Source organism: Xenopus tropicalis, chromosome 3 (genome assembly GCF_000004195.4).
Source record: "Xenopus tropicalis strain Nigerian chromosome 3, UCB_Xtro_10.0, whole genome shotgun sequence".
In the NCBI taxonomy this organism is placed as follows: domain Eukaryota; kingdom Metazoa; phylum Chordata; class Amphibia; order Anura; family Pipidae; genus Xenopus; species Xenopus tropicalis.
The window spans coordinates 45,054,744-45,198,922 of NC_030679.2; the positions used below are offsets into that span (position 1 = coordinate 45,054,744).

A 144,179-nucleotide genomic window follows, 5' to 3' on the forward strand; every position below is an offset into this window, starting at 1 on the left:
CCCGTCCTGGGGATCCACAAGAACAGAAGTGATTTCGCTCCTAAAGCAGATCAACCAGGAAAAGGGAGAAACTTGCTGAACATCAAGTGTTGGGAGGGCTGAGAACCACAGCTAAAGCGCAAACCCAGGTAGGGGTTTTGGGAACTCTCTACCCGAAACCCAACAGCTTTGCAGGTATTCCGCAGTTATCCGACCCGCTGCAGGTCTCTAACCACTAGTACTGTTAGTGGATTTGCCTTCTGTTTGCAGTACATTAGTAAGCCTTTGATCAGTCTGTGCTCAAGTTTGCTAACTCAAATTAATCTTACTTAAATTTGTTACGGATCACGTTAATACCTGATGTGGTTCGACTCTTTGATAAAGGTCAGATTTGCTGAGTGGCAGAGTACTGCCCATATACAAAAGTCTGTATATAAATATATAATATAATAGCAAATATTGTCTTTAATCTGGCACTAATGCACATATGTTTAGCTATGTCATATTTGCTCTTGCAAAGTATCCTGGAAAAAAACAGTAATTTTACATGACATTTGTGATAATATAGTTGGTTAGTACATACAATAATAAACATTATATGTGTATGTACGCTTTTGCTATCCTATGTTTGTTTATTGAAAGGCAATGCATTGCAGCACTACTAAGTAATAAAAGTGAAAAATATACAGGTAAAAACAATATATAGAATAGATTAGAGTGGGGGATTGTCTTGTATTGCCTTAAGCCCAAATAAGTCTGCAGTAAAATGAAATAGCTGGGTTGGCAAGTGTCCTGTTATAGAAAATTATATCCTGCCGATCAGCTATATGTGAGTGTCTTAAAATTTAGTGGTGTCTGGGTAAACTTTAATACTTTCACATGTAATTGATGCTTATATGTACCCAAGGAAGTGATATTAAAAAGACTTTGATATAATCAGTCTTTTTTTAAATCAGGGCATTCCATTATAGTAAAAGTATTTCATATTTTTATTGTTGCATTGTTACAGAAAAATCCTGCAGTGAGCCCCCACTTTCTCACCTCACAGGAGTGCCAACCCCTTTACTTTATTTCTAAACCAATCTCTCTAAAAGGGATTCAGTTAGAATCCCTTTGTAAGGAATCGGTAGGTTTAACAAGTACAGAATCATCATCGGCTGTGTTAAGGTCAGGTTAGCTGACATTAATTCACTCGGATGCTATCTTTATCCTCTGTGCTCTCCATAAAAGCTTTTGTTTCTGGAAATGGAAGGTGAAACAGGACATGCAGAGCTTCTTTGCTCAGAAGCAAAGAAAGTGCCTAAATGAACCCAACAGATACAGGTGGAATTAAGTTGGATATTAGCTATAGCATTGGCACATGGAATAATTAATAAAATTCACGATTCTGAATTTCAATTAGCTGAAAAAGCACTTTTCATATTATGAACACCTCTGGACCCCCCATCAATAGTTGAATATAGTTGTGGTTAAAAATGTACAATCTTTTTCAATATCACTACCTCCATATACATTCTCTTAAAAAAAAGGTACATCATTTAACAAGTAAGAATAAATAAAGTTGTTGCACTTCTTAATTTCATCCTCATTAATAGAGGTATGGGACCCATGATCTGGAAACCCTTTATCTAGAAAGCTCCAAATTATGGAAAGGCCATCTCCCAATGAACTCCACTATGATCAAATAATTTAAAAAAAAATCTCTGTAATAATAAAACTTTGTATTTAATCCTTATTGGGAGGTTAGAGAGGTAGAATACATCAGAGCTAAGAATGCAGATTGAAATATGCTTCTTTTTGGTAGAAAATTGATTTGTATATGATTACAATCAGCAGTGGAAAGGTGCGAGACATTTTGTGAAAAAAGTGGATATATTATTAGCAGAGACAGAAGTAGCTAAGTATATTAATAAGTATTCCAATATGACAGCAAGGAGACCTAAAAATATAAAATATACAGTTACAGTTAGTCATTACGTAAAAAGAGCAAAACGTAGCTAAGTCTCCCTTTTGGAAATTGTAAAATGTGTAAGTTTTAACCCAAAATAAATGTCTTCACACATTCAAAAAAAATTATGCATATACTGTATATACCAATACTTTTGTGTTTCGATTCACCTGGGACCATCGTCAGCATGTTTTATTCAGGTGACAAACCAGCGATGCCAAGGTGCCCAGAAAACAGACAGTGTCTGAGTCTGAGCTTGAAAATGAATGGCAAGGTACCTGTGACTGATTCTGGCAGTGTTTGAAGAAAGTGCAGCAGTGAATCTGACTGGGAAGTAGGCTGTGTGGCCTGGCTGATAGAGAGATGTTATCTCTGAAATGTGGGTAACAGGGTGCTAACCTTGAGGTGGTCCTGGAGAGGCCCTGGGGTAGTCAGGAAGTCTACAGCCTCATTTGTTAGAGACTGTTAGTTTTTTGCATTATTGGTGTCCCTGTCTCTTCTATGCTCCAGATCCTCTGGTAACCTGCCTACCATTAATAATTTACCCCACAAACGGAATGTTATAGACAGGCAGCTTGTAAAAAAACTACTGTTGTAGTTTATATTCTGAAGTATTCTTGTCTAGCATTATATGTTGGTCAAACTCACAAACTGGAAAACAGAATTAGTGAGCATGTTAGAGACATAAAAAAATCCTGAGTATTGTAGGCTGATGGGGAGCTTGAAGCACAAGGTCCGAATAGAAGACAAACCACCTTAGAGAACTTGGGGAGCAGGGCAAAAAAGGCACAAATAATGGTAGAAAGCTCTGTCATACCATACGTTTATGAGTTAGACAGACCAGCTTAGCAAGAGCAGTAGTGTGCTCCACAGTGTGTGTAGTGCGGCATTACTACTCCTCCAGTGACACCGCCCAGGTGTAGGAAACACAGTTGCTTAATAGATATTCAGATCCTTAAAACATGTCTCAGCTGTTATCTGTTTAAAAGGTGATAAAAGGTGTTTGGGTCCAAAACATGTACAAATCTTAGAATTTAGCAGTATAATTTAGCACCAAACTGCTCTGGATAAAAAAAAAATCCCTTGGGTTAAAAAGGTACACACGTTCCTTATGCAAAGTTGCTATGCCAGGTTTCGGAGTTATGCAACTTTTTAATTCAAATTTTGACTTGCTCCTACACCATGGCAGAAAATCATTACACAGCTTTATAACTAATTGCATTCCAGCAGTGTGAAGTGTGATGTAAATAACAGCAATGTCAGTTTTAATTCTCTGCTGCTTTTTCACCGTTTTATAGGTCTGAAAGCAAAATAAAGAGAGATCACATACCAATGGAATATATTTTATTTTTTTTAGAAGGTTATCTATGCATGTAAGTTTCCTTTATGTTTGGTGGCCACACCATGACACCTTGATAAGTCGCTAATAACCTAACCTCTGCAATGAAATATTAATGTGCTTTGCTATGAGGAGGGAGAAAGTTTTAATAATAGCTAATAAACTAAATATAAAGCCATTATACAAAATATCTGCCATGTGTCTTCCCCTGCTCATAATGTTTACAAGCATTAAAGATTCATTGGAATTGCTTCTTGCTCGTGTTTAAATGACCTGGATTAACTGTATCTAGCAATTCCAATTGTGTTTGTGAGTTTAGTATTGAGAGCCTTCACTTTTGCAAATGCACTCAGATTAAATGTGTGAATTGTATCTAATGAAGAAGTTTCTGTCCCTTTTTTTTTAGGGGGCGTGAAGGCTCTAATACTCACCCAGTGTGTAATATCACAGCCTTTTAAATGTAATAGGGGATTATTAGACTAGAATGGGAGAAAGGACATTTTGTTCTAAACAAAATTAGTATACAGCAATCCTTTTTTCACTTTACCTCATTTGATGCTTTTGAGAAGAAAAAATAAATCCCCATTTAACATCTTCAGGCCATTTGATATTTCAGTACATCTTTATTTAAAACTGCAGGTATGAGATCTATTATCCAGAATAGATTTTGATGCAGTGTTTTTCCCTGAAAAATGGATATATTCATCATTTAGAGCTAAAATCGAAAAATCAAATATAATTGTTTTACCATCATCTTGGATGTGTCATAAGTTACTTAAAGGGACACTAAACACTGTTCCACTGTGCAGTACAACCACATTTTACTGAGTACAAATCCCACCTTACTTCAACAGATTACCAAGGTTAAGGCATGCTGGGAGCTGTAGTATGGCCTCTTGTTTTCAATCTTTTGTCTAAGGGAAAAAAAGAAGATCTCCTACTATCTGTAATAATTTAATAAAAAGTAATCATATACTGAACAATATCTAAACATACCAACGTTGTAATAAAATAGTATATACAAACTAGCCAGTAGGGTAACTAAAGGCTTATGTGCCTCAGTGGGACATTTGAACCGCTTTCCTATGCATGCGTCTCTTCCACCCTTCTTACCACTCAGACTGTCTACCGTCGCAACAGTGCAGCCTATTGGGCCATTACAGCCCAGGACTGGGCCTACTGGTCTGTACCGCAGGCCACCCAGTGGGTATTATTGGGGTGGGCCCTGCTACTGTAGCCCTGCTGCCACCCCCTACAAAATGGCCACTGTGAAAAGATTTGACATGTAAAATAATAGTAAAAGAACAAAGACAAGAGGGCCGATTCACTAAAGTGCGTTAAAATGTGCGCTATTTATAGCATGTGGTAAAATTTTTATTGCGTCTAAATTTTCGCAACTCAACGCACGATTCACTAAAAGCATAATTTACGAGCGATACTGCATGCGTTATTTTAGTTGTGAAGACGGTATTCGTGCGGTATTTGACTGTACATGTGCTAATCAACACCTGCGTATAAATAGTCGCCGCATATAAATAGTCGTGTGAATAAATGCACGCCATGTTAGCCATACATGCCAATACTTGCGGAAAATTACTGTACTAAAAAATGACCATTTCCCTGCAAACTGGAGGCTACATCACTCTAGCGCCAACACAGACTTGAATAAATAACACTGCAAAGTCCATATTGTGTTGCCAAAATCTCATTAACTGTACTTTTCTATAATTACCGCCTGCCTCAAGTAGGAGTTAATTTTCGCACGGACAAATTCGATATTTAGAGCGTCTAGTGTTTGTGAATCATGCGTTAGTATTATTTCTGCACAAAAATTAATGCAATGCTGTAAAATGAACGCATGCGGTTGCGCGCTAATTAACGCACTTGATATGCGGCAACGCATGCAATAATACTTATGCATTACGCATTTTTTGTCGCGTCAATTTTAACGCAAAAAAACATGCGATATGCGTTATCACACTTTAGTGAATCAACCCTAAGGTGTCGCTCATTCCACTTTGAAATATTTTCCCTTAGGTCAAGTTTCTGATTTGAAATTTAAACAGCTTTCTGTTTACTAGGGCTTTATTATTCTAGGCAGTTAGTATGATCGCTGGAAAGTAGAAGGCCTTGATAAAAAAGCTAACTTAGGCCTAACATGTGAAACACAGGCTGATTTATTTCCCGTTGATGGCCCCTTTAATGCCAAGTATGTAAATAAGGCTCTTTTTTCTAAAGAATATTTTTTGTATTGCGCCCTAACATCACTTTAATAAAGCATTCACTTTTATGTTTGGTGTGTGACAGCTATTCTCTTCATGGGTCTAGAGCTAAGAAATTCATGACAGGCCTATTTAATAGCTGTCTTAAAGCAAGTGAAGGCAACAATCTATTAATTTTTGTAGCATGAAACAGTATATTTGGTATTTATTTAAACACATATAACAAGAGAATATTTTACTTGTCTAAACCTGTCTCTAAAGTCACAAATACTGACAGATTTACAAATGCATGTGGCATATATACAGCAAGACACAGTCAAAACCTCCTGGGTAGAAATGGTCACATTGAAGATCTGCATATTCGTTCATTATTACTTTATAAGCAAATTCTGTGCTCTGGTTGGTATGAACCTTCACCTGCATGTCAGTAAAGGTATGGGACCTATTATACATATATATATTATCATTGAATCCAAGGGTTCCTAGGACAAGGAATGTCTGCGTATCTTAAGTCTGCTAAAATCATTTACGTATTAAATAAACTTAATTGGAATGTTTTGCCACTAATATGCTATGCATGTCTGATAGAGAGAGAACATGCTCAGTGATGTTGGTATATAGTTATAGTTACATAGTTACATAGGGTTGAAAAAAAGACCATTGTCCATCAAGTTCAACCCATCCGAGTAAACCCAGCACACAACCTATACTTACCAAGCTATACACTCACATACATAAACTATATATACAACCAGTAATACTAACTGTAGATATTAGTATCACAATAGCCTTGGATATTCTGCTTGTTCAAACTCTCATCCAGGCCCCTCTTAAAGGCATTAACAGAATCTGCCATTACCACATCACTAGGAAGGGCATTCCACAACCTCACTGCCCTCACCGTGAAAAACCACCTACGCTGCTTCAAATGGAAGCTCTGTTCCTCTAATCTATAGGGGTGGCCTCTGGTGCGTTGATTGTTTTTATGGGAAAAAAGAACATCCCCATCTGCCTATAATCCCCTCTAATGTACTTGTACAGAGTAATCATGTCCCCTCGCAAGTGCCTCTTTTCCAGAGAAAACAACCTCAACCTCAACAGTCTAACCTCATAGCTTAAATCTTCCATCCCTTTACCAGTTTAGTTGCAGTCTCTGCACTCTCTCCAGCTCATTAATATCCTTCTTAAGGACTGGAGCCCAAAACTGCACCGCATACTCAAGGTGAGGCCTTACCAGGGACCTATAAAGCGGCAAAATTATGTTCTCATCCCTTGAGTCAATGCCCTTTTTTATACAAGACAGCACTTTATTTGCTTTAGTAGCCACAGAATGACACTGCCTGGCATTAGACAACTTGTGATCTACAAAAACCCCTAGATCCTTCTCCATTAAGGATACCCCCAACATTCTACCATTCAGTAGATAGTTCGCGTTTATATTATTTCTACCAAAGTGCATAACTATGCCCAAGCTGGCTCAGTGTTATCCTGACCTTGCTAAAGCCCTTGTTGTGATTTTCAATATGATTTTTTACTTGTTGCCTGTCCCTGATGAATCTTCAATGCCTGCCTCTGGCCATTTGCCTGACTCTGACCTTTCCTTTGCCTGATGCCTTTTGTCAACTCTGCAACAGAAAGTTCTTGGGCCACAAAAGGGCATGGGTGAAGACTGGGGAAGACTCTCCTGCTACACCTAAGAGGTTAGTACTGGCAGTCTACACGCTGCTCAATACTACAGTCCGTAACAATGGATTCATTCAGCTTAGTTGCCATCTAGTACAAAGGCACTATTTTATTATCACAAAATCACAGAAAGAGAGAACAATGCAAACACAAGTACGGTTTATAATTACTTGATTCTTTTTATTTTAGAGAACTATACATTTTCAAACCTGGAGAACAGTTTAACTACAAATTGAAAAAGGTTTATTTTAGCACCCTACCACAAGAGGAAATGTCAAGCCAAAAGTCTGATGAGTCAAGACCCAACAAGCACCTCACATTAGCTGGAGTCTTGCCCGAAGTTTGGAACAGGAAGCTGAGCTGTGGAAAGAGGCTGGAGAGCTGGGCAACAAAGTACAGGGATTAGGCAAGCAACAAAAGATTGAAGTCGAAACTCAGGCACAATCTAGAAACAAAAAGCTCAGGAATGCCAGGTGAAAGGTTGAAACTTGATAATCAAACACTTCCTGGAGTTGGTTTGTTGCTTTTAAGGCAAAAGAGAACAGGAAAATAAATTGATGCACCGTGACAGGAAAATAGATTGATGATATAATTGTGAAATCGGTGAGGCACAGTATTTGATGTAAACAAAAAAATACCTTTCAGCAATGTGACAGAATCATGTGCTTAGATTAGAGAATCCAACAAACAAGTGCAAAGACACTGATCAAATATACTGACATAATCAGGAGAGTGTACACACCACCAAAACAAAAGCTACCTGGGTGCTGGGTAAGGTAGCCACCATGTAAAGAAACAAAGCAGATTTGCAGAAAAAAAATCAAAAAAATTCTTTAATGTGCAAAATCAACTATTCGGTCACATAAAGTCCATTTTATTATGCACAGGTACCGACTCTGGCATCAAGCAGGAACATAAGCAAAACAAAAGTAAACAATACCTTTGCCACATGTGGGCTCTAACTAATACATAGGGTGCTTTCCTCTCTATTACCGGCTCCCTACTGGGATTATCGGCTAAACCAAAAACACAACTCCCCAGAGTCACAATACCTTGAGAGAGTCCTTTTGTTTGGGAGAAAATCCTAGTAGCACTCCAAGCTTCTTCTGGCAGGCACAGACCCTCTTACACCAATCTCAGTCCTCAGTCTGAGCCCCCCACTCTGACTGCAGGCATATCTAGCCAGCTTAAAGTGGACCTGTCACCTAGACATAAAAAGCTGTATAATAAAAGCCCTTTTCAAATTAAACATGAAACCCAAAATAATTTTTTTATTACCACATCCATACCCATTATAAAAGCATTTTAAAATCCCAGCTGCCTTAGGCATAGAGGTGGGGCAGACAGTTACTTTCACTTTCAATTCAGAACTTCTTAGATGTTGCTGCACTCCTCACATTCCCCCTCCATCCTCACCATGTAATTGTTTAACCAGTGCATGGATATGGGTATCAGGTCCCCCATACTGGCAGAGAAACAAGATTTTGGCAGGATGCAATGCCTGCATTGATAACAGTGTCCATAAAATGGCCCCTGCCTGCTTGCTGCAATTGTGAATTCCAAGGCTGAAGAAAATAAGATTAAAATAATTTATAGAGTGTAAGTTAAATTTTATTTTGCTTGCCAAACACAATACAAAACAATCTGGAATTATTTCTTAAGGCGACAGGTCCGCTTTAATATTCCCCAGGTGAGACTCCCTTGGGGAAATAACCCACTCAGAACTGCTATATATCAGGGAGTAGGAGATGAACCTAAGGGAAATGTATCTCAACCTGTTTTCCTGTTAACAGTTAAAAAAAAAAAAAATTATATTAAAATTTATATATTTCAGCTTAGAAAGGATTTACAGAATTGAGAGCCTTGGCTGCTGATGGCTACTCTCATGTCCCAAACTTATTTTTTCAAGTGATATAAGATATATAAAGCACTTACAGTATTTGGATTCTGATAAGAAATATGATTGCACACTCTGTGCAGAAAAAATGGGATACTATTCACTATTACAACAAATGATTTGGTCAACTGCTTTTCGAAATGGTTGTGAAAAATATCATTATTATACACAAATGACAATTTTAGGTGTTTTGCAGACAGTGTATCCCTACATTATGAAATAAAATGCTTGCCTGAATTGCTCACAGACAAAATCCTACATCATAATGAAATTTCCATGATGGTGCTGTTATCTGGAAGCCAACAGAGAAACCACATGATGCATAATGATATCTTTCGGGATCCCTCAATTTTGTGTTCTGTAATGCTTTTACCCGATTGTATTTTCGCCATTGGCAAATTTTTTTGAGCAAAATGCCTGACAGAAAATTTGCGTTGCATCAAAAAGTTGAGGTCGACGAAAAAAAGTTGCACTCCGCAAATTTTTCTCCATTTCGCAAACTTTTCCAAAATTTTTTGGGACAGATTCACTCATCACTAATTGTAAGTGAACGTAAGCCAAGTGCTTGTTGATGTTCTTCAGATAGCTTGAGACATTCCAAGCACAGTTTTAAGGGATCCCCCAAAATCACCTGTGTAACGTTTTTTTGTTTAATAGTACAGATATGGAATCTGTTTTCCAGGAAACTTGGTATCCAGAAAGATCAGAATTACAGGAAGGCCATATCCCATTAACTCCATTTTAATCAGATTATTTGAATTTTTAAAAAAGTTATTTCCTACTACAGGTATGGGATCCCTTATCCGGAAACCTGTTATCCAGAAAGCTCCGAATTATGGAAAGCCTGTCTCCTATAGACATTTTAATCAAATAATTCAGAATTTTAAAACGGATTTCCTTTTTCTCTGTAATAATAAAACAGTACCTTGTACTTGATCCCAACTAATATATAATGAATCCTTACTGGAGGTAAAACAATCCAGTTGGGTTTAGTTAATGTTTAAATGATTTTTTAGTAGACTCAAGGTACGAGAATCCATATGCGTTTTTGTTTTTTTTTTTGACGTGCGTCATTTTTTTACCATGCAACTATTTTTTTTGACGCGGGCAACTATTTTTTGTTTCGCGAAAAAAATCTGCCAATGGCGAAACATGGAAATTGGCCGCAAACCCATGCCTAGCGAATTATTTCACCCATCACTATCTGTCAGCTCTCCATCAACCAATACTTCAATGGCCATTTTGCTTTTCATGTTCTATGACTAACAGAACTATGAAGAATAAAAGCAGAGCACATGATTTAATGGAAACTGGAGTCTTGGCTGGAGGAGAGTTGACTTCGGATTTTCAACCCCTAGACAACAATAACAAAAGAAAGACAGAAACCCCATTAATAGTAATCTCATTTACAGTAACTGAAATCATAGAACATTTACTTAATATTGTAGTTTAGAATTCAATTTTTATTCATTATGCAAACTAAAAAAATGTCTTTGGTGGACGTCACCTTTTATTATTTCATGCAAACGAGCAATTTTATATGAAAAGAAAAACAAACAATCACTATAAAATATGATACAATTTAAATGAAGGAACATTGTTTAAGCTTTGCCATTGTTAAAGTTCTCTTTCATTTTACAATGGATTTATCAAATTTAGGGAATTCAAAGTAAAGTAAGATTTTGTTTTGCCCTTGAATATACTTAAATGTTATAATTCAATCAGGTATTAGATGCAATTTTTTCAAAAATAAACAAATTCAATTTGGCTTTTTAATTTCATTCCTGCATTCTCTTCTTTAATTTTGTTGCCCTTTTATGTTTTGTCTTGCCAATTCCCTAATGCATTTTTATGATCTCCTGCCCAAAATGTTTCAAAATATGCTAAATATTTAATCTGGGCCAGAAGTCACAGAATATATTCTTCTATATTCTTGCTTCTTACAATATTGTCCTTTTGTAAATTCAGACAATAGAGGCATACAAGGAAGTGTCTTGGAAGGACCTAAATGCACACAAGCATTCGCTCAGGCCAAAGTCTGCTCTGTGTGCACCTTGACAGGCGGACACCAGTTAAGTCAGTGCTTACTGATCACAGGGTTCAGTGAGGATTGGCATTTTCTCTGCAGGCATTTTTCCAAATTCAAAGGTAGGCAACAGTTTCTTATGTCTATCGGGCAGGTTTGAAAATTAGTCGTATCAGGGACCGCATCAGCTCGGCTATACCTGTCATTCTAATTCAATCGTTTGGTCATTACATAATAGGGCTGAAAGATGCACATCAATGTCCAAGTCATCGTGCAACACATCGTGCATACCAGCTATTTTGTATTTCTCTTTGCTACCTCTTCCTTAAAGGTGAGATGAACATTCTGCAGAAGTATTTTTCATCTAAATGTTGTTGGACTACAACCAACATACACCAACATATTTCTGTAATTAAACCATGCTGGGAGCAGCAGCCTAGCAATATTTGAGAAATAACTGTAAAGCATTGGTGTCTTAGTTCTTCAGGACCAGTGGCTCAATTAATGCAAGATAATACACCAATAATAATCCCTCTTGCTCTGTGTAAAGATGTTCCCACTCCTATTGTTTAAGCAATTGGGGCTAAAAACATTCAACACATTTTTGTGTTCTTTCCTTTAAATTCTTCATTTATTTAATAATAGCAAGCCAAAAATGCCAACGTTCTTTTTTATCTTAGATAAAAGCCAAATTACTGATCCTTGTGAGTAAAGTTTGGGTTTCTTCCACTGATATATAATTGATAACATCTAAGCAGCATTTATAAAAATATAATTTACAGAATATTCCTGCCTCTTGTGTATTTTAACATTATGAGTAAACATAAGAAGTCATATCCTTTTGTCTGAATATGGTACATTTTATTTCATTTTGCAAAAATTATATTTGGTTAGAGTTCCCCTTTATTAAGCGTCAGGCATTCGGTAAACAGACTTCAAAGTTTCATTTTAATATTATAGTTACAAATATAATTTTTTCCGTTTTATACCATTAATTTAACTACCATTCATTTCTATAACAATTCTTTTTCTTTATAAAATATGTTTTATAAGCTTTAATTTGTTCCACTGTTTAATGCATTTAAATGTAGAATGACATATTTTATTAGACTGCAGCTAATTTGCAGCACTTCATGTGAAAATATTAGTAGGGAGATCATTCCGTCTTCAATTGATTCTAATTTATTTTCTTAATAATAACTATAGCAAACTCAAATTACATTAGAAAGAATATCAAATTGCAGTTTCTAGTTTAAGTATTCATTTTTTTCATTTACACACAATTGCTAAAATGTGCTTTATATACAGTATATTGTCATGAGATCCTTGATGCATTTTGAGTAATCATCTCTTTTAAGCACCTGGTAATGAGTTATCACCTGATGTTAACACCAGCTAATGGGATTTTTCTAATAGTAAATCCACTTTAAGAGCTTATGTCAGAGCGTAATGTGTAATTTGATTTGTAAGCATCATCCAGGAACCACATTAAATCTGCAGACTATTTCTGGTTCAGTTAAATGGGGCATAAACCTTCCATCTCATCACACCCCTACCTCTTCAAAGAAAAACATTCCAAATTTAATTATGGGTAGTCAAATTAAATAAAATCTCCAATGAATATTACCATTTACTATGAGTGCCATGCCAGGCATCTTGTTGTTATCTAAAACAATGAAATTAAGGTGCAGTTTTGTCTTTTTGTCAATATTTATTGCTACTGAAACTACCATAGAGCAGACATAATGCTTTATAGAAGTTTGATGCATAAAAGCACCCCCCGTGATTAACGTTTAAATGCATAGATGAGTCCCATTTAGAATCCTATTGTATTAGTGGGCTGCTGGCTTTGGTTATTTACAAGTGATATCTAAGGAAAGCTCAGACACAATCCACTGAGATGGCGCCTATACACCTATATTACAACTTAAAATACATCTGTTGGTTCAAGAATAACATTTTAAATGGTAGAGTGAATTATTTGCTATGTAAACCGTAAATAGAAATTTAGAAATAAAAAGTACCCCATAAAAATCATGACAGTATCCCTTTAACTAGGCATCCTAAACATTGTTACAGGTTCAAGTGGTTTCTCCAAAGAGATTCTAGTAAGAAAACACTATCATAGTTTCACAATTGTTTTTAATATATGGGTGTGTAGGTGTTTAGATCCACAATGTGTATACGGGTAACTTGACTTACTTGAAAACCAATTGTCCAGGAAGCTTACATTCCATGTCACACCCAGACTCAAATTCTACATATAAAAGGGATTGCCTATAGCGATGAGCGAATCTGTCCCGTTTCGCTTCACCATAAAATACGCAAAACGGCGAAAAATTCACGAAATGCATTTTTTGTCGCCCGCGGCTATTTTTTTTTTGTCACCCTCTTCGCGTGACTGTGCCTAATTTTGATGCAATTGCGCCTTTTTTTTTTTTTACATAACCACGCCCAATTTGACACACGACAAAAAAAATTTGTGCAGCAAATTTTCACATAAGTTTCACAAAACAATTCGCCTAAGGTGAAATGTGGAAGTGCTGCAAATCTATTCCTGGCGAAAAAATTTGCTCATCACTAATTGCCTATCAATGGTTGGTATGTATATTCGTTACAGCAGTCATATGTATGCAATAAACTCACTCAACAGGATGTGAACCATGGGCAAATTTGGGGGGGGGGGGGGGGTTTATCTTCCCTCATCCTAGCAGTTGGGATTAGTGATGAGCGAATCTGTCCCGTTTCGCTTCGCCGAAAAATTCGCGAATCTTTAAAAAGATCCGCGAAACGGCGAAAAATTCGCGAAAAGGCAAAAATGTTGTGCGACAAAAAAAATTTGTCGCCCGCGGCTATTGTTTCGTCGCCCACGGCTATTCTTTTGACGCCTGCGACAATAATTTTTTGACGCACGCGACAATTTTCGGACGTGCGGCAAATTTTTCCGCGGCGAATTTTCTCATCCGTTTCGCGAACAATCCGCCAATGGCGAAACGTGGAAATTCGCCGCGAATCCATGCCTGGCGAAACATTTCGCCCATCACTAGTTGGGATGTTAGCTGTCAGGGAAGTATTGAAAACTTGGATATAAATGAGCACTTGACATTAGCGAGGAGAGCAGCCTGTGAGGAGACTGGGGAGCCTGTGACAAGAAAGCATTTGAGGACTGCAGAGGTGCTGGAGACTACAGAGGGAAGCCATGATATAACTGGAGGCCAAAAGGAAACTAAACTCCATTCTATTAAGGTGGCCATACACATTCAGATTTTAGTCTTCTTGCAACGAATGTTCAGATATCGAACCTATATTTAAGTGCAACAATCTAAACCTAGCATTTAGACTGAAATTGTAGATAAAGCCCTAAAAATGAGGATGTTCTGAACATGAAAAAGTTGGCAGACACAGATTGTATGAAAGTAACAGACCAGGAAGGATTTTTACTAAAGTATTGAAGGGTCCTCTGGCTGTAACTGGGCTGCTAACTTTGGAAAGCTGTAGAAAAGAAGATGATCAAAATCCACCCCTGTTATTGCTGGGCTAAAGCTACCACCATTAGTGATAAGTAGTGATTAGCAAATCTGTCCTGTTTTGCTTCGCCATAAAATTCGCGAAATGGCAAAAAAAATTGCAAACCGGCGAAAAAATTGCGAACCGCATTTGTCATGCGATTTTTTTTTTAGGCCGTGTCTTTTTTGTGGCCCTCGTCTTTTTTTGGTCACCCACGTTTTTTTTTGTCGCCCGCATTTTTTGATGCAGCCGCACCCAATTTGACACGACTGCACCCTCTTTTCATGCGACCACGCCCAATTTGATGCGCAACAAAAATATTTTACTCGCAGCGAATTTTCTGCGGCAAATTTTCACAGAAGTTTCGCGAAACAATTCACCAATGGCAAAATGTGGAAATTCACTGCAAATCCATGCCTGGCGAATAGGCAAATCTGTCCTGTTTTTTTTTCCTCACTCTTTTCTCAAATGCATTAAAGGCATTGGGAGTTTTTCTCAATACAAATGCATTAAATTCAATGGATATTTTTTTTCTCAAGCCAAATGCATTAAAGTCAATGAAAAGTTGTTTCTCACTCGAAAGGCATTGGGGGTTTTTTGCAAGTTTTTTCTCGCCCCAAATGCAATAAAGCCAATGAACGTTTTCTTCACTTTAACTACATAGGGATGTAGCGAACATCGCCAAAAATGTTCGCGAACCCGTTCACGGACTTTCGCCAAAACTCGCGAATATTCGCGAACTTTGCGAACCCCATAGACTTCAATGGGAAGGCAAACTTTAAAACCTAGAAAAGCCATTTCTGGCCAGAAAACTGATTTTAAAGTTGTTTAAAGGGTGCCACGACCTGGACAGTGGCATGCAGGAGGGGGATCAAGGGCAAAAATTTATCTGAAAAATACTTTGTAAAAAAACCGCCAAAAAAAAAAAAAAAACGCAAGCTATTCCTATGTATACGCAAAGGCGAAAAAACGCGGCGGAAAAAACCGAGGCGAAAAAACGCGGCGCAAAAAAAACGCGGCGAACCCAAAATGGCGAACATCGCCAAAAGTTCGCGAATTTGCGGACTTGCGAACACCCGATGTTCGCCAGCGAACAGTTCGCTACATCTCTACATACAAGTCAATTAGAGTTTTTTATCATTCCAAAAGCATTGAAGTCAGTGGGCATTTACTCCAAAGGCATTAAAGTTAATTGGGCATTTTTTTCTCAGGTATTTCCTCACTCCAAATACATTGAAGTATTTGTGGCAAATGTTTGCTAAAGCTTTGCAAAGAAAAACGCAGATGATGAAATCAATGATGAAACTGCTGCAAATTCTGACGAAAGAGTGCACTCATCACTAACCTACTAAATAAATATTGGTTGAAAAAAAAAATTATGTTGTTGAGTCATCCATCTTCAATGGGACTATGTTTTTATATTAACTTGTAAGTAGACTGTTAAAAATTAATCTCTGAAAACTGCAATTGTGCAATTTAGCACCTGTATTTGTAAATTAGCCCACCATTTTCTTGCTCAGGGACTTCAAAATTGATTAATTGATAACTGACCACAATAGACAACCAAATTTTGGCGGATTACAAGTTACAGCAAAATTTTACACATTATCAGTGGTCTATAGTGTGATAGGAGCTATTGTCCAGCCTAATCTGTGTTGATTTTGTTTTGAAAGTAATGTTGTAATCAATGGGTCAACAACTCCACAAAAAATTTCCAGTAATAAAAGTACTAAACATTTGGAGCCATGTTTTTTTGTTCCTGCACTTGACGCTTAGGGGTTACGTATAAGGGAAAATTGTATCATACTTACCGTGATTTTCCTTTCCTGGGAGTACTCCATATCAGCACTATCTGGGATATCCCTGCCCCCATGCCCCATCAGAAGGATCCTCCCCAAAGCTTTAAAAGCCACCCCACCCCCTCTATGGCGTCTTTGTTACGAGACTACCATTGCATAAGGGATGGGAACATGCTGATATGGATATGTACTCCCAGGAAAATCACGGTAAGTATGACACAATTTTCCCTTTTCCCTGGTCGTACTCCATATCAGCACTATCTGGGACATAGCAAGCTAATACCCAGTCGGGAGGGAAACTAGGCTCTGGCAGACTTCTGGATGGTACTGCAATAACTTTGCTGAACGTCATAGTAACCTATCCATTGTCATGCTAACGACTTCAGGAAAAGAACCTAGCAATGTATTGAAGACTTCTAATAGGATTGGCTGATCTCAAAACCAAACCAGGAGAAAGAATGAACAGTGATACGAAGGAAAGAAGATCCTGCTAGGACCCAGACCTACACAGAGAAACACACACAGTGAGTGTGACCCCAAACTAACCATCTCCTCTCCACTTGGTTAGAGGTGGACAGTGCCTGACACACCTTAAGAACAAACTCCCAGAATTTCACAAAACTATTTAGAGGCATACCATTTGACAGCTGTGAAATTCACCGCAAGTGGAAAATACCTGCTAAACCATAGCAGAGAATCAGGTCTCTATACACATTAGTATCTGAAACTAATGCAACATGAAAATCACAAGGTAGAAGATTTACATCATGAAGGAAGTACTATAGGCAGAAACCTTGTGAGCCCTGTCAGACCTTTATGAGTTCTATATGTGCTTATGCTGACCTCTTGACCGCTAGTAGCACTCTATCCCATAACAATCTTTAAAGGTTGCTCTCATGCTGAGGTCACATACTAGAATGATAACCCTCCGCAAGGGTAACCTAATTCCAGGAATCTCAGGTACTGCAATGACAAAACAGTCCCTAATTTTTGGGCTATATGCTGTCCCTTTATGGTAAACGTTTCTGAGGATGACTGGCATAAAATGAGACAAGCAGGGCAACCCATGCCTCATTACTACCTTGTTCCCTGAGCAAGCCAAGCAGAAGACATGAACGGCAATGCCACTACATATGATATACCCTGGACGGGAAGGCATACTCATAGCCACATGCCGCTAAACTAATATATAGCATAGGAACAGGAAGACATAATCCCAGCCAATGTAGACAACTGGGTAGGAATAAGGAATGTCTTTCAAGTATGAGTTAAAGTTAGAGCTTCTAGACCTAACCAGTGTGTATGCCCTGTATCCGGACTAATCTGATGGAAACACCCTGTTTCAAGCTTCCCAGCTGGAGGCACCCTCACTCAAGGGAGAATACTTCAGGGCAAGTAATTAACTGTTGCGCAGGCAATACTATGGGCCAGATAACTGGGCCCTAGGCAGGGAGATGTAGGTAGAACTTACCTCTAAAGACTATGATGGCATAGTCCATAAATTGAAAGCATAGGTCATCCCAAGCAGTGCGAATGTGACACAACCCTTGAGAGACAAGGTCATTCCATGCCATATGCCCTGCAATCAGAACAGTATATAACAGAAAACCCAAAGAGCAAACATGTGTCCTCTTGGGGGAACTAGGTGTGGAATGGCAGGTGAACCTTTATATATTCTCAAACCCTGTAGAATGTATACAATATGCCTAAACAGCTGTAATCCCGCAGCCAATTCAATGCAAGGGTTAGACCCTCCGAACCCAACAGAAGTGACAATGATAGCTTAGCAAGGTAATGCATAACGTCTATTTAATGGCTGCTTGCTGGGCAACAAGCACCTAACCCCTGTCAACAAAAAACAGAGCTTTGAAAACAAGCGTCCAGCTGTGAAGCTATTCTCAAGGCAGAGAAGATAACCAGCAACATAATTAAGATGTAATGTACATGCCATCTTATTACCCTGCTTGAGCTACTGTGATCCAGCAGATTGGCTGCAACCTGCCAGCCTTTAGGTCCCAAGAGGCAATACCAACAAGTGTAATGGCATCTTTCAAAAAAGGCTGTGTTATACACTAGCAATGTGGAGATTCATGAACACACTGATGGGTTTGCTTCAAACCAGTCATGGAGCCAGCCCCTATTTAACTCAAATGTTTTCGGACTGACTTACCGTGTAGATCAAGCTCATGAGAGAGCCCTGTAGAACAAGCAAGTCAGATGCTGTTGACCAAGTGTATATACTACTAAAGTGATGCCTCCCTGCGGCACAGAGGAACACATGTTGCTGGGCTCTAGAATAACTGCAAACTCAGAGGAATGTTTGTTTGGCAGCATATTATGGATCATGGTTTATGCCAGGCTCAATAATTACTACAGGTCGATGGCCCAACAGTTGAACTACAGCATGTGAGCCTAACCGTTTTGGTTCAGCTGTAGTTATAACCGTAATGCATTCAGCTTGCATACCCACAGGGCCCAATGAAACCTGCAGATTGGCCCATACATACTACCTGGGTCTTAGAATTACTGCAAAAAAGGCCTACAAAACCCTGAACTGGCAATAGTTTATGAAGCTTAATAATAGGACACAGTGAACCATGAATTGTGCTGCAGCTTTAGGCAGGCTAATAGCACAGATAAAAGAAATGCTGGAGATAGTACTCTGTTTGGGCTGCAGATTCATAAACATGTACATTGCCCAGTACAGCAAACATTCAGTCAGCTAAAGCTCTAGGTATGCTTACTGTCCAAACCGGTACCAGACTCTGGTTGCTGCAGAAACTAATGAATATTATCTTGTACCCCAGCATTTGCAGTTTAAGCATGCATAATACAGGAACCATGAATTGTGCTGCAGCTTTAGGCATGCTAATAGCACGGATTTGGAAATGCTGGAGACAGTACTCTGTTTGGGCTGCAGATTCATGAACATGCACATTGCCCAGTACAGCAAACATTCAGTCAGTTAAAGCTTTAGTTATGCTTACTGCCCAAATTGTTACCAGCCAATGGTTGAAGGACTAATAAATATTATCTGGTACCCAGACATTTGCAGTTTAAGCACGCATAATACAGGGTTCTAAATCACCTCAGAAAAGTGAAAAAAAATCTGCTGGTGATTATTGTACAGAGAAACATACAGCATAAGTATAGGAACACTTAATGGCGATATGCCCATGCATAGCCTGAATTTAAACTACATGGCAATACACTATAACACATATGCAGATGAATGCTAATCACAAATCAAATAATTGTGTTAGTTTACTGGTAGCAACACAAGCCTGGCCTGGGGACCCCAAAGCGTGGCCAATAATTGTTGCTGGCTGACAAGGTAGGATTACAGCCCTCTGCAGTGTGCTACAAAACACCTTTAAGTGATCAGAATAAAGGGCTCTCAATTTCTATAATACTATAGCTCTCTAAGCTGACAGTTATGGCCTACCTTAGGCACCAAAAACTGGAAAGAGATTCCTAAAGGAGGACTGATTATAAAGAAACCAGCAAACCAAATCAGTATACAGAACTTTACCTTCCCAGCCCATGGTGCTATACTCTGGGAACTCAGGATTGGAATGAGAGCCACAACACCTTTGGCTAATTACATAATTACATTCAGCAGAGGTTACTCTGGTTACACCCCAATTAGCCAGTAGGGTTATACTACAGACCCTTATACAGAGTTTTAAATATAATTAGCCAGGCTACTACTAGTCAGGCACCTGAACAACTTCAGACCTAATGCAGCAATACAATCTGGCTACAATCGTGATGGCAAAGTACTGGATCCATGTGCATACACATAATTATACACAGCTAATGCAGATACAGATCTCAGAGGTACTTTAACTCTATAATGCCCTGACTACTATAAACACCTTCCACAGTAAGTGAAATGTTAGTGCATTACCTGGTGTAGCAGCAGTAGCCATAACACAGAACTGGTGCAACTCTCTGGGAAGCTCAGCTGGAGTGTAGCTGATCACATAATCACATTCACCTGAGGCTACTCAGGAATGCATCTAATTAGCCAGTTCTTAGTAGTAACTACACTACAGTGCCCTAGTAACCATAACACAATGCGGGCAGCTGAAACGAGTTGACGCAGTACCCCATGTATCAGCAAGTAGCCATAACACAGGACTGCTGCAATCTCAGGAAAGCTCAGGTAGATTGTAGCTTAGCACATAATCACATTCACCTGAGGCTACTCAGGAATGCATTTCATTAGGCAGTTCCCAAGGTTACTACATGACTCTGCCCTAGCAACTGTAACACAATCCAGAGCAACTGAAAGGTTCAATGAATCACCCAATCTGTCTGCAAGTAACCATAATATTTGACTGGTTACATTCAGCTAAAGCTATCCAGGTATGTACCAACTAGCAGGCAAACTAACCCATCTGTAGTACATAATGCAGCCCAATGTTTAAAGACAGTGGGGTGTCAGGCCCTTTTTTTTTTTTTTTTTTTTTTTTTTTAACACCTCTTAATACAAAACCTTAGGAAAGACTTTGTGAGGGAGGCGGTAGGCTTTGAACTCTGGCTCCATTAAAAAAAAAAAAAAAATCTCTCCACACAGTAGACCAAAAAGGAATATGGAGATCGCCAGACTCAGGCCACTAAATGTTGAGGACTGCTAACTTCCACCTCCCTCGCCCATCCGCAAAAATATTAAGTGTGTCGGGCCACACCATTGCCACCAGACACTCATGGCCTGGGAGGGCATACGGATGGGGGGACTAGCACTTGCCATTGGATGCCATTATGACAAACCAGAAAGGCACATGGGATCAAATATACCAAACAGCATTGTCCTACCTTATCAAGAAGAACAGAGCCGAAGATCCCAGGATATGAGGTAATGTGCAGGGGAAAAGATCTCATGGACCAAAAAAACCCCAGTCCCTAGGTGCCATTTCCGGTCACCTAATGCTTTCCCAAGGCTAAAAAGCAAAAATGTTGCTTCCAATGGAGGAAGGAAAAAAAGATGCCATAGAGGGGGTGGGGGTGACTTTTAAAGCTTTGGGGGGGATCCTTCTGATGGGGCATGGGGGCGGGGATATCCCAGATAGTGCTGATATGGAGTACGACCAGGGAAAAATGTGTGTATTTATAGATAGCAACAGTGATATTGCTATGTTAAACAGGTAGGAATTTTAAGCGATTCATATGTTGTATTGGATTATTGTTGTTTCCTATTTCACTAGCTGGCACTCTGGGTCAGGGAACGTTCCTTAGAGAAGATTCTAGAAGTAGGCGTACCTCTATGTCAATCAAGAAAGTGGTAATTGCTCTGTCCATATAAGGAAGTCAGTAGTTGGACCAAGCCTCTTTGGCTGATGAAAGGGGAAACACCAAAGGCTTGAGGATCAGTACCTCAGAGACTTGCCTTTTATTCAACATCATTTAGGTAGACCAGCTCGTGTTAGGGCAGTATTGGTTAAGCTCACCTAAGCTGGTGAGAGATAGCAGCAGGCCAGCTAGTTGAGCAGCTGAAGAAGGAAATGGTTAGCACCCTGGCAGTACAGCATCCACCGGAGAGCCTCACGTCAGTGAAACATAGCTGTAAGCATACATATAGATCCCAAATTAAAACAAATCACACTGTTTACAAATCATCTGCTCCAAAAATCCATTAACAAAAACACTAGAGAATATATGTATACATTGATTTGTATAGCAAAGATATGCAGGGGCTTGCAAGGTCATGTAGAAGTCAATGGGAGCTGTTCTAGGCAAATTTAAAACTATTTATTCAATTCAAGTTATTCGAATTCTTTTGGAGCTTGTAACCCCATTTAAAATAATGAGTAAAATACAAATTCAAGGTATTCAAGTTTTTTCACCATTTTATTTGATCACATTTTTTAATTCAGATTTTTTAAATAAATGCTAACATTTACATTTTTTCAAGTTTAGTCAAAGTAGAAAAAATAAAAACATTTTGAAAATATGAATTTTGATGCATATTCCTATAAGTGCTTTGTGGTAAGAGACTCACTGCCATATAGAGCTCATAACCTAAGTGGAATACAATACAATTAACCATTAGGCCTCACACTGGACAAAAAAACAGAATATAATACCTTGAAATTAAACCGTAGATATAATTAAGAGAAATGGAGGTTATCCAGAATGCTCAGGAACTGGGGTTTTCCAAATAAAGGGGTCTTTCCATAATTTGGGTCTCCATACCTCAAATCAGGGATCCCCAACCCTTTTTACTCGTGAGCCACATCCAAATGTAAAAAGTCTTGGGGAGCAACACAAGCATGAAAAATGTTCCTGTGGGTGCCAAATAAGGGCTGTTATTGGCTATTTGATAGCCCCTATATGGACTGGAAGCCTACATAAGGTTCTGTTTGGCAGTACATCTGGGTTTTATGCAACCAAAACTTGCCTCCAAGCCAGGAATTCAAAAATAAGCACCTGCTTTGAGGCCACTGCTAGCAACACCCAAGGGGTTAGAGAGCGACATGTTGCTCACGAGCCACTGGTTGGGGACCACTGCCTTAAGTCTACAAAAAAAATTATTTAAACAGGAATTAAACCCAATAGGATTGTTTTGCCTCCAATAATGCTTAATTAAATCTTAGTTGGGATCAAGTACAAGGTACTGTTTTATTATTACAGAGAAAAAGAAAATCATTTTAAAAAATCTGAATTATTTAATTAAAATGGTGTCTATGTTAGCTGTTCTTTCCATAATACGTAGCTTTCTGAATAATGGGTTTGAAGATAACGCGTCCCATGCCTGTATCTTTAAAATGGAAAGTATTGTTTACATTTTGGAGTATTTTTCACCTTAACAGTGGCAAAGTACGGTGACATTATTTAAGCTGCTGTAGCTGTAAGTTCACAGAGAGAAAATAAAGAAAGATTCTTTTGCCTGCTCTCTACAGCCTTTAATGGTAACCCCGTGGTGCTGCTGCTTGTACAGTATGTGAAATATATTTAAATGCTGAACAGGATGGAAGGGGATGAACAAAAAGGGCACCTTTTCCTTACAAGTCAGTGAGTCTGCAAGTAATTGAAGAGCACATATTATTTGCTTTCAGACTTCCGCTAGAGTTAAGCAAATGGCTTTGTTTTCTCAATATATTTGTTTTGGATAGGAAAAATAACCAAGAGCCCTGATATTTTGATTGGGAAGCATTTGTAACATATACGAACCTGTTATTTGACTGGTCAAGTAGCATTTTCTCTGGCTGTGCTGATGACATGCCTGGTTCCAATGCCTACTCTAATTAGTGTCATATAGTGTTTAATAAATATCAATAAATATTGATAAATTGATATTTATTCATGTTTCCATTAGTGTTTTGAGATCAGTGATTTGATCATAGAATTCTATGAGGTCTTATTTAGGAATGGTGCCCGGTAAATATAACTTAACCCCAATGAAGCAAAAGTTTGTACTTGCCTATGAACGCAGTTATGACGGCTATGTGAGTGGTGGCATATTGATGTCCTCTTTGTCAGAGAGCAGGTGTTAAAGGGGAACTATCACAAAAAGAAAATGAAATCTTTTAATTATGGTTTCTAATATAATCAAGTTATTCTTTACTCTCCCCCTCTCACCATCAGTCTCTCTAACATTCTTTCTTCATGCAGGAGTCAGAGTCAGATTCTGATTCATAGTTAGCTCTAACATATCCATTGGGGGGTTGTACCCTTTGCATGAAAGGGCTATTAGAGACGCCTTTTTTTTTTTTTTTTTTTAAATAAGCAAATCCTGTTTCTCTAAATATAGGATTTGTGAGTCCGATATTTAGTTAGATTTTGTTTGTGCTGGAGTTGGTTATTTGAGTTAGTTCTAACACATCTGCTACGAAAGGGAGCCCCACTAAATGTTGTTTTTGACCTAACTGTCAACCAAAATCTGACCCTGACGAGAGAATGAAGAGTGATAAGCAGTGATGAGCAAAAATTTGCGAAATGGCGAAAATGTTGTGCGTATATGATATGAAGGTTATATTACATTTTAATTTTTGCGATAGTTCCCCTTTAAAGGAGAAAGAAAGGTAAAAACTAAGTAAGCTTTATCAGAAAGGTCTATGTAAATAGACCATAAGCACTCACAGAAACGCTGCACTCTGTTCTCTGTCAAAAGATTTGTTGTGACTTAATTTCCCCTGAGACACGCAGCTCTCTCCTCTCTCCCCTCTCCTGCTCCTCCCTCCCTCAAGAATGCTAAGAACTCACTGCCCCCTTAGGAATGTGGATCTGAGCCAATAAGCAGGAAGCTGACTCATAGTCTAACTAACTGAGCATGTTCACTTGGTCTGGGTGTCTGTGCAGGAGTGAGGCATTATGGGAACTTTCTTTACACAGCTCAGCATTTTTTCTTCCTGTTTGGCTTCTGATCATCTGAACAGGAGAAATATGAGGAGACTTAAGGGCACTATTGCAACAACTGACGGTATGCCTGCAGCTTGAGATTAACTCATTACTAGCCTTTCCTTCTCCTTTAAGTACAGGGATCCCTTGCAGATCAGGAGGCTGATTTACAAACATAGGTGCTAAATTGCACATATGCAGTTTCTAATAGCAACAGACTGCAATTAGCTGTAAAGAGTTTTACTAAACGCTGGAAAATAAAAGCAAAGTCTTGATTGGTTGCTACTGGCAACTGTACGGTTTAGCACCTATATTCATAAATCATCTGTGCTCAGGTGAACTATCAAAGGGACGAGTGACACAAGGGCGCAGAGTACACAGTATTAGACACAAGCGCTATATGTATTGAGCCAATTAACAGGCATGGCCCTCCTACTGTATGTGGGATTCTAAGCGCATATTTTAAGCATTCTTGTGTTAAATTGCTGGGAAAATAATTAAAACACAAATATTGAGCCAGTAACTATCGACTGTGTGCTACAATATGGAATTACAGGATAATTGGGATACATAATAGCAAACAACCTATATAATAGCCACAGAAACCGCTTTAATGATGACATGGATAAAGGAGAAATAGAAAATGTAAACAGTAAAAGTAAAAAGATGCCCCAATCAATACGGAGATATTGTTCTACAAAAAGGCAGTTTAATTTTAGAAGCCTCTTTTTAATGAATGATGGGCTTTCATGTAAACAACAATGGATTCGATTGCCCTGACACAAAAGCAATACAGATTAATAAACACCCTTCAAGTAAGTGTTCCCTGTAATTAATAAGCAGAGATGCACATATAATCCATACTCTCTTATTTACTATTTGCAAAAGGAAACTATTACCCTTTTCTTATGGGTTTTTTAAATAAAAAAGCTTACACTTATACAGAAGTATTATAGATTTGTAATATGATTTCCCATTTTAGCTAACTACATGGAAGTTTACTGCAGTATTATGTTTAAGAGCAGTGAGATAACCTATTCAGTGAATGTACCTTATTCTGTAGTCTTTGTAGGAGTGTCCTAGCCTTCTGGGCTTTCGCAATTGCTCCTCTAGCAGCTGTTAAAATACTAATAATTAGGTGCTGAGCAGCATTATGCACATTAGGTACTTTATCTCCCAGGAAGAAAACTATTGGCCCCCATGGAATATCTATAAAGGTTACTCTTATCCAATTTGTACTGTGACCCAAAATTGTGATAATCTAGGACAGGACCAGAATACGTGAAGTAGGGTGCCTGTATCTGATTCACATCTCCAGCACACCGCTGAAGCTGAGGCCAGGATAAGTTACAAGAGTAAAAATGGTGTATGATGCCATAAGGAAAGTAGTAGAAGTTTTTCTCTTTTAAAACCACATATAATAATCTCTCATAATAATAATCTCTCTATACTTAATTTACCAGTAGGTCCTTCCATCTGACACAAGGACACCCATTCCGATCAGAAGAGAGAAGGTTCTGTCTAAATATTCAGAAAGGATTTTTTACAGTGAGAGCTGTGAAGTTGTGGCATTCTCTCCCTGAATTAGTCATCCTGCCTGATACATTAGAAGGGGCTGGATGGCTTCTTAGCAAGTGAGGGAATACAGGGTTATGGGAGATAGCTCTTAGTACAAGTGAGGGAATACAGGGGTATGGGAGATAGCTCTCAGTACAAGTGAGGGAATACAGGGGTATGGGAGATAGCTCTCAGTACAAGTGAGGGAATACAGGGTTATGGGAGATAGCTCTTAGTACAAGTGAGGGAATACAGGGTTATGGGAGATAGCTCTCAGTACAAGTGAGGGAATACAGGGTTATGGGAGATAGCTCTCAGTACAAGTGAGGGAATACAGGGGTATGGGAGATAGCTCTCAGTACAAGTGAGGGAATACAGGGGTATGGGAGATAGCTCTCAGTACAAGTGAGGGAATACAGGGTTATGGGAGATAGCTCTTAGTACAAGTGAGGGAATACAGGGTTATGGGAGATAGCTCTCAGTACAAGTGAGGGAATACAGGGTTATGGGAGATAGCTCTCAGTACAAGTGAGGGAATACAGGGTTATGGGAGATAGCTCTTAGTACAAGTTGATCCAGGGACTCGTCCAATTGCCATCTTGGAGTCAGGAAGGATTTTTTTTCCCCTTCTGCAGTAAATTAGAGAGGCTTCAGATGGGGTTTTTGCCTTCCACTCGATCAACTAGCAGTTAAGCAGGTTATGTATATAGAGTGATCAGCGCTTCTGTCAAATTTTGCTGCAAAAATTCTCAGTCACTACAAAAAAGGGTGTGGCCACATAAAATAAGCGAGGTTTCTTCAAAAAAGCCACACTTGACTACTGTAACCTGCTACTAACCAGCCTCCCTAACTCCCATCTTTCCGCCCTACAGTCTATATTAAATACTGCTGCCAGAATTCTCCTCCTCTCATCCAGGAGAGTTCAGGCCCTTCCCTTGCTAAAGAACTTATCGTGGCTTCCCATTAAACAAAGAATATCTTACAAACTCCTTCTCTTAACCTTCAAAGCCCTCCATTCCTCTGTTCCTCACTACATCTCTTCTCTTGTGTCTCTATACGTTCCTGGCCGACTCCTTCGTTCCTCACAGAGCAACCGCTTGGTTGCGCCTCCCACTACTACTGCTGTTTCCCGCCTTAAACCTTTCTGCCTTGCTGCCCCTTACATTGGGAATGCCCTCCCTGATTTCCTCCGGAGAGAATCCTCCCTCAGTCTTTTTAAAACTAAACTTAAAGACTACCTCTTGGAGCATTTGTACAGCCCCTGATCTGGGAACCAGCACTTATATTGTAAAATCACCCACTGTGACCTACAGCACTTATATTTGCCTATGTGTGTCTGTTAGTTACCCTCCCATATAGATTGTAAGCTCTACGGGGCAGGGACCTCCATCCTCTTGTGCCTTTTACTCTTAACTTATTGCAACTGTATCTTGTATTTATTTGTATTTATTGTTATACTTTGTATTTATCTATTATAATCTTAATAACCCCCTGTTTGTATTAATGTGTTCTACTGTACAGTGTTGCGTACATAAGTAGCGCTTTATAAATAAAGATATACATACATGTCAAAAAAAGTCCTGTAGCCTGGGCTATATTTCTATATTGGCAACCAATATAGATACATTTCTTTGTAAGAAAAATTAAAAATATCCCCAGCTGCCAAAAACTGTATAAATTTGGCATAGCAAGAAATTACATCATGCTTAGCCGTTCACATGATTCCACTTTTGCAAGCTAGGGGTTACTTAGGTAGCCTAGGGTGGCACTTGACTTGAATACAGTGCTGCCTGTAGCTCAGAAAGAAGCCCTTGCTCCTACATATTAATCTTCCTAAGCTCCAGCTAGCTCCCCAATGTACCATGTAGATCAGGTAATATCTGTGTGATAAATACTGTTTACTGTATGTGCCATTTATGTCACAACACAATTGTTAGCCAAGTGTGCAGCATATTTTATTATACTTGTTGGTGTTGTTATATTTCTGCACAAAACAGAGGCATGGGTTTTTATAAAGTACAATTTATCACTAAAAGCAAAGGACAGAAAAAACACAATAATTAGAGTGCAGTGATGAGCAAATCTTTCCTGTTTCGCTTCACCAAAAATTTATGAAAAAGCGAAAATTCGTAAAACGCATTGAAGACAAGTGGAATTTTTTCTTGGTGACTTTTATTGAGCAAATTAAAGGTCAGTGGACATCAGAAACATAAAAATACTACTGAAAACAATGTTTTAAATTACAAAATCCATAATCACTGTTTTGCTACAGGAGCTAAAACATATTCCTAGAGTACTCCAGCTGAGAGCAAAGAGAAACCACTGTTTTCAAAGAAAATGCTGGAAATGAGGAACATGAACTGATATATTGAAGACAAAACAGGGGGGCGAGATTTGATTAGAAATAAGAGCTGAGCTGTATCAGTATCAGTCCAAGTCCAAGAGCAGTATCAAATGGTTACTGACTCTTTAAATTTAAATGTAATGAATGTACTTAAGGTCACAATATTTGCACGACAACCAGCAAATGGCACTAACTTTTTAGTTCTGAGTTTCTAGACCCAAGAAAAACTCTGTGGCTTATGATACATTTTCTCTATAACTATTAACTTTTACTGCACTGAGAATTTGGGACCTGGCACCATTTTGTGAGTTTCAGCTCAATGCACCCACTAAGCTCACTGCTGGGCTGTGGATATTAAACCTTTTTCACACAAAGGTATGGGCTTTGGGAAATGTTCTTTGTTCGCTACATTTGTCCTGGTTTAAAGCAGTATAACAGAAAGATAAACTGAAGGCTCCAAAAGTAAATTATTTCCTTGTTTAAGTCTAGAAACCCAACAATAAAGTCAATAAAATTAACAGGCTGCAACAATAAAATGCAAAATATATAATGTAAAATTAAATTCTGCCCATAGACTTTACTGGAGTTTTCAACATGATAAACCATGAAATAAGTTTTTCTTACTGGCCCAGTATTTGAGACAAAATTTGAGAAAAGTTTAGCAAGAGAAATAGTTCAGGCAAGGATTATGTGCTAAACTGGAGATAATATACTACAGCAGAAAATACATTCTCCTGTAGACTCCATTTGTAGTTGCAAGATTACTCTCTGGAAAAGATGAACCAGTTTTGAAATTCAGCCAAAAAGTTGAGTGTTTCTGAGCTCTCTAACTGATTCCTTTATAGCGGAACATTGTTTAGACTCCACATACTGATCAAAGAGGAAGGGCTATTAGTTTAACCAGGATATAATATGGCACTTGGTCTGGTTGAAAGCTTTTCAAAAGTAAAACAGCAGACCTTTGTTTAATTACTAATTCAGGTAACCTCTAAATGTGCAGTTGCTGAGGAGGATATTTCCGTTAAAAAAACAGTTTATCTCTCAATTTAGAGCCCTTGATTTAATTAAAACAAAAACGTGAATTCATTCATTGTCATCCTGCAGGGAAGCCGGCAAGACATCACTTCTTTGCATGTGTTTCTTTAGGGGTACATAACTGACTGAACCTTTTTCTGCTGAAAAGCAGTTTTTTTTGTGTATTAGGCATTTTAAGTAATTCCACAACCATTTTTTGGTATGTGTTAACTACTACAGACAATGAGTCGAATCAAAGTGGCATAGCAGGAGGTCATTTTGTAGGTCCAAGCAGAGCAGTTTATTACAGTGATAGCATGAGCAGTAAAAGGTTTTAGAGGAAGTCCTAAGGAAAGAGGTTCCCTTTAATTACTGCTCTTTATTCTCTGCAATAACACCTGGAGCTTTACAGGTTGTGCATGTTTGCAATTCCTATTTTTCCTTTTCTTAGTAACTATTTCTGTTGTTTGCGTTACCCTATAAATCTAGTTAAGTGCTTTCTGGTTTTAGAGTGGTGTAATAATTCTTTACAGTAGAGAATTAAGTGATCTGACTCCCTATAGGATCTCGCTTAGCATCGTTCACTCTTTCCATGAAGACGAGGCTTTTAAGATCCTATCTCTTCTTCGCAAGAAGCTGCTATCCCTCACCTAACTCTGCCAAAATGCCTGGTGTCCCTCCTCTTCCTGAACTACATATAACTTGCTTTTAAATACAACTTGTAGTAATAATAACAGAACAACAGCTAATAACATTAGATAAAATCAAGAGCTATATATATATATATAGAGCACATATATATAACTTTATTTTTGGTTAAAATGTATTCTTTGAAATAATCCTATTATTTTTTTTACACCAGTGTCAGGTTACTGCGAGGTTCTTGGCACAATCTGGGCCAGTAGTAATGTCCTGCATTACATTGCCTCCCAGTTTCTTTTTTATGACCTGGCATAACTTGTCCTTTCTGACTGTATTCTGACGATTGTTTCATGCTTTTGGATTCTACTTCACAACAAAAAGCAGTAATCTCTAGTAATCTCTGCTCAGATCTCCACTGCAGACTAACCTTCATGTTCTTGCATTACTCCTGGTCTCCTCTGCAGAGCCATAACAAATAGTATTTGCACCCAAGGCAATAATACTTGAGCAGGCACAGCTATGCACACTATCTTCACCCAGCACTATCACTGTCTACAACTACTACAACCACCCTTTTACTTACAATCCCCATCCCGCTGCTGGTCATTCACCTATTCTTTATCTTGGATTTGTGCCCCCTCCCCTCTTGCACTCTACGCAGCCATCTATGTTGCCTAACCCTGGTTCGCAGCCTGCCCCTCTGCTTGTACTACTTCTTACCTTTAATACCTCTTTCATTTACATATTATTATTATGATCCCTTCTTTTCATATCAAAGATGTGCAAATTAACTGGAATGGAAGGTGCTCGCACAGTAGCAACCTTGTCACATTAGTGGACAGGCTTAGAAGAAACAGCCAAACTGTGTCAATGTGAGAGCTTCAGAGGAGGTTATCTAGAAAATGCTTTATTTAAAAAAAAAAAAAATACAGGATCAAAGAAAAAATGTTTTAAAGGAAAACAATACCCCCATATGAACAAGCTCATATGAAATACCCTGCTTCATCTAAAAAAAATCATTTTTATAAAAATGTACTTTTTTAGCACTATGTGCTATTGGGTACTACTAAATAGAGTGCACATAAACAAGCCAAGGCACACATACATGCTAGGCCCCATGAGCCAATGAATAGACAGAGTTCTGCCTTTTGCTTCCACACTACTTCCTGTTACAGTTAGAGCTGCATTATTTCTGGTCATGTGATCTCTGAGGGAGCACACAGCCCATCCCTAAATGATGGATCAAGGGAAAAGATGTAAAAGAGCAATATTTACTGATATATATATATTCCAGTTTGGCAAGATTCTGTAATAGGTCACTTAATATAATATAAACTATCTGTTGGTTAAGTATTCATTCTGGGGGTATAGTTTTCCTTTAATGAACATGGGCTGTTCATATTCAACATTTAATTACTCAGTTTACATTTGATCTATAACTTTCCTGCTGTTAGAATGCCAGCTCTACTTGTTGTGCTTTAATGACCAGAAAGAGTTGTTTTCTGCAAATTAAAGAAACAATTTCTGTTACTACTTACCTATCAATGACAAATTAGAATCTATTGAGGTCCAATTATAAAATTTCCACAGTGCAAAATTGTTCGCACAGTGAACATACTTGCCCTGCCCGGGGACAAGACTGTTGCATTCAATGTGCAAACATAATTGCAAATTTTCTTTTTGCAGTGCGAATGTCCTCAAAGCTTTTTTAATATGGCATATTCTCAAATTACGACCTCAAATCAGGTGTAGAAATATCACCGGCATGCACTCAATGGACTCCAGGACAGCGGTTGTAAAACTTCAAAAAGGCTTTATTCAAAGATCCAGACCTGACGCGTTTCGTGTGTTGCCACACGTAATCATAGGTACAAAGTCAGTAGTGAACTGATACAGGTTTAAAAAGCATGTGGAGATGACATCACTTCTGATGTCACTTCCTATTTTCCTTATTACATTTTAATAAAGTTTCTTTGTATTATAAAAACAATAAGAACCGATGAACAAAGCATTGAATTACACAAATCTAATTTTTTTCTAAACACCTTAGTGTTATCTTTAGGTTACATTATTTGTACTCTACAGGAAAGGAAAAAAAAAAAGAGAAAGTAAAGTGAGAAAGAAAAAAAGAAAAAAGGGTAAGTAAAATGAGAGAAAAAAAAGGGAAAGTAAAATGAGAAAAAAGGGGAAGTAAAATTAGAAAAAAAAAGTGGAAGTAAAATGTGAAAATAAAAGAAAAAGGGAAAGTAAAATAAATTAAAAAAAAAAAAAGGGGGGGGGGGGACAGGAGGAAAGAGGAACAGGAAAGACCCTTGTGAAATGAAGGGACTCCATTACAATTATATATGACAGCTTAAATCCCATCTAACATTGAGACCTTGTGGCTCCCGTGTGGCAAGTATGAAGATCCATTTCGCTTCTAATTTTAGAAGCCTTTTAAGTTTATCACCTCCTCTATTTGGCATGATTACTTTATCAATTCCTTGAATTCTTAACATGGACACATTGTACCTATGATTACGTGTGGCAACACACGAAACGCGTCAGGTCTGGATCTTTGAATAAAGCCTTTTTGAAGTTTTACAACCGCTGTCCTGGAGTCTGTTGAGTGCATGCCGGTGATATTTCTACACCTGATTTGAGGTTGTGTTTTCCCTTGCTGCGGGTCTGGGGCATTGCACCCGGACCACTGAGAGGAAGCGGTAGTATACTAATTGCATTAACATGAAGACTGAATATCTACAGGGCATAAGCACCCGGACCTGTAGTCTAATTTGGTGAGCGTTTGGCTTGTTATAAGAAACCATTAAATTTAAGTTTAAGCTTAGGGTTATAGTTCACAACTACACAAGCATATAAGTGAACAGGAACGACTGGGAGCCTCAAGACAAACAGAGTGAAGCATATTCTCAAATTACGAATATATATGCGCACACTCTGCATCTGAGTTACGCCACAACTTGTGGTGTAAAAAATATTCGCTAAACTGATTTCACAAATTTATCTTGGCAAAGAGAAAAACAGCTATATTCGCACATAATAAACATGCACAGAGGGCATGCTCGCACAAATCGCAATCTCATTTGCGAATATTTGTGCACAATTTGTATTTCACTGTGATTCACAAAAAAAGGAAAGACGGCACAGCAGTGCAAAATGTAAGTGTTTAGGAGAAATCCTCGCAAACAACCATATGCGCAAACTTTATAAATGACCCCCATTGTGACTTACCATACACGATCTCTCTTTGGTTTCAGCAGTTTTTTTTGTTTTCCTGATCCTATGAAGAGAATAAAGACCAATTCCTAATCTGTTTAATATTTTGCACTAAACCTCCAACTGTTTCTCTCAGAGACTGATTTATTATTTATCGAGGGCTGGGATCAGGTACAGTGAGGTAAAAAGTGAGTTGTTACCTGACTTGCATTTTTCACCTCAGCTGTCTTTTTTTTCCTTAATATATATATATAATCTCCAAATTACGGAAAGCCTGTCTCCCATAGACTCCATTTTAAAATAATTCAGAATTTAAAAAACGATTCCCTTTTTCTGTAGAAATAAAACAGTACCTTGTAATTGATTTCAACTAAGATATACTGAAATTACTCCTTGTTGGGGGCAGAACAATCCTATTGGGTTTAATGTTTTATTGATTTTTTAGTAAACGTAAGGTATGGAGATCCAAATTATTTAAAGACCCCTTATCCGGAATACCCTTGGTCCCCAGCATTTTGGATAATGGGTCCTATACCTGTGTATATATATATATATATATATATATATATTTATTTTTTTTGTCAGTAAAAGTTTTCTTCAATACATCAAAAATCTGATCTAAAACGTGGTGACCTTTTTATTAGTTTTTTTTAGATGTTTTAGAGCGGCGGTCCCCAACCTTTCTTACTCGTGAGCAACAGTCAAATGTAAAAAGGCTTGGAGAGCAACACGAGCACCATAAAAGTTCATGGAGGAGCCAAATAAGGGCTGTGATTGGCTATTAGGGGCCTCTATGCACACTATCAGCTTACAGGGGGCTTTATTTGGTAGTAAATCTTATTTTTATTCAACCAAAACTGCCTGGTTTGGGGGCACTGAGAGCAACATCCAAGGGTTTGGTGTGCAACATGTTGCCCCCGAGCCACTGGTTGGGGATCACTGTTTTAGAGGAAAACCAAACAGAAAAAACTAAAACGAAAATTGCAGAACCCATGTTTTTAACCAATTGTACCCTACCCCTATAAATAATTAATAATATATCAGCCTCTTAATATCCAATTGCCCATTCCATGTACCTTCCTTTTGTCGCTGGGTTCCCAGACCAGTCCTGACAAGTGGGTTTGATATATTTTTTCCTTTCTTCTGTTATCTAAACAATGCTCTTCTGATTTATTGTGTACACTTTTCCCACTCTTTCACTTTAGGTTAATGACATCAGGTACAAATCTTTTTATTTTTTTTTCCACCCCAGCAAAATTACAAACAGATTATCTTTGTATTCACATCATTTTTCTTTGTTGACTCAAGATAGATGTGAGCGAGCAAACACGCTAGCTAAAGCTTACCCTTGTTTTTACTCCAACCAAGGAGTGAGTATATAATGACATTGTCACACAGTAGCTTGTATTTTTTAAAAATGGTAGTTTTGCTTGGGCACTGCAAGCATTACATTGATTGTTTGCAAAAGACATTAATAATACTGTTTAGGAGGACTTGTGGTTTTTCAAAGAACCTGCAAATCAAGAATAGATTGACTTATTTCCAACAGCCTTCTAATCAGCCTGACAGATGCAAATGATCTATTTTTAAAAGTGCAGTTGAAGTGGTTCTGTAACATTTAGCTTTTTTCCGAACAAATACACAGTCTGTTTTTGCTAATTGTGAAGTAGCATCCATTCTCAAACAATGAAAGGCAAAGTAGGATTGATTTAAACATTATTGCAAGGCCTGAAGTAGATGAAATAGTCAAATGCTATCAAAGTCATGTAAAAATGCATAGAATTTTGATGTTGTTCATATTATTCCCGTGTTTAAAATCTAATTGATGTGGACATTTAACTGTTTCTAGTTACATGCTGTAAGGTTTGCACAGGGATTAATAAGGATTGTAACTAAAGCAGAAAACTTTTTTCCCAGTTTAATTGCCAATTTTTAGCTAAGCAATCAAAAAAAGGAAATGATAATTAAAGAAATATAGTATATATATTTCTATTCCAAATATATATGAAAGGGTAACTATTTTAATATACCAAACTGAAGGAGCTTTACAATCAATTACTTGTCAAGTTCTAAATGAAGAGAAATGGCAAGTCTCAAACTAAAGAACATAAGGCATCTTTACCGGGAGGTTAAATATTGCAGTTCCTTAATAAGCCAATATCCACTTTCCTGTAGAAATTTGAAATAAGCATTATGCACTGGCATCAAATAAATCATAATCTGCTTGGATTAATTTTTGCCCCCATGCAGATATTACAAGAAAGAGAATATCTATGTGTAGAAATTTAATTAATACACTATTGTATGTATGTAATGAAAAGCACCCATTGCAACAATAATATGATGGTAGATTGGTTATAAGTAAATGAAATGATCATTAGTTCATTGTGGTGCAATATAATGTGCAATAGCTCCAGAGTTGATTGACCACAAACAAAACAAAAAAAAACACACAGGCTGGCTAACACTATCACCATGTACTTTATGTTATTATATATATATATATTAAGTTAACAGTGAAGTGTCATATGGTGATCTAATGGGCTCCAAGGCCACACAGAAATATATGAGAAATGTATTCACATGTTCATTTTAATTTTGGGAATATATACCGATCTAAACTGTAGTCTTTTGGATTTTGGCTAATAGAGAATCCACTGGTCTATGACTTAATGTATGGTAATATTGCATGCATTGTAGATTGAAATATAGCAGTGTGATGTTCTAAGGAGTGAATTTGGCAGATGACTTTTCTTGGACCTTAAAAACCACCTCCAAAACTAGGAAAGCGTACCAATGTCTACACTTCCTACAAAGATAAAGAAGGCTAGCCTTCCATTCTCAAGTGAATTTACCATGGGACTGTTAAGAGTGTTCTCTGTTGCTACATTATTGTCTAGTTTGGAAATTGTACAGTCGCTGTACAAAAGTCCCTGTAGCAGATAGTGAGTGCAACAGAGAGGGTTATAAGGGACTCTTTTCTTCCCAATTTACAACTCTACAGGAAACAGATAATTTGCTGTGTAAATAGCATAGTGGAGGACATGTTTCATCCATCTCATGCATTGTTCTCCCTTCTGCCTTAAAAGTTTCATAGCAGACTGTAACTGCTAGAAATTGTAAAATCATTTTCTCAATTTACTGTTCTCACAGAAGAACTAATCGACAGACAAAAATTCTAAACATTTTACATTTTAAGTAGTGATGAACGAATCTGTCCCGTTTCACTTCACCATAAAATTTGTGAAACAGCAATTGTCACACGATTTTTTTTGTCGCCCACGTCTTTTTTGTTGCCTGCGTCTTTCTTGGTCGCCCGTGCTTTTTTTGACGCGACCGCGCCCAATTTGATGCGCTTGGGGTTTTCTGGATAAGGGGTCTTTCCATAATTTGGATCACCATATTGCAGGTCTGCTAAAAAAAAAATAATTGAAACATTAAATAAACCCAATCAAATTGTTTTGCCAACAATATGGATTTATGTAGTTTAGCTGGGATCAAGTTCAAGGTACTGTTTTATTATTACACAGAAAAAGGAAAAATCTGAATTTCTTGACTAAGTAAGGAGACATTGGTAAATAAGCGGGAAGAAATTGTTCAGAGATACACACCTTTTGGAACGAGCAAAAGATCTAGTAATGTGTAAGTAAGAGATATTCCAAATCAAGAATAAAAAAAAATACATGTCCAGTGTATTACATACTTCTAGGCAACAAATATTATGACCCAAAGGGAATGGACAGATTTGTGCCTAATACCCCCTTTTGTATATACAGTAGACGGTAAAAGTAAGTCTCTGTGTACTTAAAATGCCAGGCCCTATTTTGTATCCCATTCCAGGCCAGAACACAATTCCTTAAAACCAGAATCCAAATCATGTTACCCTAATCCATAATGCTGATTGGGATAAAGCATTAGGGTGAAGACACACTGTGCTACTAATAGCAGCTACTTTTTCAAGGCTACTAAACTCCAGAAAATACCCTGCCATAGACAATACTGAGAACAGATTCTGCTAAAACACACACAGAGACAGTTATCAGTAAATAAAGCATTGTCTTTTTTAGTAGCCACAACAAGTTGCTGCTACTAGTAGGGATGTAGCGAACATCGCCAAAAATGTTCGCGAACCCGTTCGCGGACTCTCGCGAATATTCGCGAACTTTGCGAACCCCATAGACTTCAATGGGAAGGCGAACTTTAAACCTAGAAAAGCCATTTCTGGCCAGAAAACTGATTTTAAAGTTGTTTAAAGGGTGCCACGACCTGGACAGTAGCATGCAGGAGGGGGATCAAGGGCAAAAATTTCTCTGAAAAATACTTTGTAAAAAAACCGCCAAAAAATAACGCCAAAAAAAAAAACGCAAGCTATTCCTATGTATACGCAAAGGCGAAAAACCGAAGCGAAAAAACGCGGTGGAAAAAACCGAGGAGAAAAAACGCGGCGCAAAAAAAACCGCGGCGAACCCAAAATGGCGAACATCGCCAAAAGTTCGCGAATTTGCGGACTTGCGAACACCCGATGTTCACGCAAATTAGTTCGCCGGCGAACAGTTCGCTATATCTCTAGCTACTAGTAGCTCTGTGTGTCTTCACCCTTAGAGCATAAAAAGAGATCAGCAACAGCACAGTTTTTGAAAGCACACCAGAGGCATTCAGAAGGCCTATGGATTACAGGTTTGGAAAATTCAGTGTCAGGGCCCAGATGAGTCAATATATATAGCAATTTTTGTTACAAATGTAATCAAGATGAATCTTCAGATTACAAAGATTTTTACCCCTCTATCTTTTTTTATGTTTTTAGCTAATCACTGGTATGCTTCTCTAAATCTTTATATACCAATTTGTTTTACATGTATGTGGCTAAATTTAAAAAAAAGAACTTTTTTAATAAAAACAATTACTCTATAGTGTACCCGAGGAGAGGTAATAGTTAGAGGGAAGATCCAAGGTTGTCAAGACTGTCTGATAAAGCTGAACTATAAACAAAACATGTAGCAGTTATACTGTGGTGCAGTTGATATATAACAATAAACATACTTGTTAAATGTAAAGTTGAGCTAAGTTCATTTGAATGCTGGGATATTTTACCCTCAATAGTAGAAGTCATAGTACACACAGCTAATTTGGCTCTAATTATATGTAATTATCAGTGGCTTGGGAAGCAGAGGAAAAGCATCTAGAGTGTGGCCCCCTCTGCTCAACTTTACATAGGCAGAGGGGGCCTATGCTGCAGAAGCTGCCCTAAGTTGTTCATGTGGATAGAAAGAGTGCACGTAAATGGGTGAGATCTAATTTGAGTGCAGTTATGATTACATGAAGGTGTCTTAGGGATGTCCAAAGCAATATTGCCACCAGCAATTTGATTTACTACAGTTCTATAAGTTTTATGTGTTGTCTATTGACTTATTTTTAGACTGTACAGCTGGGTAATAATTGTTGGTGTGGGTTTGTGTGTGCTGGGTTTACTTGGAAGGGTTGGATTTGAGGGACTACAACCCTATGTAACTGTGTAACTATGTTACTATGTGTTGTTCCATCCAGCTGTTACTGGACCAATCAAACTTTTCCTGAGCTCTTCAACTGGAAAATGCACTTATCACATGGTGCATTTCTGTCCAAAGGTTATGATACTTAAAATTAGTGATGAGCGAATTTTTTCACCAGGCGTGGATTTGCAGCAAATTTCCACATCTCGCCATTGACAAATGTTTTGAGCAACTTCTGTGAAAATTTGCAGCAAAAAAATATGCACGCGTAAAAAAAAATTTAGTTGCTCGGCAAATTGGAAAAGTCAAATTTCAAATGTTGTTGTCAATGTAAAGATATAAATCCAAAAATAGAAGCCCTGTTGAAGACAATGTGGCCATCAACTTGCATAGTGAGTTTGTAGTATAAGTGGGAATGATTCTCACTGGAGAATTTCAGTAAAAGAGGATCCTATAGTGAGAATCTGCCTGCACTATGTACATTTTGCTCTCTATTCTTTGCTCATGCAGTTGTTTCTGGAGGCACTGGACATATTTCTTCTAACACTGAATGCCTAAATAGTTTTATATCCAGCCTTCTGATGTGTGATTACTGTGTAATATATAAGCAAGCAAACCTTACATGATAATGCCGCTGAGTTAGAGCATTGTCACATTACAGCTCCAGGATCCATTATCTGGAAACCCATAAATCCTTGAATTACAGAAAGGCCATCCCCCATAGATTCCATTTTAGTCAAGTAATTCAGATTTTTCCTTTTTCTGTGTAATAATAAAACAGTACCTTGAACTTGATCCCAGCTAAGCTAAATGAATCCATATTGTTGGCAAAACAATTTGGTCATTTGGTTTTAATGATTTTCTTTTAGCAGACCTACAATATGGTGGTCCAAATTATTGATCCAGAAAACCCTAGGCCCTGAGTATTCTGGATTACAAGGTCCCATACTTGGAGCATAGTGGTGAATCCTCTTACATCTATTATTCAGATTGGGACACCTAATTTTGGGAGCTAGGAGTTTTATAACTGGTAAATGTCCCCTTTATGTTTGATACAAGGTGATATTTCCAATGGAGGGGTTCAGTATTTAGGAGAATACTTTGCCTAAAACAAAGAAAAAAATATCCCATGACAAAACTAGTGCATTAAAAATATAACTTTATTCAAGTCTTCATATTATAAAATTAAAGTACATACAAACCTCAAGGTGTAACTACCTTCCGCCTTTCGTAACCCTATGGTACTTAATCGTAGGCAGTAGTACAACCAGTGTTCCCAAACACTATTTATATCAAACCTAAACCATACCCATAATTACATATAACCAATCAAAATGGACAAAGGTCTCTAAATCAAATAACATTATATCTATACATTTTCTGGGTTCCAAATTGTTAGGGGTATATGTAACTAATATACATCAAAACACTACATAGAATGCATAGTAGTAATAGCAACTTTCTCAAGATAAATAAAAAGTTGAAAGTCAGGAAAACTCTATATAATCAGTAGTTGCAAGTTAAAAGCTCTGTAGAACATTTTTGCTTCAACATATGAACACAGACTTACATTTTTGCTGCCCGCAAAAGTACATTTTATCAAACATTCAGAAATAATACTATAAGGTAACAGCTACCCAGTATCCAACAAACAGTAAATGTTTAATACATATGATATTTAAGTGAAATGAAACCTGCCATGTTCCATCTAAAGTCACTATACATATACAAAGCCTGTCTTTTTTTACTTTGTACTTTGTGTTCATTTTAGATTCGATAGAAAAAGAAAATATCATTTATTCGAAATAAAGGTGTAAGGGTTCCAGTCAACACTTGAGATCAATAAAGCAATAACAGAAAAGTGTAATTTTCCCTCTCTAAACACATATTCATCAGAACTTCCCACCTCCACATAGACTTACATTAATGTTTTAAGCATAACAAAAATGTTAATATAAAATGCTTTTAGTGTAACTTTGTAATCATGCCAGAGCCAACTCCTTAAAACTGTCAGCGTGGATGGTTTCTATATGGATAGGAGGTAAACAATTGTATTTTGTTTATACCTACAGCTACAGCAGTATATAGCAGTGTGTGGCTCTACTGCTATACAGATGTTTGCTTCTCTTCTTGACCCCAAAAATACATTTTTCTCTGTTACTACTTAACTTCAATTGAACTTTGCTCATTAACAAGAGCATCTCGTGTTTTCTGCAGCTTCCTCGAAAGCTGTGAATGAAACACAGAAGGGTCACTTTTGGATCAGGATGCCAAAACTGTCATTCTTAATGGGGTTATGTCATCCGTGACAGACGCTGCGTTGCATTTAAGAGAGTTAATAGATGATTAAATACAGAGCCAGCGCTTTGCACTTCTGTAGAGGGTTGCCGAATAATGTAGTTTGCTGTGAGATTACAGAGCATAATCCCTCCCACCTCTCTTTTCTGCCTGCGTGAGTCACTCTATATTCAGAGCAATGCTTGCATGCCTCTGTAAGAGAAGGAAGGAGCTGCATTGAATGGGAGCACTACACTAGTTCTGGGTGCAATGACAACAGCTTGGATGTGATATTCTTTTGAAGAGGAATGGGAAGTCAAGGAGGCTGGAATGTTCCAAGTACCCGCTGAAGCTACTGCTTTCATTCACTCTTTGGTTCTCAGGTAGGCACTTCTTCTCTTAACAAGCCTTTTGTGTTTACTTGCTACATCACTGATGACTCTGCCAAGTACGATGGCTTGCAATCATTCAGGAAATTGAAGTTTTTTTTTAATTTAACTAAATATTTATGGTTCAGTCATTAGGATTTCCATGTTGATATAATGTAACCTATACTGGATTTTCTACTGATTTGCATAGAAAAAAGAGAGACATAAGTTATAAGTCATGTAAACTTATAGATATGTATTATACTTAATAAATCTTCTGCACTCTTGTGTCTACAAATGTATGGTTTTGGGAGGGGAATTGACTCTACTAAAGTAGATTTTCACCCTAGTAATTGCATCATGAAAAGCTGACCCCTGAGTGTGATTGCCTTAAAGTTCTCAAAGCCATAAATACACCTGTGTATTTTTATTAGTGCCGCTGTTATTATCACTTTGAATATACAGCCATTGAGATTCTATGCAGTAAGTTTTTCGACACAACAAGTCTTGGTCTCAAAGGGCTTGTAAGTATATTATAAGTACCTAAAACACAATGCTGTAAGGTGCTCAAGTTTTTTGTTTGTATCCAAATTAAATAAATGTCAAATGAGTTGACTAAAGCCTCATTGGAAACATTGTTTACTGACAAATATGTTTACGTTACAAAATCCTGTGCAAATTCTCTATCTCATAAGAAAAATTACAGCAAAAAAAAGCAGCCCCTTTTCCAGAATGTGCAAAAAATGTCAAATGAAATCTTTCTTCCATAAATATTTTGGTTAGATGATTTCCAAGATTGAATGTTGTATAAAAGTGTGAGGATGTTTGTTTCACTCTTTGCTAACCAAACAGCAGTCTTAAATTCTCAGATTCAACACACAACCAATCTATTTCATTCCATTAAACACAAACATAGATGTGAGTATGGTATTTGTTCAATAGAGTTTAATGGATTGTGACATTAACAACAACTTAGCAGAGCAAACAAAGCTTAATCATTATGGTACAGTGATGTTGCAAGGTGTCTAAAAATGACACCAGTATCTTAAATTGATTTTTACAACAGTTTATATTTGAAGATTCTACAAGTTTTTTTCCTCGTCTCGTGTTTTTGTGATGTATATATTGTCCACAGTATGTTAAGAAAAAACAGACCGAGAGTTTCAGAAGTTTTATTAGTGTTTGCCATCTGCTTTTATTGCTCTACTTGTTGGTTATGAGAGTGAAGGAGAGGTAGACTTGGTACAATGTGGCCTTTGAATATGTCTACAGGTGGAATTACTTGGATCCTTTGTGCCTAAACATTTGTCCTATATAAAATATTTCATACATTTTTAATTGTAAAGATAGAAAAATATCTTTAAAAAACATTTTTCCTCATTATTATGTTTTCTTCATTTCTAGCAAATATTAAGTTAATAGCATTCATTTTCTTACTGTCATTTACTGTAGATTTGAGCTTATAGGACCTTCAAGCAGTACATATCATGGCTAACTTGTTTCAGAAGATGTTGCATGTTTTTAGAACTCTGAGGCCTTTTCCATGTCTGGCTAGCCATGTAAAGCCTATTTCCAGACATGGCTACACATCCTGAAGAAGGCAATGCAAGCTTGCAAAATTTTCAGGTCAAGTTAGCTGTTGAAACCATTGGTGCAAGCTCCATTTGACAGAAGAATAGAGCAGCTTAGTCAGATCTTAGGTGGTAACTAACATCCGTAAACTTTGTTATAACTATTCTTGACTAAATATGATTTATATTAGCATTTCCACAATCTTTTGAGGGGATTCATTTTACAGTGTTTCTGGTGGATGAATTATCTATCTTTAAGTGCAAGTGCCTTACTCCTATCTTGTGTCTTTTGACAAAATAAAGGAATACATTCTACAATGTGTTGTAAGCTGTCATAAAGTCTAGCTATTAACCATTAATAAAGTATTTCCTGTTTTTGCATTATAATCTTTGGAGATTAAAGTGTGCATTATTGGTTCACTTGGGAACTTTTCTAATGTAAACTACTACTGGCCACTGTATTTTCAAAGAAACTATCCACTTTTCATTTTTATGCCTTCAAACTCTTCACTTACATAATGTATATGATCTAGTTTTTCACCGCTGGGTAGCAATACCAAGGTTAGATCTCACCTTGGGTTACTAAATTATACAGTAACGATTAATATCTATCTCACTTTATATCTGATATCATATTGTGCTGACCTTTGCAACTTCACACACACATTGAACACTCAGTATGTTAAAGAGCAAAGCTGCCAATCACTAACAGACTTCTCTAGAGGGTGCAACCATGTTGCATACTAAAGACACTGATGAGAAAACACCATGCACATACATGAAGGGGTATATTAAAGAACTGCACTAAAAAGTCTAAATGTCAAACAAAGTAAAGGTTTTACCTAAGTATATAAAAGATGGTAAACAGTGTAACTATGAAGCAACAACAAAAACAGACCAACAAAGACAGAAATGGTGTGGGGTGGCCAGACACATATGACATCTGAACCACAAAAACATAAAAGACAAATAGAGATACAGCAAATGGATGTAGCAAGGTGTACTGGCACCATCTATTCACTGATATTTGGCTGGCATTGTAGGGAAGATTTACTGCCAGATTTCCATATTTCTATTAAAAATAAGATGAAAGCCATGAACTGAAAAGGTACATAATGTACTTGTTACAGGGTTATGACTGTGCTCCAAAAGGGCAGACAATCTGAACAGGGTGAGCCCATCAACAAAACCTGGTAGTAGAAAGGTTGGAAACATCAAAATTAAATTATTTTTTTCACACTTCATGTAATATGATATCAATATTTATATTATATCAAGTCATATCATATCAATATGTGGTCTTCATAGCCACCCTGCATGGTGGAACTCTTCCAACTCTAGCAGGGAACTCTAACAGTTGCCATGCTGCCAGAATGTGCCATGTAAATCTGTTTTAAACCTGTCATTAACACAGCATTGAAGGCAAGAAGCACTCAGACAAGTTAAAAATAGCATTACACTGGTTCAAGTAATTGTTATTTTTTTAGTTTATTCAAATATAGGACACTTGTATGCTCATATATTTATATACCCATTATCAGAAACTGTTGCAACATAAGGATAAATGTTTTGTTTTTTTAATAATTAATTGCTATTTGGTGCCCACATTGCAAAGGATTTGTAAGGCGTTCAGCTTACCCAAAGTGCAGGATACAGCCTTGGTCATGCATATTTCAGGATACAGATACATGACATAAATGTGTTAGAACTAATATTGGACATAATATAAGGGTCTGAAAATGAAGCGGATGGAAAATATGGAGTAAGGTGCAAAGTACAAACATCAGGCACAAAATGCCCTGTCTTAAAACTTGCCCTTCACTTCACTTTGTAGGCAGTGCAGCCTGCGTTTAGAAGTGCTGGATACAGAATAAGCAGGATTTGTGTAGCACAAGGGCCACACTTTTAAGTCTCCTAGCTTGGCATTTAGAACTCTCAAGATGGGGAACACTGAAGGAGGTGATTATGGCAAGTGTAAAGTACTAAGTACCCCTTGCACTCATGTGCTGGACATATAAAGCTTTATTAAAAATCCAGTCCAATGCACCTGCTAGCGGAATAGATACAAGTGCTCCCTATATTGGATGGGTAGAATTCTGCATTCCAGCACTTCTGGATATACAATTAGTTCATGAGTCCAACAGTGTTTACATTATTGTGCTAAAAACAGTGTTACCAAATTTTTCAACAGTGATTCTCACTTTCCCTTTTGTATCAATAAGTGTCTACCTTTAGAGGTACCTGTGGTGTATTGAAACACATCTGTTAGTTTGACACTCTGTCTAACAGTGACCTATGCTGCCAGGGGTGCTATGGGCAGCAGCTGCCATCCAGCACAGAAGATGTTGATCTTTCAGCCCAGGAAACTGAGTTCTGTCACATTTGGCAACAGATTTCCATGGCGTGTCATATCACTTTTGCTCAGTGGAAAGGGAAATGAGGGAGGGAGGGAGGGGTAAGCAGTGCACTCACAATACATCCTGTATCACATCACTCTTTTTCGGAATTAGGCATTCGTACAGCAAAGACAAGGTTGTACAAATAGCACTGCATGCAGCAAGGTCTGCTGCTGTTAAAATATGGACACTTGATCCATAAAAATAGAAACAGGACTCTGGGATTTTTCTCAGGCTGTATCTGCTGTCCGTGTAGGAGACAAGAGCAGACATGAACCCATATGTGCTTGGATGAAATAACTCCAGTTGATCAGATAAACTGCATATTCAGCTCTATTATCAAATCATGTGTAATATCTCCATTTCAGTGTTGAGTTTTGGTTTTCAGTGTCAGATTTAGTAACAGCTTCACTAACATAAAGACCTGAGGGGGAATTTATTAAAGCTTGAATTTTTTTGGTTCAGTTTTTTTGACACCAAAACCTGATTTTGTCACTGAAACAAAAATGCTTGATTTTGTAGCTACTTATTATGCGTCAAAACCACTGCAAATCCAAATGCAAAAATACACTAAACCAGTCTCAAGATTGTGTTGAAGTCAATGGTAGATGCCCCTTTTACGACTGAAAGATCTTTCTGTGCTTTGGTTTTTTTTTTATGCTGGCTTTTGTGCGGCAGTACAAAAAAGTTGCAGTTTTCATGCAACAAATGTGATGACCTATATTATATTAAAACTAGTGATGAGCGTAAATGTTGCACATCGACAAAAACTGTCATTTTTTACTTTAGCGACCATTTTTTTTATGTGGGCGACAATTTTTAGGCGTGTGGTAAATTTTTCTGCACCAAATTTGTCGCCAGTTTCGTGAAAAAATCCGCCAATGGCAAAATGTGGAAATTTGTTGTGAAACTATGCCTGCTGAATAATTTTGCCCATCACTAATTAAAACTAAAGCAACACTGGTCATGCTTATGGCACATATGACTTTTTTTTAATATGAACCTATGTTATTGCTTCTAGTCATGTGATTCTCAATCTCACACCAACAAGAGTTGTTGGTCTGAAATCTCTTTATTCTCATATATCACACAAGAAATTTGGAAAAACCAGTTCTCTGAACTTTTTGAATCCAGCTATACAGATAATTTTATGAAAACTGGATCTTTCAAACAACAATTTGTACACATGATGTAATTGTATTAGTGCATGTAGTATATTAGATGAGGTGAATTAAAAAACAGACTGTTTCTTTCATGTGTCAAATAAATCCTTCATGATAAGATTATAGCACATTTTATTATGCAATCTGAAATTCAGCTACTACCAAAAAAAACATGTCAAAACTAGAGCGGTGGACTAAAGCTGGCCATACACGTGGCGATCCGACGATGTTTCGTACGACCATCGGTCGCACGAAACATCGTCAGATCCGCCACACACCATTCAGGGCTGAATCGGCAGGTAAGGAGGTAGAAACAATAGGATTTCTACCTCCTTCTGCCGATTCAGCTCTGAAGGGAGAATTTTGGTCAGGCGCCTTCTATGGCGCCCGATCAAAATTTTCTAACTTGGCCGATCAGCGAGCCGACCGATTTCAGCAGCTTCCTGCGATATCGGTCGGCTCGCTGACATGCCATACACGCACCGATTATCGTACGAAACGAGGTTTCGTACGATAATATCGGTGCGTGTATGGCCACCTTTACAGACTAATTCCTGCAATAAAGTCATAGCAAAATCAGTTCTCAACTAGTTGTCATGCCCAATAAAAAATACACAATGAATGCTTATTAGGTAAGTGTTTTGAAAGCAGCATTCTCAACTGTTTTTATCAGAAAATAACTACAGTTGTACAAAAATGCTGGCAGACTTAATATACACAAACAGATCATGTAATTCATTATTGGTATCTGGATTGTCCATGCTTACTCTTGCTACTAATATTACTTAACAACCATGAACTAGATATAACTGGTAAAGTGCAATATAACAACTGCTGTGTAATAAAGAGTAAACGCCTAGGGCCACATTACTGATTGCAGTAGAATGCATATATATATTGTTGTGATGAGAGGGTCGGTTCAAGCTAAAGGTGAAGCAAACATCAAACTTTGCTTTCAAGGCACCATGTTTCGGTAGCAAAGGTGTGATAATGATCTGCTTGACATGATGGGACATGGTCATCCATCCAAGCCATACATTATGTCTTAATTATGTTTGTACCACCAGTATGCTAAGAGGACACAAAGTGATGTTAATGGGTACATATAGAAATAGTCTGTAACTAGGCAGAGTAATGTGACTGGTTACAGATACCAGAATTAGCTGCAGTCCCATTTCAAGTGGGAATTACAGGTTGCAGCATAATAGTTGAGTAATGGATCTAGGCACATATTAAGGAAAATATGGTAAGAACTAATGGCAAGCAAAATTTTCCCCCAGGCATGGATTTTACTGTGACATTTTTGCTTTGGTGAATGTTTTTCGCAAAACTCGCGCAACAATTTGCTGTGAAAAAAATGAACTGAGAGAGGAAAAAGTCGCAGTTGCATAAAGAAAAGTCGCGGTTGTGTAAAAAAAGTAACAAAACGTGGTAGGAGCATTCCCAAATTCCCCAACCGTTTTGCAAATTTTTCCTGGTTTTGCACATTTTTTGTTGAAGCGAAATGAATCTGTTACCAGTGTGTCCAGTGTAAATTTTCAATATTGCCCCGGTGATGCTTACTTTTTTAAAAAGGCATTATAAAGGAATGGTCACTGAACCCAATTTGATTCCAGGTGACCACCAATGATTTGCATGTTAAATTTTCTGTGACCTTGGGCAAGTTACTTAAAAGGTAAACAAGCCTTTCACAACAGTGTTTACAACCAGTGGCTCGGGACATTCTGCCCCTTGAGGAGAGCTTAGCTGACTCCTTACCTCTGCTTCAGCTACAGGGGATTCAGATAGACTCATTTAAAGAGTACTTACTCTTGTACAGCATCCTAAAGTTTGATTCATCAAAAGAGATGCAATTGCAATTGGCCTCCCAGAGCAATAGGCAGAAGTGAGGCATGGTGACAAAGGGGAGACAGCCAATTGGTTGTGGGGCTGTGGTGGGACTTGTAAGGGGAAACTAAGGTGTTTAGGGAGAGTGGGTGGTGGATTCAACTACAGGACCTATTGTTTGGGTGCCATTTTAAGTAGCTCAGCAGCCCAATAGAAACCCTTATCCTACCTCAATGGATTAAGTAAAAACTGGCTTGGGTGTCAGGAGTAGGGAGGGGAAGGATTGTCACAGTTAGGAAAGGGGATATGGTGGTTCATAAGAACAGCTGGTTATACCTGTTACTATATCTACAAGTTATGTAACAAAATGCTGTAGCCTCCTCTGATCCAAAGTTATGTGTGGTGTGTGTTATGCTTTGGGTTACAGGAGATGGCTTGCCATGCATTTTGGCACTGAGCATTTTTATTAAACATGACCCTCTCCCATGACCCTTTGCATCTATGTCAAATAATTGAATCTGCAGTCAAATTGCAATTGTAACATTGCTATATAGCAGCTTGTTCTGTATCTGTCTTGCATTCTATGGGCATGATTAAACTTAAAAATAGGCATTCATTTCAAAATCAGTACGTCAGTCTTATACAACAAATAAGAACAATGGTAAAATACCAGTACATTGTAAATCCTTTCCCAAAAAGTATATTTATTATATGATAGTAGTATTTTAGTAAATGCCCTGTACAATAGAAATAGAAAAATAAATATGCCTTGATGGTATGTGATTTAAAGAGCTGAAATGAGAAATAGCTGTAATGTGTGACAGTAGTAGTGTATTACCTGCCATTGTGTAAGAAGTAAAGAATAAATAAAAAAAAAATGTACAAAAGAAAAAATGTTATGTTGTGCATTTATCATAAAATATATAATATAAATAATTACAATATTCTAAATGCAGAAACTGCTTTTTAAATGCACAGAGTGGCTCAGCCTCACTCCAAATTCTATTTCTCTTCACGTTTGTAACTGTATGTTCTTTTATCTGTGTCTGACCCCTGCAGAAGCTGCCCGTGGGACACAATAGATCTGATGCTGGCAATTATGAGTGGCATTTAATAATGAACCAGATTGTAACACCTAGTTAGACCTTAATTGACAATCAGTCTGCTCTCCTAGTGAAGTACCATGCACTTGACATGGCTTAAAAATCACTGTAATTCATGGTCAAAGCAGCAGCTATGTTACAAAATAACCTTAGAGTGTAATAGTATACAAGGTTACAAAATCAGGATCATTTAGAGGTTTGCTCACAAGCTGCAGTTCTAGATAGACGGGTTAGAAGATTTTGTATCTGCATGACTGTATTCATTATCAGTTAAATAATATATATGTATATTGAAACTAATGTTGTGAATTATAAGGATATTAGTAGTCACTGAGGAGTCCCATGACATTTATACAGGTGACTCTTATATCCTTATGTTTTACAGTAGGGGGCATTACTACGAGATTACATTGAGATTATTTTTTATAAATCTCAATGAGCCATGTGACACAAATCACTAAGCATTGATTATAACTGATGACATTACTAAGCACCATTTATAAGAAATTCATACGCAAGAGCCGTGAATATCCTGTAAATTGTATCCTTATAAAACGTGCTTAGTGATGTTATCAGTTAGAATCTGTGCATAGTCATGTAATTTCTGTTGAAAAACATGAGGATATTATAAGTCACCTTGGAGTTCCATGACCTGTTTAAAAGCACTCGGCCTTCAGCCTCATACCTTTATATGGTCATGGTACTCGTCAGTGACTTATAATCTGTATATTTTACAAAAGGGGTTAATTTATTGACTATATAATTTACGATATTCATAACTTCTTGTTCTTGCATTTTCTTGAGTACCTTTGCTACATGGTTCCAGTGTGAGCAGTTCAGGCCAAATAAAGATTTTTATATTAATATTTAAAAGGAGTTTAAAAGGAGTTTCCAGCAAGGAATGGAGGGTACCCAGAGGCATTCTTGGGAAAGTAGCCTATCTAAGGAAGGGGGTAAGTGAGGTTTTGATTGAATATGTGGGCAGGGGGTCGAAATATGGAGAGAAAAGCATAGAGAAGCAAGGGCACATGATAAAAGGAGAATGGCTGGTTGAAAGAGGGAGGATAGAGGGGGTCATATTTGAGGAATAAGAAGGTGGAGAACTGCAAATATGGGTTTGGGAAAAAGTGGCAAATGCCTGTGAGAAAAAGAATCTGATGGAAAAAGTTGAGGTAGTATGATAGTAGAAGAAGGCTTAAAGCAGAGATAGAATAAGAAATATAATAAATAAAATGGCTTGTAGCATGTGGTTTCTGGCTGGAATGGTGGGCCCTTAAGGTTGAGTTCTTTGGTGGGCCTTAGGTATGGGATCTGTTATCCAAAATGTTCAGGACTGATCTTTCTGTAATTTGGATCATCATACCTTATGTGAGCAGTATACCCTTTTTCTATTTCTTTATAAAAAAAAAAACAAGGAGGTTGCAGGAGGCAAATCCACACCTCTTTAAAAAATGCATTTACAACAAATATTGCTGGTATCTGAACACAACCTTTCAAAAACACACAGAATTCAGCTAAAAATATAAAATCTCAGACAAAGGTTTATAAAAACACCCATCGCACGCATTCTGGAATGATCTTTTTTCTATTTATACTTTTTCAGGCTGGGAAACAACTTGGTATGTAATGAAATTGTCAAGCTATGCATAGAAATTAATTGCTTTCAAGATTTAAAATAAATGCAGAGAACACGGTGCATCAGTAAATGCCATTTTCCCCTAATATCATTTTGTGGTTATTATTTTGGGAATGGAAGGCTGAGAGACTAACATTAAATGTAGGACATTCTAGTGCCATTCAGCAAGTTGAGTCTTGTACCCATGTAGGAATAATAGTGCCGGCACCTTAAGGTGTGGCCTGTGATATTCATTTTACTTATTATTCAGTTCCTCTATATTAGATTAGATTATTTTTAACTTCTTATATTACAAGTTCCAATGGTGTACCTTCATCTTTATTGCCAGGTCTCAACTTTATCTATTTGAAATATCATCAATTAACCAAATGTGGCCATGGTAGTTTGGACTTAGTTTAGACTAAACATTGATACAAGCTGACTTAAAGGAACAGTAACACCAAAAAATTAAAGAGTTTTAAAGTAAAAGAAATATAATGTACTGTTGCCCTGCACTGGTAAAAGTTGTGTGTTTGCTACAGTAACTCTACTATAGTTTATATAAATAAGCTGCTGTGTAGCCATGGGGGCAGCCATTCAAGCTGGAAAAAAGGAGAAAAGGCACAGGTTACATAGCAGATAACTGATAAGCTCTGTAGAATACAATAGTGTTTTATCTGTTATCTGCTAAGTGCCTGTGCCTTTTCTCCTTTGAATGGCTGCCCCCATGGCTCCACAGCTGCATTCTTTATATAAACCATAGTAGTGTTTCTGAGGCAAACACACCAGTTGTACCAGTGCAGGGCAGCAGTACATTATATTGGAATTTCTTTTATACACTTGAATTTTTTGGTGTTACTGTTCCTTTAATATCAGTATGATAGTTCCCAGAGATGAGGCATTTCTATTGATGATCAAGTGCTGTGAAAGAACCAGTTTTCCAAATAATTATTCCCAAGTTATTTTATAAACGTGAGGTGGAAGGGGAATCAATATTATGGCAATAATATGGCTTCCTATGAAAGAAATATGTGGGCCCCCTTGTGACATCTAAACACAACTAAATAATGGATTTATGGACCCTGGCAATAACAATGCCTACAAATTCTATGTACCCCAAAGTGAATAATGCGATTGCTTCTTGCATAAAATCACAGTCAGCAATAAACTTGATCTTGTATTTTATATGAATCTCTATGTCAATGCAAGAACTTATTGTACATTACAGCTTCCTGAAAAAAAAATTGAAGCGAAGGTATTGCACTATAAACCACATTTTAACATATAAAGTTTTACATTATATAAAGATCCTTGATAGCATTTTCTGTTAAACACAATCCAAAACATAGGACAGGGACATAGGCAACCTTATAATCCAATGTGTTTTGTATCAGAGGGGATAAATCATACATCAAAAATGTATAAAAGTGTAGTTTCCTTCTACTCATTTTTCTTTTATCCTTATTGTGCCACCATGTGACTGGTCTGAACTATGCTAAACTGTTTATCCTTGTGCAGCTGGGAATTCTAAGAAGAATTTTGCTTTTTTTAGTAACAGAAACAACAAAAGAACAATTTTAACCATGTCTTTTGCCAAAATATCAGATAAATCACAGGCCTAGGATATCTATTCTTCATCTCAATGTATCTTTGTATGTTTTAAATATCCTGGTTAAGCAGAAACATATATTTTTATGTTATCAGTTGCTTAATTATAGTGCATGTTGCAAATCTTGTATTTCCAATATAGTTACATTCTGTTATTTGAACAGTAGTTACCATACACTGCCTAAATGTTGCCTAGTATAATTGATGTCATATTCAAACATATTACTATATGTAAAAGCATGCTGGGAGCTGTACTCCTGCAGCAGCAGGGACATATTCTTCAAGGAAAAATGCAGGTTCTGCGGGTCCAGAAGTGCATGTAATTTAAATGAATTGTCGTACAAAACTCTTCCGTGCTCTTTGTGTACTTTGCTCCTTCTTCTTTGTTTCTGAAATTGCTATGGAAACATTAAAGCTGATATAAAGTCCCTCCAAAAATTAAAGTGAACATGTTTGAGTGCTTCTCTATGCACTTTTCTTACCTGTATTATAGATATTATCAGTTTTACGCAGCTAATATCTGCTTGTGGGCTCAGCAATTCACTTTCAGAGCAGCATTTAAAGGGCTACAGGGTCAGTTGAATATGTAGGCAGCTTTCCTACTCAGGCACCATATTCTTTCAATGACTGTGCTGATAGTTTGAGGATAGGAAAGCCCTGAAGCTATAAGCACAGGGGCTGCATGACAAGGGATCTGAATCCCTTGTACACTGGTTTATGTTTAGAGATTGGCAGAATCAATAGTAGCTGTGATTGGGTGAGAAGGAAAGAGTTAAGGCAGGAGAAACTGGGCTGGGGGGGCGGAGAAAGAGAGGGACATGATGTCAGGAAATGAAGCACTCACTTCCTTATCTTCTGAGCAGGTAGAAACATTCCACCCACCTTCCCCCTTTTTGCATATTTTGTGAAAACGTCAGGATTTTCCTTCTTTATGTTCTCATATTATTTATTAATAACTGAAAGTTAATGATTTGCTGAATGCATTGTTATATTGTGCTTTCTGTATCTTTATACAGTATAAACTCGAGAGTCAGCATTGTATGAATTCATGTTAACTACGATTGCTTGATCCAGGGAATGTTTCTGATCGCCATGGGGGTCAGGAAGTAATTATTTTCCCTCTTGAGACATAAGTGGCATTGGCTTTAAGCTGGGTTTTTTTTCCTTCCTCTGGATCAAAACAGTGGATATATGAGGGAGAAAGAAGGTTCTCTCTTATAACTGCATGGTGGGTTGATTGATACAGACACTACTACTGCTTATGCAAGGTCAGAGCCTACTTGGATTTCCTATCATAGAGACACTGCAGGTCCAGGACCGGCAGCAGGGCTGCTGAACTTCTCTCACGGTGGAAGATGCAGCTCCTGCTGGTAGGAGAGTTTGGGGCCATCCTCTCTGTTGGTAGAGTCAGTCTAATACTCAGTTGCAGATATAATGTTATAGTGTTTATATCTCAAATGTGTTATATCTCAAATGACAACTCTGGAAGTGGAATTCAATTCTTCAGTAAGAAACGGTATAGAATAGTAGCGATCTCTTCTGGAATTCTGGTTTTAGAGTATTTCCTTGGGTTAGACTGACAAGGTCCTATTTATTTGATAAATATGTGGAAAAAAAATGCTGGGGCCTTTTTATTTTACCCCACCTCTGTGTCCTCGTGTTTCATTAAGGTATATAAAAAGGGGGTTCACTGGGATGGCTCAAGATGAAGGGTCAATTGAGAAGTCCCCTTGTCAAGCAACTGCTTTTCACCAGCTCAGTGCAGGTTTTCCAAACAAGTCTAATATTGAGTCCTGTCAGCAAGTTGACATTGTCCCAACTCACTCATTTATCTCTCTTATCTGAACATGTTTAGTATCAATTTTGAGGTGGACTTTACATTACCTTTTAGCACTATTTTTCCTCGCACCAAACACTTAAACAGCTTTCCGTTTGACTACAGTTTAATAGTGGCAAACCAAAACTGCATATTATGTTAGATAAGAGCAATATTACTAGATGATAAACTGGGTTTTCATGGTGGCATTCTCTTGCATCTATAATTAAGCTGGAGCCACCTCATTTTCAGAGCATGAGGATCTGATGAAACAGTATAACAGAATGTTGATGTATCTTTAATTTTGTTTCAAGACCCCACATGGTATAATGCTATGTATACTCATCCTGGGATATAAACCATTGTGGTGTTATTCAGCAGTTCAACTTTCACTTTTTTATATTTTTGAAGCAGAAATTGATATAGCTCCACAGTTCAGTGCATATAGCCGTGAAATGCAAACAGTGTGAAGGCTGTGCTTTTCAAGCATCACTTGCCACAATATACAGACCCCTTCAGGCATTATCCTGTGAGGGGAAAAACAATTTTCAGATTTCTCTCTCAAATCCCATTGCTATCATGGTAACAAGAAGAAAATGCACAATCTGCTCTTGTCCTTATACTAGAGCATGAATTTGAAGAAGTGTTCTTGGGGGATTTTCAGATGGCAGAAGCCTTTACTGCTGGCAAGATCAAAAAGTGAGCAGGACAGATATGTTTCACTACATCCCTAGAAATCAGCACCTGAGTCCTTAGCATTTACATTTTACTAAAACCATGTTAAAGAACAGCAATCTCAATTATAAGGGGAAAATGCAGTGCCCTTAATCCTGCAACGATCTCCCCCACCACATCCTACGCAATTAGGCTTTCCACTATTTGTGAGAATGTGAGAGGGTCTCACTGTCATCCCTCTAGATTATTTTCAGCTCCAATTTTATATACACTGTGAGATTCAATATGATTTAACAAGGGTTACTGTGTTTATCAACCCCTAGCAATATAAGTGATAGATGTATTACTGTGTGCTCTGCACTAGCTCTAAAATAAGTTATTACCAAACCCTATGCATTTCAAATGCTGATAAGAGGGATCAAAAATTGTTTTCTGAATATAGTAAGTACAGTATTTGCTATTCCAAGCAGAGTTTTAATGTGCATTGATGAGTTTAACCTGTAACTTGAATTCCTCTCAATGCTCTTTGTTCTGAAGCTCGCTCTGCAGGGTATCTCAGGTCAAGTGCTCATCATTCTTTATTGAGCCCAACAGATTTCAAATCATTCTGAGGCAAGAAAACACAGAAAAAGTAAATGATAGCTAGCAGTGTTTAGGGACAGAATGCAGAATGCTCATCCAGAGAGACAAAATGGCTATAAATCAGTAGGATTCCCTAGTACTAGTAACAGGCTTTTCCCATGCAGACTAATATTAGAACATAATGCACAAGCACACATTTGCAATATATCAACACATCAAAGGCTTTACTGCTAGGCAATTCCCCTGCATTCTTTAATTCTCTCAAGCCATAACATTATATAATGCTCTGTATGTACAGCCCTTTCCTTACAATACAACAGTAAGCAAAACTCTTTCTCGAGTTCATAATGAGCAGAAAGAAAACACAGTATAATGGCTAAACACGTCTGTACGTGCTTTCCGAAGCCTAAACTGAAAACATATGCTAAGGAGATATAAATAATTTTCTAGGGTACCGATGTAGCTGTGGCTGTATTGCAGTCAAAACTATTTGGAATAAATTCTGCCCCAAACTAAATATTACAAGATGAAATGTAAGGTGAAGCCCCCAGCTGATAAGCAAATAAATGACAAGCTTAGATGCTAATGTTCTCATCAGTGTTCTGGATGCCAGATGGTTTGTTGAATGCTAATGAAAATGAATAAAACAATATTATATCATCTGGGCATGTAAAAAAAAAACAAACAAAACACTTGGATTTCAAATTTCTCTGCACTGTTTCTGATCACTGTATACAACCTTGGCTTAGTGTATAGTTTGCATTTATCAGACATACTTTAATGAATTGCACATTTGGTATGTGTACTCAGCTCACTGCTAGGAGAATCCATGGCAATTTATATGTCTTCACATGTCCATTCTCTTCTCGTCGCATGTACTGTAAATAGAAAAGAACTGCTAGGTACAGTATGTATAGCATTGTAATTCTTGAACTTTGCAGCACTTTACACATTAAATGACCATTCTGTTGAATAGATTTAGGACCAACTAATGTACAAGTATGTTTTCGAAGTGTTGGAGGACACTAAAGTACCTAAAGATAACCCACACAGACAACATACAAACTCTTTACCCCAGAATCGAACTCTGGCCCCTAAGTTTTGCTCACTATGCTTTAGAACTCCTAAGTGAGAGAAAGAGGATGGAGTCTAGAATCCCAGGAAAGATTCAGTCAGTGTCAGGATCCCTCAAGGAGGTTTTTGGATGCAAAAGGACCCAGTAAGCAGGGACAAGCAAGGAGTAGATTCTGTGTAGACACTCAGAGTACAAGGTAAAAGGCTTATTTAGTCAGCAGGGTACAGCTCTGTATTGGAGTGTAATGTAGTAGTTCTTGAATGAATAATCCATCAGCATAGGAGTCAAAGCATGTAGGGTTTGTGTTTACAGATGTTCCTATTAATACATTGTTTTCATCTGAGCTATAAATGTGTCATTTAATAACCAAACTAAACTTACAAAACTGGAAGTGGTATGGATCTTCAACCCTCTGTTCCTCATTCAAACATTCTCTTTATTCTCAATTTCACCTCCAGTGTAAAGCCCAATCAGAAGGTGTGCCATATATAAAGTCTATGTATCTCTTCTGCTTAACCTGTTCTTTTAGATTATAGCCTTTATTTTTTATGCACAAACCTCTACAGGAAAATCAACCCCTTTTGAAAAATCAACTGTCATGCATTTAGTTTATTACTAATTAGATTTTTTACCACAATAAATTCTTCATAAAACCATGTTGACTTTCTGTAATCAATCAATGGTTTATAATCTATTCCTGAATAAAGGAGTATTTATTAATATTACTTCAAAGGTGTGCACACTGGTCTATAATTTCCTGGGTACTTGTTCTATTTTCAAATGTTAGTAACATTATTGACTTTATCATTTATTGACATTATTTTCCATTATCCACCTAACAGAAAGTAAAGTCTGTAAATGTGTTGACTTGTGAACTGTCAGTTATGATTTAGATATATTCACACCTTTCTATGACGATATGCAATGTAAAAATATTGAATATATACAAAAATCCAAATCAAAACATGCTAGGAGCACCAAGTTCACCATGACTAGTACAGCAGCTAAGGGGGGCTCCTTCTTTAAATTTCTTGTAAGCAGTCAGGATAATTAGATATTTAAATCACAATCAGCTGACTAATTTCTAGTCTTAATCACTCAACTCAGTGCTGTCCAACTTCTGTGGTACCAAGGATCCAAATTTTTCTGGCCTACATGATGGAGGGCCGATAAACTGCACCCACTTTAAACCACAGCCTTGTTATCACAAGATTTGTTAAGACTGTGCCCAAATTAATGGTGGTAGCGCAGCAAAAACCCAAATGGTTGTTGCTTCACTGCAGGTATATCCCCCATTCATGTGTGAAAGAAGTTTATTAGGTCATATTAGGCCACACCCTTAAAACCATATGGCTAAGTCTTCCCTGTGGGAAGCACAGCAACCCCCACACATAATAATTACACACCTTAACAGCTATTTCCAAATGCTAACAAACTCCCAGTACAAACCCCCACCAGGTTTACTTCCCACAGGCAGCATAGGGCAGGCAGAATATGGCACATACAGGCAGGGTAGGGCAGGCAGAATATGGCACACACAGGCATGGTATGGCAGGCAGAGTATGACATGCACAGGCAGAGTAGGGCAGACAGAGTATGGCACACAGGCAGCATAGGGCAGGCAGAGTATGGCACACACAGGCAGCATAGGGCAGGCAGAATATGGTACATACAGGCAGGGTAGGGCAGGTAGAATATGGCACACACAGGCATGGTAGGGCAGGCAGAGTATGGCACACACAGGCAGCATAGGGCAGTCAATACATACAGTATACAGACACAATGCTTTTGCTGCTGCTACAGTCTGTCTGAGGTGTGAACAGGTGAACAATGTGGGTGCTTACAGTCTGAGCCTGAGGTCTTACAGGTGTCTTACAGACATGAACAATACAGGGGTTTACAGCTTGAATCTAAGGTGTGAACAATGCAGGGGGCCAGTTAATCTCAGTACTGATCCCATTGAAAGCTCAAGGTAAGCAGTCACAGCAGCCAGAAAGGCGGTGGGGGGCACATGGGGTGGGAGGGGGCACAGGCCACTAGTTCACTAGTTTGATAGCACTGATTTAACTATTTGATATTTTAGTGGCACTTGAACTTTTGCTTGCTGTTAACAAGTAGTTGTACCCTTTGATTCTGATTGATGGCTTCCTTTCTTTTTATGAATTGGATCTGTCACTGTCAACTCATCTTGTAATTAATGTTTGCCAGTTTCCTCTGGGCTCATTTGTTTTTTTTTAATCCAGACTATCTCATAAAAGCAGCATACTGTATATTAAATTATATAGTATTCCTGTTGGCGTGATAGAGAACATCGAGTTCAACAGTTTTTCCCTTTACTGAGACAACTGTCTCTTAAGTTAATTAGAATGTCAGCATTTGAAACGTAATGATTCGCAAGTTTTCATTCTTAACACTCAATTTGCACTGCATAAGTAATTTTGGGCCTGAAAAATGAAACTTGGTTGGCTCTGCTCTGTCCACTGACATGTTAAAGACACTGACATCTGTTTTCGAGGGAGAACAGGTCTTAAACATACAATTAAAAAGCATGCAGAAATATAAGCGTGCATTCACTAACTTACTGGCAGTGTGCAATTTCAAGCCCAATCGCAAGTTTTTTTTTTCACAATTAACTTTTTTCCCACAATTCCAATGTCATTGCAGATGCAAATTGGTGTTTCTCTTGACATAATTGTACTGCCTCTACCACAGTTGCATCCATCTTGCCAAAATGTCTGCAACTGGGCACCAAATATTTTCTAAATCTTATTTATTCTTTTGGGGCGAGTGTGCTGTTACTATTGATGCAGGGCGCTGAAGGAATCTTGAATCTTGGTCACGAGGTGCCAGTAGCTCCAAGGTTCCCACTATTAGGGATGTAGCGAACATCGCCAAAAATGTTCGCGAACCCGTTCACGGACTTTCGGCAAAACTCGCGAATATTCGCGAACTTTGCGAACCCCATTGACTTCAATGGGAAGGCGAACTTTAAAACCTAGAAAAGCCATTTCTGGCCAGAAAACTGATTTTAAAGTTGTTTAAAGGGTGCCACGACCTGGACAGTGACATGCAGGAGGGGGATCAAGGGCAAAAATTTCTCTGAAAAATACTTTGTAAAAAAAACGCAAAAAAAAAACGCAAAAAAATAACGCCAAAAAAAAAAGCAAATAGCATAACATGAACATATGATAAACATAAACAAACATAACATGAAAATAAGATAACATATCATGAACATATGATAACTTGAACGTTTGTATAACAAACAACTGTAACAATCTAATAACTGCGCAATGCCACTAGTGCTGCCAGCTGCCATCCTAGCCCGGGACCACCTACTCCTCAACAAACTCACTTCCTGACACACCTCCTTACCCCTGAGGTGCCAGGCGTGCCAACCACCAATAACCATACAACCATTGGTTCCCGGACTCAACCACTCTGCCAGCCAAACTATAATACCAACTCACCTGTTTGGGGAGGGAGGGTGGGCGTTTTCCTGTACTGTCTAAAATGGACTGGAAGCGGGAAAACACTAAGATACCTATTTATACCCCTGTCTTGCAGCCATTTGAACCCACCAATCCCAAGCCAGCTGGGAGTGGCCTACACCCCCCTACGACGCTGTCATGCCCCTGCCTCCCTACGCCTTGCTATGGGTCACCGGTCACTATAGGTGCAGGAACAAAAGGCAGGAGGCACTGAGCGACTTATATGGAAATAACATATAACTATATGGAAATGCAAAAAGCATATTTTGGTGCAAGAACCTTTTATTAAAGTGGTCAACTCACTGCAGTGAAAACACAAGTCACCCACTGCAGACATAAATGAGCCCTCAAGTCTAATTAGAAACAAGGTAGCCAAAAAAGGATTTGTTTATAATTCAAATGTACAGTCTTAGTTTTTGCAAAGAGGGGGGTTTGACTGCTCCAGGGCCTGCCCACAAGGCAAGTCTATGTTACTGCTTTCAAAAGCATGCAAATTAACTGGAGATGTTTTAGCCTGGGGTGAGGAGGTTACTTTAAAATCTGACTTATTCTAAAATCTGAACTATAGAATTCATAGATATTCCAAGTCATACTATTAGGAATTTTTATCTTTATATTTTTATTTTGAAATAATAGCCATACTGTAAGCCTTCCTGAACTTTTTGCCACATTGGAGCTTAAAGATTTAGTTTAAAAAGGCACGCAAATCCCTTTTCCCACTTTTAAGCTATGAGGATACAGTCTATGTGCATCAAATGTATCTACTCTGCAATCAAGCTGCTATTTCATCCCCCACCCTCCCCTCCAATATGTGCTGTGCAGTAACAAAGGAATTAGTTTGAAACCTGTAGCAGATTTGGGCAGGATGGCACATTTATTAGAATGATTTAATGCCATTTCCATAAAGATGAGCCGTCTGCTTTGCTTCAGTTTAAACAGAAAGAGTTTGAGCTAAATTGTGGAAATGTTTCATTATCATCAATTTAAACTGAAACGTGTATTTCTTTGCCTCGGCGTTATTTAATTAAACTACCCGTAATATTAACCCCAAGTGCAGCTGTTTTCCTCATATCTAACATGAAACTGTGCATGGACCAGTTCCCAGACATGTCTATTTTGATACTGCACTTGCTGTACTGAACATTCTGATGGAACTCTACGGTGATTTATCCCAGTCTGGTTTGTAAAGGTGAAGTTATCAAATTCCAAAAATACCCAGTTTCAGCTTTAAACTTGTCCATAATAAGAAGAGAGGAACTGGAAATGCTTTAAATTATGCATGCTCAGTAATAGCAATTTGTATTTAATTTAGACCCATGTTCAGTCATTAATTTCTGTGTGCTATGTTTAAGGCTAAATTGAACTAACACTAAGGGGCTCATTTACTAAACATTGATTTTTATTTTAAACTTGATTTGTTTTTTTTTTTTAAACAAGTTGCAGAGAAAAAACGCTACAATTTTTCCAAGATATACTATGGGGGAGATTTATTAAGACACGAATGCTCGGAGCGTTCATTCCAACGTTCCGAGTGTATCTTCGCCTATTTTTTCGCGCTTGCGCGACTTTTTCGTACGCTTATGCGAAAAATTCAGAAAGGTTCTGCCACTGTTTCCAATCGTTCGGTATGAAAATTTTGTGACTTTCGGATCGCCAATGTGATATTATCGTGACTAATACGATTTCTTCGTAAGCATTTTCGTGATATTTGCGATCTTCTGAAATTATCGTATCCAATCTGAATTTTTCCCATTCGGGATTTGAACTCATGTTTTAATGAATGTGTTTAAAGGGCTAAAAAAAAAATCTGAATTCGACCATTTGCCATATTAAACTTGCCGAGTTCATGTAGAAGTCAATGGCAAAGGTCCCTTCCCTTTCCTTGAAGGTCATTTTTTTGTCTTGCAACATTAGAGATTTTGCTGGGTTCTGTCCAAAAATCATAACTTTTTCAAATTGTCTCAGCAACAATTATGGATTTTCGCTGTGACAATTCGAAAAATTTGAGTTTTCCTTGTAACTTATTTATTGAATATCTATCACACATTCGGGAAAACAAATTCAGTTGAATTTGAAAATAAAAAAAATGAGAAATTATGGAATTATAGTAAGGGGCAGATTTATCAAAATGTAAGTTTAGAGGTTAATATATAATAAGTTTCTATTCTTTCCTATGGGATTTTTAGAAGCATATTTACCAATGGGTGAAAGTTAGAATTCACCATTTGATAAATACACTTGAGGAATGAATAGAACATGGGCGAGTTTTTATGTACTAAAGTCTAAACTTACATTTTGATAAATCTGCCCCGAAACTCACTGGTGTTAACTATTCTGCATTCAGTTTTGCAGCACCCTTGCTTCTGGCCAGATTCTATTCATTATGCTTGGCTGTAACTTAACATCCAGCTGTTGTTATCACAGGAGAGCGTGCTGTTACTTTTAGTATCTCTGTCTGACCCAAACTAGCCATTGACATTTGCCAGTAAAGAAGGATGTATGTGTGTTGTATTGCTAAGTGGTCATACAATGGATACCTCTATTAAAATAGCTAGAAAGAAAGAAAGACTATTGCATAAATTGTCTCCCTTCTGTTTGTAATCTTGCCATCTCCCCCAATGCTTATTTGCCTTATCCATGACACATCCTTATTTATCTCTCCGAGAGAAATCATTAAGCTGTTCTTGAACATATGTTGACTATATGGGATTAATTATCATATTACTGCTTTCTAATAGTCATTACATGACTTACTTTTTGATACTTGCAGTCTCGTTCTTGGCAAGCATATCATATATATATATATCCTGATCTTTATATTATTATACATGTGAATGAGTAGAAACCAAACTTGTGTCAGATTATCTATCCCAGTGCTACCCAACCGAAGGTAGTTGGCTATTTTACAGTACAGCTCATTGTTTCTAATGCTGACATTGTGTTCCAGACGCTCATGATTAAAGAGATCAGTTTGAACTGTGTAAAGACTGAAATTTAGCTAATTATAACACCTACTTTGCATTTTTATACTTTGCAATTGATTCTGTTTTAAATACAGAACACTATTATGTTAGTCCTGGAGGAAACATAGCAAATCTAAGGTGAAAGTGGTACATTTGAATTACAACTAATTCATGCTGGGAAAGTCAATGTTCCAGTGTCATTCATGAGGTATCTGGTACTTAAAAAAGTAAATGGAGAAAAGGAAGAAGATGAATAAAAGAAGAAAATAGCATTATAGTCATTATAGTTGTTTTCTGTTTAAGCAACCATGGCATTATTATTCTTAATTAACTCACATATACTTCTAAGATTAGATAACTTGGAGATAAACTCCATTTTACAACATAATTCAGTAGCCAGATGATGCAAGAAGCTGCAGTGGGGTGCTGGATGTTGTAGTTTAGAGATCTTAAATGGGCAGTGAGAAATTAGTAATGCCCTGGTCATTTCCAATATATATATATAATACACATATACATACACATTATTATGGCTGTTCAGAAAGGCATCCCAGTTTGTCTTAAAGTCACTAAAGTGAACCTGCCTACATTCCACAACCTCACTGCCATTACATTAAAGAGCAATTTGCTTTCCTTCAGGTCTAAAGGGGTGGCTTTTATGTAAAAAAAGATCTGTTTATAATGTCCCCTCTTAAACAACTTTTTTCCCAACCACGTTGACAATCTTTCCTAATAGATTTCTTTGTTTCACTCTGCGTAGCAGTTTGTTTGCATACTCAAGGTAAAGTCTGAAAGTCTGATAAGGCATCAAAAAAGAGGGAAATGTATGTTTTCATCCCTTGCTTACAGATAACACTTTGGGATGCAAAGCTGTTTCCTTCATTGCCCTATACAACTGGGCACCTGCTAAGCATTCTAAGGATGCTAAAAAATGGTGTTTCCTTTTATATATATATATATATATATATATATATAGAACACAGGGAGGAGCACACCCTATACAAGTCCAAATGTCCTTGGTGCAGGTCAAAAACAAAAATATAATAGAAGGAGTGCTGCATTTACAGGGATTTCATACAAAAGAAAAAGTGTTTTTATTGAAAAAAATTCCAAATGTTTCGAGCACAACCAGTGCTCTTCCTCAGGGACAAACCAGTCCATCACAAATGATGTTTTCCATTTAATGGAGATGTAAACTTTCCAAATTGTTTAATACCTTAAACTTAATACATTCATGATGCATACCTAAGATTTTATGTATTTAGCTTGCTTAACATGCTTCCACAGTAGGGTTGCCACCTTAAGCAGCCACTAACAGGGGGGTGGGGCGTGGTGTCAATGATGCTTTCATGGGGACAGGACTATGGAATTGTGATCGGAAATTAACCAATCACCACGTCAGTCTCAGAGAGTATTCTGTATTCTCCTCCCATGTGTAACATCACCAAGTAAGCTTGTCTTTTTATTAATGACAGGCTTGAACTTGCTAAAAAAAAATTTAAAACAAATGCCACACATGCTCACTGCAACCTTCTTTCCCAGGTCTTTTCAGGCATGCTCAGTATAGGCTTATTTGACTTAACAGACAGTGGAAGAAGGGGACCGCCTCAGAAAACTAAAGGGGCGGAGCTTCACAATGGTACAGAAAGTAGAGGATCTGTGCGGCAGATTTGTGCTTTTGTGCTGAGAAAGAGGTTAGACTGAATGCTGAGAGTGAAATGTGTGATTTTGGAGGATGGAGTCCTTCTAGAGTTTTTTTATACAAAGGTTTACTTATTCTTTCATTAACACATAAGGTTCATTGCATAGTTCAGGATGGTCTTGTATTTGCTTAAAATGGAAAATGTGTGATTAAAAATGTAGGGAGTACATGTAGAACTATGTGTATTGTAGATAGTTATAGGCAGGGGTATAAGGCCATAGCCATCATGTTTATAAGTTTACTATTTTTAAAACATTATTAGAATAGAAACATGTTGTCCTCATTTTTTTTTTACCTCTTAGCTATGCCTTTGTCTAATAGATATGCCAAGAATTTAAGTCTTTTTTCACCAGCAAATTGCTTCTAGCATCCCATTAAATATACACTATCAACACACTATGCTGGGTGATAAATAACTAAATAAATAACTAGGTCTTATATTTTTTAAATTACCTTCAGCTGTAAGATTGTATCTGGTTGTTAAGCTAAAACTCTACCAATGAAAATAAAATATAGAAAAGAAAAGGATTCTATGGAAACTAAAAGGAATTTCCTATATAAATCCAGATGCAGAAGAGGCTCTACAACACAAAAGTTATGGGAAGCCATTTCACACTGATTTCCCATAATACCCTAGATTAGAATAAACCTCACTTAATGTATAAGCAAGTTAACAATTGCATGGACCCCTGTCAGTAAATGTTTCTAAGAGGTTGACTGGCACCTCTATCAGACCTATCTATCTACTTTATGAGGTGTTAGTGCTCAGTGCTGGTCTGTAGCAAAATCTAATTAGGATCTCAGTCTACAAGTTGGTTACCCAAATGTATTACAGTTGTTACCTGTTATCAAAAATGTTCCGGATGTTTCTGTAATTTGGGTCTCCATGCTTTAAATCTGATAAAAAAAAAATAATGTAAGCATTAAATAAACCCAACAGTCTTGTTTTGCCTCCAAGAAGGATTAATTTTTTTAACTGATCTTAGCTGGGACCAAGTACAAGGTACTAATTTATTAATACAGAGAAAAAGAAAAGCATTACCTCATATAAACCTAGGACAAATTAAGAGGCAATGGTTAGTACCGGTGCCTTGCAAGAATTTTGTATGGATAGGGACTTAGACTGTAAGCTCCACTGGGGCAGAGACTGATGTAAATAATCTAAAATCCCTTTTAAAGGTCTGCAGGATATGCCGCTGCCATTGAAATAATGAAGCAGAATCCTTGCTTTGCTCCGTTTTGCATGTGGAGAGAAATTAGATAAATATTTTTAGTTGCAATAGTTTTTTTTACCAGCTTTCCCATAATGATAATTCAGTGACTATGAATTGGTTATCAAATCCAGGAGAGGTCAGTATAAAGTCCCCTTTTTGATATTAGTTACCAGTCCAAAATTAGCATGTTTCCCATAATTACTTAATACATAATTCATTCAATCATGTTTTCTAAACTAATTACATAATATTTCATTTTGGTGCTATTCATACAGTATCTATCAAAGCTATTTGTATTTTAGTGTTGCTCTTCTTTTAAGGCAGTGCTGTCCAACTTTTTACATGTAATGGGCCAATTATAACTAATGTCATATAGTCAGGGGCGTTTCTGGGGTCCTTGCCGCCCTGAGGTGGCCTTTTGATTGCTGGCCCCCCCGGCATCGCTAGTGCAGAGAGCGCAATTACACTCTCTGCACTAGCAGAACTGAAATTCCAATTAACAATAGGAATTTGGGCTGTTAAAGTTACCAGGAGTGGCTTTTTGCCACCTCTGAGTGAAGTCCATGGATCCTTTGAGCAGACTGGGGGCTGTACAAATACCTTGGAGCGCCACATCTGGCCTACGGGCCTCTAGTTGAATGGCCCTGATTTAAGGTAAGCAAACAAATTCTAATTGCTCTCTACACTGAAAGGTGCTAGCTAGTTTTAAAAGTTATAATTTATAATGTCCTAACAAATACTTCCCCATTATATCTTTCCAGCCAGATAATATCCTAATACTTAAGAATGTGTCATGCTTTATGCTTGATGGCTTTCATACAGACTTAAAAATTAAAAATAATATTTTCGGGCTTCAATTGTGACTCACTATACTGTACTTTCTATTATCCATGTAGCACAATGTTTTATGATTGCTTCATATTTGTTGCAGCTTTCTATCACACTGGTTATATAAGTTCACGTAGCAAAACCAACATTTTTCTTCAAAACTGCAAATCTTCCCCAAATTCTATTTAACTTTCACAAGGAACATCAAAATGTTTCTGAAGTCACCTATTTAATTACAGCCACAAAAGCTGTCCTTATTCTGCTCAGGGAACATTTTAGATAAGAACCTTCGCACAGAAAACTCAAATGCTTGTTCTTTAATAGACACATTGATGGAGCTTGGAACATTATTTTCTATTACAGTTAGACTTTTTTCCCTTAAGACCTCTACTTTTGTAATATGTCCTCTCACCAATTAAACTTTTTAAGACTTTTAAACAGGAGATTCCTATTATACAAAATCTCATAGAATAATGTAATTCATTTAGCTATATTATTTTCAAAATACCAGGCTTGGAACCTGGGCATTTCCATATAAGGGATCTTTCCATAATTTGGATCTCCATACCTTAAGTCGACTAAAAAATAATTTAAACATTAAATAAACCCAATAGGATTATTTTGCCTCCAATAAGGATTAATCATATAATAATTGGGATCAAGTACAAGGTACTGTTTTATTATTAGAGAGAAAAAGGAAATCATTTTTAAAATTGTGAAATATTTGATTAAAAGAGTCTATGGGAGCTTTCTAGGTTTCAGGATAACAGATCCTATACATGTACAGTAGTTTAAATCATAAAGTAGCCCATATATCATTCTATTCATATTACTGTAATATCAATGATTTCCCTTCCTTGCTTGTCTTACATTTCTTCTTAAATCAGAACATGCCCACATTTATCAAAGCATGCTATAAGCTGTAGTCCAGCAGCGTCAGATTCAATTAAAAAATGAACACTCCTATAAATGTTCCTCTATCTCTTCAGGGTTAGTGTCCCACTTAAAGCAAAAGGACGCTCCAGTGAAAATTCTGCTTCTATTTATGCACCAAGCTCCCAGTATTTTTGTGTATGTGATCACAATGTGTTAATCATATTTGATCTAGCTGCCAATGTTATATCCACCCTTCTGATGTTTGTTTACAGAGTTATATTAGCAAGCATAGTAATCTCACAACGTAAGATAACAGCAAGATGACTTATTAAGTGCTGGTAACAATGATTTTCACTGAAGAATCTTCTTACATAGATTCTCTTACAAGATATTGGTCTATTGTGATGAGCTGAGGAATGCAACTGAATTTTAAGAAATGTCCCCTTTAACCCAAGTCATTGCTTAGGCTACTGCCCATTTATAGTCAGTGCTTAGGGGACACTAATCATGACAATTCTGTTGTGCCCAATTGTGCACACACATACAGAATGCTAGGCTCCACCAATAACACTGTACTTTATCTCATTCTTTTTTCTCCAGTTTTATCAGGCGACACCTTGAAATTCTATGCCTCAATTATGACTCCATTCCTCACTGCCATTCTATTCTCTATTCACACATGGAATGTTGGCAGGGGTGTTTTGGGAGGCTATAATGTAGAATAACATTATCATTAAAAATACAAGGTTTAATCTGCATGAATGAGAAAGACATTAATAAAAGCAAGATAAGCCCTTGAACAATTCTGCAATCATATCACAAGGTGAACACCACCAGAATACATAAACAGATAAAATGTGGTATAATGATAGAAAATGTAATTACAAGCAAAATTCCAATATACATATAATAACAATTTTCAATGTAAATGAAATTGTTACTGCAAGAATTAACAGTCTGCTCCTTGCTGTTCTTTGTCCTGGCTACATTTACTTCTGAGACAGCAGCAGAACTCAGCTCTTTCCCTGCCAATAATCCAGTCTCCACAATGCCTTGCACACTTCTGTGACTTTCCTTTTTGTGTGTTAATCACAGAACCGGCATTGTGGGAATTGGAGTTTTTGGCTGGAGGAGAGCTGGCTACTGGTACATTGTTTCAGCAATTCAGGAATAGCAAGGTACAGTTAAATACTAATTCCAATACCAATTTTATGTATACATAACTACAAAATCATTAAATAATTGGTATAAATAATTAAAAACAAACAAACCAATGATTAAGTGCCGAGTGTACAAAACGTGACTACAGTGTGCCCTACATTTCTTTGAAATAAAATTTCCTTTCTTTTATCATGCCTGCTGTGGGATCTGTGTTGGGTATGGAAAACGAAAATATATGCCTAGCGATTAATAATTCATAGATTGCTTCCCGAGGGGTGTTACAGTTCACTGATGTTTAATATTCTACCGGCTTCTAGAGATGTAGCGAACCTCACAAAAAAAGTTCGCGAACCCGTTCGCGAACTTCCGCCAAAAAGTGCGAACTTTTGCGAACCCCATAGACTTCAATTGGAAGGCGAACTTTAAAACCTAGAAAAGCCATTTCTGGCCAGAAAACTGATTTTAAAGTTGTTTAAAGGGTGCCACGACCTGGATAGTGACATGCAGGAGGGGGATCAAGGGCAAAAATTTATCTGAAAAATACGTTGTTGACACAGCGTTGCGTTTTGTGCTGTAAAGGGCAGAAATCACACTACATTTCTAAACTTGTGTAATAAACTGCTTTAAAACGTCCGGCGTCTACATGCCAATCAAGTCGTGTAAAGGTTACAGCCAGTTCACACGCAAAGACAAAACGCCGCAGTACTGGATACGGAATATATTATTGCTGGTGGAAAAACATCGCTCAGGTGATTTTATTGCAATGCAATGTCACTACTATGTGTAACGTATTGGGTTACAGCAGATGAGATCAGCAGGAGAGCTGTCCCCAGCAGCTACATACAGAGCAATAGAAAGTAGATTACTAGTCAGAAAAGCTACCTAAACTGTCCCTCAAATCCCTGCACAGCTCTCTCCCTATGCTAACTCATCAAGCACACACAGGCAGAATGTAAAATGGCTGCTGGGCTTCGGTTTATATATGGAAGGGAGTGGTCCGGGGGTGGTCCAGGAGGGAGAGCTGCCTGATTGGCTGCCATGTATCTGCTGGCTCTGGGGTGAGAGGTCAAAATTTGGCTCCAGCTAAGGCGAACCCAAAATTGCGAACTTCGCTAAAAGTTCGCGAACTTGCGAACACCCGATTTTCGTGCGAATTAGTTCTCCGGTGAACAGTTTGCTACATCTCTACCGGCTTCATAATCCAGCCCAACAAAAAAAAAATATACACAATGCAGTAATTCTATAGACTTAATAAATCATTAAAAAAAACTTTTCTGCATTATTATAAACTTGGACAGACTTGGGAATCTTTCATATTTTGTAAACAAAATGACAAGCATTAATTAATTTGCCTTATATTACACACTTTCCATACTTGATGCTTCTAAAAATATCAGTTTAAAGAAGTAATGTAGTTTTTTAAGTCTTATAATTAATGGAAAGGAATGTCTCTAACTGGAATGCCTCTTTTCCCATAATTCATCATTTTTTCCCAGAATTCTAGTGTTGTTGCGGTCGCCCATGACACAATTGCGGCCAATGCATCAAAATGAATGCAATTGTGCTGAAAGTTTTACAAGTTTACTGTGCCTTTTCCAGTGTTTGGTGCAAAAGTGATGCTTGTGCCCGATTCTTTAGATTTAAAGGAGTGGTTCGCCTTTATAGGAGAAGTAAACCCTAAAAATGAATATGGCTAGAAATGTCATATTTTATATATTTAACTGACTGCACTAGCCAAAAGTCTCAGCACCTCTATAGCAGAGATGATATAGACCTTTACAGTTGTCACAGGGGCTCCCCATCTTGGATTCTGTTAGAACCAGTGCACATGCTCAGTGAGCTCTAAGTAGCTGTTGAGAAGCTGAGCTTAGGGGTCGTTGCAAATTATCAAGCAGAAAATGACGTTTGCCTGTCCTATAAACTAATGGTACAGGGCTGATTATTCAATTCTGATGAAACTGCCCTGGTTTCAGAGCTGCCATGTTATGTGAATCTGAATGAATTACTAATCAGGCTTTTACTGCTACATTTATAATTTATATATACAGTATATTGTGCATCGGTCCCTAAGCTCAGTAAGTGACAGCAGCACAGAGCATGTGCAGGGAATCAGCAGAAAAGAAGAGGGGGGCTACTGGGGCATCTTTAGGGGCACAGATCTTCCCTGCTAAAGGGCTGTGGTTGCCTTGGGCCGGTACAGGAACCCAAAACATAATGTACAACATTTCTACCCTACTTCTTTAGTTAGGCTTTAGTTCTCCTTTTTACTTTTAGCATGTTACAGAATTGCCTATTCTAAGCAGCTCTATTTTTTTTATTGTTTTTTTAATTATTTGCTTTCTTTTTCCAACTCTTTGCGCCTTTCTGTAAGGCTACAATTTTGTTGTTATTGTTACTTTTTATAACATATTTTTCTATTCTGGTTTTCTCCTATTCATATAACAGTCTCTAATTCAAACCACTCCCTGGTTGCTACGGTAATTTGGACCCTAGCCACCAGATAGCCGCTGAAATTCTAAACTGGAGAGCTGCTGAACAAAAAATGAAATAACTAAAAAACTAAATAATAAAAAATTGCAAATTTTCTCAGAATATTACTCTCTCCATCATACTAAAAGTTACCTCAAACGGTAAACAACCCCTTTAAGTGTGCTGCACCTCTTGGTATGGAGGTGGTGTTAGCTCCAGGGTTCCTCTGCGTCAATAGGTGCAACGGCACTGAGCACAACTACACAAAAGTAGTAAGGAGTAAGGAATAAGGAGAATTTTTCTGATGCAAGTTATTTTAATGAATGGGGCAACTGTGCTATTAAACATGAGCCCTATAGCCTCTTAATAAAGAGTCTTATCTATATTGTAAACCAACTGCATTGACCTTTTAATACAGGTGGTAAAATGTTGTATTTTAATGACCAGCTTTAGCATGACTTTCCTTCAGATGTCATTCAAATCAGCAGAGAAAAAGGACAATTTGCTTCTTGATAAATATCATGAGCCTATTATCTTTACTATAATTCATGAGAAAATGTGCACACTATTAGTCTGTGGGAAGCAGAATGCTGGTTATTTCAGTGTATATCTTTGGCACCCTTGATAGTAGAGTCTTCAGATACACTCATCTATGGCTGCAATTTCATCTGATGATCAGCACACAGGGGTGCCTACTTCTGTACCTGCAAAATCACAAGGTCTGCACAGATTCAATTAAATAAGAGGTGTGCTGCCTGCTGCTGGCGTTGTGTGCTGTAACACAAACAGTTTAACCTCTCAAAGGTGCCAGGGCAAAAACAAATGCAGAATGAGTTTTAATTTGGTGCTCTTTGTTAATTTGAAAATACATACTGCTAAGTACTTTCTCCATACTTTCCTTTTCACTTTTTCCTGATACAAATAATTACAAATACTGTTGTCACAAAATGTTCCCTTTAGCTTTCCTGTTCCATATCTTTGTCATTTTCTGTAACATAAGAGATGCATTTTCACATAATTATATACAATATATATTATATATTTAAAGTCTCATTTTACAGAATGTTGTTCTCTGTTATATGTTTATTTTAAGGTGCTGAAGCTCCAAATTACCTATTTTATGTAAGAATAAATCAGAAGGGAAATAAAAAAAGCTGCTGCTGTTCTGCTTGCACAAGTATTCAGTCCCTAGACTTGAATATTTTGTTGATCTGTCTTATACAGTACTGGTATGGGGCCAGTTATCCAGAGACCCATCCGAATTATGGGAAAGGCCATCTCCCATAGACTCCATTATAAGCCAATAACTGTTACAAATGATTTCCTTTATCTCTGCAATAATAAAATAGTATCTTGCACTTGATATAATATAATATTATTTAAGATATAATAAATGCTTATTGGAGGCAAAACAACCCTATTGGGTTTAATTAATATTTAAATGAGTATTTAGTAGACTTAAGGTATCGAGATTCAAATTATGGAAAGATCCCTTATCTGTAAAAACCCCAGGTCCCATATCTATACTAACAGCTTTAAGTGTTTTGGGGTAAGTATGTATCAGTATGGCCCACTGTCCAGGCCTCAATGGTACAGATTCTCATCGAAAACAACACTTTAAATGGGCCATTGTAGAACCTTTATCTTTTTGTTCAATGTTACTTTGGCCTTGTGTTTAGGACCATTGTCCCCTATTGGTAACTTCATGCTGTGAGGATGAATTAATCAACCATCTTGTTTAAATAGAAGGAAAAATGGTGTCAAATACAGGAGAACATTGCTATGTCAGGATGCTTGGGCGAGTTCTTACAGCAGGGCAATGATCCCAAACACAAGGCCATGGAAACACCAGAGAGGCTCAAAAACAAAAAGATAAAGGTTCTACAATGGCCCTGCTGAAGCCCTGACCTTAATTCAATAGAGAATTAGTGACACTATTTGAAACACAAACATCATCCAACTAACAGGAACAAACTGGGGAAAATCCAGACTATTAGAGGTCAATTTATCAAAATGCTTCAATGCTTTGAAATCAAATATCACACAGAATTTTTTATTGTCTAAAATAAGAGAATTAGTGAATCATCTGAATACTTGCAAGTTACTGTATTTAAAAGCCCTCTGGTTTAAATCGTTCTGCTTCAGTTTAAGGACTTGTAAACCCCCCACAAAAAATGTAATCAGTGAACAGCCTCTTTAAAATCTTCAAATACCTGTCACGCCGGTTGTTAAAAGTTGGGCTGCGGCATCCCCTTAATCTCTTAGGATTCCCTTTCCTCCTCTAACTCACTTGGCCCCTCCCTTAGAAATTAACTTAGGCTCTTGGCTAACTGAGCATACTCTGTTTTTTCTCCTAACCTCATCTCCTGAGCTCAGTTTAACCATTACAGGGCACAATCCAAGCAAGACTTTTTTATCAAAGTAAGTTCGGCCTGTGTAAGCCTGCATTCTTGTTTGTATGAATTGATGTCAGAGGGAAATTGGCCACCAGGTGAAAGCTGCTATTTGTTTTAGGAAAATTTGATGGTGCTGGCGAACAGAGGGGATATATGCAGTACAAATGATGCAGTGTGCCCGACTTATATAATTAGTAGGAAAATGTAGGGTTTGCATGTTCTTTAAGTATTTAGATTGTCTACACTTAGGGGCACATTTACTAATCCACGAACGTCCGAAAGCGTCCGAATACGTTTTTTTCGTAATGATCGGTATTTTTGCGATTTTTTCCGTCACCGCCGCGATTGTTTCGTATTTTGCGCGACTTTTTAGTCGCCGTTACAACTTTATGGTATATTTTTCGCAACTTTTTTGTCGCCGTTGCGAAACATTCGGATTGGTTTTTCCGCCGTTTACTATAGCGCAATACGAAAAAATCACGACGCCGACTAAATAATCGCGCAAAATACGATAAAGTTGAGACGGCACTGAAAAAGTTGCGACTAATACGAAACAATCGTGACGGCGACGACAAAAATTGGAATATTTTCGTTTCCAATCGGTTTTTTTCCCATTCGGGATTCAGATTTGGATTCGGGGATTAGTAAATGTGCCCCTTAGGCTAATGTAAGACAAGGCAGAAGTATACCTGTGTAATCACTGCAAGGGCCATAAGAAAGTGATGTGATCTAGGACTATTAGAAACCCTTCACCATGAAGGATGGTGTTTGAAAACTAGTTGGTTGCGCTGGGAAAATGAATAAACTAAAAATGAAACATTGGGAATCAAGTATAAATTTTTTCATCCCATTTACTAAATGCTTTAATTACCTATGAAAATGAACAGGGACATGAATAAAAGAAAGAGATAAAGTTGACCTGTTGAAGCAACATCATACTATGTGAATAACATTATACATTCTGTTTCACTCTACTATCTTAATATAACAATTACTTTTTTTTATCTATTTTTACAGTGACAACATCCAAAGGGTTTAAAAGGAGTCTCGTGGCAGGAGGTCATGCTGCAAGATACAGCCTCTCTCCTGCACTTGCACAACACTGATGCTGCCAGCTATGGATGATCTATTACAAAGCAGTATGTGCTTCAAGAATGACAGGATAATGAAAATGCTTCATCGAAGGAGGACAGTGACTTAAAAGGGTTTATCTCTCTTGACTCCATCTTTGAGCAAAAAGCAAAAAAAAAAAGAAACTTAAGAGGAAATATTCATTGAGGTGTGTTTCTAGATGCAGTGGTGTCTGCTTTATATTCACATCAGAAGTCTACATAATAACTACAGAGAAGCCTTAAGGTTATCCATCATTTTTCTTTTCAGGGGTCCAGCAATGTAAAACAAAATGGTGCGTTGCTGGACCCCTTAGTAGAAATCGATAAACAGCCTTCTCCCATTTATTTTTGTCTTATTCCGAACCACTGCAATTGTCTACACTTAACAAGAAGATACAGCAGATTATAAGAAAGAGCGGAACTAAATACATTTTGCAATTTTGAGAGTGGAACTAAATATCTAGAGCCATGTGCTCTGTCATAGAGGATGGCAATACGGATTCTGTAGTTACATGTTGGAAGAGCGTTCTCTACAATGTTCTTATCGGTGCGGTGCTTGTTCTGATCATCATCATCACCATATGTGGTAACGTGGTGGTATGTCTAGCTGTGGGCCTGGACCGCAAGCTTCGTAGCATGACAAATTGTTTTATTGTGTCACTGGCTATAACAGACCTTTTGTTGGGTATTTTGGTACTACCATTTTCTGCCTTAAACCTCTTACATGAAGAATGGCCTTTTGGGGCCACCTTCTGCAACATTTACACAAGCCTGGACGTCATGCTGTGTACAGCCTCAATTCTTAATCTGTTCATGATCAGTTTAGATCGATACTATGGGGTCACTGCCCCACTTCGCTATTCCATGCACGTAACACCTTTCCGTGTGGCTATAGCTATGTGTGTGATATGGGTGGTTTCCCTCATGGTATCTTTTCTCCCTATTCACCTAGGATGGAATACAAAAGATAAATCTATTCAGAACTATAGAGACAGCAACGACAAGGAATGTAAATTGGAACTGAACAAAGAATATGTCTTAGTTGATGGTCTGCTAACATTCTACCTCCCATTAAGCATCATGTGTCTCATGTACTACAGAATCTTTAAAATCGCTAGGGAGCAAGCCAAAAGGATTAATCACGCCAACTGTTGCAATGCACTAAGCCCCACATTACCTACTGTTCGAGAACATAAAGCTACTGTTACTTTGGCAGCTGTCATGGGGGCTTTTATCATTTGTTGGTTTCCTTATTTTACTGTGTTTACTTATGAAGGGGTGAATGAAACTGATGTAGATGAGACAGCTTTCTTAATAGTATTGTGGTTGGGTTATGCCAACTCAGCACTCAATCCAATATTATATGCTGCTCTGAATAGAGATTTTCGCACTGCATACCAGCGATTATTGCACTGTCGGAGAGTCGGGCCTCAGAACCATGAAACCCCACTGACATTACTTCATATTCGTCGTTCTGAGGACAGGACACATCAAATTATGCAAAACACACAAGGAGAAAAACTAAACATGGTTCACAATATGAATGGAAAAGAGGGAAGGCCATTTATCACAAACACAGTAGAAAGGTAACCATGACTTCTAGAATGACAAATTGGGTAAAAAGAACTGTTCTTTATGGGGGGTGATGTTTATGTCATTAATTCAGTGTAAGTGCTCATTAAATCTATTAAAGATTTTGTAATGTCTACAGTTTGCCCTGAATGATCATCCATGGTGACCAATAATAGGTTAATTAACTAGACCAATCTTCGTTCATTGCACTGAACCATTTTTGACTTCACCTAACCTCATAGCATTTTATGGTCTAAAAGAGGTTATTTCAGTGAAATTTTGGAGTCCTGCTCCCCCTAATGCACTGTAAACAGGGGAAGGTTTCCTCATCATTATGACCTAAATTGTAGTAAATAAACATTGGGAAACAGACACTCATGCAGAAACTGTGCTGCTGTCTTCTGCACTGTCTTTTGTCCTCCCCAAAAAAAAAAAAAAAAATATAAAGAAGACAACAGAACAGTTCTGCATGAGCGTCTGGTTCCCCATCTTTATTTACTGAAATTTACTTTGTGATGGGACCTAAGGTTAAGGAAACAGGCACCATCATTATATATCCACAACCTGGTCCGGAACCTGTTTTCATTTTGACTGACCGAAATTTTACCCTTAATTTACTCCGTAGAAATAGAAAATATTTTTTGTCCAATCCAGATATATTACTAGCTTGTTTATACAGCTCATACTAGCTAGTTTATCTCTAACGTGGTAAATACGCTTCTCCTCAGCATATATTTCTCTGCATTCCTAATGTATCTCAAATGTACTTCGTCAGTCAGATTGTATAGCTCTATTTGTCTATACCAATGTTTTCCAAACTTTGGAGTGAATCCAACTGAGGGGTGTGAAAGCAAGCATGAATTTACAGAAGGGAAAGGGACAGAGGACATAAACGATAATGCTGCAGCGCACAAGGAGGCAGCTCTTCTGAATACAAATTCTGTATGTGTTATCTCTGGAGAGCGCACTGAAATTAGCAAGCAGTGATGGTAATATATAGATGGCTCTCTTGCCATTCTATCCAATTGCACTTACTGACATGTGAGTGTGAGCTACCTCTGTAAGAAAGTGAATGATGTGCATTGCAGCTAGGTGTGCAGATTGCTCATAGAGCAGATATTCTCTTTGACAGAGTGCTTCCTGTCTGAACCCTACTGTGAACATGCTTAGTAGAAGGAGAAAGCAACAGAGAGAAAACCATGGACAGCATTAAAGGGGAAATTAAATTAAAGAGTAAGATAAAGAGGAAAAAGGACATATGAAGGAAAAATATAAAAAGTTATATAATAAAAGGCACTAAGTTTGCCCAGGAGCTGTTACCCCTAGCAACCAATCAACAGGTAGAATTTACTGGTCACCTGTTTAAAAGCAGAAACCTTATTGGTGGCTATTGGTTACTGCTACTGGGCAAACTTAATGCCTTTATTACATATGAGGTTTGAATAGAAAAATAAAGAACGTATAAGAAAATTGAGGATAGGTTAAGAGAATAGGAGAGGGGATGGATAGAAAGGAAAAACAGAAGAAAAATGGAACAGAGAATGAAAGTAGAGAGCAGAAGAGAAAGGGAAGAGAACCTATATAGTTACATAGGACCAAACAACTGGATCATCTTGATATCACCCAACTTAAGCTGGCCATGCATGTAAAGATCTGCTCTTGGGCAGGTCACCAAAAACAAGCAGATCTTTTATCGATATGCCACCTTGAGGTAGGTGATATCGGGCTGATACGAGCATTTAGCCCAAGGGTCAATTAGATCAAAATGCAGTACAAGTAGGCCCTAGTCAGGTAGGCCCTTCAGAGGGCCCCATATACAGGCAGATAAGCTGCCAAATTGGTCTAAAGGTCCCGAATTGCCTGCTTAAATCTGCCTGTGTATGGACATATTAGGGAAAATGCGCTCAGCAGGTACCTCGCCTAATGAGCAGATGTTGTAATGTATGGCCAGCTTTAGAATAAGATGTGTCAGATATGGGAAAAGCTGAAGAAATAAAAATGCTAAGAGTATAAAAGATAAAATACAAAAGAGAATGACAGTATGGAAGAGAAAAAAAAGAAAGTGGTGCCAGCATAATGAGAAAGCAAAGAAAAACTAAATGGCAAAAGGAGAACTTTAGACATGGAAAGGATGGAAGAGCTGGGATGGAAATTAGAATACAAAAAGGCACAAAAGGAGAATCAGTGGTTAATATTGGAATAATGACAGACTGACAGGCAATACGTTGTTTTAACTGTACTGTTACTTACAATAGTTAGACATATATTCAGCAGAATGTAGAACAATGGATGTGTGTATGTGTTGGCTGAGGGGGCAATTAAACGATGTGCAGTAAATTGGGGCCTGAGCAAAAAGGTGATCTGCACATTCTACATGTATCCCTTTCCTACTTCTTCTTCCTTTATTATTTTTAACAACTAACCAGGAAGTTACAAGGTTCTACAATATTCATAGCGTGAGCACTTTGCTTTTGAGGCAGACTGTTTACTTTACTAGTGTGTTCAAAATATGAAAAAGCATTCCTTAGATAGGGTTATGATAAAGACGCCAGGGAAGGTGATCTCAAGAGCGCGAGGACACAAAGCAGCAGAAGAAATGACATGTGAGCTCTCGTTTACACAGTATGTTGAAAGAAGAACTACAAAGTGTTATCTAACAGTTAACCTTTTGATTTTTAATTAAAATTCCTTTTAACTGAATCTTGTCCCTTGGAAACATTATCTAAGAGGTACAGACTAAAGTCAAAGTTTACTTTAAGGGACACCACTGTGGGGATGCTTTGTTTTATAGAGAGCCTGGTTGCTATATAGAACATGTTAATAGAGGGGAAAATTAAATTCAAGCTTTTGATACTGTACCTTTAGGGCTGTGACACACGGGGAGATTAGTCGCGCCGAAAAACAAATCTCCCTTGTAGCGGGCAACTAGTCTCTAGAATGCTAGAATGTAAATTGCTGGTGGGATGGCATACGTGCCACCGTGGTTTGCCAAAGTCACCAAAGTTCCATTGAGATTAACATTCTAGCCGGTGGGATGGCATTGCGGGAAGATTAGTCGCCCGCGACAAGGGAGATTTGTCGTTGCACAACAAATCTCCCCGTGTGTCACAGCCCTTAGGATAATGTCCCACGGAAAGATTAGTCGCAGCAACAAGTCGCTCATTTTGTCTCTAAATAAAGAACAATATAAATCTCCAGTACCTAAACCGACAACGCTACTTCGAATCGCATATCGCTCCTAATCGCTGTGAGACCCCTTTTCGAGCGATGTTACAAAGAAAGCATTGCCATTCAAAACTACTGGTATCGTTTAAAGGAAAACCCATTGGGCGGGAAGTCGCTGCAATTGTTTGCAAATTTCCCCATTGGAAATGCTGGGAATTATAAAGCACTGACTTATGGGAAATACAATCTCCCCCTTGTTGAAATCTCTAGTAATCGCTTGTTAGGAAAAGATGAATGACTGGAACTCACTTTTTAAAAATCGCAGCGACTAATCTCTCCGTGGGACATTAGCCTTAGCCAGTAGAATGAAAGTAGATGCAAAAGTAATGCTGACAATACACTGACCCATCAGTATGTGATTCTTACATTAAAAAGGTTGGACTGGCTTGCCATAGTAGCAGAGGATCTCCGGGGTGGCCCCCAGTAAAGGACAATTCCTACCAGCCCTTAGTTTATTTCTACCATAGGCCTATATTACATCTATAACAAGGGTTACAGAATAAAAATGGCATCAATGGGCAATGCTCATATTTTTAAGAAAGGGAACAGTCTTGCCTTGAAGAAGTATATGAGGACAATGGAAGGCACAACAACAGAAAGGGTAACCAGGGTCGGACTGGGCCGCCGGGACACCGGGAAAAATCCCGGTGGGCCCCGGCGGGCCAGACGCGACCCTTTGCCGGCGCTCCCACTCCCGAACGCTCCTCCCCTGATGCGTCAAATTTATGCGCTCGGGAGAGGACGTCGGGTGGGGGCCCTGCGAGGGGGGTTAGGGAGGCCCCTACGGGGGGGTGGTTAGAGGACACGCCTGCAGGGCCCCTGGGACGGGAGCCCCGGTGGGCCCTTCACACCCCAGTCCGACCCTGAGGGTAACAAATAAGAAAGGAAACCAATAAGATAAAAAAAGACTGAGAATGTAAGGTGGAAAGGAAATGGTTTAGAAAGTTAAATGACAGAGAACTAACCTGTTTATTTTATTCCCCTTCAAAGCTGCTAATATAACAAGATGAAAAGCAGCTTACTTTGTGCACTTAGCATCTGCATATTTGCATTATTTTTATTTGTATAAACTCTCATACTATTTGTCTTGCCTGAAACCAATTATAATCATAGCCTAAGCAAAGCTGTATTATAGCTCCCAATGAAATGTTTGAATGCAAATGCAGAGAAGGAATATTGCCGGCTCAAAGCATGCACTAATGTTATTGCATGGAAAAAAACTGTTTCTAAGCACTATATTTGCCCTCAAATGCTCATCAAGATAATAACTTTTTGGCATACCTATTAATGCATATTAACTATATAAGTACAAAGAGTTTCTTTATCTTTAGAAGAACAGGCAGCTGGAATTGATAAGAAAAGTAAAGGAGTGTTATGAAGATAGACTTCAGCAATTAAAACGACATCGTTTTTATGTAAACCGACAGTAAACAAAACATTACACAACTACGTTAAATAAAGCTAATATATGTAACATGAGACATATTTACTATATGGTATTCTTTAGGTTAATATAAACACACCTAGGAAATCAGTAGAAACAAATCTGAGAAAACAGTCAGCAGACATTCTGTCTGTAGAACTAAGAATGTGACCCAATGTCTACACTCCTGATAACGACCAATCGGAATTTCCATTAGATAGCATGTCCTTCTGTAGATTCAAAGGCACAACAAAAGATTTATTCTTCATGACCACAGGGCTGAAGGTTTTTAACCTCTATTTTAAGCATATGAGGGAAATCTCTGGGTCTTTGGGCATAAGACTCTACTAAATTCTCATTATTAATGTACATTTTTCTGAAGAGTTATATATTTTTTAAAGTTCCTTACACTACATTAATTATAGCTAGAAATAGAATATATGTTTCAATTATTCCAGTCTTTGGGAGGTTATTTTCTTTTCTTAAAGTGATATTGACACAAAAAAAACTACTCTTTGAAACACTGATATATATTAAATGATCCCTATAGGTCATGTTTTTAACTGCTAGGGCTTCCTAAACCTGACTGTCCCTTGGCCCCTTCTCAACCTGTCAGTTATAGTTTCTAATGCTAACAGCTGCACAAATATGGCAGCCCCCTCATAGAGGAACATGGGGAATCAGATAGGTAATGTAAAAGCTCTGGGCAAATACTTCTAAGGCATAATTATAAATAGCATGCAAAGAGGTTATGAAAGATGTAAAAGAAACTTTTAATATCTCTTTAAAAAAGAAAAATCTGTTAGAATTGTACAGCAACTTGCATAGTGGTACAGCCAGTTGGGGTAAATTTATGATTGTGCAAGCCATTAAAGGAGCAGTTCAGTGTAAAAAATGAAACTAGGTAAAATAGACAGACTGCGCAAAAATGTTTTCAGTATAGTTAGCTAGGAAAAAATATAATCTATAAAGGCTGAAGTGAGCAGATGTCTAACATAATAGTCAGAACACTACTTCCTGCAAAAATCCAAAAATAGGAAAAAAAAAGCTCCAGCAGATTAACTGCAAAACATTTATTATGGGTAGTGGTAACTACTACTTCCTGCTTTACTGCTCTCTAAGCTGTTAGCAGTCAGTAACCAATCAGTGACTTGAGGGGGGCCACATGGGACATAACGGTTCAGTTTGTTTGCATTTGAATCTGACCTGCATGCTCACAAACTAACTGAACAGTTATGTCCCATGTGGCTCCCCTAAAGTGACTGACTAACTAAGAAGTTAGAGAGCTGAAAACAGGAAGTAGTGTTCTGGCTATTATGTTACACATTTGCCCCCTCCAGCCTTTATAGATTACATTTTTGGCTAACTATTTACTACATTCTATCCCTTTTACCTGGTTTCATTTTTTACACTGAACTGTTCCTTTAAGGAATGTATGCAGGAGTTTGTGAGAAAAAAACTCATTAGGTATTTTCCGCAAGTGGGCTTTCTTAAATAAGAAAAAAATTGGCACCTAAAAATTACCTCAACTAATGAGTTTTTTCCCTGAAACCCTGCATGAGTTCCTTTATGATCATTATAAATATAAACCTACCCCTTAATAACCCTTTCTAGCATTTGGCTAGATGTCCCCTTAAGATATTTTGTTCTAGGAGGACATATATGCAATATCCTATTGTATATCAATATCTTAGGAACAGTAAATACATGTAAAGTGGTGCTCATATGGCGAGCTTGCCAAACAAACAGTTCTTTGTCTGATTTGGCCACCCAGGCCAATGATCTTATCGTAATCGGTGCCTATGTTCACCTGCTGAAAGAGGACCACAGGAAAATCCTTTTCTACTTTGCATATCAAAGGCAAAAATAAGCCATGGCTGTTCATATACTGTACAGGTATCAGTAACTACACTGCTTAGTTTGATTTACCACAAAAAAGTGCAAGGTTCTAAAACAAATTGAAGCAGTTTTCCTCTTTCACCCAAAATGCAACATTCTCTCCCAAAATTCCTGCTTAATGTGCCTAATGTGTTAGTCATGGTACAAAAGTTGTGCAAGTTGCGGTGGTGATGAACAAGGTGCAACTCTTAAAGTAAGCACTGCACTTACCACAAGCTCAAGGCAAAAAAAACCCCTGGGAATTACAGGGCTATGTTGCGCCTTATTCTGCAGCTGGCGTATTGGTGCTTAGTGCAAATACAGAGGAGCACATAAAGATGCTAAAAGACAATTGAAGGGCACAATGCTACCATTTTTGCACCCATCTTAGCGCCTTGTGATCATAAATGAGGCATCATATCTGTGGCAAGCTGTACAGTAGCTGTCGTCTTAAGTACAGAACAAAGAGCTGCACCATGCACTGAATACAGCACTGTCTGCATTTGGCAGCGCTGCATTCCCAGATAGTAAGTAGCAAGTGACCTAACGTGTGTCATTCAGATGTACAGAGTAGAGGTGCACAGCACAGAGCATGGGCCATGGGCATCCATTAGTGCTCTTGCACTTACACCCAGGCCATTAATACATGAGACTTATTTTTACTGTCACTTTAAAGTGATCCTGGAAAACTTTCAAATCTTGGTTACACTTAGGCATTTTCCTTCTGACCAGCTCCCCATTTCCATGTCATTACTCTCAAAGATGAAAACCTCAGCACAATATGTTCTGATCTGCTGAATCTTATTGGTCAAATGGAATGAGGCAGCTCTGTGTAATCATCAGCAGTTGCCTTTTGTTGCATTCCAATAGGTCAGTGTGCAGTTGTGCCTAGATCAGCAGCTGCCTTTTGATCCATTGCAGTAGGTCAGTATCTGCTAAAGGGCAACATACACAGCTCACTTCTTTTCACTTTCCCTTAAATTACATTATCATATAAAATGCCCATATATATATAACTCCCTTTTTATATTCAGTTTATTTTAAAGTGAAGCTGTAGCCAACCTGAATTTGATAAGACCCTAACTATCAGAATACTGGACACAGTGTTTCCCAGCATTCATGTAACTGTTTGATCCTTTTCCCTTGTAGAGTAGTTGCTGCTTCAGTACAATTTCCAATATTCATCTTAAAATATTCATAACATTAAATGGTGTCCTTCAAATGCTATCTTATATAAAATTACCTTTTTGCTCCCTGAAGGCGCAAGCAATTTATCAGTATTAAAAATGTTCTCTATATATTGAACCTGACAAGATTGTATTGGATTTATCAAAGAAAATCAATTCTGAACAAAAACTCAATTATGGAGCAAATGATGCTGATAAAACTCTTCTATCCATCAAGTTTAACCAATTTGAAAGGAATTGAATACAATAATCATCCTTTCTCTGTGTAATTTCAATCCCAAGGAAAGTAAACCAAAATAACAAATAAATAAACCCAAGTAATCCTACATAATTATTTTTCTCTTGCATGATTTATTTCCATTTATTTATTTATTTCACTGGGTAGATTTACTTAGAGCTGGTAAGTTAAATCAAGGGCTCTCCAGCTGCTGTACGCTACAATTTAGAATTCCCCCATTATTCTGGGAGCTGAAGTTGCCAATAAGCTCTGGGCTGTAAGTTTGGCATTTCTGCCCCAGAGGGGATTTTAATTTTTTTATTTCCCTCTTATGACACTATTCAAACTCCATTTTGCTCATTCATGCCATTTGTCTGTGTGTGCTCCATATTAAGTTGATTTCTCTTGTCCCACCGAAGCTGAAATTCATTTCTAAAGCATGATTTTAATTTCCCTAGGTTGCTAAAAGTAGCATTATATACCCAAAGTGGGAGTCCATTCAATCATGGAGTGCATTTTTCCAAAAACAAAAGCAAGAAAATTTTAATCCCACGCGCATTTAAATCATTAAACTGTAAACACCTGTTTAACAAATGTGCCCAACTCCATGCGGTTGAATAAGAAATGGGCTGCCTGCAGAACTATGCTTGCCAAAATAGAAGTGGGGATGATGGGTACAGCCTTATACGACTGTTGATGACTTTATATTGCACCACGATATGGCTAGGGTCAGTGGCTCCCTAATGAACAGGGCATTGTATTGCTAAGTGGAATTCTTTGTATGTTTTGTTTGATTGGAACCATTAAAAATGAAAGGGGAAAATGGCATGTGCTGCAAGTAATGCAAGGGGGCAAACTATTGAGAATTGACACTATTGATACTACGATACTATAACAGAATACTATTTAAGGCAAAAAATTCCCTTACATTCTGTATTTTGGGATATTCGAATGTGCTGTTGGTAACTAACCAGTTACAGAACATTTTGGTATCCACTGATACAATAAAGCAGAGGTGGATTTGTTGATAATTACAGTAAAGTACATCTGTGAATTACTTCATTTTCAGGGGGCATTTAGGAAAGTTTTGATGAAAAAGGTTTAACGATTAAAGTACATGTAAACTCCCCAACACAAATATTTAATCAGTAAAGAGCTGCATTGAAATTTTAAAATACCTGCCACTCCAGTTGTTTAAAGGTTAATAATAAGGCTGCAGCATCCCCTTAATCACTCATCCCCCTTGCCCAGAAATGTACTTTGGCTGTTGGCTACTGAGCATGCTCAGTTCTTCACAGCTCAGGTTACTAAACATGCTCTACACTCTAGCAGCCAATGAAGAGATGGCATTGCTGGTTCCCATAGAAACTCTGCTCTAGCTGTCTGCTTCTTTTTTTTTTCTCCTAACCTCGTTTTCTGAGCTCAGCTTAACCATTACAGTGCTCAATTCAAGCAGGACTTTTTATCAAAGTTCCAAGTTCTGCCTGTGTAAGCCTGCATTCTTCATTGTATTAACTTTACAGCATACATGTGCTGCTTGAAGATGTGAATTTCACTGTCAGAGGTGGCGCTGGCAAACGAATGTAGTACAAATAATGCCAATTGTTTGGGGGAGATGTGCCCAACATATATACATTGCAGCCTTTATTTGCATGTCCTTTGCAAATTGAGAGACTACAATGAACTTAATGTAAAATATACATACAAAAGAATCTGGATAGACATTAGAATATCTATGACTTCAAGTCAAGAGAGGGTTTCAAATTTGTGGAGACAATAGGGTGAAAACTTTTTAAAAACTACAAGATTATAGAGAAGTGTTGCGGTAGCCATAAAAAGAGTAAGAAAATGTAAAGTTGTGACACTTTTTTATTGGATAAGCTTTAATATTTGCAAATCTTTTCAGGTATTAAGAAGTTACATATTCTAAAAACTGAAATGAAACATATACAGTAGATATACAAATGAGTCTGTTTTTTTTCAGTTTATTTCAGTTGCTTAAACTCAAAAAATGTGTAAATTGGAAACTGGTTGTTCCTTATTTGCAGCTGTAAACATGCTTCATAAATCCTTTGCTAATCCACTGGATCAGTTACTAATTTCTATTGCTTGTGTGTAAACCCAAAGGGGCAAACTTTACTCCGTGTAAAAGCATAGAGTATTTCTGCTTCATCATTTTAAAACTGAAAACCTCATTTTGTATCATTCAATATATGTTTTTATGTGCCTAACAAATCATCAGGATAGACTTGTTGCAAATTAGCAGGATTGGGGCCTATTGGTGGGTGCACTGTGAAACTAGGGTGTGATAGGTCTGCTGATGAAGCATGTGCCAGACAACAGGAACAGTCCAATGAACAGACCATAGGTCAATCCTATTGGGATCAAATTGGGTTTAAATGTCTTTAGGTAGACTAAGGTGGCCATTTTTTCCCCGGTTTGGATTTTTTAGAGCTAAAATTCACCAAAAAAAGCTGCAACTTTTCCAAGATTTACTAAGCGACAATACTGTGACAATTCCAAATCAGGCAATTCGCCATTTAAAACTTGTAGAGATCACGTAGAAGCCAATGGCAGATGTCCCTTCCCTTGAAGACCTTTCTTTGCTTCAAACCTTTTGAGATTTTCAGATTTTTTGATGCTGGTTTGAAGGTTTCACGACCTTTCTGTGACTTTTTCCACATGTGCTTTTTCAGTTCAGAATTTTTGCTAAATTTCAGACATTCGTGAAAATTCCTTTATTCGAATTTTTAAAAAGAAAAAAATTAAAAACGTTAGTGTTTTAGTAAATGTACTCCTTAAGGGATGGTGATGCACCACCAGATTGCAAACATTCTGGATAATAGATTCCATATCTGTATTCAAAATGTTTTGAGTAGGATTTATGAAAAAAATTAGTATTAGTTTAACTAGATGTTTAAATAATCTCCACTTTTCTGTCAAGAGGAACTGCCTGGAAATGTTTTACATGTAATGTTATTACTAATTGGACAATGTACAAAAATGCCTATTATATGCTTAGTTGCACTTTAATGTGCTTGATAAGTACAAAAGGTTCAAGTTTGTTGAACCAGTAAAATATAAACATTAAACTCCCAGTAAGTAGGATAGGTGCATGTTCCATTTATATTTACTAATAATAAAAAAATATTACCGGTATGTTTTTTCAAAGTGCATCAAGTACAGGTATGGGACCTGTTATCCAGAATGTTCAGAACCTGGAGTTTTTCAGATAAGGGGTCTTTCTGTAATTTTAATCTGTATACCTTATTTAAACATTTAATAAACCCAATAGGATTTGTCATACCTGAGCGGCGACGGGGACGACCGCGCCGATGCGCGTCCTCTGCTGCTCTGGCGTGCGAAGGTGCGCGCGCATCCTTATAAAGGCCGGCACGCGCATGACGTCATCGCGCTGGCGCCAAATTCAAATATTTAAAGGTCCCTCTAAGGTATTTTGATCGCCCAACTTCGGTTTCGCCTCCTAGTTCCTGCTATTGCTTGATTCTGATTCGTGTTTTGACCCTTGCCTGACCCTGACCTTGCTGATTGCCGCCTGTACTGACCCTCTGCCTGCTTTTGACTACGGTTCTGGAATCTGACTTTGTACTTCGCTGCCTGTTTGGTTTGACCTCGGCCTGATCACTTCGTCTCTTCTCCCCAATATTCTGCATACGCTAAAGTTCCCTTGCCTGCTTAGAACATCTGCCCTGGTCCTCTCACATTAAGTCCTGGCGGCACCTGAGTAGCAGAGGGCTCCTCCCGAAGCCAAAGGTGGCTGTTATAGGCAGAAGAGTGAGCTCAGACCGGGACCTTGGCTGTTGTTCTGAGTTTTGGGATACTGAGCGTGACAGGATTGTTTTGGCTCCAATAAGGATTAATTACATGTTAGTTGGGCAAAACTTAGCAAACTTGTTTTTATTTTATCATACATGTTTGGGATCCATTATCCAGAATTAATTAAACATTTTTTTAATTATTTCTTTTTTTTCTCAGTAATAATAAAAAACAGTACCTTGTACTTGATTCCAACTAAGAAAGGGAAATGGACATCTACTATTGACTTGCTACATGATCTTGCCAAGTTATAGGTGGTGAATTGCCAAATTCAGATTTTTAGCCATATGTCACAAGTTTTTTGATGAGTATTGTGGGTAAAAAAGTGTATTATGATCCAAATCAAAAATCCCCACGTCCTGACCAATCTGGATAACATATACGTTATCTATAGTTATTATATACGTTTTTGAGAAGTGAAGACCAGTTGCTATGTACATTCTTTATACAATTGTAGTGTTTTGCTAATGGGGGAAAAGGTACCCCATTATCAAGTAAATCTATACTTCTTTAAATACTATTTTTATCGAAAGTCTGTCACCCCCATACTTCACTTTTTGGTTGTGCAGCTGATAAGGCTTGGAAATTTGAGAGCTATCAGGTCGCAACAGTTGTATTGATTAATTTGGAGCAGTAAAGTAACACATTATGATAAATAAAGTACATTTGTTTTTTTATAGTGACCATGTGCCTGTATCTAAAGTACAGCCATGTATTAAGCAGCATTCCTTCGAACCCCCTTTTACCCATTACTTACCCATTCATCTGCAACATTTCCAAGAAAAATATTTACTAAGACAAAAACCTGCTGATTCTTGTTTTTCAGATGCATGTTTTGCACTAATAATTAACTGCCTATATTGCATGCCCTTTATTTTTTGAAGTTGTTTGCTTTGGGGTTTTTTGCAATTTAGTGCTGAGAAGGCAAAAAAGCTATTTCCAGAATTATTCAGTTAATCATTGTGGGATGTAAGGCCAGCATGTTAATACTTTCATCAAATAATAAGAGTAATGATTAATATCTAATTATAGACAATTTTAAAAAAATAATGTTATAGCCTGTATAAATATATTAGCCTTCTTAATATTGTTTATCATAACATGTAACCCCTTATGTGATAAAAGTTTGCCCCATTGCAGTAACTCGTAGCAATAAATAATATTTTTGCTTTTAAACAGGTGACCAGTAAAGGCTATCAGCTGACTGGTCACTATAGGTAACTAGGGTTGAAGCAGACTTTGCACCTTTTACTGTATAACCCTGTTAGTCTTTAATAATTATCTTCCAAATAAATGTAAACTTTAATTTATAGAAATTGTTAGTGACTTTTTTACCAACATCACACAAGTCAGGGTTCTCAAAATTTTCTATGTGCCTTGTAATTCTTTTTTTGCACTCTTCTCAGAATAAAAGTGCAACATAAGGAATGCTTGGGCTCCCGTAAGTACTGATCTATTATACTTTTGTGTAAACATTCTATTGACTCATTTTGTAGCAAACTATGTTTGTTCCGTAACAGGTGGAAAGTCTTCTATAGCAAATACTGTGTAGTAATACGAGAAGTGATGCTTCATTCAGAATTTATTCCCATTAAAGAAAAACTATACCTTTGAACAAATGTGGGTCTCTATAAAAATATATTGCATGAAACAGCCCATATGTGAAATTTTGATTCACCTAAATAAACCATTTTCATTGGAATCTACTTTTTAGTAGTGTGTACCATTGGGTTATCCTAAATAGAAAATTGTCATTTTAATTCACGGTGCACAGAAATAAACCAAGGGCACACATACAGTATTTGTTAGGTAATTTTAGCTGCGTTATTTCTGGTCATGTGATCTCTGAGGGAGCACACAGCCCATCACTAAATGGTGGCTCAAGGGAAAAGATGTAAAAGGTCAATATTCACTGATATATATATTCCAGTTAGGCAAGAAAAGGCACTTAATATGATATCAAATATCTGTTGGTTAAGTATCCATTCTGCGGGTATAGTTTTCCTTTAAGAAAAAGGTGGAAAGTTCTCTTTATCTAATATTGTGTAGCAATACTGTACATGAAGAGATGCTTCATTCACAATGTATTCTCATTAATGCAAAAGGAACCATTTGCTGCCCTACTAAATTGGTTAATGATAACTTTATTATTCTTTCTGCATCAGCTCAGAATATTGTGGTTACTTGACCAAGCAGTGAGTGCTACAAGCTGAACTTTGCTTCCTATTAAACCTATTTATCTACACGTCTTAACAGAAGTGAGCATCAGTAGGGGTTTTTTGTTGTTGTTTTTCTTATATATTTTGTTTTGTAATTCAGTTTGTTTGGCACAATGCAAGTTAGACGTTACCTGAAAATGAGCTTATAGCTTTAAAATGGTTTCCAGTATCCTATATATGGACATAATAAAGAACCTCTTACCTAATCACTACTAACATGAAATAGAGTTTGAGCAAGCAGCATAAGATTAGTATCTTTTCTCCTGTCACCTTGACCTTCAGAGCCTCTAGCTGCATTTTCTGTTTAAACAACGCAGTTATGTACATTTGCAGAAAGAAAAGTTGAAAATTACAACTGATACGCTGTTTTTTTGTTAGCTTTGTACTTAGCGGGTCGTGGTCTTTATAAATCTCTGTATCACCATAAATTGTTCAGCTTTAGCATTTGTCATTTTATGACATTTCCCTTGAGTGGGAAGTGTTTGCTTTAGAGAATCTTTTAATACACTTTTATTGTATAAGACTGGAGTGGATATAATGACACATTGGGCCAGATAAAGTGCAGACTGGCAGAATGAATGGAGAGCTTTCACTTTCCCATCAAACCACTCATCTTAAGGAGGTATGCGCAACAAGCTTCTGGAATTGATTTCTTTAAATAGTATATTATTTTTTAACAGTTATTTTCTTAAAAATAAAAAAGAGGAGAGGTTAAATAAGGCATACACATCTCTCAGATACTTTTATCAGCCAGCTCCATTTAAAAAGGTAAAATCAGCAGGAAATGTATGAGTTTTCCAACCAATTAAATAGACTCTTCAGATTCCTCCATTGATTTTGGAGTTGTACAGACATGCATCTGAACATGCCAGCCAGGCAGTTATAGAAGGCGGTAGGGGTCCAATCTCTTCAAAGAATAAAAATTTTCTATTCCATTTTCAAAGCTGAGAAAATAATCTGCCAAGGCATTGTATGTTTCAGGTTAGAAAGGGGAGAAAAACAATACAAATTATTTTGGAAGCAGATACAATTGCTGATTTTGTGTAATATAAATTACCTGTCTGATCCAAAAATACAATTACTTACAAAATGTAATGTAAAAAATTAAAAAAAGGAAACTTTGCGCAAAACTTATTATTATTTATAAGTGCTTTCTTTTTGTGTTTATTTCCAATAATACAGAGCATGCCTAAGTCTAAATATGGTTATGTATGTATATTTATAAAGCACTAAAAGGATACGCAGCGCTGTACAATCTTACAATATACACAATTACACACAGTGTTATAATAAATACAATAAATAAGTATAAATACACAGGGAGTAAGTGCCGTGTGGTATGAGACACAGTAGGAAGGAGGTCCCCTGCAGTCTAAGTTATCAACATATAAATAATTATTTACAGAGGAAATATTAAAGTAAAATGAAAATAGCACTTTTTTCTACATATACAGAAAAAGTTATGTATTATGTGCAGGGCAAAGGGCAAACAGTGCAATCAGTGCAATCCACCATGTTTTTTTTATTGTGTTGGGTTGAAAACCCCAACATACTGTTCTTCGGCTTATTCTTCGGCTTTTTCTTATTCTTCTTATTATTATTCTTAGCGCCCCCCATTTTCTAAACGCTACTCCTCCTACAGTTTTAGGGGTACAACACCCAAACTCTCCATACTTCTTCGCCCTATAGCGGAGCAGGTTGCTTGTGCTTTCCTAAGTGAAGATTATCAAACTGCTGCCACACTTACAGCTTTGAAGCTACACCCCCCAAACTTGAATAACATAATCATGGGGTTACCCTAAATAAAACAGCAACATTTGTTGGATGACCCCCAAAGTGGGAGGGGCCAACAACCAAAGTGGGAGGGGCCAAAAACAGCCAATCAAATTTCACCTTTTGATATTTATGGGGAAATTGAAACTGCTGCCACACTTACAGCTTTGAGGCTACACTCCCCAAACTTAAATCACATGGTCATGGGGTCAGCCTGAATGAAAATATGATGATAGTTGGATGCCCAAAAGTGGGCGGAGCTGTGGACAGCTAATCAGATTTTACCTATTGACTTGGCGGAAATTCAAGCTACTGCCAGTCTCACAGTAATAACGCCGGGGTCCCCAAAACTTTGCAGAGTTAGGCACCAGGTAACTGCGGTTCAAGTTTAGGAAAAGTGGGTGGAGCCACCAACAGCCAATCAGATTTACCTATTGACTTTCAATGGGGAAATTCAACCTGCTGCCATTCTCACAGTATTAACACCAGGGTCCCCAAACTTTGCACAGTCAGTCACTAGGTGGGCGGGGCCTCCAAATGCCAATCACATTTCTTTCATTGTTATCAGTGGGTAAAGTTTAACTGCTGCCATTCTCACCTTTAATGTCAGGGTCCCCAAACTTTGCACAGTTTGTCACTGGGTGACTATATTCCAAGTTTAGAAAAGTGGATGGGGCCAACAGCAGCCAATGAGATTTCCCCTATAGACTTCAAATGTTTAAATTTAAACTGCTGCCATTCTTTAAATATTAATACTAAGGTCCCCAAACTTTGCAGAGCTAGTCACCAGGTAACTGCGGTTCTGAGTTAGAAAAAGTGGGCGGAGCCACCAACAGCCAATCAGATTTTACCTATTGATTTTCAATGGGGAAATTCAACCTGCTGCCATTCTCACAGTATTAACACCATGGTCATTAGGGAACTGCATTTTTAGGTTTAAAAAGTGGGTGGAGCCACCAACAGCCAATCAGTCTTCACCTATTGAATTTTTTTGGTTTAAATTTAAAATGCTGCCTTTCTCACACTATTTATGTCAGGGTTCCCAAACTTTGCACAGTCAGTCACTGGCTGACGTATTCAGGCTTAGAACAAGTGGGCGGAGCCACCAACAGCCAATCCATTTCCACCCATTAAATTTCATTGGTTTATAATTAAACTAATGCCATTATTTAAGTATTAATTGCAGGGTTGTTACTCTTTGCAAAGTTAGTCACTGGGTATTTGCAGTTCAAAGTTAGAAAAAGTGGATGGAGCCACCAACAGCCAATAACATTTCACCTATTTACTTTCAATGGTGAAGTGTAAAATGCTTTGCAAAGTTGGTGACTGGGGGACTGCAGCTCAAAAATAGGAAAAGTGGGTTGGGCCACTAACAGCCAATCAGATTCCATCCATTCCATCCTCTGTGAATGCAAAAAAAGCTATTAACACCAGCATGCCCAATGTCAGTTAAGGCTTAGAAATCAAAAACTATCCTACTCCCCAAATTAATAATTACTGATTTATTTTATAAATACCAATAATAATACATATGCATTCATTTACATTCTAAACCTTAATAGTGAATATCTAATCTATACTTTTTAGGAGGGAATTCTATCATGTGACCAGCCTTGCAATTAAGCCACCAGTGCCATTATATGGAAACTAATAATTATGGAATATTTTTACATTTTCTAGACTTATGGCTGGTGAGTATGCAGCAGGCTCTAAAAACAGGAGACATATTATTTCCCTTCTTTGGCCTTGGGTTACCATAGAAGAATAGTGATGGGTGAAATGTTTCGGCAGGCATGGATTCGTGGCAAATTTTTCGCTAAATGGATGAAAAAACTTGCCACCAAAAAATTTGCAGCGCGTCCAAAAATTGTCACAGGCGTCAAAAGAATAGTCGGGGGCGTCAAAATAAATAATCATGCATCAAAAGAATACTCACAGGAGTCAAAATAAATAGTCATGGTGGCAAAATAAATGGTTACGCGTGAAAAGAACAGTGGTGCGTCAAAAGAATAGTCGCACGTCAAAATAAATAGTCGCACATCAAAAGAATAGTAGCGGACATCAAAGAATAGTCGTGGCGTCCAAATAAATAGTCGTACGTCAAAAGAATAGTAGCGGGCATCAAAGAATAGTCGCGGCGTCAAAATAAGTAGTCGCACGTCAAAAGAATAGTAGCGGGCATCAAAGAATAGTAGCGGAGTCAAAATAGTCAAAATAGTCACATGTCAAAAGAATAGTTGCGGGCGACAATTTTTTGACGCGCAACATTGACGCCATTTCGCAAATTTTTCGCTGTTTCAAAATGGGACAGTTTCACTCATCACTATAGAAGAAATATATATCTTGGCTATGTAGACAATAGCTACAAATAGTCTACTCTACAGCTTGGAGTCCCAGAGTTTGGCTTTAGGAGTTTTGCTTGCGAATATATAAAACAAACGGTGTGGTTTTGAGCAGTTATAGTACTAATGCTATGGTTCTGGTATCTTGCAGTATAATAAAACTGAAGTCGTTCTGGCTGGCAATATTCTTTATTGGGGTTATAAGCCAAATGGAATGTACTTAACTATACTTTGTGCTGGTTCTGGGACCTAGAAATATTCTTGCCTAAAAGCAGCATCCAAACCCATTGTTTTCTTGTATGCCTTGCCTTGGCTCTGGGGCTTGGCAATGTTCATGTTTAAAAATCATCAACCAAGCTAAATGTATTCTTCTATGAATTGCTGCTGATCTAAAGTTTTGGCAATATGCTTGCAGCAGACTGAATGCATTCCCCACAATGTCCTGCACTGGCTCAAAGGCCTAGGAAAACACTTACTTGGAGAACAGCAGCCAAGCTTGTTTATTCTGCCTAGTAGACATCTGCAGACAGATTAAATGTACTCCACTGTGTCTTTCAATGAAATGGCTCAGGGGAATGTCAATAGACTTGCTTTAAAAGCAGCAACCAAACTGAATGTATCATGTTATGCAATTGCGATGGCATTGGCTCAGTAGCTGGATACTTTTATCTTTCCTGAAATGCTACAAACCAAACTGAATTACCTATATCTTCTAAGATCACCCCTGTGTTATTTAGGCAGTATGTTTGCTCTGTTGCAGCAGACATTTCTGGATCATATATAGCCATTACCTCTGCTGGATGCAGTCATTTGGCCTTTGTGATTGGTTATTATAGACTTGCTTGCAGAACTGCAGCCTTTTAGAAGATATACTATTAAAGTACAGTATACATAGGCTGAGTATTATTTCCTCACTTTCACAATCACCTTTTTGGCCTAGCTACATAATATTTACTTTGCAAATATTATATTTACTCCCTGCTACTTCTTCAGAGTAAAGTGCATTTCAAACCCCGCAGGTCAGGTCGTAGGAGACTGCAGACATTTAGAATATAACATAAATAATATTCTCCACGTATTACATATTGGGCATTTTATATTTGGTTTGCATTTAGGGCTGCCAAGGTTCAGTCTGTCTTTTATGGGTGTTTCTCTGTATTTCACGTAGATTAGATATGGTATTCTTTTGTGGTTTGTCTTTGTGGGTTCAAAGAGACTAAGTAGATATATTCCAGTGTTTCCATATCTAAATGTGGAAGAATCTACTAGTTTGTCAATATATCTTTTTACTGGTTAATTCATATGGCAGGCTATAGAGGAAGCAGCAGGAAGCATCAGGGAAAGGAGGGCCCAGACCCGGCTATGTAGAAATCCCCCTGAGAGTCTTACCTGAGAGTAAGTGGGTGGGGATCGGGGGACACTAGCAGGCCGGTGGGGTGTGGCGAGTAACAGGTTGCAGTACATGGTGGGCTCCTCTAAATATTTTTCTTTGTGGGAGGGTCCAGTGCAGTGTAGGTATGCCACTGGAAGGCATTAAAGGAGAAGGAAAGGCTAATAAAGAGTTACTCTCTAGCTGCAGGCATACCTTCAGTTGTCCCAATAGTGCCCTTAAGTCTCCCCATATTTCTCCTGTTCAGAAGATCAGAAGCCAAACAGGAAAAAAAAACGCTGAGCAGTGTAGAGAAGATTCCCACAATGCATCGCTCCTTCCAGACTTGGCGACTTGTTAATATAGGCGGCGCATGCGCACACAGCAGGAGCGTCCGGTTGCCATGGCAACGCAGCGTTGGAGAACTCTGTGACATGCAGGTGGGGGTAGAGGGGGAGCCGTGCTTCGAGCGGCAGAGAGTTTGTGGCAGGAGCGGGGAGTGGGGGGGTTTGAGGGGGGAGCGGGGGGGTTTGAGGCAGGAGCAGGGAGCGGTGGAGGCTTTGTGACAGGAGCAGGGAGCGGAGGGGCTTTTCAGCCCATACAGACACGCTGGACAAGATGGCGGCGCTGTTCACTGATACAAGTATGTAGGTTCTAGTATGTGTATCTCTGTAAATCTTTCATTAGGCAAGCCAGAAATATAGCGTTTTTACACAGCAATAGTATTACTATTTAATAGTGTGCTTAATAGATTTTGACTTTCCTTCTCCTTTAAGTACAGGACTCAGTTGGATCTTGGGAGTCCATTAGGGGAAGGGTGGGGGACTCATGCAGAAAGTACATGTTCCTTATGCTCCATTCTGGAACACAAAGAACCCATGCCTATGGCTGTTAATGGCAGGGAAGGTGCAAAGTGTGAAAAACATGGCAGCTTGCACCGTTTGTTTTCCCTTAGTCACGCCTTTGGGAAATGAGCTCTGTTGTGTCTAACACTGTGAAAATATGATTTTATAGAAAAGCAGATTATTTCTAAACATTTTTTTTATTTAAGGTACCTTAGAAATATTTTCAAATACAGTACTTTACTTTGTGGTCTCTCCAGGTTAGTAGATCTCATGATCCACTGAGAGTTAAGTGGCGCCACCTTTCGCTCTTCTCATTAATCATTCATTCTGAGTCCATGGGAGTTTGATGCTGGTATTTCTCTTTTTACTTTCTGATTGTTCCCCATAACCTCTCGGTTACATCTGCATTTTGTCATCTGTGTCTAATGAAGCTTTCACTACATTTGTGGTGATGTCTAACTTTCTCCTTCTGGCAGTTTCCTCATGAATCTTTTATTCATAGCCCATATAAGTTCTGTGCCGGCATTTCTCCTGAGACCTTGTGATTGCTCTACATAATCTCTTAAGCTGCGATAAGTGCTTTGCCTCTACCTTACACCCTCTTTGTGCATATGGTTAAGCTCATCTTCTCTTTTTCGTTGTATAGGATTCCAATATACTCTATGTTTCACATTCTCTTTTCTTATTTGCTACATGCAGATTTAGTCACGTTCTACATTTGTGTCTGATTTTAAGTGAGGGTTTGGGAGCATGTGAATGGTTTGGTCCTATTTGTATAGAGCAGGGCTCCAATTGCCCCTCGATAGATATTTTTAAACCCAGCCTGCTCTATAAGGATCTATAGAGCATTTTGTGGACACCAGCGTTTTAGCGATATATCTGGATCTTGAATATCCTGTATGACAAATAATGATCCCACTACATATAAAATGATGGATAGTACTGGTATAAAGTATTATAGTTCTTGCTCTCTGCACCCTTAAAGTGCACATATGTTGGTAGTTCTTGCTTTCTGTAGCTAGTTTTCATATGTCTGTTACACATACTTTTATGCTTCATATTTATAACAATGTAAAAGCAGTTCTTATGCATAAATTAAACCCAAGCATCACAATTGATATATTTATATTGAAGTGTATCTTCTTTTACACAAAACTAAAATTACTCCAGTATATTACACAGTTCCAGGCCTGGCAAGACCCTTACAATGGACAACACTGGTGTAGGTATTATAGTCCTTGCTGTATTTAGAATATTAGAGGGCACACCGGGCTAAGGTACTCTTGCCCTTTAAAGACAATAAAAATATATACAGATATATACAAAAATCCAGGTGCTCTGGTTTCAAAAATCCCCCCATAAGAGGATAATATATACCAACACACCCTCAAATAAACCCTGCACACCAGAAAAAACCTTTTCAGGGAGGAAAGACATTTTTATTTCTCAAGTCATTATGCACCAATATTGCATTTAAAAAAAAAAAAAAACAACATAATATCGATCTAGCATGCGTGCGCATACGTTTAAAAACTATGTACTACACTATGGACAAAGGCGTTTGAGCCAAAACGTTGGGGTATTCTCTCATCCAGAGTATCTGCCTCCATATCTTTTTTCAGTTTTTTCACTGGGTGGTATGTATTGATTTGTTTATTATAGTCCTTGATCTCTGCAAGTAAGAGCTTTAGGCTAGTCTCACACTGTGTATATTTGTGTGCAAATCTTTGCACTAGCACAGAATATTCTTAATATTTGTCTTTATGCAAATTACTGCATTCTTTTGCCTACAGTAGTTATTTATGTGAGGTCATAATATTAGCACAGCTTGCTGTATCCCAATAAATACTGACAAGAAGTTGTCCAGGGTAAAGGATCTTGATCTCATTTTAAATTTAAAAGCACACACACACACATATATATATATATATAGGTGATTTTATTTCACCATTGTGCTTAAAATTCCTTTATAAAGTAAAATTTTGATTGTGCACCCTTTGATCGTTTAAAAAATAAATAAATAAATAAAATGAAAAAAAAATATATATATAGCAAACCCAGGTGCTTCAGCTCTTACCTCGGGTGCAAGGTAAATGATTTAAATATCTAAAAGAATACCAGCAACACCGAGTTATATTCCAAAAAGATCAATTGTGTATTCAGCATGAGCATATACAGGTATCGGACCCCTTATCCGGAAACCCGTTATCCAGAAAGCCTGTCTCCCATAGACTCCATTTTAATCAAATAATTCAGAATTTTAAAACTGATTTCCTTTTTCTCTGTAGTAATAAAACAGTACCTTGTAATTGATCCCAACTAACATATAAATAATCCTTATTGGATGCAAAACAATCCTATTGGGGTTAATTAATGTTTAATTGATTTTTTAGCAGACTTAAGGTATGGGGATCCAAATTACGGAAAAGACCCCTTATCCGGAATACCCTTGGTCCCGAATATTCTGGATAATGGGTTCCATACCTGTATATAAGCAGCAGAACTCCAATTTCCTAGAGTCCTTTCATGAATCATTGAAACCTGGTGCCAGTTCTATTGTTAGTCAAGAATTCAAGGTTTTTTTTATTTTATTGTTACATGACACATTTATACTTCTCAAATACCTTAGAAAGTATAACAGTAAACACCAAACACACACATAATGTTTATATATATATTTATATGTGTATGTGTATATATATATACATATTAATATAGTGGTGTATTAGTAAACTGTCATTTAGAACCCACTAGGTGTTGCTTAACAGATAAGAAATAGAAAACAATGGTTTTAGTGCGTAAGGGGTTAAATGCCATTCTTTACAAGTATAAAGAATAAAAACATTCCTTTGCAAAAAAAATAAAAGTGTTGCCAGGAAACATTTCATTTGCAACCACTGGAGTGTAACACACAGTATAAAGCTGGCCATACACACAACGATAGTATATGAAACCTAGTACAATTTTAGGTGCGTGTATGGAGGATCAATAAGGCGCCCGATATCGCAGGAGTGTCGTCTCGCTGATCGGGCGGGTCAAAAGATTGCTTGAGCAAAATCTGCGTTTAGGGCTGAATCGTCAGGTAGAGATAGAATCCCTATTGTTTCTACCTCCACGTCTGACGATTCAGCCCTGAATTTCAAGGGAGGGAACTACCAATCTTTCCAATGGCCGCAGGAAAGCTCGTTATTGGTACGTGTATGGCCACCTGTAGGGCTCATTTACGGTTGGCTAGAGGAAAGTGCTCAATAGGTAAGGGGCTTACAATTGCAGCAATATACTACTATATATCACTTTGATACAACATATACCAGCCAGGATGCAATTCACTGCCAGAGGTACAAAGATCTGTGAACCTGTTTATTGACCTTTTTTGTCCCTTGACCCCATTAGTAATATAGCCCTATAATCATTTTCAGAGTTACTAGTCCTTTAATGAAATCATTAGCTTTTTTCCACTTGCTTAACGGTTCAGTCAATTTTGTGCTGTTTAGAGTTGCACAACTTTCATCTAACTTTCCTTTTTCTTCTCATATTTGTAGGAATTTTAATTGAATTGATCAAATTATCCACTCATAAGTCACTCACATCGATAGAACAGTTGGATCAAAATCTTTATTAAGGATTGTTTGAGCCTTCCAGGGAATCAATGCTGTTGTGCATTGAGTGTAATACACCGGCAGGCAGCAAATCGACAGGCTGCACAGTCATGCTCAGAAGTACAATGTGCGGTGCGTCTAGCCTCGTGATGGAAATTTATGAGACCTACAGCAGCTATTCATCCAAACTAATTTTTAAAGCATACAGCTCATTTACTGCTGAAACACATAGCAAAGAAGTATTGATTTCTTGCACTGTTGCACAGGTTACTGTTATGTCCATTATTAAGGAGTAAAAATCTTATTTATTCAGCCATATGATTTAATACAATACATACAACCTGTACCTTTCCAGTTGGTGTTATATATATAACAGCAGTATCCCTGATAGGAGAAAGTTTGTAATGATTTGGGTAAAGGCAGGCTGTTATAGGAGAAGGAAAGGTAAAAACTAAGCAAGCTTTATCAGAAAGGTCTATGTAAATACAGCCATAAGCACTCACAGAAACGCTGCACTGACTTCTCTGTCAAAAGATTTGTTGTCTCTTTGTTTTCCTGTGCCAGAGACACACAGCTCTCTGCTCTCTCCCCTCTCCTGCTCCCCCCACCCTCAAGAATGCTAAGAACTCCCTCCCCCCACTTAGGAATGTGGGATCTGAGCCAATCAGCAGGAAGCTTCCTCATAGTCTTACTAACTGAGCATGTACAGGGGTCTGGGTCTTGGTGCAGGAGTGAGGCATTATGGGTTCTTTCTTTACAGAGCTTAGCGGTTTTTTCTTATGAGGCTTCTGATGATCTGAAGGGGAGAAATATGGGGAGACTTATGGGCACTATTGAGACAACTGAAGGTATGCCTGCAGCTTGAGATTAACTCTTTACTAGCCTTTCCTTCTTCTTTAATCCTTTCTATTTACAGAAGTATGCATGCTCACCCTATCCCTGGCCTGACACCATACTCCTTATTCTGACTTACACTCATCTGCCCGTAACGCCAATGTACCACAAACCCATTTAGAGCACTTAACTCCATTTTGATGATCTCCAAATTCTCAGATGTTATGTGTCTTTCTTGATATAAACTGCTTTTTGCCCGTATAACTGAAAAGTCATTGTGTCGCCATAGATAACTCATACAGCGCTGCGGAATATGTTGGCGCTTTATAAATAAATGTTAATAATAATAATAGCACTGTTATCTTCCCAGTACAGGTTATATGCATTATTTCTCTGCATCAGGTTATCTCAGCATATTTCTGTCTATTGTCGTGCAGAAAGAAAATCCCCTCTAATCTACATGAATGAATAATATAACCGCAATCGCACTTTTATTATTGTTAATATAATTTAACCCTTTCCAGCTGAGGATCATAGGTCTTGCTGCTGTCCATGATCTGTAGCACAGTTCAGGGTCCTATTCCACAAACTTTTGAGGTTGCAAAGATGTTGATTTATATTTACTTGCTTAGGCTACAAAAGGCATGTGGAACTTGTGTCTATCTAATGCTTGCAGAACAGCATCTGCCAGAATCCTCCCAGTACCATTTTCTGCTGTAGGAATCTTTCTAGTGCCATTAAGATATCATATCATAATCCCTGCTGTGCACCTTGTAGATTCAGAAGCTGAAACTAACAGCCGTATGCAAGGAATTCAAATCCTAAAACCTGTAATCTTTCTCAATAAATGAGCAGAAAAAAAAGCATGTTCTGTGCTGATGGCTGATGCAAAATATTTTGCAGATCGAAAATGGCCTTTTTCTACATTTGTATCAAAAAGGAGGGCATCCTGTATATCTACTTTACTCCCCCCTGAGAGTTGTATCTTTAATATAAAGGCTTTAATCCCAGGCTCATTAACATTTCACCCCTTGCAAGGCAGTGGCCCATGGGGTAAAAGCACCCAAAAACCCTCTCTGACAACTCAAATTACCTGTAATAGAAACTACCTGTCACACAAGGATGTTTACGGATGCTTCCCTGCTGGCTGAAGTACGTGCCTATAGCCGAAGGCTCTTTCTTCCTCCAGCCCAACCCAAAAAAAAGCAGGTCTATTTTTATAAAAGCAAACTTATCACGTTACCAGCAAACTGTCTGAAATGCCTAAGGCAATGCACAGTGTCACCTGAGTGTATGAGACCTAGGCTTAAGGATCTAAGCAGTAAATTGCTAAATACCTTGGCCTTATGTGTTTTTTATTATGCTAATCACACGCAGTTACATTTCACTTTCTATTATCTCATTAGCATGAGAATTGTCAGCAAATCCCAATATCTGCATTTATAGCATCGCGCCACTTTTAATATGCATAGAATTTGCATATACCCTTTTTGGCATTCTGTCTTCTGTCTAAATTGTGTTTGCTCCTAATGTTGCGTATGTGTTGTTTAACATCTTTATAGTGTTGCACAAGCTGCTGCGAAATGATAAGGGGGGGGGATAATATTGATAACTTTCACAAATACCAGTACTTCAGCCCTTTCAGGTGTCAAGGATTTAAAATACATACAACACTTTATAAAAACACGTGATATTGCTTTTTTTGTTATATATTTAGGTTTGGTTTGCAGAGATCACCATTTTACAGTAGTCAGCAGAAAAGCAAGGTCCTACCTTCTTATCCCTAAATAAGGAGGTGGGTTTATTGCTTTAGTTTGTTGTTTTGCTAGTTGTCAAGCAAAACAAAAAGGGCGATCAAGGGACTTGTTTATTGTCACAACTGAGGGTGGGCTCTTGTCAGTCTGTCATAGTGATATATTTAGCATGTGATTGCATGGCTAGGGTGGTTGTTTAACTCCTAAAGTGGCTCCCATTGGATAGACAGGTTGGTAGCAACTTTGTAAAAGTAGTGGAGGGCCTTTGTAAATGTTGATGTTTTCACTGTAATCAATAAAGGCGTAGCCAAATCATGACAAGGGGACTCCTCAATTGACCCTTCACCTTGAGCCATCCCACACACCCTTGTTACATACCTTAATGAAACACCAGGAGACAGAGATGGGGTAAAATGGTCACAGCATTTATTAAAATTTTATCAAATACAAAGGACCTTGCCAGCCTAACCCAAGGCAATATTCTAAAGTCAGAACTCCATAAGCGATTGCTACTATTCTTTACTTTTTCTCACTGAAGACTTGAATTTTAATTCTATAGTTGCCATTTGAGATCAGCACTATGTCATTATATTCACCACAGAGTATTAGACTGCCTACCTACAGAGAGGATGGCCACAAACTCTGCTACCAGCAGGAGCTGCATCTCCCACCATGAGAGAAGTCCAGCAGCCCTGCTGCCGGTCCTGGATCTGCAGTGTCTCGATGATAGGAAATCCAAGCAGGCTGTCACCTAGCACAAGCAGTAGTAGCGTCTGTATCTATCAATCCACCGTGCAGTCACAGGAGAGAATCTCCTTTCTCCCTCTGCTAAAATTACCTGTGCAGTACTCTGGCAAATAAAACTTAAAATACAATATCATATATCCACTGTTTTGTTCTAGAGGAAGGCAAAAACCAGAAGCCAGTTAACATAAATAAATACAATGCTGACTCTCAAGTTTATACTGTATAAAGATACAGAAAGCACAATATAACAATGCATTCAGGAAAACATCCACATTCAGTTATTAATAGCTAATATGAGAACAAAAAGAAGAGAAACTGACATTTTGCAACATATGCAAAAAGGGGGAAGGTGGGTGGGATGTTTCTACCTGCTCAGAAGATAAGGAAGTGAGTGCTTCTTTTTCTGACATCACATCCCTTTCTTTCTCTGCCCCCAGGCCAGCCTTCTCCTGCCTTAACTCTTTCCTTCTCATCTAATCACAGTTGCACCTGGTTCTGCCAATCTCTAAACATAAACCAGTGTAATCTGGTTGTTGGTCAATCGGATCCCTTGTCATGCCACCCCTACACATCTCCAGGCCAGTCTCGTTTTCTGCTTGATAATTTGAGATGGTCCCTAAGCTCAGATTCTCAACAACTGCTCAAAGCACACTGAGCATGTGCATTGTCCCAGACAGTTCTAACAGAATCCAAGACAGGAAGCTCCTGCAACAACTGGAAAGACCAACATTATTACTACTATAAAGATTCTGAAACTTTAAGCTAGGGCAGTCAGCTTAGTATACAAAATACGGCATTTTTAGCCATATTCATCTTTAGAGTTTAGTTCTCCTTTAATACATGATACATGAAGATTTTAGGGTTGCCACCTGTCTTGTTTTGGTCCAGACAGTTGGTTTTTTACACCCATTTTCCAGGTTCAAAACTGCCTGCTCGTTCTTCAGAACTCTAAAAACTAATCAGACCTGTCCCCTGACTGACACAGAATTTTGCCGATCACAGGCTGCCATGCCATAGCCCCTCTATTGACCCACCCCCATATAGTATTGCCACCTGGCCAGTACTGGCCTGGCTGGTAAAAATGATGCTTGATAACAATTTTAACAGGGCAGAAAGATAAAAATATAGGAATGCACATATTTTTTCCAGAAAGTTCCAAAAGAAAAACTGCAGCACATCTGTACACAAAGAAGACAGGAAGTAGAAAGGACTGTTAAAGGAACTTACGTCACAAATAAAAAGGGAGGGTTTATTGATACAAGGAAATACAGCAAGTGCATATATTACTTGTGTCACTACGTGGCATCATAACATAACCTATACATGCACCATAACATCCACCTATTAAACTTGTGCCAAAGAATAGCTTATTTATGTAGCAATGTGTGAAATCAATTTTTTCATCAGGTTTTAAAAAAGGATTTGTAGAAATGTATGAATTTTGGTGATTTGTCATTAGCAAAACATTCCATTAAAGTCGGCAAAATAATTTTGTCTGGGAAAGTGCTGAAACTAATCAGAATCCAGGAATTTGTCCCAGTATGATCTGAGCTTCAGTGAAAAAGTTGAGAATCTTTGAAAAACGTCTGAAAATGTATAAAAAACTGCAAAAATGACGTGTATCAAAAAAAAATTTACGCATTCGAAATTTTTTTGACGCGTCTTTTTTTGACGCATGTTCCATTTTATTAACGAGCTCAACAATTAGTTTTTGACATGTGCACAAATTTTTTGTCATGCAGCAAATTTTCCCTTGGCGAATTTTTGCTAAAAAAAGTGCCAATGGCGAAACGTGGAAATTTGCCGCAAATCCATGCCTGTCGAAAAATTTCACTCATCGCTATTTATGAGTCTATGAGAATTGATGGGCAGTATGGTTTATGGGAGTAGGGTGAAAAAGAAAGGTTAAGAACAAGTTTTTGGGTGATAAGAGAGGTGGGTTGTAGTGGCTGCTTTCATTTAGTAATAATTAATAGCAGTCATGTCCCTCACTTATTTTACTTTAATCTTGAATAATGTGTTATTGATAAACAAGAAGATAAAGCTGATTTGTAATTGGTTTGGGGGGCTGGAAATAATAAATAGCAACGTTGACCATCTTAATCCATGGAACAGCTATATAGAAAGTGTTTGGTTGTGAAAGTCACATTATTATCATCATTATCACATCATTATTATAAGGTTTCAGTTAAACTAGGGCTGCCACCTATCTGGTTTTGACCCAGCCCTGTTTTTTTGGAGAGGCCGTCCAGGTCAAAACTGCCTGCCCTGTTTTCTGTATAAGGAAGGTCAGATAGGGTTCTCTGCCAATCACCAATCGCCATGTTATGGTACAGCCCCTGGCATCACAAGCCATCCCGCCCCCACAAAATCACCACCCCTTTCCCTCATATGAACCAGAGGGATGTGCTTTAATTTTTAAAATGTTAATTCTTCTATATACAGTAGGACAATGCAATGGCACATACTGCTAGTAAAGTAGCAGTATCTATCCCTAGGAATTCAACCAACTACCCTTGTGAAAAAAAAGATAACAGCAAGATAAGAATCTTGCTGTTATTTTTTTTTTATAAGGGTAGTTGGCTGAAATTCCTAGGGATGGATAATATAAGGAGGCTAACAGAAGCAGTCACTTCCTTTTACCTACTGGTTAAGATATCTATGACAGCTGCAGATGCTTAGAGAAGAGGTTTACAGAAATCTCGAGCAAAGTCTTGAGCCAAGGGTGCTGGAATCAATCAAGCAAAGCCTGCGGCTGCCTTATATGTTTTCTAGTTATACTAAAATTTAAACTGCCTTTAAACTTGAACCTGTGCAGACAATGGCAACCTTTTGAAACATTTTAATGGCTCCTTCAGTGCTGAATGGGTTACACAGATGCTGTATATACTATATATATGTATTTTATAACCAAAAGCAAAACCTTATAAGGAGCCAGAGAAATGATCTAAGAAGCAGCAAGCTCAGTCCTGCATCTGCACATAATAACTACCAATCTGAGGCTCCTAGACCAATAATTCGTTTCCTAAGGATGAAAGATATCTGTCTGGATAACAGCTTTCAAAGTAAAGGATGATCTAAGAATCGTGGCGCAATCTGCGGTTTTTCAAGAAAAACCAATTCCATTTGCTCAGCCACCTGAGTTACTTAATAAATGGCCCTGCTGTTTCAGTGTGAAGATCATAGTGCTTACAGAGGAAGGGTAGTTTCTCTCCAACTTGGCATATTATTCCTTTAATTCACAAACCCATTGCAGAAGCTAAATTAGGTGCTGTTATGCTTCTCGGAAAACATATTAATCCCCCAAAGCATAAAATATTCTTTTCATCCTCTATAAAGAAATTATGTAGGCTGGATTATACTTGCATCCTTTTTGGAACAATTTTTTTCTTTACTGTAAGAAATAAGTTACAATTTACTAAGCACGGTTTCTGGTGTTGGAAAACGTTATGCTTAAAGAGGATCCAAACCCAAATGTGAATGAATTAAAACTTTCTCGGATTGGTCCTCTGAGATATTAGAGGTTTTAAACGTTTAATACCAGGCATTTGACTCTACAGCTCTATCTGAAAGTCATAGTCAGTCAATTCTAGGGTTAACTGACCACACAGGAAGAGTATACACAGTTAGGGGTTTTGTAATAAAAAGCAAAGTTTACCCAGGAGCAGTAACCTATAGCAACCAATCAGCAGGTAGAATTTACTGGTCACCTGTTTGAAAGCAAACATCTTATTGGTTGCTATGGGTTACTGCTACTGGGCAAACCTATTGCCTTTTATTAAATATGGGGGGTAAGGGTCCATGACACCCTTTTGCTTTTTACAGTTGGTGAATATTTTCACAAAACCAGCACCAAAATGCAGATAGACCCCAATGTATTCTGCACAGAAAAGGTCACCATGAAAAAAAAGTCACAGCAAAAAAACACTCAGAGACTCCAGTGTATGTTTGAAAATGTAGCAGCGAAAAAAGGTGCTGCAAGAAAATTACATTAACATCAGTGTGTTTTGGAAATTTTCACTGGGACAGATTCGCTGTCAAAAACTGATATCTCAGAAACCATTAAAACTAAATAGTGGTTACTCTAGGTAAGTTTATCTAGGGACCCATAGGGTTAACAATCCCTATCAAGAGATATAAGTCAGGAGGCTAGGACCCCATGAATGAGGGAAAGTCAGTGTGCAGGTTATTCACTTGTGAGAGCACATTCTAGGAGAATGACTTAGCTCAGGATTATTTAGAAAGAGCAGCTGTGTGCTCCAACCAGGAGAAATAGTGGGATTAGTACTCCCAAGGCTCTGCTGCTTTAGTGAAGGGACCACAGTAGCCACATGGAATTCAGGCATAGCTTAGCTCTCTGATTCAAGTCAGCTGTACAGATCTGGGCCATTTAAGGTGGAAACCCTTGGAATTTCTGCCTACTTTCCCACATCAGTCTCCACAGTGGAGCTATAACACTTATTTTGACTACACCTGATGTTCTGCTGTCCTGCCTCGTTGCTGTGAGTATTTATCCTGCATATTTGCTTGTCTTGGACAATAAATCAAGTTCCAGTTATTTGCAAAGAACCTCTGGCATCCAATCTTTATGACTACTACCTGGTACCTGGCAGTGGGGAGTTGTAGTTACGCAACATGTCTCAAGTGCATTCTTCTTTTGCAAAGGCCCATTTCCTGAATTTCAGCAAAACTAGGGTGACATTTACATCATCTAATAATAATGGTTCATAAATGGTTTCTGGTCAACCATTTTTCACAGTAAAAAAAAAAACTAGAGGGGATTAGTATTTATGTGATAACCCTGTACAGTAAAGCATACTCAACTGCAATTTATGCTGTTTATTAATTAAAACATATTTTTTTACCCCTCCCCCTCTGATTTTGGCAGAGAACGTTCCAGACTGTGCAGTAAATGCGTGGATTTTGTGACCTAGACGAGATCACTGACTCTTCTAAGGTTCCTTTTGGAAATCGGCACATGTTAATAGAAACTGCACGAGTGGTTAGATGGGACATAATTGACACACCCTGGATACTTGCCTTCACAGCTTCAGGAAACAGTGTTCTTTTAAAATGGGAGTTCACCTTGAAAAAAGTTTGAGTATGTTATAGATGAATGATTGGTGGCCATTTTTTAGTTCAAGCCCATGTTAGAAGTTCAACCCTTGGTTAGGGCTCCTTTTGGATTATACAAAGACACATTAGGTTTGTCAAATTATTAAGCTTCCTAGTATGGCCCCACAAATGCAATGCTGTCAATGACGGGAACTTATATTTGCTCATATATTATTCAAGGCCACCTCTTCCATTTTTTCTTTCCAACTGCTGACTGGCTGCTAGAGCAATCATTAAGCCCTAGTTAGCTCTAGCTAAATGTTAAAATCACAAGCCTGACATCCTTGCAAAAACAACTGCAAATTGCCTTTAGAATTACACTGTCTGCATCATACTAACTGGTCATTTTTAAGGTGAATTTCCCCTTTAATACTCCCGATTTTGTAGGACTAAAAGTCTTAGTCCAAGTACAAGTCCAAGTTAAGACTTGTATCCAAGTCAATGGAATTTATGACAATCATCAGGGTGAGGAATGTTTATACAGGATTTTATTCTATGGCAGTCCTGGAATATGCACACAAGACTCTCACTTCCTGGTACCTCTGCTTGAGATGCTGCAGGATGGACATTTTCATCTTTTGGAAACAGTTACTGGGATTGTGCTTAATACAGAAACATCTTGGACAAACTGGTTTTCTTTCAACACTGTAATCATCAACTGAGCGGTTGTAACCTTTATGAAACCGGTCAAAAAAGCTATGATGTAAAATGAAAAATGAAACGGGTTACTGTGGGAAACACAAGACAAATTGTTTGCTGGATGTACAATGGACCGGGTATGGCACTATTTAATTGTCATTATGGTTACACTCAGGTGGTATAGATGCAGTCACGGTCATGTAACATGTACCAGATCACAGCCATTGGTCACCTCAGTACCTTCCCCACAGGGGCTCATTTACTAAGATATGTGATATAATGAAATTCATTTTGATCTATCTACCGCAAGTTATACAATGAAAGCAAGGATGTGATACTAAAAGGGTCTTTACTGAGCAGGAAGGCCTTATGACAAGTGCTAAAAGCAGGAAATCCACCATTTTTTTGCATTATCATACTGCCCCTCCTTTCGAAATACAGAGACTTCTAACTGCCCCAGTAAATGCAGTGCTGCCTGCCTTCAACAGCACCGTATTCATGGGTGTTGGAAGGGGAAAGATACATTGACAACCCCCTTACCCCATTCCTAACTTGCAAATCTTTTAGACAGGACAGGCCTGCATTCACTGATGCTACACTCTACACCATATTTTCTTTAACTGAGATGTAGACCACAGCCAAGACTCAGGGAAAAACTGGTCCCTGAATGGCTGCTAAGCCCCTTAGTGCTCTTACCTTTATATGCAATTAAAGGTACTAAAATTCCCCAGGAGCAGGAACCCATAGCAACCAATAAGATGTTTGCTTTTAAACAGGTAACCAGTAAATGCTGCCTGCTGATTAGTTGCTATAGGTTACTGCACCTGGGCACCTTAGTGGCTTTTTTTACATCACCCCTTTAAACTTCTTCCCTGGGTTTGAGTAAATAAGCCATTATGGCTTTACAGTACTGGTGCAACACCTATGTTACACTAGCAACACATTATTTTGGCAATAAAGCTATCTGTAGCATCATGCCAAAAACAACTGTATATCTGCACTCAGCATTGCTATGTGAGTCACTTGCAGCCCTGTTTATTCTAGTGAGCCAGTGAGGTATCTCAGAGCTATTCATTTTGCACTTAAAGTAAATGTATACCTTATATTTATACCATATTAGTAAGTTGGTTTTATCTTCTATTCATTTCTCATTTCCCATTCATTTTGCATTCACTGACTTGCTTTTATACATATGAGCAGGAAATATCCTATTGAAACGTTTAATTTACAGAATAACTGCACAATAATAAATGTATGATCTAGGAGGGTGTTGCTGATGTTATTCTGGGAGAAGTTACCGCTTATCTCAAGTGAAGAAGCACTATCAAAGCTGACACGTATATTATGAGCAGTTTTTAAGAGAAGGAATGTTCTGTGCTCACAGTAATTTAGAGCCTCATAATTACAGTAACTGCCTGTTTTAAGAAGACATGCACAAGCACAAATGTAATTTTACATTTCAGATTCATCTGAATCTTTAGCAGCTATATACTAACACAAATGCAATGTGCAAAGTGCAAACTTTGGTTGCCAGTCAGTGCATTTTACCCAAAGCTGTATTATTTTCCAGAATCCCAATATAAAAGTTGGGCAACCTCCTTAAATTACCCCCGCCTTAGTAAAATGTTGTATTTGCAATATCCTGGCATCAGTGGGGGTATAATAACATAACCTTTTGATTGAAGGAAGTAACTAAAAGAACTGCTGTTCAGTTGTTAGTAATAGAGAAAAATAAATCTGAATGCAGGGAAAAAGGTATGTTATTCTGAGGGCTGTAGAGAGTAATTTTAGAGCTAATTTCCTAACAAAGATACTAAATTGCACTAATGAAATTATCTATAGAAACCATCAGTTGATTGCTTTCATTTTCTAACATTCCACATATTAAAAGCTAATTGATGTTTGGTTGCTTTTGATTAATTTAGCATCTATGTTTGTAAAAAAGCCCCTTAGTGTTTGATCTATCAGGTGTAGTCAGTTGTATGAGTAGGTGCAACACTCTAAGGTAACCCAGCTAGTAACATCTTTGCAAGGCTGATGGTAATCCAGGGACCTCTACCTGTCGATACCCTACACTTTGTATCTTGCACCTTATTCAAAAAAGAATGAAGTAACTGGCATCCTGGCACAAAGCACAGCCATAGATTCATGTGTTTTAATGCAAATACATTTTTGAATGACACTTGAATAGAGGCACTTTTGCACACACTGTGATACTTAAATGAGTCCAATAACCTGAAATAATGGGACCAGCACTCCAAATTCTTTGAATAATCAATGCTTCTATTTCACAACCTTACTTTTTCCTTACGTTTGGCCCCACCTGGCCACTGGCAATCTGGAAACTTGGGCTAATGCCAGAGGGTTTGCTGTAAGTTTCTATAGATTGGTGCTTTGTATGAGACCTGCGTGGGGTCTGCGTGGTCGGTCTTTGTATGCCTAGCATGCCATATATACAGAAAGACACCAACCCATAACTCACATTTTCCCACATACAGTACCTAGAACACAGAGTTACATATAAATTCTCCTTCAGCTAACAAACACTGGAATGGATTCATGTACTCTACTAACTGGATCGATTCACTCAAATGTATAAAGTTTCTCTTGTGAATTACACTTACCACCATTGTACACAGTTCATCCCATGTACTCATACTGGATTGTCTAGAAAGGGCATCATTTTGTTCTTTGAATCTTTATGCATGTCTCTAAACTTATAGGGAGCCATACCAGCAATCTGCCTGGCGGTTCACCCCCTTATCATCAGGGAACTGAAGCATTTAGCTTGAATTGAATGAAAAAAAAAATAGAATAAAATATTTAAACTTTGCTAAATAAATTGTCCATAGGGCAGAATAAAAGGGGATGTTCATCTTTTCAAGTGCTACCAAAGTGGAAACACTTTTGCAAATATAATCATTTAGCAGAAATCAGTTGTTTAAACATTACTAACTGATATTGTTGTCCCATACCAGAAAGAATATTTAGACCATTCCTCTGTAGAATGGTGTTTCCGACCCATTCCTTCCTTCCCATAATGCAGAATGGTGGCAGGTATGAAACTTCAGCAGAGAGAGATGTGGGTTTACACTGCTCTGTATGCCCAGTGCCTAAATCACTCATTTGCATAGCATTAATCCTATTGGCAGCTGACCAGATTAATGCTTAGCAAATGAATGAGGACAGCCGGGATACGTGCAGTTAACCCAAATGTCATCAAAGGCACATTTGCCCAGGAGCAGTAACCCATAGCAGCCAATAAAATGCTTGCTTTTAAACAGATGACCAGTAAATGCTACCTGCTGATTGGTTGCTACAGATCAGGGATCCCCAACCTACACTCAGATGTAAAAAGTGTCAGTGAGCCACACAAGCATAAAAAAAAGTTCCTTGGGGATGCCAAATAAGGGCTGTGATTGGCTATTGGGTAGCCCCATATGGACAGCTAGCCTACAGGAGTAAAATTGAGCTTCCAAAACTTGTCTCCAAGCCAGAGATTTAAAAATGGGCACTTACTTTAAGGACACTGGGAGCAACAAGGGGGTAGTGAGCAACATATTGCTTATGACCCACTGGTTGGGTATCACTGCTATAGATTATAAGACGTGTATGAAACTTTGATCCAGATATTACATTGCCCCATTAGTACTTAAAGCCATGGCAGTCCTCACTGATTTCTCCTCCTTGCTGCTGATCTCTGCATCAAGCCTCACCCTAACGTCAACCTGTATTTGCTACAGGATTATATTTGGAAAGTGTTTTCTTTTTGAAGAATACAATTAATATTAATTAATATTAAGAACATGGTAATGATTTTGGAAAGGGTGATGTTGTATTTGTGCCATACAGGGCTTTTCTTTATAACTTAGGTTGCTAAGGGACTGTTGCTGATAGTACCTAATCAAGTCTTGTTTTCGTTTTCCTACTTGTGCTAGCACGTTCAATACTAATTGTTGATTGGTTGCTATAATAGAAGCTGCCCTTGTACAAGTTAGTGCCCTTGTTTAGAAATCAGCCCTAAAGTCTTATCTTTGTCAGTGCTTAAGCCATCATTCTTCCAAGTCTGTTTTGAAGTAGGTATGTAGGTCTGAAGAAATGTCTTAACACTATTTATTAGCTTTCTGCGGGAATATTTGCACAGACTACATGGTTCAGTTTATAAACAAAGTCAATTCTTACACAGAAAGAATGCCTATTCCTTACTTGGTTACCATATTTTCCCATTTTAACTATATTTGTGTAATTGCAAAAGCTAACTGTAATGTAAAGCAGAGAGAATCCTTAGCAATAACTTTTTATTAATAAATCAACCCAAGGGGTGTTTAGTCAACCTCAATAAAACAAGGTTACACAAGAAGTATGCTATTAAGGAGTATGTGTTTTCCGGATTCCATTTCTACTGCTCTGCTAAGACATATTAGAAATACAGTATTTTCAGTGAAGTTGATCCCAAATACGTTTTAGGGAGTTAAATGTTACTTTTTTATTTTTATATTTCATTCAAATTATATCCTGTAGCTGTAAAATCTTGTTTTATTTCTCAGCTGGGTCTGAGCATAGTGTATATATATACATTATACAAGAGCCATGATCTTGTATGATCAATAAAGTATCCCCTGTTATAAAATATAATAATATTAGAAGTCCTTCTGCCTTGTGCTTTTATATAGTTGTGGAATTCCTTGGTGACATACTATCCTTAGATTCTACAGTAAGGGGTACGTTATTTAAATATTTGTTAATGTACCAGTAGGTCCAGGGCTCATGGGTAGGCCATAGGTTTACCCTAAAGAAGGAAAACTTGAATACTATATACAATGAGGCAGGAAATACAGAATAATGTAAGAATGTTGTTGCTTACTGAAATACCAACAGTGGTGATAGAAGATAAGCTGTATTAACAAATATCAGCTTTTTATTACACTTACTGTATATCTATATATCTTATGGTTATACTCTTCCAACTGATTTAAATTACATCTATTCTGGGAAGGTTCCAATTAGAAATCATTTTTGGAATCTATATGAATGGCTGAATGTCAGTCAGGTTAGTAGAAATTATTAGAAATTAGCTGACTGACATGATTTCCAATTCAGCTTAAGGATCAGGTAAATTATAAGTTTTTGGAAAATACAGGCATTTCCAGAATTCACATGGCATTCAGACTGTTAGCGCCTATGGGGAAAGCAGCAGCTCTTATTATGTAACAAACAAAGAATAATATTTTTGTATGTTTATCTAGTAGAAATGTAAAGACAACACATACAAACAACTATCATTTATTTTTTCTCCATAGCTGATAATGGCCACTGATGTACATGTAGCAAGTGCTGTCCGAGCTATTAGATGCCATATGTGTTTATCTATTTCTGCTCATTTTTACGCCACGTTATTATTCAACAATGAAGCCATACAAAGAGGTCTATGATCTTGCTGTGGGCATCCAGATTAACAGCCCTAGTCCATGTGATATTTGGATTCATCTTTTTGAAACTGATAATATTTTTGGAGTCATTTTTTTAAAAATGTATTTTAAGTGTAACATTACACTGAAGCTTTCCAAATATCCTATTCTATGAATATGCTTCACTGTTAAAATAGTTGTATCAAATAATTGTATCGATTGGAGTAAATGATTCCAAAAATATGACTGAAATATGGTCACTGCAAGCATAATTACTAAACTGGTTCTATAAAATATATAATTACTTCCCTCCTTTTTAATTTCTCTAGTTTCCTTACAGAAATATAATGACCCAACTTGTAGTATTAGTCTTTTTTAGACTCAGGCTGGCTACAACCTTCCCTACCACCCTCATTCTCCTCCTGTAGTGTTACAACCCACATAAGAATTACAATAGGCATAATATTTGCAGGAAAAACTTGACCACAGTCAGTAAAAACTATATTAATATAACAATTAGTCCATATAAATCATAACTCCTAATAAACATGATGCTCCCTAGAAGCCATACAGAACAATCATGTGATGGAAGGATGATCAATATTCCATAACAAACAAAAGTTTATGAACCCTACTAAAACAGACATAGGGTAAAAAACAAACAAAAAGTAGTAGTCAATTAAGCTGGTTGTCAGCAGGATGCAATGATGTTTAGATATTGTATAAACAACCGGAATACATACTACTTTCTAGCTTACTATCATTCCTTTAAAGAAGAGTGAAATGCATTATGTAGAGCTAAATAAAATTCAGTATATACATCCTGCACAATGCATCTTTCTGTAAGGGATCCGGATACTTTTCTCTGTTATTGTGGCCAGTGCTGGAGATCTTGGGGTACATGAGCAAAGCATAAATATTAGTTTTGCACAAGGGAAAGCTGCCAAACCTCTACATCATCTGTGTGACTACTCTGTGGGAACACTCTCAGCATAAAGGAATACAATGCCTGCTTACCTTCTATCTGAAGCAGAGAGAGCCATTTATTAGTGGATGCATCTGTATCCCTATACGTTTTTCACATGGTATAGTAACTTCCACTCACCAAAGCCATATTTATTTCAACTGAATCAGGTACCTTTGTCTTTGAGTTGCATATTATACACATAGATCAGGTTCAACCACAGCACAGCAAAGTAAAATGTCATAAAATTGATTGTGTAATAAATTCTCACATGCATTGAAATAAATGTTAGACTGTTTCACAAAAATTCATATTGAGGCACTTTACTGTGAAGAATTATAACCATTTATAGCAACCTTACGAATGCACCCACAGGTGCAGGTGCTCTAAAATGGGGGCGTTGACAAGCACCCAACTTGGAGTGTGATCAAAATTACACTGGAATTCATGGAAATGTATGGGAAAACACTGCATTATGAGTAAAAACATGGCTATTTGTGCCCAAAATTGTTTTTACCATACATTTGTATTCATAAATGACCCCTTATTTGTCAGTTACTCTGTCAATTAATTCTCATCTCTGCTGTTTCATTCTGTATGCCCTGTATGTTATCATATTATTGTAAAGCACTGCTTGTTAATCAGGAGATTGCTGTTTTCACTCTGTACTGTACATGTTGTGTTGAGAATATGTTCTTCCTATTCTTTAAATTTACAGTATTTCTTAATATTTATGTATTTAAAAGAGGACATGGGCAATAATGTATATTTAGACCTTCTCCCTCCTATAATCTGAAGAATCACAAATTTCAACTCCAGTGCAATTGTGTCCTTCCACTATCTCTTTGATGGCTATCAAGTGTAGTGGGATTAAAATGGAAATAAATGCTGTATTTCCCAAAGTGGCTTTGCAAAGTCCACGAGGACTGTCTTCCAGAACAGGAATAATAGTAATAAAAAAAAATAATATGGAAAAATGTTCTTTCTATTGTAGATGGAGCTGATGCCATTTTTTACTAGTACGGTATGTTGCATTTCTAAGTGACCAGCATTGTTAAACTGTGATTATTTTTATCTTCTACATTCCCAGTTCCCCAGGCAAGGAAATCAATTGCCCTGTTTCCAAGACACCAGACACAGACTGTAAGCTCTGTGGAGCAGTGTCTCACTGTGTACCATTTTAGGTATAATCAGTAATACTAAAAAAAAATATGAAATAGGATAATAAATTATAACAATGCTTATATTTTCCATGTGCATAGATGTTTTTTATGTTATTTTTTGTTAATGTCCTTTCAATAATGTAAACAGTCTGTGTGTTTCTTCCCCATCATCATTTGCCATGGACTTAAGAGGTTATCCGGGAAGTTTGGAGAATGTTTTAGATGAAATGTATATAGTGTATATTTACTTTGTTTTCTTAATTCTGGGATCCTCTCCTGAGGATGCTTCTGTGGTCTAACTTGCAAAAACTATGACACAATAAAAATACACAATAAAAATTCTGTGTTTTATGGATATGTGTTACATAAATACTCTATACAGGCTGCAATGACTTCTCCTCAGTCTAACAACCATAGACGACTTCACAAATGTATAAAAATCTGAAAACTCTCTTGTATTTTAATTAGCAAGGCAATAGCATTTTTCTATATTCATATACAGGTAGGGGACCTATTTTGCAGAATGCTCAGGACCTGGGGCTTTCCAGATAAGGGATCTTTCTGTAGTTTTGCATTCTATGCCTTAAGTCTACTAAAAAATCATTTTAACATTAACTTAACCCAAAAGGGTTGTTTTGCCTCAAGCCTATATCTTAGGTACAAGGTACTGTTTTATTATTACAGAAAAGGGGGAAATCATTTTTAAAAATGCAATTTATTCAACTAGAATGGAGTCTATGGGAGATGGCCTTCCTGTAATTCTGAACTTTCTGGATAATAGGTTTCCAGATAACAGATTCCCATACTGGTTCCACAAATTGGTTGAATACTAGCAAGACACTAGCTAGACTCTATCCTCAAGGGGCTACAACTTCCATTAATATGTAGTCTGAAGGTAGGGGCCACCACTGGTATCCTCTGAACGAACTTTCCTGATGTTAGAGTCAAAGCTGAAGAAGAAAAAAAAGAATTATTGTCTTACAGATTTTTTGGAAAATTGGTAAATATTCACTTCTGAGTCTCTTGAAGATCTAAATACAGAAACAAACTTAGCAACAACAGGATCCTTGTAGCAGAATACACTGAGAGCCTTTGTTGGCTTTCACTTGATGTCCAACTTGAAAGGTGCTATTGAATTGCGCCTGTATTTAAGTGCTGCAGTGTAGGTAGGACTTCCCTATTATTAAGAGGAGCAGGTTCCAGTGGTGCATTTGGCTCATCAAGGTGCAACATGGCACAAGATTTTTCTTATCATAGTGAATTCTGTCCTGTGAGGAGCCATGGTGTACCATTAGATGATCATAGCCCTTAGCAAAGGCTGTTCTATTCACCACTTTTAAAGGTCAATTTGTGGTGAATATTTGAGAGTTTCTGCAACCACAATGTGTTTCGCATTTCCTCTGCTTGAATTTGGCACCACAGGACTGCTATGGTTAGAACATTAGGGTAAATGCAAGAATATTAGAATGTTGGAAGAAGGATTCACAACCATATTGAAGATATTTTTACTTTGGTATAAAAATAAAGGTATTGTTGTTCAAAACTGCAGCATATTTGCATTAATACCTGTAGCTGCTGTAATACTGTGAGAAAGGTCCGTCTCTATACTGTAGTTAAAATGCAAGTATATAGGAATAATGAATCTGCCTACATCTAGATTTATGCAAAAAAAAACTTTCAAAGATTTAAAACCGGCCCTGAACAAAATACAGGTATAGTTGCCATTATCCAGAATGTTTGGGACCTGGGGTTTTCCCGGATAAGGGGGTCTTTCCTTAGTTAAGATCTCCTACCTGAAGTCTACTAAAAAAAATTATTCAAACAGTTATTAGACCCAATAGGATTGTTTTGGCTCCAGTAAGGATTAATTATATAATAGTTGGGATCAAGTACAAGGAGTTGGGATCAAGTACAAGGTACTGTTTTATTATTACCGAGAAAAAGAAAACATTTTTTAAAAAGTGAATTATTGAGAGATCAAAATGGAGTCTATGGGAGATGGCCTTCCCGTAATTTGGAACTTTCTAGATAAAGGGTTTCCGGATAAAGGGTCCGATACCTGTACAATTTTGCAGCAAATCTATGCCTGGGGAAAAAAATTCACTCATCACTCCAGGCAAGAGAACTAAGAGGTCAGGGATAGGATTTTCAAGTAACGGTAATCAGTAATTATTACAAGATGTTGATGCCATTTTAAGATAGTCCATGTGTAGCCAAGCTACAGATAGGCCGGTATACTGCAATCCTGATGTTATTGTTCCTCCAGGTTGCACAGATCCAGTGGGACTGATGGTTCCGTAGGAGTACGAGGGGCCTTAGTAGAAGGGATATTGGTCTCCAGGCAGTGTCGGACTGAGATGGCAGGGGCCCACCAGAAAACTCTGGACCATGGACCCACTCTCAAAACTTTAATTCCTGTCCTCCCTCAAACTCTTTAACAGGCTCCCTTCATCATTTTTTTTTTCCTCAGGGTACTTTCCAATTCCAGTAATGCAGATTACTGCGGCAGGAGCCGCTGTCCCAGCTGAGTCCCAGTCCTATGTCTCCCAAAAACACAGACACACCCCCCCTTTTGGAACATGCTTGGTAACATACCCATTGTATGACCAAACTTCTCCTCTTAGAAATAGGATGCTATTTAATGTCTTTGTCTAATAACTTTTCTGGGCTGTAGGCGTGAAGAAGTAGATAATGTATGGACAGAAATTATTACTCCCTCCACTACATCTTTTAAATTCAAAAAGTGTCTTAAGCAGCACTTACTAAAATTGTGTAATGACTTTTTGCACTTGAAAGTTACTTAGAGCCAATGTATGAAAAAATGTAAATGTCCTCTAATTAAAATGTAAAAAGAAAAAGCAAAGCGTGAAGCTGTTTCCTAGCTTACTGAATGAAGATTGTATGGAGAGAGGCCCTAACGTGCTTCTTGCTGATCTGGGATTATTCTGTAAGCTTGTTTAAATGCAGAAAAGACAAAGGACAGGTGGATATTTCACAGTCTAATGACCTTTTTTAAAAAAAATTATAATGAATGTTGTTTAACTAAAGAAAGCTTAAATTACGTTTTATATTATCATACTTGCGCAGCGATGGCTTTTTGTAACAGTTTGTCTTACACAGCATAAACCAGAAAAGATGCAAATTGAACTGCTTTGTTTTGATGTAAATAACGAGGGTTTTTTTATTATTATTTTTTTTTGCTAATATAATAAGTCAATACGAATGCCTTCATTTGATTGGATTTTTTTTTTGTTACATTTCTGGTTAGCAGCAGAATAATTTCCACAAAGCAAAAATGAATTCTGATTCTGAATAGAATATTAACCTCAAAATAAAGCAGATTTGCTTAAAAGAACTATATTTATATCAGAATTAATAAATCCTCTTGATTTAAGTTCAAGGTTTTAAGAAATAGTGTAAACTAGTGATGGTTGCAGTGTGGCGTTTTCAGTGCTAAAGCTTGGGAAAATATGCTATATTACAATATATGGTCAAATTGTTCAAGATAATGTGTCCCACATCCCCCCTCTTGTCTTCTAAACAGCAGCTTCAGAGATCACTTACAAGTAGGAAAATTCCATATTTTCAAATGGTGGCCCTAACTATGTAACTAAAGAGTTAGAGATGTCATGCTCAGCATTTATAAATGTCTTATTACAGCAGTTGGTTGATGCCACACAAGTAGAGTTGCCACCAGACTCCTATTTAGCTGGAAAATCACCAGCTAGGGCCGGCCCCAATGTTATAAATTTACCAGCAATGTACTTGCTGGTAAATTTTAGTACCCTATATATGCCTCTCTTCCTTCACCATCTCCACTGCCAATCAGCATTAATAATCACAGGCCCACTTCTGCCCCGTATATTTCCTCGCACAGTCTGCCTATTTGCCTGTCCATTTACCAGCCCCAATTGCCTTTTCCCTGCCCAGCCAACCTATTTTCCTGCCCCATATATCATAGCCTAGTCCCAAATGATGTCACGGCCCACCCCCTGACCCAAAGACCAGTATTACAATTAGAAAAAGGTGGCAACCCTACATGCAGGCACTATGTTGCCTATGGAAATCTCAGCAATAAACACCTTTTTGCCTGAAGGGAAATTTTCTGGATGACAAAGCTCTCCAAAATACCTTTCCGAGGCAGTGAACAGGAATCGCTAAACATTTCTAAAACATTTGAATTATGAATCATCCAAAGCATTATTCTTGTGGAGATCCCCATTCACTTCCATGAAGAGATATTTTGTGTGCTTTGTCCCTCGTGGGGAGTTTAATATACAACCAGAGAGCTTTTAGCATACAACCATAGACATTGGCAATCTGGGTGCCTGAGCTGTCTTTAATGATTCTATCTATTCTGGAAGTGTTGACATGGCAGAGGTTCTCCAGGGGATGTGTTTATAGGCTAGCATCCTTTTAAATCACTTTAAATCATAGCTAATATTCCTGGGAAGCAGTAGGCTGCAACTAATATATAGTAACATGTCTTCTGTGTCACTGGCAAAATTATCCCTGTGCCATTCAACTGTTACTCTGTTGACAGTTGGGGGAAATCATGTGGAAATCTGCTCATCTTTAGTACCTGAAGCACATGAAGATTAAATATGTGATATATTGTCTGATGCCTCTTTACATGCACTAAGAAGCTGGCACAAGAAAATCCATGTGTTTATTAAAAAAAAAAAAAATGAAAAAAATTAGCTAGGTTCTATAAGTAATAATGCTGACGCAGAACAGTGAAAGCTGGTTTTACATTACATTATATTTATATGTGCAGTCAACTGGTTTGCCTATGGTTAAATATCATTTGCAGTCTAAATTGTTATAATGTTGACTTCTGACTCCATTGTATGCTTCTTAAAGAGAATACAAAAACAAATACAATGGCTTATACTGTACTTTGTTATTGCACTATATATGATTGCCCTCTGCTGACAAATGTACATTTGTGTATGTTGTTTAAAAAGAAAGAGGGAGTGTAGAAAATGAGACTTGTATATAGCTAGGAATGCTATATGATGAAATATACATTCATATCTGTATGTGATCATTAATAGAGGAGAGCAGGACAGCGGAGAGTCCAGGTGCAGAAATTTAAAGGAGAATTAAACACTAAAAATGAAAATGTCTAGAAATGCCATCTTTTATAAAATAAACTGACTGCACTGACTTAGCATCTCTATAGCATACTTCCCAACATTTGAAAAATGTTGCTATAAAAAAAAATGTGCTATACCCTCATACTGCGCTACCTAAGGAAAACAATATAGCAACTCCTACATATAAAATACAAATATAGAGAAAAGGCAGTCAGTTATAAGTGAGTTATAACTATGTACCAGTTTTGCCCCCCCCATGCTCCCAATGGCCCAATAGGCAGTACCCCCCATACACAGTGCCGCCCATAGACAGTACCCCCCATACACAATCCCCCCATAGACAGTGCCCCCAAAGACAGTACCCCCCCAAAGACAGTACCCCCCCATAGAAAGTGCCCCCATAGACATCACCCTCATAGAAAGCGCCTCCAATTGACCCCATAGATAGTGCCCCCAATTGACCCCATAGACAGTAACCCTCATACACAGTGCCCCATAGACAGAACCCCCATACACAATGCCCTACTAGTAGGTGCCCCACATTGCCCCAGTAGACAGTACCCCTCATACATAATGCCCCATAGTAAGTGCCCCCAATTGCCCCCATAGACAATACCCCCCATACATAATGCCCCATAGTAAGTGCCCCCATAGACAGTACCCCCCATACACAATGCCTCCATAGTAAGTGCCCCCATAGACAGTACCCCCATACACAGAGCCCCCATTGACTGTACCCCCCATAGACAGTACCCCCCCATAGATACTTCCTTCTTCTTCTGCGGCTCTGCTCCTTATGCGGCTTTTTGTGTGGCGGCGAACGGCCCTTTTATAAGGTTGCACCCCATGCATATTGACGTCACACGTACGCACGGGGCGCAACCTGTCGCCACCGTACAAGGAGCAGAGCTGCAGAAGAAGCCGGAGCACCCGGCTACAGCCAGCACATCCCACTGTGCTGGATAGTTCAATAATTGTCCCGCATTTCCGTAATCTATTATGGAAATGCGGGACAGCAGGATGCGCTATAAAAACCGGGACTGTCCCGCGGAAAGCAGGACAGTTGGGGGGTATGCTATAGTAGTAATGATATAGGTCTCTAAAGTTGTCACAGGAACTCCTCATCTTGGATTCTGTTAGAGCCAGTGCACATACTCAGTGAGCTCTGAGCAGCTGTTGAGAAGCTGTTGAGAAGCTGATTATTCAATTCTGATGCAATTGCACTGGTTTCATACCTGTCATGTTATGTGAATCTGAATGAATTTCTAATCAGTCTTATATTGTGAGATTTATATTCTATATATACAGTATTCTGTGTGTTGGCCCCTAAGCTCAGGTAAGTGACAGCAGCACAGAGCATGTGTAGGGAATCAGCAGAAAAGAAGATGGGGAGCTACTGGGGCCCCAGTAAAGGGCTGTGGTTGCTTAGGGCAACCACTACTAGTTAGGCTTTAGTTTGCTTCCAAGATCCAATTTTTTTAACCAGTTTATATATTATATATATATATTTTTTTTTCTTAACCTGGAATAAAATACATATCTTAAATCTTGAATTTCTGCACCGGCCGGTGCTCCTGTTAGAAGAAAATTGCGCTGGTCAGGGTGTATGTGGGCAAGCATTCCTTCTTACCGGGGTATCAGGTAAGCAAATACAATCGGCACCCCCAGTGGTTTAGCCTTTCCTTCTCCTTTTATAAGACATATATTACTCTTCAGATTTATTACACAAATGTATATAAATAAAGATATACATACATAAAAAAGCTCTTAAAAACTCATCTGTTGACATTAAGCAGAGACAAGGCAGTGTGAAGAAGATGATCCCAAGGACATTGTAACTTGATGTAGATATGCAAGAAAATGAAATTAACAAAAAATATTCAATCATAATATATATATAAGATAATGTTATCATGCCAGGCCAAGCCGGCAGGGTGCCCTAGGCAACCTCGTCGACCTGGCCCGCCTTCCTGCATGCACACAGGGCGGGGGGTTTGTCAGGGCTGTTGGTGGGGATACTACAGTGAGAGGGAAAGGGCCCAGAACTAGTGGTAGGTAAAAGAAGAGGTACCTGTGTGGCGCTCCCTACTATTGCGCCCTAGGCAGTTGCCTCTTCTGCCAACCCGTAGTTCTGACCCTGGTTTTCGTGTCCCTTGCTTTTGGTGATCCTAGGAGACACCTGCCTTATCAGTATGAACTTGCTATGGTCCTTGTAGCCTTTGATTGTAAGAAGCTGTGAATTATTTCCCTATTTCCTGTCCTGTTTCAGTGCCCCCCTAAAACATTGGTAGCCAGGGCCCCCCAGCATCCTCCAGCTCCCCCCCCCACAGCATACTCCAGCTCCCCCCCAGAGTTCTTCCCAGTATCCTCCAGCTTCCCCCCCAAGCATCCCCCGGGTCCCCCCCAGCCACTTCCTGTGGCTCCCAGCTGCATCTGCACAGCTCACCCCCATCATCCTCCTGCAGCTGCCCCAGCATCCTCCAGCTCCACCCCCAGTAACTTTCTCCAACTCCCCCCCACCCAGCTACTTCCTCCAGCTCCCTCCCCCCTCCCAGTGACTTCCTCCAGCTCCCCTCAGCTTCCCCCCACCCCAGCAATTTCTTCCAGCTCCCTCCCCTTCAGCTTCCCCCCACTCCAGCAACTTCCTCCAGTCCCCCCCCCCTCCCAGCAACTTCCTCCAGCTCCCCTCAGCTTCCCCCCACCCCAGCAACTTCCTCCAGCCCCCCCCTCAGCTTCCTCCCTCTCCAGTGACTTCCTCCAGTCCCGCCCCCCCAGCAACTTCCTCTGGCTCCCTTCAGCTTCCCCCCCTCCCAGAGACTTTCTCCAGCTCCCCTCAGCTTCCCCCCACCTCAGTGACTACCTCCAGCACCCCTGCGGCTTCCTCTGGCATCCTCCAGCTCCCCCACCAGTGACTGCCACCATCTGCATCCTCTTGATATTTGCCGGCTCCCCGCCACATCTGCACCATTTATAAGGTTGCGCCTCGAGTGTACAGACGCACTGGGCGCAACCAATCAAATTTCATGCTGGCCACCAATGGCAGGGCCCGTAGTTCTTTAAAGGTGGCCTGAGCTAAAAAAAACTGTATCACAGCCGGGCCCCCTTTAAAGCGACCATCGTCCGGGCCCAGGACAACTGTCCCCCCTGTGCCCCCCTGATGGCGGCCCTGGCTCTCAGTGCCCCCAAACCAGTAGTTATTTTTGAATTCCTGACTTGGTGGCAAGTTTTGGTTGAATAAAAACAAGATTTCCTACCAAATAAATCCCCTGTAAGCTGATAGTGTGCATAGAGGCTGCCTAATAGCCAATCTTAGCCCTTAGCACCTCCATGAACTTTTATGATGCTTGTGTTGCTCCCCAAGCCATTTTACATTTGACTGTGGCTCACGAGTAAGAAAGGTTGGGGATCCCTGGTGTATGGCAACCAAATGCCTGTTATCAAATAAGTGGAAAGGCATGCCTCCAACGATGCAGGAGATACGCGACAAACTATGGTAGACCATAGAGATGGAAAAACTCACTGCATTACTCAATAACAGCTTAAGCAAATTTGAATGGAAAATGTGACAGACAGGGACTGGTTCATATCCATTAACCATTATATTGTAGAAAAAGTGTTCTCAACTGCACTTAATCTTTCCCTCCCCCCCTCGCCCCAATCTCTTCCTCCCCCCACCCAGCTTAGCCAACTAGGCCGCATAGGTTTATATAGATATTATAAATGAAAAAAATAGACCAGCTCTGTTTCAGGCAAATAATCTTTATTTAAATGGATAAAACAATCTTTATTTTTTCTGTTAACCGAATGAGCAAACATGCAATCATATGACTATTAAGGAAGTTGAATATAATAAAAAATAAAGTTAAAAAAAAAAACTGTTATGCAGCCTTCAGCAGCTAATGGTTACAGATACTGTGGATACATGTTCATCTCTGCCATTGTAAAAGGTGTGCAGATATCAAAGTTGGCAAAAGATGTTAAGGATTGATAATAAAGTAATCTGTGGCCTTTCCACCCAAAAATATGGCTGTGTGTATTTGGGGTAAAAGGGATTTGTTACTGGCATTGCTATGTGGCCTAGTCAAGTATTTAACTTACTTAACTATTATTCCTTTAGTATAAATAACTCAAAATGATCCCACCTAAATACAGGTGGACCCCAATAACCTAAAATCTGGGAAAGAAAAAACACATATATATAACTGTTGTCATTAACCTTCAAGGTTATTATTTTCCTGTTAATTCACTTATTTGTGTTAAGGGATGTTCTATGCCGGGTTAAGGTCCTCTGGCATTTAGATCAGGTCTGTGAGTTGCTTGTGTTCAGAAACTTTCATTTTGTAAGCCCGCTCAAGGAGAGCAAAAGAAGAAAGTTGAAATTAGGAACCAGACAAATTACAGTATTGAAGCTCGGCTTTAGATCTGCAGTGGCTCTTTATCAGATGCACCTCATGCAGTGTAACAAATCATTCATGGTTTAACACAATGTAACACAGTTCTGCATGATATTCCCTTTATGTTTTTGTGCGTTGCTGAAGGAATATCACTATTGATACATCACAAGGGAGAGCCGTAGCCCTCAGTGCTACAGAGAAGCAGATACATAAGGATCCAAGTTATATTCCCCCGATCATATGAATAATATATGTACTATAGTATGTGTAAGCAGAATTGAATATGAAAAACTGCAGGACTCCCCTTCTTTAATTCAGATAAGGGCCAGCACAATTTTTTGAAGCCGGAGTTAGAAAGAAAAACATGCTTTGTTTGTGGAAAAGAGAGGAACATCTAAACATAAAAACAAAAGACTATGTTGTCCGAAACTTTATCGGTGATCTGTGTTACTGAGCCCTTGCAAAAAGATATTTAATACAATTGACATTTTTTTTTACTTGAAGAGATTTACTTTAATATTATTATTATTTTTTATTATTAACATTTATTGATAAAGCGCCAAAATATTCCGCAGCGCTGCACAATAAGTGGATTTCATACATTGGACATACAGAGTAACATATAAAGCAATCAATAACCGATACAAGAGGTGAAGAGAGCCCTGCCCAAAAGAGCTTACAATCTACAGGGAGAAAGGGTTGAGACACAAGGTGTGGGAATGGGCATGACCAGAGTTGTGAGAGGTTTGGCACAGGGTATTGCTAAACTAGATTAGGGTAAGCTTCTCTAAATAAATGTGTTTTTAGAGATCTTTAGAGGGCAGAGAGATTGGGAGAAAGTCTGATAGTTTGTGGGAGCGAATTCCAGAGAAGGGGGGCAGCCCTTGCAAAGTCTTGAATGCGAGTGTGTGAGGAGGGAATGAGAGAGGAGTTGAGGAGCAGGTCAGTAGAGGAGCGTAACAAGCGGGTTGGATGGTACCTTGAGATAAGTTCAGAGATGTAGGGTGGGGCAGAGTTATGAACTGCTTTAATACAAATCAAAATACATTTGTCCTTGTCTGCTGAGTACATTGGGACAGATTTGTGAATATTTATAAACCTCCTTCCTTTTCCTTCCTTGCAACCTTCCTTCTCCCCTTACATTGGGGCAGGTTTGTGAATATTTATAGACTTCCTTCCTTCCTTTCCTTCCTTCCTTTCCTTCCTTCCTTCCTTCCTTCCTTCCTTCCTTCCATTGGGGCAGGTTTGTGAATATTCATAAACTTCCTTCCTTGTCAAATGCATTCCATAGCAGATGAGGCATTTGAACAAAGCCAAACATAAAAGCCAGACTTAAAAGCCAGACCTTAAACTTTGAAGGAATTTTCCAATCTTTCTTATTATAATGAAGTGAGCCACTAGGGGGCAGTGTTTTACCACGAAAGCCTTCTCTTGGATTTCAGGTTTCAGAGCTTTATTGTGCAGAATCATTTGAAGCCTGGTGGAAGGACTTTTTTTTAGTAAGATTTCTCAACATAGTTACAGATTCAGGAATAAAACAGAAAACTTTACCAGTCATAAAATCCATTATAAAGTGCTCTCGTTGTCTGTAAGAGGTGTTCAGGAAATAAATGGGAAAATAAAACAATTTATTAAGTCACTTTGGCACAGAACACTCAGCATTCCTGATCCCCAGAGGCACATTCGCAAGGAGAACAGAATAAACTACCATTCATTTTCCCCTTTCTATATTCCTGTGTTGTATTTTTCATCTTCAGTTTTTTTTTTCTTTTTTGCAAATTATTATGCACATCACAGCTTTGTTGGTACAATTGCTATGCAACATATCACACATAATATGCAGAAATGCAACAGCACAGAAAAATGTAGCACTTTGCTTCTCTCTCATCAGGTAAAGCTTGATATAACTCATTAAAATAATTGTGTGTTTCTCTTCATCCAAGCCAGCTGTAGGCAACCTGTGGCATCCAGCTGCCGTCGAATGACAACACACCAGGAATCAGCTAAAACCCATGTATAATTTATGCATTCGGTGTAGTACTGGTACCTAATGTTCCTTTATTCTGTGATCTTTGGCCCCTCCAATTAAGATTCCAGGGACAGCAACTTTTTCCTCCTTTCTTTCACACCCACACACACACAATTTCAGAACAATAGGAACTAATTAGAATCTCCTGTAATTTTATTACTGATTACTGATTTGTATATTGTCCTGTGTGAAAAAATAGAAAAGAGAAAGAAAGGAAGGTAGAGAGAGCTAGAGAGAGAGAAGAATGAATAATAAAATAAATGGATACTAAGTTAAAGAAGAACAAAAGGTAGAATTATTAAGAGGGGGTCCAACTGATTCTAGGTACTTAACTCCTTCCCAGGGCATACGCTCCTCTTCAAGAAGAATATATCGGCCCAGGTTATTTTTCCTGTGGGCACCATGTTGACTTTTTGTGTAACCTATATACCCCCTGTGCCCGTCCCAGAGTCAGTGATGCCCAAGGCATACCCCCCACCAGGGGGAAGGGCTGCTGAAGAGTGGGGAGTGCAATGCGCCATGGAAGCAGTGCGTTATAGTGAGGAACACATTGCAGCCATCACAAATCCAGTGAGGCAGATTTAGAGAGACAAACTAGGTTAACTCAAAGAGGTGCATGCTCAGTGCCCCCCCCCCCACCCTTCCCCATCTCCTACCCCATTTTCAGGCCCTGCCTGTGTCTTTTGATGCTAGGCAAATGCACAATGCAAACATTGGCAAAGAAGATCTGTACTGTGCATGGACTTACCCAGGGTGATGCAGGGTATAACTGGGGCACAGAACAGCAGGACAGTGCTCACAGAAACATTTTGCTGAGGAATAGTATGTAAGCAACTGCAATGACAATATGATAAATAGTATCATACATAGTTACATTCCCTGAAAAATTATAAAATAAAAAGTACACTCTGTACTGATAATTGGCAATTTATAATCTGCTAAAACACACATAGAGAAAGTGATCAGTGTTGTCTATTTTTTAGCCACAACAAGTAGCTGTGTCATTGCCCTTAATGCATTTTTTGGACCTGTTCCTCCAAGACACTTTCATCTTCTCAATAATAATGATAAATGATATAATCCTTTCTTTACTGAAGGTTCTGGAGTAGTGATGGGCGAAATGTTTCACCAGGCATGGATTTGTGGCGAATTTCGCCATTGGTGGATTGTTTTGCGAAACGGATAAAAAAATTTGCAGCAGAAAAATTCGCAGCACGTCCAAAAATGTCCGCGTCAAAAGAATTGTTGCAGGCATCAAAAGAATTATCGCGTGTTAAAAGAATTGTTGCTCACAAAATTTTTTTTTGATGTGTGACATTTTTGTCGTTTTGTGAATTTTTCGCTGTTTCTCGAATCTTTTTAAAGATTTGCTAATTTTTCATTGAAGCAAAACAGGACAGATTCACTCATCACTATTCTGGAGTTAATGGATACTGAATCCATAAAGCAAATAGGTTTTAATATTCCTCCAATCTCTTGTATAATCATCAGATTCCCACTGCACACAAAGGTCTGGTTTCTCACACCTCCTGTTCAAACACAGCATTTGAAACAATATCCTTGAAAAATCCATGTTTCCCAAATCTTTTTTACCTTGTGCAAATCATTTCACACATCTCTTCTCTTTTAAAAGTCAAATAAAAAGATTTCCAATTCAGTGGTTTCCGCATACAAATAACCTTTTCCCTTTACAGTATAAACACACGTCGAATCCCTTCTTCAAACAGTAATCTTACCCAGCAAGCATTCAGCATTAAACAGTAATTCATAATGTTTTTCTTATTTCTTTACACAGACATTTGTCTTTTTTTTCCAGAAGTCATAGAACTTCTTCAGCCAGAAAGGTTTGAGGCTAGTAGTGTGAATTTTACTTCATACAAATAAAAGGTATTTCATATGTAGGGACCCTAGGATTTACAGTAAGTCCCTTTACTTGGGTTCCCCTTTGGCAGGCATGGCCATTTAAGTAGACCTTTATTTAGAGTTGAATGCCTAAAGATGATCCTAATTATGTGTCTATAAAAAATATTTCCTCTCAGGTTAAAAGGGAGTTTCTCCTACAGATCAGGTTTGCCTAGTAGGCTGCAGCATTTTTCGAAATAAAAGAAGTAGTGCACACATACAGAGGGTCTTCTTCCTGGGATTCCACCTCATTGAGTGTTGGTTCCAGGATTTAGCTTAGTAAGAACAGTTAGTACCTTTATAGTAACTCTAGAAGTGGAAAGTAAATTAGGCATATTTAGCTGGGCAGTTCCAAGCCCTGACTAGGAGATTAGAACAGTTATTACCCTATGGCAATACTGGGCGTTAGTGTTCAGGAAAATCTAGCGTTTAGCTCAGAGCATAGGTAGCACACGAAGAGGGAAGAGTCTCCTAGTTTTACCTCCTACATATGGATAAAAGCATAACACACCAACAATGTTCTAAGATCCAGTAGGAAGCCTTTCCAGAAGACTGGAGGGTAAAGGATGTTTTAGCCAGGGCTGGAACTAGGGGTAGGCAGAAGAGGCACAACGGTGGGGGGCGCCAGGCAGGTACCTCTTCTCTCACCCCTAGTTCCCGGCACTTTCCCTCTCACTGCAATCCCCCCCGCCAGCGGGCCGCAACCTGCAACCCCGCCACCCTGTGTGCACGCACATTGTGCGCTCGCTTGTGAATGCACGCGTGCACACAAGGGGGGGGCTGGTTATGGTAGGCCAAGCCGACCAGGTTGCCTAGGGTGCCCGGTCGGCTTGGCCCAGCACTGGTTTTAGCAGAAAATAGAGGTACAACTTCATATTAATACCCTTCATTTTGGAATGACCTGTTGGATATGCAGGTGTCTCCAAAGACCTAAGGTTTATATCTGATTCCAAATGGATAATACAAAGTTTAAGTGACTTCAGTGCAGTACAACTCTTATACAATATCTAAACTTATATAACAGTAACAAACAGTTTAGAAGCACTCAACTTTCCAACTGGGCTTAACAGATTTTTATAGCCATGAAAATCATCCAGCCCTCAGTAAAAAAATAAAAAATGTAAAAAATAAATAGATTTACCATTATATTTTATTATCAGCTACCAACTTGACCTGGAGGGATCCAAGTTTCCAGCAAATACCAACCTGTGTAGTTTAACTTAAAATATTTTAGATTGCCCTATTATTAGCCCATCTGGTCTTTTTATCATTTACTTCTGTTAAAGATGTAAACCCTAAAAATAAACATTGCTAAAAATGCAATATTTTATATACTGAGCTTAATGCACCAGTCTAAAAGTTTAGCATCTCTATAGTGGCAATGATCCAGGCCTTCAAAGTTGTCACAGGAGCTCCCCATCTTGGAAAGTGTCAGTGACACTCACATGCTCAGTGTGCTCTGAGCAGCTGTTGAGAAGCTAAAACTGAGGGGCCCTTGCAAATTATTAAGCAGAAAATGGGGTTCCTCTGTCATAGACGTTTATGTTACAGGGCTGATGATTAAATTCGGATGCTAATTGCACTGGTTTCAGAGCTGCCATGTACTAATAAGCTGGTTTATTTTCTTATCAGCCTTACAGTATTGGCAGGTGCAGTGAATCAGCAGAAAAGAAGAGGGGGGCTACTGGGGCATCTTTGGGGCACAGATCTTCCCTGCTAAAGGGTTGAGTTTGCCTGGGGCCGGTACAGAAGCCCAAAACATAATGTACAACATTTCTACCCTACTTCTTTATTTAAGCTTTAGTTCTCCTTTATGTTGTTACATTTAATGCCTACCAATTATCTTGGGAATTACTTGAAAATACAAACACAAGGAATTTTTAATGTTGTTCTCACCTGAAAACATGCAATTCACAAAATGTGGCCAGCAAAATGTCCCAATGCCACATCATCTTGAAGAATTTAGAAATGTATCTCCTTCTCCCCTCTGAGCTGTGCATACTTTATTAAAAAAAGGAATATCAAACATGCAGTCCAATTGCTGGAGTTCTATGAATCTGGCGTCCCTGTATTACGATAAAAAGAATTATCCAGGGAGCATGAGGGAACTTGCTTTATAGTTGGCCAACCACTTCATGCTGTGCTAAATATTGAAACCCAAGATAAAACAGACAAACAAATATACACACCAGCATGATGCAGGTCGTTGCATACAAAGCAGTGTACCTTTCCCTGGGAAATGAAATTCAGTTTGATTGTTATGAATGTGGGCTGTAAGCCTGGATTTGCTTGAGTCTTCTCTCAAGAAAGACAATAGACTACTTCACTGTTCTTTGCTGGCTCTTTCATATGCACTCGGGTCTCACAAGCTTTTATGATTAGAAAAAAGCCACAATACAAAATTAATTACTAGACAAAACATTATTGGATTAAACCATTCACTATTCAATGGCTCTAGCTTTATATCAAAAGGTATTACATAGGCAATGAATCAAACCACAGTCCTAAAATGGGGGAAATAGGCGGGGGCATAACATAAATTAGCAAAATGGTGCATTGGCATTTTATTTCCAGCTGTGTAAGCGGCAGAAAAGTCTTCAGTGTATTGGGGAATAACATTCTTTTTGTCCCCCAAATTGTTGAACATCCTACCAGTTGTCTCAGGGAATGATGTAAGCACCACTAGAATATATATATATGCACTGTTTGACTCCTGACAAAGGTCCCTGTGGGGTACAGAAACACTGAGCAAAATAAATCTTTGGAAGATTGACTCAGCAAATCCTAAAATACCATTCATCTGCATTGCTTATGTACATAACTGATGTACCATATTTTAAACCTTTGTGATTTTGATTTAAGTGAGAATGTTGTACTTTGCTTTAAACCTTTTGGGTTTTGAGAGGTGTTGCCCTGTGATTGGTGCTTTCTTTAAAGGACCTAAGATACAACGTAGCAAGGATGGAATTGCCATAATGCCATTGTACACTTTAGCCTTAAGGTTTGCTTTCAGTAGAACTAGGAGCAGTAATCCAAACCATGGAAGGCAACTGCAGACAATTATTCCTCTTCCACCAAAATTTACCACTGGCATTAGCATTCAAGTAAGTGGTGCTCTCCTGGCATCTGCCTAACATCGACTGGCAGATGGTGAATTTCCATTTCCTCTGAATCAAAGTCCTGTGTTGCTGACCTTTATACCAACCAAAGGCTTGTTATTACACAAACTAATGTTCTGTTAGTTTGCCTCTGTTCACTCATAAAACTCCCAAGCTCCCTATGCATAGTTCTTGTATGGACATTGCTTCTGAAGACAGTTTGGAACTCTACAGTGACTGAGTGAGACAGCCTCTCTAGTAGCAATGAGAAGGGGGGTCTAGTGTGTTAATGGAAAGAATGAGGCTGGTGGTGTGTTTAAACTAGGCAAGGGGGTGGGTGAGATAGATTATCATTGGGTAGATAGTGTAAATAGGGCTGTGAGACTAGTATGAGGTTACAGAGGTAGAGTGAAGGGTCACATATATGGAGATATTAACGAAAACCCATTGCTTCGAATAAATCCATCTAACAGTTCGTATAGATCTAAATTTTCAATAAATAAAGTATATTTTTGTGTGGAACAGTACATTACTTCCTTGTGACAAGAAACAAGATAACTAGATAAAGTAAAGCCCGTGCATTTTCAAGCAACCAATTATCATTTTACCTATTTTGTGGTACAATCATGCCAAGTTAATTGCTTTCAATAGCAATTACATTTACAAATAAAGCACTAATCATTTCTACTAAATTGGTATCGGCTAAGCATTATTTTTGGGGTTGACATGTCCTTTCAGTAACAAGTAGGCTAGAAATTCTGCTGCTGTGTTTTGGGATTCTTTAGCGGATTCTTTACCAGCTAAATACACCAAAGCCTTTTTATATAGTAACATAGTAAGTTAGGTTGAAAAAAATCATGCGTCCATCACTTTCAACCATAATGCCTATATATAACCTGCCTAACTTCTCGTTGATCCAGAGGAAGGCAAAAAAAACCTCACCTGAAGCCTCTCTAATTTGCAGAGGGGAAAAATTCCTTCCTGACTCCAAGATGGCAATCGGACCAGTCCCTGGATCACTGGATACAGTGATATAGTGAAGAGGATGCTCCCTATTTTGTTTTCTACTGATTCACAGAACATGCTTTGGGCTGCTGTCAACTACCTGAGCTTAGAGACTGGATCACAAAATTCATTTTATGATGAGTTATTCTGCTGCTAGCAGCAGCTGCACTGAGTAATCTGATCAGGAATTATTTGGTTTAGAACCAGGGACCTGGTGAATACTATCCATGTTCCTCCAGGTTGAGCCACAGAAAGTAGTGTGGGTAGGGACTGTCTGATAATAAAATTTTCTCTTGTCTGTATTCCCTGGCCCACACCCTCAATCCAGTTGCAGGCAATTGTCTATTAAGGGGTTATTTAAGCCTCCTGCCACCTCCACTAACCTGTGCTGGATCATCATCACAGCTCATTGCAGTTATGCAATGAAGCCTCCTTTTGTGTTCTTGCTCCAGATTCTGTTCTTGCCCTGTTTCAACTCCCCCTATATTCTGACTCCCAGGTTGTGACTCTTGGCCTGATATTTAACTCTGTATGTTGTCTGCCTGCCCTGACTTGTCTGAAGCACACTGTTTTGATTTCTGCCTGCCTAGACCTCTGCCTGTACTTATACTTATTCTGTTGTCTGCTCCATATACATGCTACAGTGGTTTGTCTTTTGAACCTCCCTTTATTACAAGTGGTTATTCATGCTTTGATATACTTGTCTTCTATTTAGTCAATCAATACAAGATTTGGTAGATAAGAAATCTTAAGAGTTGTTGTTATCTAGCCTGGAACTCACTGGAACATGGGGCAGCTGCAAGCCAAAGTGTTGTTACAAGGTATCATCTGTAGAACTTTATATTGATATAGATGGGGAATGTATCAATGTCATTCCTGGTTTTAAATTTAATATTTCTTTTACAAATGACTCATGCTCATAAAAGCTTTTAAAAAAAATGGTTGGTTTTAGGGAAATAAAACATCATTTTGCTTTTGGGGAACAGCATAAATGTTTTCTGGGCAAACTGTATTGTTTTAATATATTTCTTACAAAAATCTTACCAGTGGTGGTCCATTGATAAATCTCCCCTATGGGACAGCACATATGTCACTGTGCATCCAGTTATCCTAAAACACTTTCTGCCAATGATTGCCATTAACCATTTCACAATGGAATGGTAAATAAGAATAGAACAGACAGGAGTAAGTAATTCACTGTAGGGTCAAATGTCAGAGAACATCAAGGGGCACACGGTCAGATGCCTGAAACAAGATTTATTTATTTAACCTTTCCTGAGAAAATCAATAAAGAGAGGATTCTTTATTTTTCAGCTTTAGCTCATTAACAAAAGCCTGTCCTCCATACATGAATGTGCCTTTAGTAATTAGCACAGGAACATTACCATGAGTAGTATCAGACCTCTTCCTATATAAGCTGATACCCTTATGAGCAATATGTTAAGTACATTGCTCTCTTGGGAGGTTCCACATAATATATAATTAGTATCTCACATAAAGGAAAACAATTACATTGTGTTTTTTTCAGATGGAACTGAAAAAAGAATACATACAAATTAAAAGAAAGTATTTCATTAAAAAAATACAGTTATATAGACTCTATGATTTTTGTGTGGGAGCCCTGTATTTCATATGTTGCAGGTTGTTTCTTGTATTCACATTGCATTATATTTTATAATAATTCTGCAAAGACAAGATCTGCCACTGCCATCTGGGTACTCTACAGTATACTGAACCCATAACATCTATTCAGCATTGGTCTAATCCTATTACAATTGTAAAAACAACATTGTGGGGTTGTGCTAGGTTTTTACAGTACTGTTCATAGTGGTAAATAACAAATGACATACAGACAAACTAATACAGGAGGTAATGAGGACAGGATCGGACTGGGGTGTGCAAAGCCCACAGGGGCTGCTACCCCAGAGGCCCCCACACCTCCTCGGGGGCCCCAACCCACTCACCCACCACCAGCCTCTTGCCCCCTCCCCCATGTGCATACCTTATACTTCACAGCGATTGGGGGAGGGAGATGGGGGGTGGGTGGCAGCAGCAGGTGAGGATCAGGTCTGGATCAGTGGGGCACATGAAGACTAGGGCCCAACAGGTATTTTACCTGTGTCCCACTGGCCCAGTCTGACCCTGAATGAGGACAATGTCTACAAATGTTTACAATCTAAAAGGGAAGCCGTAAGTGAGACACAATGTGTAAGTATGTAACTGCATGTGGAAATTTATGTTAAAGAAATATTCATTGTTGTCAATGAGAAAATAAGGACTTGTCTTTTGAACAAAGTTATGATCAGCAAGGTATGATGTAAAAAGGCTGATGTGCTATTGTGGGAATTGAGGATGTTTATAAGGGACCTGCTAGTGGTAACAGGCAGTTGTGCTTATGTAAAAAAAAGGTGCATAAACATTATCTAAATTTCCATAAATAAATAGAAATGTATGCCTGATTTCACAGAAAGAAAACCATGATAACTCACACGAGCAATTTCCCAACATTCCTTAGAAATAAAGTATGATGCAACCTCAACCATATGTTGTTCAGATATAAAGTGATTGGATTCTGGCACTTGAAGTCCATTTGCTTTCTAGAGAATCAGTGCACCATCCACTATAGAAAACAGAGGGACTTCTAGTCCTAGATATCACCACTCAGTAATGGAACAGTGGGGTTGCATTAAGATGTCCATACATATAAAGACCTTAAGGTGGGATCATTTGGCCCTCGGGTCTTGATTGGATCATTATTGAAGGTCGGAATAAGAAGTACATTAAGGTCCAGAAGCAGTCCTCCATTCAATGGGAAAATCAAACCTGCTTGATGCACTTGCTCAGCATGCTGGTGAATTTATCCTTCTCCTTTTAATTTGTCTCCCATTCTGTAAAGGCAGACATGAGCTATACTAAATCGAACCACATCTAGCCATTCAAATCAGTCAGTGTGTCAGTCGGGAACAACAAAGGCTGCAAAAGAGAAGGGGTTAAGAAATTGTTTTCATGAAGGACCTAGAGTTTAACTGATACAAAGACAAGTAAAGATAAATATTCAAGCTATAATATACCTGAAGTAAGTCAACTAGATACTGCCCTTTTATGTTACTGCAAATAATCCCACAAATCTCTGACACACAAAATCCAATGAGAATCACAGCAATTCATCAATCTGTAAATCAGAGTGGCTCTAATAATTTAATTTCAGGGCGAGAACATGACTTTGACAAATTAGCCTTCATCGGCTCCAGGGAATTCTCATTCATCAAACTCAATTATATATTTAAAAAGTCAACTTTCACATAAAAAGTTTATTTTTCTAGAAACATATTGTGAGGCTCATTTTCTAAGCATGTTAATTTCTAATGCTGCTACTTATACAACTGTGCAGAGGGGCATGGACCCCTCTGAGTAGTAGTAAAATTGGCTAGCTAGCAGTGGGTGGGATTTGTTATGACAAACTGCATATACATTCAACCCACAACTGCAAGTTTTGAAAAGTCTTGATGGCCAAAAAGTCTTGATGGCCAAAGTATTTGTGTAGAAGTGCCTGCTCTAGGTGAGACCCTTGTGCAGTTCTTCCCAAACTCAAGCCATAGGCAATACTGCTGGTTGGCCCTGCTATTGTGCCACCCCTGGCAACTGTTACCTAAAGCTTGTGGACACTATTCTGATATAATCTAATATCCTAAATGGAGAAAGTGGCTTAACAACGTTCATCAAAAAACCAAACTGGGAACCTAGACTCTTGAATGGCAGTGGATGTGATCTACTGGCCTGGAACATACTATTTGTACTTGAAAAGGAAACTGGCTGAAGGATAGAATAAAACTAGTTCTTTTTCTAATGAAATGTTGTTATTAGATTACTGTCCTAGGCCCTTTGCTTTTTAACATGTTTATTAATGAATTTGAGGTTGGCATTGAAAGTACTGTTTCTATTTTACTGATGATACTAAATTGTGCAAATGCAGGGTGCTGCCACTTTGCAGAGTGTTTTGATTAAATTGGAAAACTGGACAACAAACTAGTAAATGATGTTTAATGTTGATAAGCAGGGTCCCCCCAGCAGGGACCCTTACCACCTCTTCCAAGCACTCATAAAGTTTCAGCGCATCAGGGGAGGGAGATCTGCAGCCCGGGAAGCTGCGGCAGGGATCAGGTCTGGGCCCATTACTCTTTACAAGTCCATTATAGACAGATTTCTTTTTTTCCCATAGAAAAATAAACGTACCAAAGCCTACCCTTTTAGACTGGTGGAACAGAACTTTCATTTGTAGAACGGTAGGTGGTTCCTCACAGCAGTGGTTTGTAAAATGCGCTGACAGGTGATATTGTGTTGGCAGGTTTTATTTACACCAGTGACTTGGATGATTTTTTGAACAAGCATAATATCCAAGGCCATTGTAATTGTAAGATATAAATAGGTATAGCATACTATATATAGTTTATATATGCAAGATGTGTATAGATAGGTCACTATAAGAATGTGTGTATATATGTGCATTCATTTTGACAGGTTGAACTTAATGGACTATGTAACTATATAACAATTTGTATGTTCAAGTGGGTGTATTTTTGAAAATGTCTACTTGCACAAATCTCTAGAGGCATGTGTTCTTTTGTGCTTTAGTCATTTGTTGATCATAGCAGTATTTTGGGATAAGGTTGGATGATTTGTAAAATGGCCACTTTGTACCAGCTGGGCATTAAATGTGGGTAAATATATTTAAATGATGGGCATTAGCTGGTGTTATTGTTACACATTTAGGCCACAATGGACCTATTGTTCCACCTTGTTTCTGTTCTACTCCTTCCAGTAGCCTTCAAACTGGAACTTTAGCCTTTTAACATTAGCCTTTAAACTGGAAAATGGTTGTTTTGTTCATGTTTCTCCTAAATGGTTAAATCTTGCACTGCTGTGCCTGTCTTTCGTTTTTTGTTAATTGTAGTGAAATGTGAATTGCACACAAACTTTGCAAATGAGATTGGGGTTTGCGTGAGCAGGTCCTCTTTGCATATTTATTGTGTGCGAGTATAGCACCGATTTTCACTTTGCGTATATATAGTTTTACAATTTGCATCAGTTTAGCAAACATTTTTTCAGACACCAAAGTTGTGGTGTAATTCGGACAGAGTGTATGCATAAATAGTCACATATGAGAAATATTCATGAATGTGAAAATACTATATTTAAAGGAGAAGGAAAGTCATTTTGGCATTTTACTGCCCATAGATTCGCCACATTAGTGCCTCCTAAAACACTATATCTATTCTGCAGAAAGCTTTACTATACCTGAGTAAAGAGCCCTAGAAGCTTCATCTGTTTGTTTAAGATTGCACTTGCCATTTTAAGTAGCTTCCTGCTTGCAGCTTATCCGTTATAGCTCAAATTACACATTCCTAAGGGTGGGGGGAGTGAGTTTTACGAATTCTTGTGGGAGGGGGGGCAGGAGAGGGGAGAGAGGAGAGGACTCTGGCCCCAGGAATGAAGGAGTTTTCTGAGAGAGGAAGTCAGATACCAAAGAACATGTTTACAAAAAAGGAGAAAGGAGATAAAAAATCATGTGTTTCTTTTCATAGAGGACTCAGTGCAGCATTACTGTAAATGCTTATGGCTGTATTTACATAGACCTTTCTGATAAAGCTTACTTAGTTTTTACCTTTCCTTCTCCTTGTGAATAAAACATTGCAGTTACGTTTGCACATTAAATGCCCCAGTCTTGTCCAGCTCTATAAATATAAACACAGACAGGTTCACTGTGCAAATAATTCTGTGCTACACTAATTGTATAAATGACCCCCCTTGTGTTCTCTTGTATTGGTAACTTTCTTCACACCTATCTGCTGGACCCATGATGTCTGGTTTTCAACCTGCACACTTTACTGAGGTAGCCTTATGTAGAGTTTTAAATCATTTTAAAATTTCAAAGCCAAAACACATGCTTATTCTCATCTACCAAATGTATCCTCTGTTTTTTTTATACTACAGTTCCACACTAATGCAAACTCTCCTTTCCGTTGGTATTCGACTTAATTTGGGAGTTCTACAGGTTTGATACTCAAAACTTTTGTTGTTCTTTCTGTATGTTCTGACTTACGGAACTGTAACACCAGAAAATGATTCAAAAATGCATTCATTGTAGCCATGGGGGGAGCCATTTAAGAAATTTGGCTCTTAGTTTCACCAAGACAATGACCAATGATAGCTCTATATAAGAAAGGATAATAATTAATGGGTGCTAAAAAATTGAAACATGCTTGGAGTTGAAGATGCAAAGTACACATTCACATGAAAACACACTAGAGAGACTGGAATAGCTAACTTGTCACAGATAAAAATGTCTATCATGCTAGTCATTAAGATTTGTCTTCATTGTTTATGACAACTGTCTTGAGCTGAACTTATTTCGTTTCTGAAAAAGCCATCATATTACAAAATGAAAATCATTATAGAAGGAGAGAACTAATTATGTCAATAGTAACTAGAAGTAGCTCCTCCATGGAAAGCTACTGTTCTTTAATGTTAGTTGGACTCTTGGTCACTGGAAAAAAGAGTATTCCATTCATGCTTCTTGGAAAGAGCAACATTTTGCCTTGATACTACTAATTTCATGTAAAAGGTGAGATTTGCTGGAATTCCTCAATGGAAATATTCTCAAAATGGTCTACATATATAATATGTAAAACCAGCATGTATTGACCAAAAATCCAGCCCTACAATTACCACCTACTCCAGGAAGGGAAATAGCTGCTGTGTCTCATTGGATGCCAGTTACCAAACTAAATGCAATTTGTGTCCTGTAAAAACTAACTAGTAGCTGTTAACATGCTGTAAGTGCTGCTGGGTGCTTCAGAGAAGGGAAAGGGATTGGCCTTGTTAACTGGTGCCCTCAAATAAAGCTATGAAAACCTCAGCAATTGTATTTTGTTGTTTAAAAATAAAGTTTTAGATGTATAACGAATGCACATCAGGTTGGCTTTGACTGCTAAAAAAGACTAAGAAATATAGCTTTAAGTCTGTAGCAAAGGGCAGATGTCACTGTTATACTAATTAGCACCTACTGGGGACAGATGTCCGGCTGTGCTTAAATGTTACACCTATTCTCAGTTTTATTGACTGTCTTTCCATTAACTAGAAAAATGTGTCTATGATTTTTTTTTTTTCAAGCACAACAAGTCTGAGCACACATCTAATTTTTGACTCCTGGATAAAGCGATGGGAGATAAAGGTATTGTACAAAGTTGTAAACAGTGGATAGAGAGCAAATGTAAAATTCTTAGCTCTACAGTCTAGTTTCTCAGTGGGATATCTTAGGCAGCATCTTGACCAGTGTTTGGTTATTTTCTATACCTGTTGGATAACAGTTTGTACTTTTTAATTATTCATGGCCTGTATGAACAGGTTGCCATTTGCAATGTTCTGGATTTAGATTTTTTAGCTTTCGTGCTATGTTTTTATATCGCGCCAGTTACAATAATTATTTATCCAGCTTTACTGCATTATGGAGGAGTGTATTCCTGGGTAGCACTGTTATTTGGTATTGTTTTAACTCAGTGTTCCTTATGGGTTAATTTGTTCTTATACTGTAGACAGAATAAAGCTTGAGCTAAAAATTGATCCATGCAAAATAAAGTTTGGCAGCTGGGAGGGCAAAGGGTACATGGAGGAGAGGAAGGAAGCCATGTGTGCCAGAAAGTGGTATTAGAAAAGTCATAAATCACCCCCATAGTGGTATATACACAATCAGACCTAATCATGTTGGTTAATTCTACACTCTGGATGTCACTGAAACAAACAATAAAAAAATGAAAAGCACAAAAGTATTGTCCAAAATGTAAACTGTAAATCCAACCACTAGCTGGGCATTACAGTACAATCCAACTGTATCTTCAAAAATGCCTGGGTTTAAAAAAATGCCTGCTTATTACTGGCCCCCAGAACCTTTGGGACTGCTATTTATGTTGTACTGTTGTTTAATGTTTGTTATATCCCCCCCCCCCAACTCCTACAGAGCAGTTGTTGTTAGTTGCTTAAAGATGCAGAGGAATCTGTAGTTATTTCTACTTTTCAGTATTAAGGAAGAATTTAAAGAAAAGGTGAAATTAGGTATTGTTTTTTTCTCGGCAGCTGTTGATTTAAGGGTGCCGCAGAACATACCTCATCAACTCTGTTTCTGTCAGGCAATTCCAGAAGCACAGCAGGAAGAAAAGGTATACAGGCCTCTCTTGCCCTAGGCAACTGGGCAAAATGTCTCATTTGTTATAAGTAATGGGTCATATTTTATTTTTTACTGCTTCTTTTCCTAGAAATGAATGGCACAGCATGAGGAACCCCGGCTGATAAATAACACATGGAACACATAGCAAGAAAATGAATATGCCGCAGACTACATTTACAGCTCTGTAAAGATCTACACAATCTACTGTGAGATTTCCTAGAACACTCTCTAACTAGCGCTCATGCTGGCTAACTCTGGGCTCATGCATAACATAGTTATGTTTCCTAGACACAAGCTTCCCAGCTGGTGCCTGTGCTCCTGCCTGAAAATGTCACATTTATAGCTAATTTCTTTCCCTTTCTAGAGCTGAACCTCTTGTTTTATGAGTCAATGTGAAGCTGAACTCGGATAAAAATGCTAAAACGCAAATACAGATAAACAAAAATACATAAAGGTTGTTATTTCACGTTGGTTGGCATCATTTCTGCATTATAGCTCATACATCACTGTTTGCTTTTCTGTTTTCTGTGAGGCTGTTATCTGTTGGTATCAGTTTACTATTTTATATCTTTCATGCCGCTATGGGGCATTTTTAAGGGATGGATTATATCCCCTAATCTTGTGCAACTCCGAAGCTGCAACAAAAGGTGATTGCTTCCATTGAAACAACAAGGCTGTTATATTGTAGCCCAAGGGGCTGAATTTCATCCATCATTTAATCCATGATGGGGTACATGTCAGATAATTGACCAACTATGTTGAAAATTGTAACACAGAACCCCTCAGAGCTTCCTCTGCTCCACTGCATCCACTGTAAAAGGGTCATCTCTTACAATAGAGATGTCAATTAACCCCTTATCATTAGGGTTAAAATGATTCCATCTGGAATTTTTAAAAACCTAATTCTTCTTTACATCAAATGTTAAATGTTAAATGAAATACGGTCTCAAATATGCCCCGAGTGGATCACTTACAGAGATGTACTACTGTATATACTGTATAAGAATGCAAAAAGAGAGAGACAATAT

General features: G+C 38.1%; 1 protein-coding gene across 1 annotated transcript; it reads left to right on the top strand.

Annotated features, from left to right (window-relative positions):
- The first annotated feature begins 41,485 nt into the window (after positions 1 to 41,485).
- Positions 41,486 to 113,165, top strand: hrh2 (histamine receptor H2). Its single transcript, XM_002938065.5, has 3 exons — positions 41,486 to 41,665; positions 75,199 to 76,879; positions 109,003 to 113,165. The coding sequence occupies exons 2-3, from the start codon at positions 75,762 to 75,764 to the stop codon at positions 109,046 to 109,048; spliced, it is 1,164 nt and encodes a 387-aa protein (XP_002938111.2). The 5' UTR covers positions 41,486 to 41,665; positions 75,199 to 75,761; the 3' UTR covers positions 109,049 to 113,165.
- The last annotated feature ends 31,014 nt before the right edge of the window (positions 113,166 to 144,179 follow it).

Bases quoted from the DNA above. Each gene is read 5' to 3' on its own strand.
- hrh2 (XM_002938065.5), top strand. From the start codon at position 75,762: ATGTGCTCTGTCATAGAGGATGGCAATACGGATTCTGTAGTTACATGT. The intron at 76,880-109,002 runs GTAACCATGACT...TGATTTTGGCAG, and splicing joins ATCACAAACACAGTAGAAAG to AGAACGTTCCAGACTGTGCA.